The sequence below is a fragment of the Argiope bruennichi genome, chromosome 11 (genome assembly GCF_947563725.1).
Source record: "Argiope bruennichi chromosome 11, qqArgBrue1.1, whole genome shotgun sequence".
Taxonomy (NCBI): domain Eukaryota; kingdom Metazoa; phylum Arthropoda; class Arachnida; order Araneae; family Araneidae; genus Argiope; species Argiope bruennichi.
This window is the reverse complement of record NC_079161.1, coordinates 91,598,102-91,738,443: the sequence shown is the minus strand read 5'-3', so window position 1 is coordinate 91,738,443 and position 140,342 is coordinate 91,598,102. Positions and strand designations below refer to the sequence as shown.

General features: G+C 30.4%; 2 protein-coding genes across 4 annotated transcripts; one reads left to right on the top strand and one right to left on the bottom strand.

Annotated features, from left to right (window-relative positions):
- Positions 1-79,513: 79,513 nt before the first annotated feature.
- LOC129957550 (uncharacterized) lies at positions 79,514-125,929 on the bottom strand. Of its 3 annotated transcripts, none has more exons than XM_056069908.1 (2): positions 125,592-125,929; positions 79,514-82,269 (listed from the first exon to the last, which is right to left on the bottom strand). In XM_056069908.1, the coding sequence occupies exon 2, from the start codon at positions 82,055-82,057 to the stop codon at positions 80,573-80,575; it is 1,485 nt and encodes a 494-aa protein (XP_055925883.1). In that variant the 5' UTR covers positions 82,058-82,269; positions 125,592-125,929; the 3' UTR covers positions 79,514-80,572. The 3 variants fall into 3 exon arrangements, with proteins under 3 accessions (XP_055925883.1, XP_055925881.1, XP_055925880.1); XM_056069906.1 differs by lacking the exon at positions 125,592-125,929 and adding an exon at positions 91,192-91,328; XM_056069905.1 differs by lacking the exon at positions 79,514-82,269 and adding an exon at positions 103,859-106,098 and having other exon boundaries at positions 125,592-125,921.
- A 4,639-nt stretch (positions 125,930-130,568) lies between these two features.
- On the top strand, positions 130,569-131,963 carry LOC129956762 (uncharacterized). The gene has a single exon (XM_056068702.1). The coding sequence runs from the start codon at positions 130,569-130,571 to the stop codon at positions 131,961-131,963; it is 1,395 nt and encodes a 464-aa protein (XP_055924677.1).
- The last annotated feature ends 8,379 nt before the right edge of the window (positions 131,964-140,342 follow it).

Below are 140,342 nucleotides of genomic sequence, written 5' to 3'. Positions count from 1 at the left end.
CTCAGTATTGTATCCCATGGTAGATAATTTAATTTATCCTGTTTTCCCGAGAATTTCCTTAAAGCCTGGAATAGGAACAAAGTTTCTGGTTCGCCAACCGAAGCACAAGGGAGTTTAAGCAATTTGATGATCTTCCTTAAAACTGAAGTTGAAGGAGAGAAACGAATATCTTTGCCAATGAAAGGTTTTGATTTGAGAATAGATGAAGATTAGAGTGAAGAAACGGAACTTAGAAATTTCCAAGACCAGAGCACCTACTGCAGCTGGGTTACTAACTACAGAAACACAAGAAATAAAGAAGTTTATGTATTCTGTGGAGGCAAGCAACATTTAAGTAAGTTTTTCAGCACAGAGAAAAAATATTTTGAAGGGTAAAATGGTGTTGTTTCTTATGCCTCCATTCTGGACATCGAGTCCGATTTTGTCATGTGTTTTTGAAATGCGTTATTTGTGGGGAAAGCATGTGCCTTTGATGTGGAAAGTGCTTCACTCCAGAAATAAAGATACGCAGAAAAAAGATGTGGTAAAAATGCCAGAAAATGAAGTTACTTTAGCTGATATCAATAGAAACCCTAAACTATTTCTTTAAACTTTGGAAGTAAAATTAACTTTCGAAAATAGAATGGTTGAAGCAAGAGAAATTCTAAATTATGAATCACAAAAATCTTATATTTTATAAGAACTTTCAACAGAAATGGATTACATATCAATACGAGAAGAGACTGTGAACCATTTGTTGTTTGGTGGTGTTATATCGGAGAAGTACAAGCATCGGTTCAATAGGGCAAGGTTGGCCGATCTTAGTGAAAGATTCAGGTGTAATTTTGAATACTTGGATCAAACAGTGATATCCAGTTAGCATAGGATCATGGTTAGAAGACTTCCATAAAATGAAAATGAATTTGACTGATATGGGAGAAAACCCTGAGCCAATTTATATACTCATACAGCCTGATGTCTTAGGTCGATTTAGGACTGGACATCGGAAAGTGTTATCTTCAAGAAAAGTAGTTATAGAGACGTATCTAGGCTGGACTTTATTTGATAAAGTATCGCAAGAAATAAATGAATCTAGTTCAATCATGCTTGTTACCTCAATTTTTGTGAGAGAAGCTAATATACCTGATCTATGGGAATCAGTCCTGATCGGGATCAAGGATCCATTTGCAAAAATATCCAAAGAAGAGCAGGAACACTCTATCAAAAAATGTTTTCGAAACTTTGAGTACACAAATGAAGGTCTTGTGAGGTTCATCTCTCTTGGCGGAATGATTAAATGCCTTTACCAAATAATTTCGAGTCAGCTAAGAGAAGATTGAACTCGGCCACTGCAAAGCTACTTTGTATAAATTTGTATGAGAGCTATGAGAAGATCTTGATAAACTTGCTCGACGAAGGTATTATTGAAGAAGTTCCAACAAATGAAATAAAGGCGTTTGGAAATTGCCTGTCTCATAAAGCAGTTATAAAAATAAGCAGTAGCACAACACTTATTCGTCCAGTTTTCGATGAATGAACTAGAATAAAAGGACATCCGTCCTTGAATCAATGCTTACATAATGGTCAAAAATTCATGAACTGATCGCAGATATTTTTCTACGATTTAGAAGGAAAAGAATTGGAGTCACTGCAGATATAAAAAAGACAATTCTACGAAAAAGTATCTTTAAAAAAGGCAAGGATTTTTTACGCTTCCTTTGGTGGAAAACAAAAGATTGTTATGAGTTAACAGTGTTTATTAGTACTAGGTTTTTTGTTTTGGTGAGACAAGCAATCCCTTTTTGTTGGAATCTGTTCTGAACTATCATATTAAAAATATGCTGATCTCGAACCTTTCGTATTTTTAGGCATTCAAAGAGTTTCTATGTGGATAATCTAAGCACAGGTGTTGACAATGAGAGACAACTGAAGGAATTCATATAGAAGCGAATGACGCATTGACTAAGGGAGGTTTTGAACTGTGAGATTGGACATTTACTTCGTCTGAAATGAACAATTCGTAGTCTGCGGATTTATTAGAACTTCAGTGGGACACACTTTTGGATGTTATTACATTTATACTTGACTGATTAAAAGATATAAAATTAGAAGAGATCACCAAAAGAATAATGTTGTCAATAGCTCAAAGATTAATCGAACCTTTTGGTGTTGCTTATCCTGTTATGCTGTGTCCTAAGCTAATACTGCAAAAAACATAGAAAATGTCTTTAGATGTAGATTAAAGAAAGCTTCCGAAAAGAGTTTTTATAGTGGTTTAACGATCTTAAAGCATTAAAACAAGTTTATGTTCCCAGATGGATCCAGGTGAGGCCTGAAGCACTTGATAATTGTTATCTTCATGTATTCTTCGATGCTAGAAAAGGAACATACGCAGCTGTTGCATACTCAGTGCTTCTCATGAATGCAATGATGTGTTCCTATTATTTTCTAGGTCCCGAATAACACTTTTGAAAAGAGCTACAGTATCAAGATTAGAAATTTTATCAGCTGTGATGGGCTTCAAACTAGATAACTCGATAACAAATGCATTTGAATGCCGATCAATTAAACGCAATTTTTGGATTGACTCTACAACCGTCCTTACGTGGATTACCAAAGATGATAATTTGTCAGTTTTTGTGAACGATGGAGTAAATGAGATACGAAAATCCAGTCTTCCGTTGTGTTAATGATATATTGTTGGAGAGGAGATTCCATCTGACGTACCTAGTAGAGGTTAAAAATCAACCCGTCTAGTGAAGACTAGATGGTGGAAGGGTCGACATGGATGAAGAATTGTACAGATGAGTGGCCTTGCACAACTAAATACAATATAGACGACGAATAAATTAATCAGGAACGGAGAAAAATTATTTATTTATTGAACATTGCCACTGAATACTCAGAAAACAAATATTACTACAAGCCGCAGTTTAGCCAAGGTGGGCTCTTGGGCCACTAAAACTCACTCTCGCTACTACAAGTATTTCTCGCGATATGAGAAAACTGTTTTCCCGAGATAGGAGAAAATTGTGAGACTTGTTGGATGTTCCTACGATTTAAAAATCACTGTCTGATGCCTAAAGAAATTCATAAAGAAGAATTGACTGCTAAAGAAAATCAAGAAGCAGAAAATCGAACTATAAATATGGTCTAAAACATCTTTCTTCTGAAGAAAAAATACCATGTTGAAAACTATCGAAACGGTTAGGGAAGAAACAGGAATAATACGACTGAAAACAAAAATTATAAATAGAAAAGATTATGAAGACTTCCCCTACGCTGTAGTTCCACCTGCGAGCAAGAGGCTGTTAAACGTCCAATAATGAATGTCCATACTAAGAATTATCATGCTGGATTTCAAATACTCGTGAATGTAATTCGAGAAAGATTTTGGATTTTGAACAGTAGGAAAACCGTTAGAAGTGCTTTGTGAAGATATCAAATGGGTTTTTGTTGAAGATGTAACTTAAGAAACCAAGAAGCAGTGCTGGCACTACTTCCAGAAGACAAATTACGTGATACGGCTGCGTTTCAGATTGCAGGTGTGGATATGGTAGGTCCTCTTTTTCTCAAAAGCAATTAAAAAAACAATTGGATCTTGTTATTTATTTGTGCCACATATCTGGCAGTACACTTTAAACTCGCTAATCATTTAATCTGTTTCTATTGATGCATTTTTGATGGCGTTATGTAGATTTATAGCGCATAGAGGTAGACCAATGACCATCTATAGCGACAATGGCACAAATTTACTGGTGCAGCCAATTGTCTGAATTGGAACCTCATACAAAACTATCGCGCTTCTTCAAACTGGCTCGTGATGGGGCGGATGGTGGGAGAAGCTTCTTAGAATTCTGAAAGATCTCTTGAGGAGAGTACTCGGAAAAGCTTGCGTTTCTCATGAAGAGTTGGCGACCGTGTTGGCGGACTGTGAGAGAGTTGCGAATTCACGGCCATTAACATACATTTTAGTACAGGATTCCCTTAGACCCATCTCTCCATCGATGTTCTCGAAGACGTTCATGATGGTAGTGCTCCAGATATTGAAAATATAAAGCAAACAGATTTAAATAGAAGATTTAGGTACAGAAAATGCTTCATGAAAATTTACGATATAGATTCAGACCGGAATATTTTGGAATTCTCTTTCAAACACCTAAAAGGAGAATATCTGATGCGATTAAGATAGGTCAGGTAATTTTAATTGGAAGTGATAATGGCAAGAGAATTGAATGGCCTCTTGGAGTAATAACTGGGTTTATACCTGGAAAAGATAAACATGTACGATTGATAAAAGTGAAGACGTCACACTTTACTTTATTATGCACGATTCTAAGGATTTATCCTCTTGAAGTGGATTCGAGTAAAGATATCAATAATCCCGGTAAAGATCTAGAGGAGCAACCATGCGCATAAAGGCTGAAAACTGCTGTTCGGTTGATGGCAAGTATTTGTCCCGATGGGACAACTGCAAGCCGCTGTATTGTATTTTTAATTACTGCGCATGTGTTTGTAGAATTAGGCGGGTTTTTTGTTTGTTTTTTTGGTGAGAAGAAATTAATCACTTATCATAGATTATTTCTCTTTGTTCTGTCTGATGCTAGGTTATGTGCTTGTTTTAATTTTATTTGCCATTTCTTTTCTATAGTTTTACAAATTTAAGTATGTTGAGCTTTTTATTTTTATTTTACCAGGTTTCTTTGAGTAAACATCTATCATTTTAATACGATACGCAGTGAAAAAAGAACCATTCAGGAATGAAAAAACGGCAATTTATGGCCAAGCATGGAATGCTTGTATCTATCTTATGAAGTTGCGGAAAACATAAATCAGTCTCTTTCTACGCATGCGCTGCCTACTTGCCGTCTTATAACTGGCCAAGTGTAAACCCGGCATTATTTCAAGTGAAGGATACCAGAGTATCTAACATTACTCGATCTGGTCGATTTGTAAAAATTCCTGAAAGACTCAAGTGGTGAAAATTCTTTCACAAATTCGAAATTTCAGAAAATATATTTAGCTATTATATATGTGTTTCTGAATTGTTTGAAATTTAGGGTGGGAGAATGTTATATTTTGCATTTACTTTTTTAAAAAAGTTATATGTATAAATTATATTTAATTTATATAAATATATGTAATAATTAAATTATATGTAATTATATATAAAAATTATAAAAAATTAATAAAATTTTTTATTTATGGATAAAAATTATATTTTATATTTATTCCATTTGCAATTATATTTGACTTATCTTTTAATCGAAGCTTTTGTTAATATGATGGCAACTCGTTGATAAGAGTTAGTTTTTTCCCATGCATGGATGACGTTCTCGTGAAGATTAAATTTTATTTTTATTTCGTGCGAGAAAAATTACTGATATGGTTGAAATTATTTTTTAAAAAATCATTTAAAATTAGAAATTTAATTTATTATTATTTAAAATGTTAAGTGAATGGCAACGTTACAACATTTTTTTTTAGTTTAATGAAAGTAGTCAAGCTGTTGTAATATTCCACAAAAAAAAAGATGTCGATTTAAAAAAGGGTTATTAGCTTCTCACTTTTGTTAAGAATATCAACTTTATTGCGTAGAATCTGGAATTCAAATAAAGTGAATGACATTAGCATAATACAAAACATAAACTTTATTTTAAGATAGGTACCTTACGAGTTTTGTGCAACTGTTTAGTAAACGACGTTTTCGATAGCGCGTTAAAAACCGTATTATTCCTATTCAGATTTTCCAAAATTTTTGTAGGTATATCTTTAAATTAAAAGTTAATGATTTTTGCGTCATTTATGCAAGAAATTCTAATTATGGGAAAACTTAATAAAATTGTTAATATTATATATAGATAAACAAGAAAAATTTTCAAAATTCTTCAGTTTAAAAGGAAAAAGGCAGAAAAGTCTTCAGCTATCCCAGAATTCCTCAATGCTTCTAAAGCTGACATTCAAGCGGTTTAACATTATTCAATATTTATTCTCTCTTGTGCTTGCGATTCGTTCTTAAACCGAATTATCTAAAGAAAAAAAAACAATTAATAAGCAATCCATCATCCTGTCTACTTCTATGCGGTAACTATAAATAAATTATTACTATTAGTATTATAAAGAAAAAATTAATCATATCTTTTTTATATGATAATATTGAATTTTTTAATTATTAATCACAGGAATTAATATTACATATTTTGTTATAATTATAATCACATTACAATTACTATTATAACCACATTATAATTATAATTATATTATAATCACATTTTTTGCTATTATCATTATAATCACAGTTTTTTGGCAACCATACTGGTATTTTTCAATCGATCTGCCTGCGGATCTTTTTGGCTTAGCATCCATTCTGCAAATTATACTTTCATTAGCTTTTTGAATAATTTTTCTTCTTTTTTCCAAGAAAATGACATTCAGCCTAATGCTTTTCCAAGAAAATATTAGAAAAGCATACGAAAAATATTTATATATATATATGCTCCTGGTTTTGCTCAAATTTCCACAGAACAACTTCTAATTCTAAAAATATATAAGCAGAAAGAGAATAATAGGATATAAATAACCGATTAAAGAAAATAATTACAATGGAATAAATAATATAATAATAATAAATAATTATAAATGTTATATATAAACATCTGTTGTTGTTTGTTCGTATATTTTATGCGCTGACATACCGTTTATCCGATTGCAGTAACTTTGAATACTTACTACTTTGAACATCAGTAAGTATGATCTAATGGCCCGTTGGATTTTGGACGCTCGTGAGACGCCAGCCAAGAATTTCATTTGTTTTTACTGAAGACGGGAAAATATATTTGAATAATAATGTCAAAAAATAGAATAAATATTATTTAGATTGTCCTTCATGTATCATCCAAATTCAATCAATGTCGACAAGAAAATAATTGTCATTTTTTTATTATTCCTAATGAAACAAGATGGCTATTTCAAATTTCAAACCATATTTCCAAAATTATTTCTTCTTTATTATTATTTCTACAACGACGTGCCGAGTACCAGCTAGTAATAGAATTAAAAAAAAGTTTATAAATAATATTCCAGCATAATTATTCCTTGAGCTTGCATTAGGGCAATATAAAAACAAGCGCGCTAAGAAAATGATTGTTCGTAAAAAATTCACTAATGCACCACAGGTACAGTGGAATTGGATGTTAAAGGATATGGGTGGCAAAGTTTTCATGAAAATGTGATGTCATGTGATTTTGATTTGTCGGGAAACTCCATGAATAGAATAGCTTCAAGACTTCTAAAATGTCATAGTGTTGTATATTTATTATAATTATGATATTTTAATATACTTTGTTGATAACGTCAGAAATATCAGATTATGCTTAAGAAATTCAATTGAAATTGAACAAATACAGAACTACGAAAAATGATTAGTGCACTTTAAATGCGTTTTAAATTGCTTTTACTGTTTATGTTAGTTCCTTCACCCAATGGGTTTGACGAATAATTTAAACTGTTGATAGCAGAGAAGTCAAATAGTTCATTGCTATTCACAGAATTAAATTAAAACAGTAAGCAGCATCTTAAAAAATTTTTTAATCACACACTAAATTTCTCTGACCGTTTTAACATCAACAACTTCGAAATAATCCATATAAAGATTAGTAAACATCTATACACGAACATGCACCAAACATCAAATGTGTAGACACACATTTTATAATTATTTTATAATTTTATATTTATTACTTGGAAAGAACAAATAAAATGTGAAAAGAACTTGATTCCTCCAGACATAATCAAATTAAATTTATGGTGAAATTTAAATATTTTTACAATAAAATTTTAGGTTTCGTATGTAAACAGTTTTAAAAATCGCCGCATTAAAATGTAAAGAATTTGCGTTGCCATGTCACACAACAATGATACAATTTATAATTTACAAAATAGGCATGAATGGAACTTATTGAAAAAGAAAATTAATAAAATTATCGTACACTGCTTTTAAAGGCATTAAAAGCTTTCTTACAGCCATCGGTTCATTTATTTCTTTTTCTTGAATCTCAAGATCAGAGTTATTCTTGACATCTATGAGACGCTGGTTTTCTTTCTTCTCCGGATGTAATCTCCGACTTTCACTCAATAATTTCGCATTTCTCCGTCTCTCTGATTCATAGAGTTTGACCTCTTCGATGAAAAATTTCATCAAATCCCATTCACACGGTTTGCATAGTTCGTAGTGAGTGAAACTGCTTGTGGAATCCAAAATAGGATCAATTATTCCCTGAGCTTCCAGATGTTTCAAAATAAATTTGACAGTTTCCATGTCGTAACTTTGAAAAAAATCTAGCAAAATATATTTGTAGTATGTCATCTCCAAATTGAAATCAAAGGGACCGAGCATAAAAAATTCTTGAAATAATTTCGAATAATTATATCCCGAGGAATTGTTTTGGGACAGATTGAAAAGCACCCGGATGTAAGCGTCTAATGAAAGGAAAGGATATGCGGATTTTGCAAGTTCGATAAAGGCATCTTGCCTGGGCCAATCCAGCACGCACTTCAAGGTCTCACAAGGGTAGTACCAAAGCAAGATCTTCTGCTCATACGGCTGCATCACGGACATCAAATAGAACAAAACGTCACCTAATTGTTGGCGTTCCTCCATGTAAAAGTAATAATCATTTGAACGTAGGCTTGCTACAGACATGGCGGTTTTCATCAATACTTTTTCTCTTTCTTCGAACGTTAACTTTTCATAAAAGTACTGAGCAGCCGTTCTGTAACCGCCGGTTGCAGCACTTTCGAACCCAAAGTGATTAATGGAGGGGTGGGAATTTCCTTTTTCTTCAAGGTATCTAAGAAAGTTATCTATTTTTCCTTTTAAGATAAAAGTCCAAATAATAACTAAATCTGGTTGCTTGATATTCGCAGGGTTGGCATCATAATAGGAGTTTTTGCTTTTTTCCGGCATCTTTCGCCAAAGCTCTCTGATGTCCTCTTCCAAGCAGTACAGACAAGCCAGCTTGTAACGTTGTGTCACGTCCAGCTTTTCTTGGCGAATGAGTGCTGCGACTGTTTCCCGATAATCCACATTCCCCAAGCTAGTCCAGCACAGTTGTACCAAATTCTCCATTTCGTTTAGGTTGCACGGACCTAAATAATTTTCATGGAGGTCCAACCATTTTATAATTTCTCTGGAAACAGATTTCATTAAACTGAATAACTCGTGTTTCATGGATGGTGGAAGCGGAACTTCAGGTAGAAGATTTTTTAACAAACCGTACATCCTTATTTCGTGTTCCTTTTGACGTCGCGTCTCTGAATCTTTTTTCACAGTATACGCAAGCATTTTGCGGTGACAGCACAACTGTACAGCCAATCTTCTCATAGCAAGATCTTGAAGCGACATCAAGTGCAGGCTGTTAAGATCAAACCCCATCGCTATTTCTGGCAGATCAGGAAATCGTATAATTTCTATACAGTTATCTCCCACGTCAATAACCTTAGTTTTAATATTATGTTTTTCTTGATTCATCAGATCTTCCAACTTTTGGGGAGGCTTCATATAGTCCTCGTTTTCGTAATAAAATTCCTCAAAATCTTCTATCTCTTCCATCTGTTCGCTGCAATGTCTCTCTACCTGTAAAGAAAGAATATGCACGATTATTGGTATTTTTGTAAAGAAATTAATTAATGAAAAAAACTTCTGCAATAGCAACAATCAACATTAATTTAATTTAGTTGCATTAATATCCCTTTTGAAACCAAGTCTGTTTTTTTTTAGTCTGTTTGGAGGCCTCCGACAATTTAAGATTTTACACTGAGCCCTACAGGAATCAACATTAAAAATTCAACTAGGAAAAAAACTGTTGTTTAAAATATAGCAAAAGTTATTTGCAACTATCCTCATAAGATTAAAACGAAATTTTAACTTACAATCGTTTCTCTAACAATGTTTCCTCACAGATTAGACAGCTGTTGGGAATTGAAATGAATTGAATCCCAACGTTGCCTAGTAACTGTTTCCATGTACATATGTTTTGTTGTTTTTAAATAGCGCCGTTATCTAGCAACTCTTTCTATGTACATATGTTTTGTTGTCTTTAAATAGCGCCGTTACCTAGCAACTGTTTCTATGTACATATGTTTTGTCGTCATTAAATATCGCCGTTATCTAGCAAATGTTTCTATGTACGTATGTTTTGTTGATTTTAAATATCGCCGTTACATAGCAACTGTTTCTATGTACATATGTTTTGTTGTCTTTAAATAGCGCCGTTGCCTAGCAATTGTTTCCATGTATATGCTTTGTTGTTTTTAAAATAAAGTTATTCTGGTCTGTTTTTTAGCAAGCGTTGCGTCTTTATATTGAATCGACTGCTGTAAAGGCATCGGGTAGATGCAAGAGCCCCATTAAAGATGAGAAGATTTATTTAGATAATAATTATTTGCTTTAAAGAAATATTTTCATTTAAAAGCATCATTACATCGTCTATGAAAGCCATGACAGGTGTAATTTGTAAGATGCATCTGAGACACAGTTCTGAGCACTGAGTACACATTATAAAAATTCATGTACACAATATAGATAGTTGGATAGGTAATTAAAATAAAAGGTTTTAATGTCAAACATTTTGACGGATTTACGGAAATAAAATTATATCTAAACGAATAATCTGAAAACGAATATAAATAATATTTCTGGTAAACAAATTGGCGACGAAATCCAAATATAAGCGGATATGTGTATAATTTATGAATACGTTTTTCTCCTTCAAAAATTTATTCAAAATTCAGAATCCATCAAAACCCATTAAAAGGCCAAAAGAAGAAAAAAAAATCATTAGGCGTATAAATATGTCGCCAAAAGGAGAAATTATCCCCTAACAAGGAAAATAGAAGGAATATTTTCGAGTCAAGTCGCTGTAAAGTGAAACGTCAGACGTCAAAAAAAGATCATTTAACTCTTGTAATCTTTTCTGCAGCGAGCAAAATTTTCCCAATCATTTGTTACCTTGTGTACTATCTCTTGCAATTATGCTAGCTCTATTTCTTGTGCCATTTTATTTATTTTTTATATTTTTGAAAATCGAGCTGGCGCAAAAATTTATATAAAGCTAATTTCAAACTATCGATGATAGTTTGTTATTTTCTTATTTTGGCACATTTAAATTAAAAGAATGATTCATTTTATTTCAAACTTATTTTTTTTTTAAATTAAAGTAGATGACTACATTAAACGTTTTGCAAAATTGTAATTTTTTATTAAAATTTGAATTTTTTGCTAATTAATTTATTTGTATATTTATTTTTTATTAAAATATATTTTTGATGAAATTAATGTGGTTTTTTTTTACTGTTTAATATTTAACAGTGATATTTATTATAACATTTGGATTTTATTTCCAAGTTTATTTTTTGGGAGATAGAGGTGTTTTTTTCCATATACATATTTTTTAATATTTCACATTTTTAAATGCTTTTTCTCAAATTCTAATCATTGTCAGAATTTTTATAAGATAAAACTCATAAATTAAAATCTAATACATAATTTTTTGATTAAAAATTAATAGAATAATTTCTCAATATATTCTGTAGTTCCAGAGTTCTGGAATAAATAATCTATTCATTTAAAAGAATTCTATATTTATTTTAATGCTTCATAATTCGAAAGAGAGAGAGAAAAAAAAGAAAATTTTACTTTAACTACCGTTCGAAATTACTTTCTGCAAAATTTTCAGTAAATAATTTTGATAAACCAATAAATTACAAGATTTTTGTTTTTATAAAGAAATGCATTAAAAAGAAAAATTTGTTTTTATAAAGAAAACTTTTTTTTAAAAAATCCAAATCTTAAAACATCTTTTTCATTTAATTGATTTATTTCGGTTCAACCAATGTTTTTTATAAACTTTTTTATGAATAAATTCAGAAATATAACTATTTTATAAATTGTGTTGAAAAGTATCTGCATCGACGTAAACACATACTTTAATGTAAATATAAGCTAAATAAATAAATACTATATTTGGAGATATTTAGCAAATTTTTGTTTGTGGCAGGATAGCTTTTCGTTAGATTGGACCGTCAATATATAAACAAATCACCATAATTTAGCTTTAGAAAAAAATTGCAAAAATCTCGGCTAATATGCAAAAATATGCATTAAATACATATTAAGAGCAAGAGCTGAATTGAGGCTAGTTATCAGCAAATGCAACCAGTAAAAATAAATCAGGAAATACTGTTAAGGAAGATAATTTCATTCTATTTTGTTCTGAATTTCTGTGAGAGCAAAATAAAAAAAAAATCTAGAAGTTCACAGTATGTAGGCTGAAGTTTTCATATCTTAAAAAATCTCCAGATTTTGCCCGAATCTCCAAATTATACACCACTTCAAGGCCGAAAAATGAAAAAAAAAAAAAATGAAAAAAAAAAAAAATAAACAAATAAAGCATTAAATTTATCTGTTTGTCTGACTGTCTATCGACGCGTGATGAAGATAACTCAATTAATACACTGCTTAAAAGGGATAAAATTTCGTGTACGATCTTTTTACTAATTGTTAGGATTTCTTTGAAATTTAGAGCGATATCGAATCAGACAAAATCTGTCTGCCCAGCTTTCCGAATGTAAGTTAACTACAACGCAAAGAAGTCCGGAGTAGCTTGTCTATGTAGGGCGTTGGATTTGCATCCCTGAGGTTCGAACACCACCAGCCGAAAATTCTCCGTTTCTGGCTGGTGTACATGCAAATCTTGGTAGTCGCAAAGACCTCCATGTTGAAGAAGAAGAAAACCACAGGGGGGATTGGGTGCGAAGGGATTGCTCTTTCTTATGCATGTCTAAATTACGTTCTGTGGATGAGTGAATGAAATGCATGAATGGAGTCCACCACGTCACAAGGGCGGTAACGCATGGGTAGCGAAAACGCATTGTTGGTTCTAGATGGCGCTGTGAAACAAGAGATGCTAAAACTCCGGTTAGAATTGCTGACCTCGTCGGCGGGTTTGTCTATGTCAAGTGCCATAAGCATCAACGAAAACAAAACAAAGAGAGTTAGGTGAATCGATTTAATAAATACACATTAGAAACCAATCACAGTTAGAATCAAATCCGTCAAGAGATTAACTGTCTATCTGTACTTTCTGAAGTAAACTTATTTAAATATATATGCTATTTTGTAACTACAATCGTAATTCAATGTCAGATTTATGTCCAAATACGTGTAAACACCGAATCTCTAAAATACAAATTGGATTTTTGGGTACCTATTACTAAATGTCAGGGATTAATCTCGAAGAATTTCTCCAAATGTTCATTTTAAGATTTAGCAAAAATGCTTAATTCAAGCGAAAGATCAAATTGGTGTCATTAATGTTACCAAATACCATACCACGTATTTGTGCCCTTTCCAAAGGTCCACAGTTTTAAGAAAAGTAATCGGAATAACACCTTCATTAGAGAGTATGCGAGAAGGTTTTGGAGTAGACCTCCTTTGGTTTAAAACTTTGTGATATTGTTATGGTTTCGGGATTCTTTAGTGTTGTTATTCGTTGAAGAAACAGTCCTTTAAAAGTCTAACAACAGAATAACAGAATAAAACAGAATAAACAACAGAATAAAAGTCTTAACTAATAACAGAATAACAGACTTCAAAAAGGAGAAAATTTGCTCTCAGTCAACTCGTCTCTACCCACTTACCCTATCACACGTCCTATTTATACCCAGCCTTCGCGAGATATGACGTAAGCATTATTCCATTGATTTCCAGAAAACTCACCTAACTACTGAAATATTAATGATAGATCTTCATCGCTCGAACTTCCAAAATCTGATGGAAGGTCACCAATATCGCCAAACATTTCGCCTAATTGGTGGCAAATCGCCAACTTGGTCGCCAAGAGGCAACCCTGCAAACTGAGAAACCGATCCTTCGCTTGCGGGCACTAACGCATAAAGTCTGATTTGTCTGAAACATTTCCACAGAAATAGAATAAAAATACAAAATATTTACAAATTTGTAACAGAATAATATATTTCAGCAGACAAAATTGAATAAGAGATTATATGGCTCATCAATTTGATAAGACTTGTACTTTCTACAATCTGTATCTGTTATAATTTATGAAGACACTCAGTTATGTTTAAGGCCGTTAAAAATCTGACAGTGTTCCTTCAAGAAAAAAAGCACATAGATGAAAATTTCACAACCGAAGACATCTTCAGAGGAATTGATAAAATTCGGTCAGAATATTGTGAAATGAGGAATATTTACTTTAATTTTTAAGTAAAGGCTTCCTCAAAACCAGCAGCCATAGTCTTTTCGAGACCTTCTCGCATACTCTGTAAAAACTACTCTCCACTATACCCGACAAAAAAATTGTGAATGCTGGCTATGCTGGAAAATTGTGAATGCTGGAAAGCTCATCATGTTTTTACGCAATGAATTCTTTGCATGTTTTAAAAGTATCACAATATCCAAAAATCGTCTTTGTATTTTACGCATGGTTTACTCAACCGATTAATTCAAAAGTTTGTAGCAAAACTGCAATAATATTCAAAAAATCGAATACATAATTTGATATATTTAACCAAATTAGAAATAAATATTAAGTTTAATGCAAAAAGAACCAAAAAGAACGATAAGATAAATTTGGCCTGAAGACTTTCTCAAGGGTCATACTCAGTCAGAGATTCAAACCAGGGATTTTTTTCCGTGTCTTATGGTCTCTTTGTTGCTTGGTTTAGAGCAATTTTGCTGTTATCTTATTTAGATTTAAAAATTTGGAAATAATTTTTTTTTCGTTCCAATAAATATTTTGATCATAATATATATTTTCTTTAAAAAATTACTTTTCTGTAATATATTAAGTTCTAGTTCCCTTTGAAGACTAGCTAGTCCATCAGGCGCAATATTCATTAAAATTTTGAATGAAACATTTAAAGTATCCTAATTTCTCAGTAGCTTCTGTAGCAAAATATTTTAAGCTTCAAATTTTGGTAGTCATAGAACTAATACTGTTATAGAAGCCTTACGATATCCAGTGCATTGTACTGTATAACTCTTTAATTTTCTGTTAACTCCTTTAATATGTAAATTTCAATTTTAAATTAAGGCAATAAAACTTCAATAAATAAGACAACTTTCCTGCTGAAACCAAAAAATTATATATGACTTCAGAAAGTCGTATAATTTAGCACTGTATTCTTATAAACAGGCAGAATTATTTTTTATATTTAATTTATGCCGTATTTAAAACTTTCAATCAATATAAATTTCTCTGATTTCTCATAAAAGTCAGTTTTTCTTTAATCCCATTGAAGCCCTAAGTAGCGCGCGCTACTTAGGGCTTCAATGGTACACACATGTTTATTATTATAAGGCTACACACATATTTATTATTATTTATCACTTAATTAATTAAAATCTAATCGAAATTTTGCAGTTTCTTTGCGATAACTTCCCAAAATATTACAGCAAAAAGTTGATTTTTACATCATATTGAATTTTAAAAAATATCTATTCAATGATACTAATGTTTTAACCAAGAAGTTAAATTTCCTTTTTAGTGAAGTTCTAAAAAAATGCTTTCATCATATTTTTCAACAATTTATTTTGCACAAAATAAAAATGAAAGATAAATTGCCCGAGCACATTACGCGCCGATGGTGAAATTTATAAATAACAAAAGCTCAAATTAAAAAATAAGTTAAATACTGCTGCAAATTAAACATATTAAATATATAAAAGTGTAATATTTAGCACGTGTCTGTATGAAATGAAATAAATATAAAATATGATATTTTCTAAAGAGTAAATGCAAGGAAAAGTTTGCTATGATATTTTATAATACCTATATTACTAATTCAATAAAACAGTTTTTTTTTTAAGGCGAATACAATTTAATAAGTATACAAGATATCTACTCTAATCAGGGCCCAACAGCTAATTTGTAAACCTTTTGTTATAGACAAACATCTGTTAACAAAATGGTCTATATAAATAATTATATTTTATATAATTTGTGTCAATAAATGCTCTTATAAATTAAGGTGTACGTACACACTTGAAACTTCGAAAATAGTTCAAAATATCGAATATTTTTTTTATTGCTTCAAAATGTTCTCTGATTCTTCAGATTTCAAACAATACCAAGATGTTGTCAATATTCTGACTATTTCTCGAGTTATAATTGTTTTTCTTGATGTGCTTTCATTAAAAACTCTAGTTTCGGGGAGTTTTTTAAACTCATTTTATGAAGAACGATATTTTTCCCTTATGTTGCTTCATTTAAACAATCATAATTCAACAAGAAGTTAACCAAATACAATTATTTAAATATCAAAATAATCTGTATGAAACAGTGGATGTTTTGAGCCTCAATCAAAATTATATTTTAGAAATAAATTTTTAATAGCTATTTAAAAGTTAAAATGACAGAAAAAATAACGCTTTATGTATTCATCATTGATGAAAAAATTGTTTCAAAAATTAAATATTTTTATAAATTGATTGATTCAGACAACATGAATACTAATATTAGGCATAATTACCCACTATAATTGTGTGTCTGTACAAATTAGAATTTAAGATATCATGTTTCAAAAAATATGCTGATTAGCTCATTAAATATTATTTAATTAATTAATAATAAGTGTAATATGGTTTTTTCTCACTGAAATGAGTTTAAACATATATTACTGACCAACTGTGAAAAAATATATTCTGGATTATTAAAGTTAAAATTAAAAAAAAAAAAATCTAGTGTGTACGTACACCTTAAGAATTTTAAATTTTTACATATATCCTCTGCCCCGTGAATCATATTTAATAAAATAATCTTTAGGCGCTAATTTTTAAATACACAAAAATTGCACTCCAATCAACAAAATGAGTCACTAAAGCTGTCCAATTTCTAAAAATTTGAATATCATTATTCTTTAAAAAGGCGCGATGGGAGATGATTGGCACGAAAGAAGCTACTCATCTTCCTTCCTTTTTATACCTTTTTATAAAAGAACAAATTGCATTTTCTTAATATCAAATTTCAACAAAAAAAAATTCTGAAAAGCATAACCTGGCTGAAAGCCTGAAAATAGCTTGAAACAAAGAAAAAATATTTTTAATATTTTCTGAAAATCATCACAAGTAAGATCGAATTGAGCCTTATAAGGGACTTTAGGCGATACACGTGCCAGACTCTTTTCTCAAAATCAAATATATTTTATTCTTTTTAATATGTAAACTGAAATTGACAAACTAATATTGAAAAATATTACATTTTAAGACAGTAGATTTCAGCATACAACGTATTAAAAAAAGAAAATTATAATTGAAAAGCAATTTCTGGAGGCAAATTAAAAAATGACATTTCACAGAATTTAAATACTATTTAATTATACGATCGAATATTTTTTTAGATTGTAAAGCTATAAGTACATATATATTTAAAATTATAAATCAATGCAATATAAAATTAACAAAAAGTAATTAATTAGAAAAATTTAAAATAGTATTCCAAAATTTGAACGATAGTTAATTGCATTTTGAAATAAATTTTATTATATTGTCTTTGTACATTCAGTGAAAGTACAAAATATTTGAAAAAATTTCGAGATTTAATTGGCCCCAAAGCCTCGGTAAAATAGGAAAACATGCCATGTTTCTATAAAAGTGAAAAATGTGGCGCTGTTTTTTCTGCTAATCTCGACGAAACAAATGAAAGCTCACTAATTGTTTACTAAAGAATACAGTTGGATTATCATTGCTAAAAAGAAATATAAAAATAAAAATTTCGAAAAAAATTATGAAATGCTCATTATTCGCTTTCTGTCAACAGTTCACTGACTGAACGACGTAAACAACTTACCTGTACAGTATTATGGAGATTCTATTTCACTTTCAAGGTCGGATCTTTGTAGATTCGAAATAGAAGCCACGGTTTTTTCACTCTAGCCAGAAATCAAATGGTATTGTGAAGCTCTTTAACAATTATCGATAAAGATTAAACCGTTTATAAATTGTAAATATCGAATATGACAGCAGACGCACTTCTTTCACATCTGAACCGATGGATGAAACGCTCCCGTTTGATGCTATTTGAAGACGATCGATCTTGTTTTGCTCTGGCGCTGATGATGTTGGAAGAAATGTGACCCATTGCGCAGCTTTTGGTTTTTTTTTTTTTTTTCCACCCATTAATAATTTGAATTGAATGAATATAAAAATATGTGTTTCAACCTTTTTTTTCCAAATAAAAGAATTAAAAACAAATTTTAAAAAATATCTAAGAGAAAATATCATCAAACCAGTAATGTACAAGCCACATTTTTTTTATACTCATTTACACAAGCCTCATCATATCCCTGTGAAAATACAGATTAACAGAACGTCAATTCCCTCACGTATTTGATTCCAAATTTGACAAGTATCTACACTTTGCATGGAATTTTATCCATTTAGTTTTCCTTGTTTTGTAGTTATACTTTACATATTTGGTGTGAATACCATATGCCGAATTTCATGTGTCTGGTTCAAATCCTTTTTAAGTTACCTTTGTCACAGAGAGGCGGATCGACAAATAGACATAATGCCAAAATGGGTTTTTCGAAGGCAGAGAAGTTTAAAACTTAGAGATGCGCAAATATTTAGAATTCAAATTTTTTAAAGATTACAATACTTTTTTCCTATACTTTGTGTGCATTAAATAAATGAATAAAAATGTATATAACTTTTTTATTTAAAAAATGCCTGATCTTATTTTTAAATAATAATTAGACTGAGTGAAAAAAATTTCATTCCTTTTTATTTTGCTTGAAGTTTTTTTCAGATTTTTTTGTGGAATTAATTTGTTGTTAAGTAACTTACCAGTTCTTCAAAAAGTAGCAATAAATGAAATGTTATGCTATTTCTCTTAGTATTTAAAACTGCTTACAAAGAAATTAATGTTATATTCAATTAATGAAAGGTGATTGTTCTTTGATGCAGGTCTAAATTACCATCTGTGGAAGAGTGAATGAAATGCATGAATGGAGTCCACCCCGTCACAAGGGTGGTGACGCATGAGTAGGCAAGACGCGCTGTTGACTCTAGATGGCGCTGTGAAACAGGAGATGCTAAAACTCGGCTTAGAATCGCTGACTTCGTTGGCGGGTTTCACTACTTGAAATGCCATAAGCACCAACGACCACAAAACAAAGAAAGTTAGATGCATATAATTTGGTGAATCGATTTATAAATAAACATTAGAAACCAATCACAGTTAGAATCAAATCCGTCAAGGGATTAACTGTCTGTCTGTACTTTCAGAAATAAACTTATTTAAAAATATCTATGCTATTTTGTAACTACACTCGTAATGCAATGTCAAATTTAGGTCCAAATGGGTGTAAACACCGAATCTCTAAAATACAAATTGGATTTTTGGGTACCTATTACTAAATGTGAGGGATTAATCTGCAACAAAGTCTCCAAATGTTCATTTTAAGCTTTAGCAAAAACTCTTAATTCAAGCCAAAGATCAAATTGGTGTCATTAATGTTACCAAATACCATGCCACTTATTTGTGCCCTTTCCAAAGGTCCACAGTTTTAAGAAAAGCAATAGGAATAACACCTTCATTAGAGAGTATGCGAGAAGGTATTGGAGTAGAATGCCTTTGGTTTAAAACTTTGTGATATTAATATGGTTTCGAGATTCTTTCGATTTGTTTGTCGTTGAAGAAACAGTCCTTTAAAAGTCTAAAATATTTATTTCAAAAAAATTTTATGAAATTCAGGACATTACACGGATGAAATATTACAATTACCCACTTCAGAACAGCTTAATTCAGTGACAACTAATAACAGAATAACAGACTTCAAAAAGGAGCAAATTTGTTCTCAGTCAACTCGTCTCTACCCACTTATCCTATCACACGTCCTATTTATACCCAGCCTTCGCGAGATATGACGTAAGCATTATTCCACTGATTTCCAGATAACTCACCTGAATACCGAAATATTATTGATATATCTTCAATGCTTGAACGAAATCTGATGGAATGTCAGCAATATCGAAATCAATTTCACCTAATTGGTGGCAAGTCGCCAACTTAATCGCCAAGAGGCAACCCTGCAAACTGAGAAACCGATCCTTCATTTGAGGGCACTAACGCATAAAGTCTGATTCGTCTGAAACATTTCCACAGCAATAGAATAAAAATACAAAATATTTACAAATTTGTAACAGAATAATATATTTCAGCAGACAAAATTGAATAAGAGATTAAATGGCTCATCAATTTGATAAGACTTGTACTTTCTACAATCTGTATCTGTTATAATTTATGAAGACACTCAGTAATGTTTAAGGCCGTTAAAAATCTGACAGTGTTCCTTCAAGAAAAAAAGCACATAGATGAAAATTTCACAACCGAAGACATCTTCAGAGCAATTGATACAATTCGGTCAGAATATTGTGAAATGAGGAATATGACCATAGATATCCTGTAAAAATACTATTATCATATCCTGAATTTTAAAAAACCATTGCTGTAATTTTTCAGTAAAGGCTTCCTTAAAACTAGTAGCCATGGTCTTTTCGAGACCTTCTCGCATACTCTGTAAAAGGTACTCTCCTCTATCCCCGGCAAAAAAAAAATGTGAATGCAGGCTTGGAAATGGACGCCTTGCATGGAATTTGAGTACAATAGTTAGAAAATATTAAACTTTAGCATAAGATCAACTTTTTAAATCAGTCTAGCGTGTGAAGCTCATCGTGTTTTCGTACAATTAATCCCTAGCAATGTTTTAAATGTATCACAGTATCCAAAAATCGTTTTTGTATTTTACGCATGGTTTTCTCAGCCGATTAATACAAAAGTTTGTAGCAAAACTGCAATGATAGTAAAAAAAATCGCATACATAATTTGATATATTTAACAAAATTAGAAATAAATCTAAAGTTTAATGTAAAAAGAACCAAAAAGAAAGATAAGATAAATCCGGCCTGAAGACTTTCTCAAGGGTCACACTCACGCAGGGATTCAAACCAGGGATTTTTTTCTGTGTCTTATGGTCTTTTAGTTGCTTGGTTTAGAGCAATTTTGCTGTTATCTTCTTTAGATTTAAAAATTTGGAAACAATTCTGCTTATTATTGTGTAATGTATTCTCTTTCATTTTGTGATAATTATTTTATCTCAAAAACCTCAACTTTCTGGGATTTTCGAGTGACGAAGGTTCAATTTTTGTGGACGAATGTCAGACTCCTCACAGAAAAAACCTGAGGATGACACTTTAGAAAGGCTTCCGTCCGGATTCATCATATCTTTCTATTTGTGTTTTTTTTTTTTTTTTTTTTTTGCATTACATTTAATATTTATTTCTCATTTGGTTAAGTTCATTTGTGTTTTAGTTGTAGCAGCAATAGTGCTCCCTAAATACAATGTATCATTTTTCTCTTTTTTTTTAGTTCAGGAAATATATTTTTTAAATGAATTTCATAATGATTGCTTTAGGAATGATTGTTTCTTGATATATTTAAGATACTGCGTTTCCGAGTTATCGCGTTTACATGCTTCTGAAAATAGAAAGCGACAGACGGTCAATCACTTATTGGATTTGGATCCAAATTTGAAAAGTGTTCAGACTTATAGATGCTAATTCTGTGTATTGAATTTTATCTTAGCTCTCTTCTTTTTGTAGTTTTTTGTGTTAATTACTATTTGGAAAGGAAAGACAGACTGACTTGTACTGGATTTGGCACAAAATTTGATAGAAATCTATAAATGTGATGTAAAAACCTTACACATGCTAATGCTGTATATTGAATTTTATCTACATAGCTCTCTTCTTTTTCGTTAATTATTATTCGAACGGGCAGACAGACGGACTTTTACTGTAACTTGAACATATAAATCCATACATTTGATACACAAACCATATACCAAATTTCATTTGTCTTTCGCAAAGTGTTTTCTGCTTATCTTTGTCACAGACATAATGCCAAAAACTTGTTTTTCGAACTGAGGGAAGTTTAAAACGTAGAAAAAGTCAAAATCTTGCGTTCGAATTTTTTTGATAATTACAATATTTTTTCTATACTTCATATAAGAGAAAAAAGAAACAAGCAAGAAAGCTCAATATGCATGTGTTTTTAGAAATAAAGAAGCAAATTTTTTATCATACGATACAAATACTATTCTCTTATGCCAAAATTTAACTCTAATTTAGTTCACTTTTTATTCGTTCCATTTCATCCAATAAATATTTTTGAATAAATATTTCCAATCATCCAAAGTTGTTTTTTTTTCGTTGCAAGAAATATTTTAATCATAATATTTATTTTCTTTAAAAAATTACTTTTCTGTAATATATTAAGTACTAGCCCCCATTGACGACTAACTGGTCCATCAGGAGCAATATTCACTAAGATTTTTAATGAACATCCTAATTTCTCAGTAGCTTCTGTAGCAAAATATTTTAAGCTTCAAATTTTGGTAGTCATAGAACTAATTCTATTATAGAAGCCTTACGACATCCATCGCATTGTACTGTATAACTCTTTAATTTTCTGTTAACTCCTTTAATATATAAATTTGTATTTTAAATGGATGCAATAAAACTTCAACAAATAAGACAACTTTCCTGCTGAAACCAAAAAATTATATATCACTTCAGAATGTCGTATAATTTAGCACTGTATTCTTATGTTCAGGCAGAATTATTTTTATATATAATTTATGCCGTATTTAAAAGATTTATTCAATATAAATTTCTCTGATTTCTCATAAAATTCAGTTTTTTTTTTTTTTTTTTTTTTTTAAATATTCAAGCCCTAAGTAGAATGCTCGCGCGCGCACACACACACACACACACACACACACACACACACACACACACATATATATTCATTATTATTTATCTTTTTTTAATTAAAATCTAAGCGAAATTTCGGGGTTTCTTTGCGATAACAAAAAATTCATTTTTACATCATATTGAAGTACAAAAAAATCCGTTCAATGATGCTAATGTTTTAACCAAGAAGTTAAATTTCCTTTTTAATGAAGTTCTAAAAAAATGTTTTAATCATATTTTCCAACAATTTATTTTGCACAAAATAGAAATGAAATGCAAACGCGTTGCCATCACATTAAAAAAAGTTCAAATTAAAAAATAAGTTAAATACTGCTGGAAATTAAACATATTAAATATTTAAAAGTGTAATTTTCAGCACGTGCATGGATGAAATGAAATAAATATGAAATATGATATTTTCTAAAGAGTAAATGCAAGAAAACGATTGCTATGATACTTTATAATACCTATATTACCAATAGGGTCAATTCATGTGACGTAAAAGTCACAGGTCATGAGCTATCCGCGCATGGCATTTAAGTTTCATCCGCACCGCTTTCATCGATTAGTCTGCCATTAACGTTCTCCGCCGAGTAGGAAGCGGATTTTTTTGTTTACATTTGGAGTTATAATTTTTGAATCATTTTCTTTCCTCTTATTATGTGTTAAAAGAGGAAATACTGGTGTGCTGATGGATGCATGCTTTAATGCGAAACACAAGAGTGACTGTCATGATAAAATGTTTTCTTATCTTCCTTTCAACAATCCTGCCTAGTGTTGTACCTTTGGTATAGATTTTTTCAAGCCTTCAAAGTCGGTGATATACTTCGATCATTTTGAAGAATTCATTCAGTGTGTATTCATTTATTAAATCGTAAATGGAATTCCAGTAATCGCACATGTTTCAGTAATTTTTTAGAAAAATTCTTCGAAAAAAAGAATTTTGTAAGCGATTTACCTACAAAAACAATCAAATAAAATCGTGAGAGCATTTCTAATTCACTTTATTCACATTTGATGAAATTTCTGATAATTTTGAATATGCTTAGAAGGTTTTAAAATGTTTACATGAATATTACATTGTATTTTCTGAAAAATCTTATCTAAATTTAATTAATGTAAGTAAACAAACTCCTGCTGCAAAAATAACAATTGCTATAATGCTAAACTTAGGTGGAAGTGAATAAATTTCTTAAAGATTTATTTAATAAGTGAAATCTTTACTAACTGCTGAAAATTGAATTTTCTTATTGACTGTTATAATATATATATAATTGATGTATTTTATTAAACGTGCTCTTAATTTGATAAATTGAATGCTATATATAAGAAATATTATATATATATTTAAGTTTTGAAAACACATGTCATTTAATTAAGTATATAAATTAGTTAAGTATAAAAACCATTAATTAAATGTCAAATAATTTTTGCATTTGATTCTTAGTTTTTGGCATTATAATAAAAAGCATTATGAGGTTTCACTTTTTTATTATGAACCTTAAAGTTTTCTTCATCTTTTAGTAATTCAGTTATTGCTGGGTAATCATGTCTAATAACAAAAGAGCAAAATGGATGGCTCCAGAAAGCATTATTACTAGTTTTCTAATTACATTTGCAGATTTGTGATGGATTCACAGTGAATTTATACCAAACAACTTTTCTATTGTTAAAAATGAAATGTCAATAGTTTATTGTATTTAAACTGAAATTGACTGTTATCATAATATCATGTTATAACACTGTGCACTTCAGTGATTTCTATTTTAATAAATACAGGTCTTTTCATTGAAAATCAATTTCCATATAAGCACTTATTATATAATTTTTATTCCCAACTTCATTGCTACATGCATGTCTCACTTTTTTTTCTATTTTTTTTAACATATCAATTTTGAATTATAAAATTCTGTAAAAGCATAAAAGTGTTTCTTCTAACTCATCTTTATATCCTATTTAACTTCTCTCTCTCTCTCTCTCTCTCTATATATATATATATATATATATATATATATTAAATTTACTGTATTGTATGTTTTATTTTATGATATTCATTCAATGTAATTTTTATCAATGTAACTTTAACATTTAAAAAAAATTTCATAAATGTTCTGCTCTAAAAGTATATTGTTCAACATAATGTTTTTATTCGTGATAAAAAAAACTGTTGTTTAGTATTTAGAATGTTTCTGTTGAATAAAATTGATTTCATCGTTTACATTGACATTCTTGTCATACTGTGTTTATATTTTTTCTAAGTGTCTAGAAAAATAAATGTTGATAAATAGTTTTTTGAATTAGTGATTACATTGAAACATCCATTTGATCACATTTTTTCAAATAATTATCATATATATCTTATCTATATATATATATATATATATATATATATATATATATATATATATTGTAATGTGTAAATAAAAAATATAAAACTGTAATTTTGTTTGTTTCCATTTAATGATCTCTAAAAATTAAAATTAAATAACTGATTCTCATAAGTTGCATAGATTTAAAAAAAGGTATCTATACCTTTTATATTTCATAATTTGAAATTGTAAACATAATTTATTCAATATATACTAATTTGAATTTCATGTTCTTTCCTCTGAGAAAATGAAAACATCAATGTCTCAATATTAATAAAAATCATTACATAAGAAATAAATAATAATTTTATTAGTAAGCTTTAAAATATTAACTTATCTAAGAGTAATAATTTATTTTTAAAAAGTACTATATTTATAAGATTCAACATTCAATAATATTTAAATAATATGTAAAAAAAAAAAAAAAGAATATATGTAATTTTTCAAAAACACTGCCATAGTCATTTGTCAAAATGTATCTTTTGGATAAAATGGGGGGGGAGGATATGGGAAAGGAAAGAATAAAGCAGCACCAAACGAATTAAAAAGCGACGTTAATTAATTATGCAAAAACAATAATTCCGTTGAAAATATTACTTAAAATTTTAATATAAGAAATAAAATTATATAACTACGAAAATTTGGAGAAAATAATTCAAAATAATATCTTTAAAAAAAACCAGAAGTTTTTAATAATTGATCGGTTAGCGTAACATATACTAAACAATGGTTTCATCAACGTTATCGGCAGACATCCCGACATGCGCAGAACGGTTGAAAATTGAACTGAAACGGTTTGTTTGGTACCTGACACGTGACCGTGAATTGACTCCATTCAATAAAACATTTTTATTTAAGGCAAATACGACTTAATAAATATAAAAGATATCTACTCTAATCAGAGCCCAACAGTTAATTTGTAAACATTTGTAGCAGACAAACATCTGTTAACAAAATTGTCTAAATGAAATAAATAATTATTTTTTATGTAATTTGTGTCAATAAATGCTCTGATAAATTAAGAATTTTAAATTTTTACATATATCCTCTGCCCTGTTAATCATATTTAATAAAATATTCTTTAGGCGAAAATATTTAAATACACAAAAATTGCTCTCCAATCAAAGAAATCAATCACTAAAGCTGTCCGATTTATGGAAATTTGAATGTCATTATTCTTTAAAAAGGCACGATGGGACATGATTGGCACGAAAGAATCTACTCATCTTCCTTCCTTTTTATACCTTTTTTTTATAAAAGAACAAATTGCATTTTCTTAATATAAAATTTCAGCAACAAAAAAAAATCTGAAAAGCTTTACCTGCCTGAAACCCTCTAAATAGTTTGAAACAGAGAAAAAATATTTTATAATATTTTCTGGAAATCGTCAAAAGCAAGATCGAATTGAGCCTTGTAAAGGACTTTAGGCGGTACAAGTCTCAAACTCTTTTCTCAAAAAAAAAAAAAAAATATATATATTATTCTTTTTAATATGTAAACTGAAACTGACAAACTGAAATCGAAAAATATTAAATTTTAAGGCAGTAGATTTCAACATACAATGTAATAAAAGAAAAATTATAATTGAAAAGCAATTTTTTATAAGCAACAAAAAAAATGACATATCACAGAATTTAAATACTATTTCATTATACAATTGGATATTTTTTAGATTGTAAAGCAATGCGTGCATGTATATATAAAATTATAAATAAATGAAATATAAAATTAACAAAATATAATTAATTAGAAAAATTTAAAATAGTATTCCAAAATTTGAACGATAGTTAATTGCATTTTGAATAAATTTTATTACATTGTCTTTGTATATTCAGTAAAAGTACAAAATACTTGAAAAATATTTCGAGATCTAATTGACCCCAAAGCCTCGGTAAAATAGGAAAACATGCCATGTTTCTATAAAACTAAAAACTGTGGCGCAGTTATTTCTGCTAATCTCGACGGAACAATTGAAAACTCACTAATTGTTTACTAAAGAATACAGCTGGATTATCATTGCTAAAAATAAATATAAAAACAAAAATTTCGAAAAAAATCATTTAATCGCTCATTATTCGCTTTCTGTCAACATTTCACTGACTGAACGACGTAAACCACTTACCTCTCTAGCAGTATGGAGATTCTATTTCATTTTCAAGGTCGGATCTTTGTAGATTCGAAATACAAGCCACTGTTTTTTCACTCTAGCCAGAAATCATTTGGTATTGTGAAACTATTGAATAATTATCGATAAAAATTAAACCGTTTATAAATTGTAAAAATCGAATATGACAGCAGACGCACTTCTTTCATATCTGAACCGATGGATGAAACGCTTCCGTTTGATGCTATTTGAAGACGATCGATCTGTTTCGCTGTGGCGCTGATGATGTTGGAAGAAATGTGACCCATTGCGCAGCTTTTAATTTTTGTTGCACCCAATAATAATTTGAACTGAATGAATACAAAAATATGTGTTTCAACCCTTTTTTCCAAATAAAAGAATTAAAAACAAATTTTAAAAAATATCTTAGAGAAAATTTCCTCAAGCCAGAAATGTACAAGCCTCATTTTTTTATACTCATTTATACAAGCCTCATCATAATCTTGTGAAAATACAGACTAACAGAAAGTCAATTCCCTCACGGATTTGATTCCAGATTTGATAAGTATCTACATTTTGCATGTTAAATCTTTGTATGGCATTGAATCCATCTAGTTTCCCTTGTGTTTTGTAGTTATAATTTACATATTTGGTGTGAATGCCATATGCCGAATTTCATGTGTCTGGTTCAAATCCTCTTTCAGTGACCTTTGTCACAGAGAGACGGATCGACAAACAGACATAATGCCAAAATGGGTTTTTCGACGGCAGAGAAGTTTAAAACTTAGATTAAAAAGTTTTTAAGATTAAAAAGTATTGTAATCTTAAAAAAATTTGAACGCTAAAATTTAGAGTTCAATTTTTTTTAAGATTACAATACTTTTTTTCTATACTTTCTGTGTATTAAATAAATAAATAAAATTGTATATAGCTTTTTTATTACAAAAATGCCCGATCTTATTTTTAAATAATAATTAGACTGAGTTCAAAAAAATATCATTCCTTTTTATTTTGCTTGAAGTTTTTTTTTTCAGATTTTTTTTTTGAATTTATTTGTTGTTAAGATAGTTACTAACTCTTCAGAAAATAGCAAAAAATTAAAATGTTATGTTATTTCTCTTATTATTAAAAACTGCTTACAAAGAAATTAATGTTATATTCAATTAAAAAGAATATCTGTATATGAAAATTGAAAAGTATTCTGTAAGGGTCCCTAAAGATCCACTGACAATACCAGCCTGGTTAATGCGGCCCAGGTTAATTCGGGGAGAAGGTATTAATCAAAAAAAAAAAATAGGCAAACACAATATATATTTCTATATAATGTAGAAAATTACTGTATCGAATGAAGATCGTTCGATTGTAAATCTCTTGCGAATGAAAGAGAAGAACTGTGCATGTGTAATAATTAGTTAAAATTTGTAAAGATGCAGATAAGACATTTTGAAAATGTCCAAAACACAGAGCTTGAGAAATGTTATTATTATTATTTTACTTTCCCGTATGCGAAGTATCGTAATCGTCAAATAAATTCTAATTCGAAATTGTGACATGAAGTCTAACATGTTGAAATTGGATCTCCACATGTTCGAACTCTCTGAGTTCGAAAAACACATAATCGATTGAGATAAACGTGTCTAAATCACAAACTCCATTTACGGATGCTATTCTCCGCATACTAGGGATTAATCATCAAAAAACTCGCCACGGATGACCCAATAGATTGAGTAAAAATGCTCACTTCACCACAAAAGTTAATATTTCGTAACCATTGTACGCCAATGGCAATAAATGCGAAAGCATGGCAAAAGCGTGACAAGCGCATGCCTTTACCGTGCTTTCATCTGCATAAAATGTTTACTAGAGAGTATGCGAGAAAGTTATTGGGGAAATAAATCCAGCCGTTTTAACATAATAATGTTTACAGGATGTGTTTTTTTTTAATTGCATGCTGCATTGTGTTTAGAATGCAACTTGCAATCAATATTACGGGCAAATAATCTGTAAAATCAGATGCCTTTCTTGTAGCAAAATATTTGTTTTGAATGTTTTTATGCAAGCTGTAGCCACACGTGCCATGTGTGCTACAAAACCGATCGATAATTTGAGGGGACGCTTCTCTATTAATACACAGTGAGAGAGCTGGATCTTCGCGGGGCATTGTGGGAAAATCGCCCACCTGTTTGAAAAGGGTAGGAATTGCATCGATCCGCTGAAGAAGGAAGATGGGCAACTTTTTGATTTATTTCCGAAATTTTAGACATCCGTAACTGGTGGTGACCTGCAATAATTAAAGATGGCGTTATGTATTGATTTCGGAACGGATAATATAAATAATTTTTTTTTTTTTGCTTTTTAAAAGAAATATTTAAAAAAAAATTTAAAGAAAAATTTTAATGTTTTTATCAAGAACGATTTTTATTGTAAGATTTATTGAAACAATGTTTATCTATTACTGTTTCGTTTTGGTTTCAAAATATTTATAAATCTGTATTGCTTTGATTTTTCAATGCTAAAATTAAACTTCTTTGTATTCAAAACTAAATTTTCATTGTATAATCATGGTTAGTCAATATTTTATGCATAGGTAATCTGCCTTTTTTAAAATGAAAACGAAAGAAAAGCCAGACAACATCTAGATTCATTCCGTCCTGAGCTGGCGCCGATGCTTTAAAAAAAATTTTTTTCAGTGATGAAAAGCTCAATATATTTTTTTCTCTCAATCGTTTTCTTGATATATTATTGCAAGTGCAGGTGTTATCAAAGTGTAATTTTGAATGCATCAGGGAAGTTCTATCTCATTTCCGGTGTTATGTTTAAAGGTTAAATTCTTGTTTTGTTCTTTATGAGTTTAAGAATGCGATATTTTACTTTTGGAAGCATCAAATGTTGTGGTTAGATGTAATAAATCTTTTTCATTAGGTATAATATACTTATACTGGTATAAAAATAAAGTGTATGATTCAAACGTTTTTATATTGTTAAAGGTTTAAAAAAAACCTGGTTATACACAATTTAGAATGGTTTTTTTTTTTTTTACCTTTTGAACTTTGATATAAAAAATTAAGTATATTGTTATTTCTTTTACAAAAATAATATTACTTTCAAGTATTATATCTAATTTCAATTTCAATTATTGTAAGGAAATTTGACTTTAGGTTTAGCTTGGAAAATGTCTCATTAATCAGCGAAATGCTGAATGCAGCTATGAAAACGTTCGTAATGATTTCTTAACCTTTGACCATTTTCATTCAATAGTATGCAATAGAAGTGATTTTCTTGTTGCGTTCTCTAGCGTTTATTCCATGCCGATACCATCTGCTGTTATTTAACGTACGGTGGAATTATTTATTATATTTTTATAGTAGAATAAAATTAGATAATAGTAATAGTTATCATACTGGAAAAAAATATACTTAGTATTTATGAAAATTTTAATTTTCAATAAAAAAATATTTATTTCTGATAACTTATAATCAGCAAAATAATAAATTAATACATTCATATAAATAAAACCGAGTGCTTAGTTCATATGACTATGTTTAAATCGTCAGTTTTATAATATGTAAGTATTTGAATTTCTTTATTGATTTATGCAGATTATACTAACAATTTATCCAGTTTAGTCATAAACATTGCATTATTGATTTTAAGGTAAGTGACAACGTTAAAAGGCCAATTTTGTTTGTGAAAAAAAAAGGATATTGTTATTTAATATTTGAAGCATTTTCTTCAGAAAACCGTTGATACTTTTTGGGAAGTTACATTGACTTTTGTATTAGCGATTGCATGAATTGAAAGGCTATTTTACATCTTTAAATGCTATTTCTCAAATTCCAATTTTTGGCAGAATTTTCTTATGAAGACGTTCATAAATTAAAATCTAATGTCTATTTCTTTTTTGTTCAGGTTTGATATAATAATTTTTTAATATGTTCTGCAGTTGCTGCACTACAAAATAAGTAATCTATTCATCTAGAAATATTTTATATGCTTCACAATGTGACAAAACTTTCATGTTATTTACATATCGAACCCCAATATTTAAAGAAGAGTGAGTAGAATTACAGCTTATTTTTAATCAATCAACTGGGTAATATATTTCTTCAACGGCAAATTAAAAAAAAATCATTTGATATACCTCTAAATTCCAATAATTTTTGTCTTAATACATCTTTCTATTGATCCAATCAAGACTTTTTTTCCAATTTTCAAAATCGTTTGGCATTTGACTAGTATATCTGATTTCGTACATGTTTTTGAGTCTTTTTTATGTAAAAAATCAAAAATATAATTACTTTCAAACGATTTCAAAAATAATCATGCGAAATTTAGTCATACATCTTAAATTCTAAGTATTAATTAATTCTGTTAACTTTTAAACAGCTGTCAAAAAACATTTTGACATGCATCAGAATTCTAATAAACAGTATTATAAATTCAGTAAATTGAATGTTAATATATTTACTTGATTGATTTAATGTACATTGTTATCAAACTATTTTGCTCAGGAATTAAAAAAAAGATCTTTTTAATAGTTTCATATTTTGGATTCAACAAATATCATATTGAAATCCAACAATATGGTATATGTACTTGAATTGAATTATTCAAACAGAAATAGACTTCATATAATCTAAATTACATTGAATAGCGATGAAAAAAAATGAATTTTCATTTTTATTCTTTTTAATCAGAATCAGAGACAGTTGACACTTTGAACGTGAGAACTGGAATCACAATTTTCAAATTGTGTTATGTTAGAAATATGTTTTGAAACTAAATATAAAATTTAAGAATAAAAGATAACATTTCAGAATTAAACACAGTATGTGCGTATTACTCAGTTCAGTTTTATTTCAGTTCATTTTAAAAGTAATAAAATTCAGAAAAGTTCAGCTGTAGCGTTATGAATACATAGATAATAACATTGCGAATAAAATTTAAGAAAATGTTATTTAACAAAATAATTTTGTTTATTTTTTAAACTAAGAGGAAAAATATTATTAAAAGAAACAAGGGAATGTCGCTTTAAAAATCAAGATAAAATACAAAAATTTAAAAAAAAAAATTACGGATGTTACTGTTTCTTTATTTTTACTCATTCTAAATTCTTTTCAGCTTCCCGTTATTAAACTTTAGAACACTAATTGTAATGACTCGAGTGTTTTTTTAAAGAAATAAAACGCAATAAATCACAAATAAAACGCAGCACTCGGACCTTTCTTAAAATTATCTATTCATATTTAAATCAAAAGCACAACCATCGTTCTCCTTCCGCCACACAAGCTCCTCTAAACATAACATATCAAAAAAACAATAACCCTCAACAGCGGCGGCGAACCGCGCCAATTGTTTCCGGAGACGTCGCCAATGGTGGCCAAACATCACACTAATGTTTAATCATTTCTGAAATAAGAATTTATATTATTTATTTTGTAGAATAAGTTATATAAATTCTTATAATATAGATTTCATAACTAATTTTTTTCAGTGTGGTAATATTATTCACCAGCAGATGTATATCACAGCTTTTTTATGAAAGCTTTCTTTTTTACATGAAGAAAATTTCACAAATAAATTCTTCAATTGTGGTATCCGATCTTTTAAAAATAAAAATTTTCGAAACAAAGAAAATGATCTAGGTTAACTAAGAGGTAAAAATACTTGGAATAATTTTAAATTAGCTATATAACTTCTTGTGAAATCAGAATAAATTAGTAACATAAAAGTTATTCAAGTTTTTTTACAATTATTTCATAATAAGCCATTCCCCCCTTCTATTTTAAATACAAATTGTTACTTTCTTGCTTGTTAGAATGCTCAAACAAACAACGATAAATACCAAGTAAAAAAAAATTAAATATTCTAACAAATTTGTCGACTATCGTTGTTTCTATTCTAACAAGATTGGGGATTTATGTTATAATGATGAATTTATCATGATGAATTCATAAAGTAATAAATTGTGAGGAAATCTTGACTATGAACAAATACAAATACTACTGTTTGAGTATTCTATGAAATAGCAAATATTCTTCAGGTGTCTGTGTAATCTTAATGGTACCATAACAAAAATAAATATCTTATTTATTTTTGAAATTTTAAAAATTATACAAAGAAATCTTCGCTTCCTTATTGTAATTGAACTCATTAAAGAAGGTGCAATATATCTAATTTAATAGGAAATTACAAATGCTGTAAATATAATTAAAGAAAAGAAATATATTTCATTTTGATGTACTTTAAGTGTTCAAATTTGTTTAATTTAGTCCTATTTTACAAAATTGGTTTGTTAGTCCTATTTTACAAAGTTGATATATATTAGTTTAATATTACACTAATATATATATGTATGGGAAAAGTTTTTTAGTAATTGAAATAAAATCAATTTTTAAAAATTATGTTGTCGAATTGTAGATCAAATACTGTTTGTTCGTACAATTTTTTTATGATTAATATTTATGAATAAAGTATTTATTTCATGCAAAGACATTATAAATTTTAAAATATGCATAAGTAACCCATTAGTAAACCGTGTTATATAAATATATATATATATTTTACTTTTTAGAAAACATTACATTTACTTTTAATTTTTAGAAAAAAAAATGATATTTTGTATTTATTCAATTTACAATAATATTTAATTTATTTTTTTTTAATTTGAGATTTTGTCAATGCGATGGCGACTTGTTGATAGGAGCTATTTTTTTTTTTTTTTTCATGCAAGCGAAATGCTCTAGTGCAGATGAAATTTTATTTTTATTTCGAGCGAGCTAAATTTCTGAAAAATATGGTTAAATTATTTTTTTTAAAAAATTATTAAGTATCAAAATTTAATTTTTTGGTTAAAATATAAGTACCATTAAAACGATAATTTTTTTTTTTGATCTTCAATATTGTTATATTTACTTTTGTGAATCAAAATTTCAAGTTAATGGCAGCGTTTTTACAATATTTTTTGTTGTTGCTTTTTTTAGCGAAAGTGGCAACACTGTTGTAATATTCCATAAATAAAAAAGATTTCGATTTAAAAAAAATTATTGTTGGCTTCTTGATTTTACTAAAAATATCTACTTTATTGCGTAGATTTTTGATTCAAATAAAGTGAGGGGCATTACTAATCAGATAACAGAAAACACAAACTTAATTTTGAGATAGATAACGGACGAGTTTTTTTGTGACTGTTTAGTAAAACGATGTTTCCGATTTTACGTTATATAAAATAGTGGCGTCTGCGACAGGACAAGATAAGTGTCACGAATATATTTCCTGTTGTGTAAGGAATTAATAACGAAGATTTAAAAACTGTAGCAGAAGCGCTTGGAACATTTATACCAGCAATTAGCACGAATCGGAATTAAAAGATTCATTTATAAATGTTACAGAGTATAAGGATGATGCTGAGTTTATAAAAGAAATATTGCGACAACCGATGAAGAAAGAAAACAAAGAGATGAATTTGAAAGAGAAGAGAGAAGACGAAAAGATGAAAGAGAAGAAACAGAGAAAGAAAGACTGTACCAATTGGTAAAGTAGAGACTTGATAACGAGCTAGAGTTGGCGAGAATTAGACAAAAATTAATTTCCTCTGATGTAACGAAAGCTAGCAACTCTTGAAGAAAGTACACCTTACCAAAATTACAATTTAGACAGTTAGGAGATGATTTGAAAGACTGGTTATCTTTTCGGAGTCAGTTCCAACATATTGATAAGGATGAAGATATAACAGCTGAGGAAAAATTCCAGGATTTAATGCAAGTGAAAATTGCCGGTTCGAGAGCCAGAGAAGTAGTAGAGAGTTTCTTCCAACCAGAGCTAATTATAATAAGGCAGTGGAGAGTTTAAAATCACGTTTTGGGAAGGAAGATCTTTTGGTTGAGGTGTATGTTAGGTAATAAATTAAATTAATTATTTTATTAAAAAAAAGAAACTTTTCATTTACATCAATATATGACAAGTTTGTATCGAAAATGCGCTCTCTCGAAATTTTGGAAGTTTCTCCGGATAAATGCAGCTCAGTATTGTATCCCATGGTAGATAATTTAATTTATCCTGTTTTCCCGAGAATTTCCTTAAAGCCTGGAATAGGAACAAAGTTTCTGGTTCGCCAACCGAAGCACAAGGGAGTTTAAGCAATTTGATGATCTTCCTTAAAACTGAAGTTGAAGGAGAGAAACGAATATCTTTGCCAATGAAAGGTTTTGATTTGAGAATAGATGAAGATTAGAGTGAAGAAACGGAACTTAGAAATTTCCAAGACCAGAGCACCTACTGCAGCTGGGTTACTAACTACAGAAACACAAGAAATAAAGAAGTTTATGTATTCTGTGGAGGCAAGCAACATTTAAGTAAGTTTTTCAGCACAGAGAAAAAATATTTTGAAGGGTAAAATGGTGTTGTTTCTTATGCCTCCATTCTGGACATCGAGTCCGATTTTGTCATGTGTTTTTGAAATGCGTTATTTGTGGGGAAAGCATGTGCCTTTGATGTGGAAAGTGCTTCACTCCAGAAATAAAGATACGCAGAAAAAAGATGTGGTAAAAATGCCAGAAAATGAAGTTACTTTAGCTGATATCAATAGAAACCCTAAACTATTTCTTTAAACTTTGGAAGTAAAATTAACTTTCGAAAATAGAATGGTTGAAGCAAGAGAAATTCTAAATTATGAATCACAAAAATCTTATATTTTATAAGAACTTTCAACAGAAATGGATTACATATCAATACGAGAAGAGACTGTGAACCATTTGTTGTTTGGTGGTGTTATATCGGAGAAGTACAAGCATCGGTTCAATAGGGCAAGGTTGGCCGATCTTAGTGAAAGATTCAGGTGTAATTTTGAATACTTGGATCAAACAGTGATATCCAGTTAGCATAGGATCATGGTTAGAAGACTTCCATAAAATGAAAATGAATTTGACTGATATGGGAGAAAACCCTGAGCCAATTTATATACTCATACAGCCTGATGTCTTAGGTCGATTTAGGACTGGACATCGGAAAGTGTTATCTTCAAGAAAAGTAGTTATAGAGACGTATCTAGGCTGGACTTTATTTGATAAAGTATCGCAAGAAATAAATGAATCTAGTTCAATCATGCTTGTTACCTCAATTTTTGTGAGAGAAGCTAATATACCTGATCTATGGGAATCAGTCCTGATCGGGATCAAGGATCCATTTGCAAAAATATCCAAAGAAGAGCAGGAACACTCTATCAAAAAATGTTTTCGAAACTTTGAGTACACAAATGAAGGTCTTGTGAGGTTCATCTCTCTTGGCGGAATGATTAAATGCCTTTACCAAATAATTTCGAGTCAGCTAAGAGAAGATTGAACTCGGCCACTGCAAAGCTACTTTGTATAAATTTGTATGAGAGCTATGAGAAGATCTTGATAAACTTGCTCGACGAAGGTATTATTGAAGAAGTTCCAACAAATGAAATAAAGGCGTTTGGAAATTGCCTGTCTCATAAAGCAGTTATAAAAATAAGCAGTAGCACAACACTTATTCGTCCAGTTTTCGATGAATGAACTAGAATAAAAGGACATCCGTCCTTGAATCAATGCTTACATAATGGTCAAAAATTCATGAACTGATCGCAGATATTTTTCTACGATTTAGAAGGAAAAGAATTGGAGTCACTGCAGATATAAAAAAGACAATTCTACGAAAAAGTATCTTTAAAAAAGGCAAGGATTTTTTACGCTTCCTTTGGTGGAAAACAAAAGATTGTTATGAGTTAACAGTGTTTATTAGTACTAGGTTTTTTGTTTTGGTGAGACAAGCAATCCCTTTTTGTTGGAATCTGTTCTGAACTATCATATTAAAAATATGCTGATCTCGAACCTTTCGTATTTTTAGGCATTCAAAGAGTTTCTATGTGGATAATCTAAGCACAGGTGTTGACAATGAGAGACAACTGAAGGAATTCATATAGAAGCGAATGACGCATTGACTAAGGGAGGTTTTGAACTGTGAGATTGGACATTTACTTCGTCTGAAATGAACAATTCGTAGTCTGCGGATTTATTAGAACTTCAGTGGGACACACTTTTGGATGTTATTACATTTATACTTGACTGATTAAAAGATATAAAATTAGAAGAGATCACCAAAAGAATAATGTTGTCAATAGCTCAAAGATTAATCGAACCTTTTGGTGTTGCTTATCCTGTTATGCTGTGTCCTAAGCTAATACTGCAAAAAACATAGAAAATGTCTTTAGATGTAGATTAAAGAAAGCTTCCGAAAAGAGTTTTTATAGTGGTTTAACGATCTTAAAGCATTAAAACAAGTTTATGTTCCCAGATGGATCCAGGTGAGGCCTGAAGCACTTGATAATTGTTATCTTCATGTATTCTTCGATGCTAGAAAAGGAACATACGCAGCTGTTGCATACTCAGTGCTTCTCATGAATGCAATGATGTGTTCCTATTATTTTCTAGGTCCCGAATAACACTTTTGAAAAGAGCTACAGTATCAAGATTAGAAATTTTATCAGCTGTGATGGGCTTCAAACTAGATAACTCGATAACAAATGCATTTGAATGCCGATCAATTAAACGCAATTTTTGGATTGACTCTACAACCGTCCTTACGTGGATTACCAAAGATGATAATTTGTCAGTTTTTGTGAACGATGGAGTAAATGAGATACGAAAATCCAGTCTTCCGTTGTGTTAATGATATATTGTTGGAGAGGAGATTCCATCTGACGTACCTAGTAGAGGTTAAAAATCAACCCGTCTAGTGAAGACTAGATGGTGGAAGGGTCGACATGGATGAAGAATTGTACAGATGAGTGGCCTTGCACAACTAAATACAATATAGACGACGAATAAATTAATCAGGAACGGAGAAAAATTATTTATTTATTGAACATTGCCACTGAATACTCAGAAAACAAATATTACTACAAGCCGCAGTTTAGCCAAGGTGGGCTCTTGGGCCACTAAAACTCACTCTCGCTACTACAAGTATTTCTCGCGATATGAGAAAACTGTTTTCCCGAGATAGGAGAAAATTGTGAGACTTGTTGGATGTTCCTACGATTTAAAAATCACTGTCTGATGCCTAAAGAAATTCATAAAGAAGAATTGACTGCTAAAGAAAATCAAGAAGCAGAAAATCGAACTATAAATATGGTCTAAAACATCTTTCTTCTGAAGAAAAAATACCATGTTGAAAACTATCGAAACGGTTAGGGAAGAAACAGGAATAATACGACTGAAAACAAAAATTATAAATAGAAAAGATTATGAAGACTTCCCCTACGCTGTAGTTCCACCTGCGAGCAAGAGGCTGTTAAACGTCCAATAATGAATGTCCATACTAAGAATTATCATGCTGGATTTCAAATACTCGTGAATGTAATTCGAGAAAGATTTTGGATTTTGAACAGTAGGAAAACCGTTAGAAGTGCTTTGTGAAGATATCAAATGGGTTTTTGTTGAAGATGTAACTTAAGAAACCAAGAAGCAGTGCTGGCACTACTTCCAGAAGACAAATTACGTGATACGGCTGCGTTTCAGATTGCAGATGTGGATATGGTAGGTCCTCTTTTTCTCAAAAGCAATTAAAAAAACAATTGGATCTTGTTATTTATTTGTGCCACATATCTGGCAGTACACTTTAAACTCGCTAATCATTTAATCTGTTTCTATTGATGCATTTTTGATGGCGTTATGTAGATTTATAGCGCATAGAGGTAGACCAATGACCATCTATAGCGACAATGGCACAAATTTACTGGTGCAGCCAATTGTCTGAATTGGAACCTCATACAAAACTATCGCGCTTCTGCAAACTGGCTCGTGATGGGGCGGATGGTGGGAGAAGCTTCTTAGAATTCTGAAAGATCTCTTGAGGAGAGTACTCGGAAAAGCTTGCGTTTCTCATGAAGAGTTGGCGACCGTGTTGGCGGACTGTGAGAGAGTTGCGAATTCACGGCCATTAACATACATTTTAGTACAGGATTCCCTTAGACCCATCTCTCCATCGATGTTCTCGAAGACGTTCATGATGGTAGTGCTCCAGATATTGAAAATATAAAGCAAACAGATTTAAATAGAAGATTTAGGTACAGAAAATGCTTCATGAAAATTTACGATATAGATTCAGACCGGAATATTTTGGAATTCTCTTTCAAACACCTAAAAGGAGAATATCTGATGCGATTAAGATAGGTCAGGTAATTTTAATTGGAAGTGATAATGGCAAGAGAATTGAATGGCCTCTTGGAGTAATAACTGGGTTTATACCTGGAAAAGATAAACATGTACGATTGATAAAAGTGAAGACGTCACACTTTACTTTATTATGCACGATTCTAAGGATTTATCCTCTTGAAGTGGATTCGAGTAAAGATATCAATAATCCCGGTAAAGATCTAGAGGAGCAACCATGCGCATAAAGGCTGAAAACTGCTGTTCGGTTGATGGCAAGTATTTGTCCCGATGGGACAACTGCAAGCCGCTGTATTGTATTTTTAATTACTGCGCATGTGTTTGTAGAATTAGGCGGGTTTTTTGTTTGTTTTTTTGGTGAGAAGAAATTAATCACTTATCATAGATTATTTCTCTTTGTTCTGTCTGATGCTAGGTTATGTGCTTGTTTTAATTTTATTTGCCATTTCTTTTCTATAGTTTTACAAATTTAAGTATGTTGAGCTTTTTATTTTTATTTTACCAGGTTTCTTTGAGTAAACATCTATCATTTTAATACGATACGCAGTGAAAAAAGAACCATTCAGGAATGAAAAAACGGCAATTTATGGCCAAGCATGGAATGCTTGTATCTATCTTATGAAGTTGCGGAAAACATAAATCAGTCTCTTTCTACGCATGCGCTGCCTACTTGCCGTCTTATAACTGGCCAAGTGTAAACCCGGCATTATTTCAAGTGAAGGATACCAGAGTATCTAACATTACTCGATCTGGTCGATTTGTAAAAATTCCTGAAAGACTCAAGTGGTGAAAATTCTTTCACAAATTCGAAATTTCAGAAAATATATTTAGCTATTATATATGTGTTTCTGAATTGTTTGAAATTTAGGGTGGGAGAATGTTATATTTTGCATTTACTTTTTTAAAAAAGTTATATGTATAAATTATATTTAATTTATATAAATATATGTAATAATTAAATTATATGTAATTATATATAAAAATTATAAAAAATTAATAAAATTTTTTATTTATGGATAAAAATTATATTTTATATTTATTCCATTTGCAATTATATTTGACTTATCTTTTAATCGAAGCTTTTGTTAATATGATGGCAACTCGTTGATAAGAGTTAGTTTTTTCCCATGCATGGATGACGTTCTCGTGAAGATTAAATTTTATTTTTATTTCGTGCGAGAAAAATTACTGATATGGTTGAAATTATTTTTTAAAAAATCATTTAAAATTAGAAATTTAATTTATTATTATTTAAAATGTTAAGTGAATGGCAACGTTACAACATTTTTTTTTAGTTTAATGAAAGTAGTCAAGCTGTTGTAATATTCCACAAAAAAAAAGATGTCGATTTAAAAAAGGGTTATTAGCTTCTCACTTTTGTTAAGAATATCAACTTTATTGCGTAGAATCTGGAATTCAAATAAAGTGAATGACATTAGCATAATACAAAACATAAACTTTATTTTAAGATAGGTACCTTACGAGTTTTGTGCAACTGTTTAGTAAACGACGTTTTCGATAGCGCGTTAAAAACCGTATTATTCCTATTCAGATTTTCCAAAATTTTTGTAGGTATATCTTTAAATTAAAAGTTAATGATTTTTGCGTCATTTATGCAAGAAATTCTAATTATGGGAAAACTTAATAAAATTGTTAATATTATATATAGATAAACAAGAAAAATTTTCAAAATTCTTCAGTTTAAAAGGAAAAAGGCAGAAAAGTCTTCAGCTATCCCAGAATTCCTCAATGCTTCTAAAGCTGACATTCAAGCGGTTTAACATTATTCAATATTTATTCTCTCTTGTGCTTGCGATTCGTTCTTAAACCGAATTATCTAAAGAAAAAAAAACAATTAATAAGCAATCCATCATCCTGTCTACTTCTATGCGGTAACTATAAATAAATTATTACTATTAGTATTATAAAGAAAAAATTAATCATATCTTTTTTATATGATAATATTGAATTTTTTAATTATTAATCACAGGAATTAATATTACATATTTTGTTATAATTATAATCACATTACAATTACTATTATAACCACATTATAATTATAATTATATTATAATCACATTTTTTGCTATTATCATTATAATCACAGTTTTTTGGCAACCATACTGGTATTTTTCAATCGATCTGCCTGCGGATCTTTTTGGCTTAGCATCCATTCTGCAAATTATACTTTCATTAGCTTTTTGAATAATTTTTCTTCTTTTTTCCAAGAAAATGACATTCAGCCTAATGCTTTTCCAAGAAAATATTAGAAAAGCATACGAAAAATATTTATATATATATATGCTCCTGGTTTTGCTCAAATTTCCACAGAACAACTTCTAATTCTAAAAATATATAAGCAGAAAGAGAATAATAGGATATAAATAACCGATTAAAGAAAATAATTACAATGGAATAAATAATATAATAATAATAAATAATTATAAATGTTATATATAAACATCTGTTGTTGTTTGTTCGTATATTTTATGCGCTGACATACCGTTTATCCGATTGCAGTAACTTTGAATACTTACTACTTTGAACATCAGTAAGTATGATCTAATGGCCCGTTGGATTTTGGACGCTCGTGAGACGCCAGCCAAGAATTTCATCTGTTTTTACTGAAGACGGGAAAATATATTTGAATAATAATGTCAAAAAATAGAATAAATATTATTTAGATTGTCCTTCATGTATCATCCAAATTCAATCAATGTCGACAAGAAAATAATTGTCATTTTTTTATTATTCCTAATGAAACAAGATGGCTATTTCAAATTTCAAACCATATTTCCAAAATTATTTCTTCTTTATTATTATTTCTACAACGACGTGCCGAGTACCAGCTAGTAATAGAATTAAAAAAAAGTTTATAAATAATATTCCAGCATAATTATTCCTTGAGCTTGCATTAGGGCAATATAAAAACAAGCGCGCTAAGAAAATGATTGTTCGTAAAAAATTCACTAATGCACCACAGGTACAGTGGAATTGGATGTTAAAGGATATGGGTGGCAAAGTTTTCATGAAAATGTGATGTCATGTGATTTTGATTTGTCGGGAAACTCCATGAATAGAATAGCTTCAAGACTTCTAAAATGTCATAGTGTTGTATATTTATTATAATTATGTTATTTTAATATACTTTGTTGATAACGTCAGAAATATCAGATTATGCTTAAGAAATTCAATTGAAATTGAACAAATACAGAACTACGAAAAATGATTAGTGCACTTTAAATGCGTTTTAAATTGCTTTTACTGTTTATGTTAGTTCCTTCACCCAATGGGTTTGACGAATAATTTAAACTGTTGATAGCAGAGAAGTCAAATAGTTCATTGCTATTCACAGAATTAAATTAAAACAGTAAGCAGCATCTTAAAAAATTTTTTAATCACACACTAAATTTCTCTGACCGTTTTAACATCAACAACTTCGAAATAATCCATATAAAGATTAGTAAACATCTATACACGAACATGCACCAAACATCAAATGTGTAGACACACATTTTATAATTATTTTATAATTTTATATTTATTACTTGGAAAGAACAAATAAAATGTGAAAAGAACTTGATTCCTCCAGACATAATCAAATTAAATTTATGGTGAAATTTAAATATTTTTACAATAAAATTTTAGGTTTCGTATGTAAACAGTTTTAAAAATCGCCGCATTAAAATATAAAGAATTTGCGTTGCCATGTCACACAACAATGATACAATTTATAATTTACAAAATAGGCATGAATGGAACTTATTAAAAAAGAAAATTAATAAAATTATCGTACACTGCTTTTAAAGGCATTAAAAGCTTTCTTACAGCCATCGGTTCATTTATTTCTTTTTCTTGAATCTCAAGATCAGAGTTATTCTTGACATCTATGAGACGCTGGTTTTCTTTCTTCTCCGGATGTAATCTCCGACTTTCACTCAATAATTTCGCATTTCTCCGTCTCTCTGATTCATAGAGTTTGACCTCTTCGATGAAAAATTTCATCAAATCCCATTCACACGGTTTGCATAGTTCGTAGTGAGTGAAACTGCTTGTGGAATCCAAAATAGGATCAATTATTCCCTGAGCTTCCAGATGTTTCAAAATAAATTTGACAGTTTCCATGTCGTAACTTTGAAAAAAATCTAGCAAAATATATTTGTAGTATGTCATCTCCAAATTGAAATCAAAGGGACCGAGCATAAAAAATTCTTGAAATAATTTCGAATAATTATATCCCGAGGAATTGTTTTGGGACAGATTGAAAAGCACCCGGATGTAAGCGTCTAATGAAAGGAAAGGATATGCGGATTTTGCAAGTTCGATAAAGGCATCTTGCCTGGGCCAATCCAGCACGCACTTCAAGGTCTCACAAGGGTAGTACCAAAGCAAGATCTTCTGCTCATACGGCTGCATCACGGACATCAAATAGAACAAAACGTCACCTAATTGTTGGCGTTCCTCCATGTAAAAGTAATAATCATTTGAACGTAGGCTTGCTACAGACATGGCGGTTTTCATCAATACTTTTTCTCTTTCTTCGAACGTTAACTTTTCATAAAAGTACTGAGCAGCCGTTCTGTAACCGCCGGTTGCAGCACTTTCGAACCCAAAGTGATTAATGGAGGGGTGGGAATTTCCTTTTTCTTCAAGGTATCTAAGAAAGTTATCTATTTTTCCTTTTAAGATAAAAGTCCAAATAATAACTAAATCTGGTTGCTTGATATTCGCAGGGTTGGCATCATAATAGGAGTTTTTGCTTTTTTCCGGCATCTTTCGCCAAAGCTCTCTGATGTCCTCTTCCAAGCAGTACAGACAAGCCAGCTTGTAACGTTGTGTCACGTCCAGCTTTTCTTGGCGAATGAGTGCTGCGACTGTTTCCCGATAATCCACATTCCCCAAGCTAGTCCAGCACAGTTGTACCAAATTCTCCATTTCGTTTAGGTTGCACGGACCTAAATAATTTTCATGGAGGTCCAACCATTTTATAATTTCTCTGGAAACAGATTTCATTAAACTGAATAACTCGTGTTTCATGGATGGTGGAAGCGGAACTTCAGGTAGAAGATTTTTTAACAAACCGTACATCCTTATTTCGTGTTCCTTTTGACGTCGCGTCTCTGAATCTTTTTTCACAGTATACGCAAGCATTTTGCGGTGACAGCACAACTGTACAGCCAATCTTCTCATAGCAAGATCTTGAAGCGACATCAAGTGCAGGCTGTTAAGATCAAACCCCATCGCTATTTCTGGCAGATCAGGAAATCGTATAATTTCTATACAGTTATCTCCCACGTCAATAACCTTAGTTTTAATATTATGTTTTTCTTGATTCATCAGATCTTCCAACTTTTGGGGAGGCTTCATATAGTCCTCGTTTTCGTAATAAAATTCCTCAAAATCTTCTATCTCTTCCATCTGTTCGCTGCAATGTCTCTCTACCTGTAAAGAAAGAATATGCACGATTATTGGTATTTTTGTAAAGAAATTAATTAATGAAAAAAACTTCTGCAATAGCAACAATCAACATTAATTTAATTTAGTTGCATTAATATCCCTTTTGAAACCAAGTCTGTTTTTTTTTAGTCTGTTTGTAGGCCTCCAACAATTTAAGATTTTACACTGAGCCCTACAGGAATCAACATTAAAAATTCAACTAGGAAAAAAACTGTTGTTTAAAATATAGCAAAAGTTATTTGCAACTATCCTCATAAGATTAAAACGAAATTTTAACTTACAATCGTTTCTCTAACAATGTTTCCTCACAGATTAGACAGCTGTTGGGAATTGAAATGAATTGAATCCCAACGTTGCCTAGTAACTGTTTCCATGTACATATGTTTTGTTGTTTTTAAATAGCGCCGTTATCTAGCAACTCTTTCTATGTACATATGTTTTGTTGTCGTTAAATAGCGCCGTTACCTAGCAACTGTTTCTATGTACATATGTTTTGTCGTCATTAAATATCGCCGTTATCTAGCAAATGTTTCTATGTACGTATGTTTTGTTGATTTTAAATATCGCCGTTACATAGCAACTGTTTCTATGTACATATGTTTTGTTGTCTTTAAATAGCGCCGTTGCCTAGCAATTGTTTCCATGTATATGCTTTGTTGTTTTTAAAATAAAGTTATTCTGGTCTGTTTTTTAGCAAGCGTTGCGTCTTTATATTGAATCGACGACTGCTGTAAAGGCATCGGGTAGATGCAAGAGCCCCATTAAAGATGAAAAGATTTATTTAGATAATAATTATTTGCTTTAAAGAAATATTTTCATTTAAAAGCATCATTACATCGTCTATGAAAGCCATGACAGGTGTAATTTGTAAGATGCATCTGAGACACAGTTCTGAGCACTGAGTACACATTATAAAAATTCATGTACACAATATAGATAGTTGGATAGGTAATTAAAATAAAAGGTTTTAATGTCAAACATTTTGACGGATTTACGGAAATAAAATTATATCTAAACGAATAATCTGAAAACGAATATAAATAATATTTCTGGTAAACAAATTGGCGACGAAATCCAAATATAAGCGGATATGTGTATAATTTATGAATACGTTTTTCTCCTTCAAAAATTTATTCAAAATTCAGAATCCATCAAAACCCATTAAAAGGCCAAAAGAAGAAAAAAAAATCATTAGGCGTATAAATATGTCGCCAAAAGGAGAAATTATCCCCTAACAAGGAAAATAGAAGGAATATTTTCGAGTCAAGTCGCTGTAAAGTGAAACGTCAGACGTCAAAAAAAGATCATTTAACTCTTGTAATCTTTTCTGCAGCGAGCAAAATTTTCCCAATCATTTGTTACCTTGTGTACTATCTCTTGCAATTATGCTAGCTCTATTTCTTGTGCCATTTTATTTATTTTTTATATTTTTGAAAATCGAGCTGGCGCAAAAATTTATATAAAGCTAATTTCAAACTATCGATGATAGTTTGTTATTTTCTTATTTTGGCACATTTAAATTAAAAGAATGATTCATTTTATTTCAAACTTATTTTTTTTTAAAATTAAAGTAGATGACTACATTAAACGTTTTGCAAAATTGTAATTTTTTATTAAAATTTGAATTTTTTGCTAATTAATTTATTTGTATATTTATTTTTTATTAAAATATATTTTTGATGAAATTAATGTGGTTTTTTTACTGTTTAATATTTAACAGTGATCTTTATTATAACATTTGGATTTTATTTCCAAGTTTATTTTTTGGGAGATAGAGGTGTTTTTTTCCATATACATATTTTTTAATATTTCACATTTTTAAATGCTTTTTCTCAAATTCTAATCATTGTCAGAATTTTTATAAGATAAAACTCATAAATTAAAATCTAATACATAATTTTTTGATTAAAAATTAATAGAATAATTTCTCAATATATTCTGTAGTTCCAGAGTTCTGGAATAAATAATCTATTCATTTAAAAGAATTCTATATTTATTTTAATGCTTCATAATTCGAAAGAGAGAGAGAAAAAAAAGAAAATTTTACTTTAACTACCGTTCGAAATTACTTTCTGCAAAATTTTCAGTAAATAATTTTGATAAACCAATAAATTACAAGATTTTTGTTTTTATAAAGAAATGCATTAAAAAGAAAAATTTGTTTTTATAAAGAAAACTTTTTTTTAAAAAATCCAAATCTTAAAACATCTTTTTCATTTAATTGATTTATTTCGGTTCAACCAATGTTTTTTATAAACTTTTTTATGAATAAATTCAGAAATATAACTATTTTATAAATTGTGTTGAAAAGTATCTGCATCGACGTAAACACATACTTTAATGTAAATATAAGCTAAATAAATAAATACTATATTTGGAGATATTTAGCAAATTTTTGTTTGTGGCAGGATAGTTTTTCGTTAGATTGGACCGTCAATATATAAACAAATCACCATAATTTAGCTTTAGAAAAAAATTGCAAAAATCTCGGCTAATATGCAAAAATATGCATTAAATACATATTAAGAGCAAGAGCTGAATTGAGGCTAGTTATCAGCAAATGCAACCAGTAAAAATAAATCAGGAAATACTGTTAAGGAAGATAATTTCATTCTATTTTGTTCTGAATTTCTGTGAGAGCAAAATAAAAAAAAAATCTAGAAGTTCACAGTATGTAGGCTGAAGTTTTCATATCTTAAAAAATCTCCAGATTTTGCCCGAATCTCCAAATTATACACCACTTCAAGGCCGAAAAATGAAAAAAAAAAAAAAATGAAAAAAAAAAAAATAAACAAATAAAGCATTAAATTTATCTGTTTGTCTGACTGTCTATCGACGCGTGATGAAGATAACTCAATTAATACACTGCTTAAAAGGGATAAAATTTCGTGTACGATCTTTTTACTAATTGTTAGGATTTCTTTGAAATTTAGAGCGATATCGAATCAGACAAAATCTGTCTGCCCAGCTTTCCGAATGTAAGTTAACTACAACGCAAAGAAGTCCGGAGTAGCTTGTCTATGTAGGGCGTTGGATTTGCATCCCTGAGGTTCGAACACCACCAGCCGAAAATTCTCCGTTTCTGGCTGGTGTACATGCAAATCTTGGTAGTCGCAAAGACCTCCATGTTGAAGAAGAAGAAAACCACAGGGGGGATTGGGTGCGAAGGGATTGCTCTTTCTTATGCATGTCTAAATTACGTTCTGTGGATGAGTGAATGAAATGCATGAATGGAGTCCACCACGTCACAAGGGCGGTAACGCATGGGTAGCGAAAACGCATTGTTGGTTCTAGATGGCGCTGTGAAACAAGAGATGCTAAAACTCCGGTTAGAATTGCTGACCTCGTCGGCGGGTTTGTCTATGTCAAGTGCCATAAGCATCAACGAAAACAAAACAAAGAGAGTTAGGTGAATCGATTTAATAAATACACATTAGAAACCAATCACAGTTAGAATCAAATCCGTCAAGAGATTAACTGTCTATCTGTACTTTCTGAAGTAAACTTATTTAAATATATATGCTATTTTGTAACTACAATCGTAATTCAATGTCAGATTTATGTCCAAATACGTGTAAACACCGAATCTCTAAAATACAAATTGGATTTTTGGGTACCTATTACTAAATGTCAGGGATTAATCTCGAAGAATTTCTCCAAATGTTCATTTTAAGATTTAGCAAAAATGCTTAATTCAAGCGAAAGATCAAATTGGTGTCATTAATGTTACCAAATACCATACCACGTATTTGTGCCCTTTCCAAAGGTCCACAGTTTTAAGAAAAGTAATCGGAATAACACCTTCATTAGAGAGTATGCGAGAAGGTTTTGGAGTAGACCTCCTTTGGTTTAAAACTTTGTGATATTGTTATGGTTTCGGGATTCTTTAGTGTTGTTATTCGTTGAAGAAACAGTCCTTTAAAAGTCTAACAACAGAATAACAGAATAAAACAGAATAAACAACAGAATAAAAGTCTTAACTAATAACAGAATAACAGACTTCAAAAAGGAGAAAATTTGCTCTCAGTCAACTCGTCTCTACCCACTTACCCTATCACACGTCCTATTTATACCCAGCCTTCGCGAGATATGACGTAAGCATTATTCCATTGATTTCCAGAAAACTCACCTAACTACTGAAATATTAATGATAGATCTTCATCGCTCGAACTTCCAAAATCTGATGGAAGGTCACCAATATCGCCAAACATTTCGCCTAATTGGTGGCAAATCGCCAACTTGGTCGCCAAGAGGCAACCCTGCAAACTGAGAAACCGATCCTTCGCTTGCGGGCACTAACGCATAAAGTCTGATTTGTCTGAAACATTTCCACAGAAATAGAATAAAAATACAAAATATTTACAAATTTGTAACAGAATAATATATTTCAGCAGACAAAATTGAATAAGAGATTATATGGCTCATCAATTTGATAAGACTTGTACTTTCTACAATCTGTATCTGTTATAATTTATGAAGACACTCAGTTATGTTTAAGGCCGTTAAAAATCTGACAGTGTTCCTTCAAGAAAAAAAGCACATAGATGAAAATTTCACAACCGAAGACATCTTCAGAGGAATTGATAAAATTCGGTCAGAATATTGTGAAATGAGGAATATTTACTTTAATTTTTAAGTAAAGGCTTCCTCAAAACCAGCAGCCATAGTCTTTTCGAGACCTTCTCGCATACTCTGTAAAAACTACTCTCCACTATACCCGACAAAAAAATTGTGAATGCTGGCTATGCTGGAAAATTGTGAATGCTGGAAAGCTCATCATGTTTTTACGCAATGAATTCTTTGCATGTTTTAAAAGTATCACAATATCCAAAAATCGTCTTTGTATTTTACGCATGGTTTACTCAACCGATTAATTCAAAAGTTTGTAGCAAAACTGCAATAATATTCAAAAAATCGAATACATAATTTGATATATTTAACCAAATTAGAAATAAATATTAAGTTTAATGCAAAAAGAACCAAAAAGAACGATAAGATAAATTTGGCCTGAAGACTTTCTCAAGGGTCATACTCAGTCAGAGATTCAAACCAGGGATTTTTTTCCGTGTCTTATGGTCTCTTTGTTGCTTGGTTTAGAGCAATTTTGCTGTTATCTTATTTAGATTTAAAAATTTGGAAATAATTTTTTTTTCGTTCCAATAAATATTTTGATCATAATATATATTTTCTTTAAAAAATTACTTTTCTGTAATATATTAAGTTCTAGTTCCCTTTGAAGACTAGCTAGTCCATCAGGCGCAATATTCATTAAAATTTTGAATGAAACATTTAAAGTATCCTAATTTCTCAGTAGCTTCTGTAGCAAAATATTTTAAGCTTCAAATTTTGGTAGTCATAGAACTAATACTGTTATAGAAGCCTTACGATATCCAGTGCATTGTACTGTATAACTCTTTAATTTTCTGTTAACTCCTTTAATATGTAAATTTCAATTTTAAATTAAGGCAATAAAACTTCAATAAATAAGACAACTTTCCTGCTGAAACCAAAAAATTATATATGACTTCAGAAAGTCGTATAATTTAGCACTGTATTCTTATAAACAGGCAGAATTATTTTTTATATTTAATTTATGCCGTATTTAAAACTTTCAATCAATATAAATTTCTCTGATTTCTCATAAAAGTCAGTTTTTCTTTAATCCCATTGAAGCCCTAAGTAGCGCGCGCTACTTAGGGCTTCAATGGTACACACATGTTTATTATTATAAGGCTACACACATATTTATTATTATTTATCACTTAATTAATTAAAATCTAATCGAAATTTTGCAGTTTCTTTGCGATAACTTCCCAAAATATTACAGCAAAAAGTTGATTTTTACATCATATTGAATTTTAAAAAATATCTATTCAATGATACTAATGTTTTAACCAAGAAGTTAAATTTCCTTTTTAGTGAAGTTCTAAAAAAATGCTTTCATCATATTTTTCAACAATTTATTTTGCACAAAATAAAAATGAAAGATAAATTGCCCGAGCACATTACGCGCCGATGGTGAAATTTATAAATAACAAAAGCTCAAATTAAAAAATAAGTTAAATACTGCTGCAAATTAAACATATTAAATATATAAAAGTGTAATATTTAGCACGTGTCTGTATGAAATGAAATAAATATAAAATATGATATTTTCTAAAGAGTAAATGCAAGGAAAAGTTTGCTATGATATTTTATAATACCTATATTACTAATTCAATAAAACAGTTTTTTTTTTAAGGCGAATACAATTTAATAAGTATACAAGATATCTACTCTAATCAGGGCCCAACAGCTAATTTGTAAACCTTTTGTTATAGACAAACATCTGTTAACAAAATGGTCTATATAAATAATTATATTTTATATAATTTGTGTCAATAAATGCTCTTATAAATTAAGGTGTACGTACACACTTGAAACTTCGAAAATAGTTCAAAATATCGAATATTTTTTTTATTGCTTCAAAATGTTCTCTGATTCTTCAGATTTCAAACAATACCAAGATGTTGTCAATATTCTGACTATTTCTCGAGTTATAATTGTTTTTCTTGATGTGCTTTCATTAAAAACTCTAGTTTCGGGGAGTTTTTTAAACTCATTTTATGAAGAACGATATTTTTCCCTTATGTTGCTTCATTTAAACAATCATAATTCAACAAGAAGTTAACCAAATACAATTATTTAAATATCAAAATAATCTGTATGAAACAGTGGATGTTTTGAGCCTCAATCAAAATTATATTTTAGAAATAAATTTTTAATAGCTATTTAAAAGTTAAAATGACAGAAAAAATAACGCTTTATGTATTCATCATTGATGAAAAAATTGTTTCAAAAATTAAATATTTTTATAAATTGATTGATTCAGACAACATGAATACTAATATTAGGCATAATTACCCACTATAATTGTGTGTCTGTACAAATTAGAATTTAAGATATCATGTTTCAAAAAATATGCTGATTAGCTCATTAAATATTATTTAATTAATTAATAATAAGTGTAATATGGTTTTTTCTCACTGAAATGAGTTTAAACATATATTACTGACCAACTGTGAAAAAATATATTCTGGATTATTAAAGTTAAAATTAAAAAAAAAAAAATCTAGTGTGTACGTACACCTTAAGAATTTTAAATTTTTACATATATCCTCTGCCCCGTGAATCATATTTAATAAAATAATCTTTAGGCGCTAATTTTTAAATACACAAAAATTGCACTCCAATCAACAAAATGAGTCACTAAAGCTGTCCAATTTCTAAAAATTTGAATATCATTATTCTTTAAAAAGGCGCGATGGGAGATGATTGGCACGAAAGAAGCTACTCATCTTCCTTCCTTTTTATACCTTTTTATAAAAGAACAAATTGCATTTTCTTAATATCAAATTTCAACAAAAAAAAATTCTGAAAAGCATAACCTGGCTGAAAGCCTGAAAATAGCTTGAAACAAAGAAAAAATATTTTTAATATTTTCTGAAAATCATCACAAGTAAGATCGAATTGAGCCTTATAAGGGACTTTAGGCGATACACGTGCCAGACTCTTTTCTCAAAATCAAATATATTTTATTCTTTTTAATATGTAAACTGAAATTGACAAACTAATATTGAAAAATATTACATTTTAAGACAGTAGATTTCAGCATACAACGTATTAAAAAAAGAAAATTATAATTGAAAAGCAATTTCTGGAGGCAAATTAAAAAATGACATTTCACAGAATTTAAATACTATTTAATTATACGATCGAATATTTTTTTAGATTGTAAAGCTATAAGTACATATATATTTAAAATTATAAATCAATGCAATATAAAATTAACAAAAAGTAATTAATTAGAAAAATTTAAAATAGTATTCCAAAATTTGAACGATAGTTAATTGCATTTTGAAATAAATTTTATTATATTGTCTTTGTACATTCAGTGAAAGTACAAAATATTTGAAAAAATTTCGAGATTTAATTGGCCCCAAAGCCTCGGTAAAATAGGAAAACATGCCATGTTTCTATAAAAGTGAAAAATGTGGCGCAGTTTTTTCTGCTAATCTCGACGAAACAAATGAAAGCTCACTAATTGTTTACTAAAGAATACAGTTGGATTATCATTGCTAAAAAGAAATATAAAAATAAAAATTTCGAAAAAAATTATGAAATGCTCATTATTCGCTTTCTGTCAACAGTTCACTGACTGAACGACGTAAACAACTTACCTGTACAGTATTATGGAGATTCTATTTCACTTTCAAGGTCGGATCTTTGTAGATTCGAAATAGAAGCCACGGTTTTTTCACTCTAGCCAGAAATCAAATGGTATTGTGAAGCTCTTTAACAATTATCGATAAAGATTAAACCGTTTATAAATTGTAAATATCGAATATGACAGCAGACGCACTTCTTTCACATCTGAACCGATGGATGAAACGCTCCCGTTTGATGCTATTTGAAGACGATCGATCTTGTTTTGCTCTGGCGCTGATGATGTTGGAAGAAATGTGACCCATTGCGCAGCTTTTGGTTTTTTTTTTTTTTCCACCCATTAATAATTTGAATTGAATGAATATAAAAATATGTGTTTCAACCTTTTTTTTCCAAATAAAAGAATTAAAAACAAATTTTAAAAAATATCTAAGAGAAAATATCATCAAACCAGTAATGTACAAGCCACATTTTTTTATACTCATTTACACAAGCCTCATCATATCCCTGTGAAAATACAGATTAACAGAACGTCAATTCCCTCACGTATTTGATTCCAAATTTGACAAGTATCTACACTTTGCATGGAATTTTATCCATTTAGTTTTCCTTGTTTTGTAGTTATACTTTACATATTTGGTGTGAATACCATATGCCGAATTTCATGTGTCTGGTTCAAATCCTTTTTAAGTTACCTTTGTCACAGAGAGGCGGATCGACAAATAGACATAATGCCAAAATGGGTTTTTCGAAGGCAGAGAAGTTTAAAACTTAGAGATGCGCAAATATTTAGAATTCAAATTTTTTAAAGATTACAATACTTTTTTCCTATACTTTGTGTGCATTAAATAAATGAATAAAAATGTATATAACTTTTTTATTTAAAAAATGCCTGATCTTATTTTTAAATAATAATTAGACTGAGTGAAAAAAATTTCATTCCTTTTTATTTTGCTTGAAGTTTTTTTCAGATTTTTTTGTGGAATTAATTTGTTGTTAAGTAACTTACCAGTTCTTCAAAAAGTAGCAATAAATGAAATGTTATGCTATTTCTCTTAGTATTTAAAACTGCTTACAAAGAAATTAATGTTATATTCAATTAATGAAAGGTGATTGTTCTTTGATGCAGGTCTAAATTACCATCTGTGGAAGAGTGAATGAAATGCATGAATGGAGTCCACCCCGTCACAAGGGTGGTGACGCATGAGTAGGCAAGACGCGCTGTTGACTCTAGATGGCGCTGTGAAACAGGAGATGCTAAAACTCGGCTTAGAATCGCTGACTTCGTTGGCGGGTTTCACTACTTGAAATGCCATAAGCACCAACGACCACAAAACAAAGAAAGTTAGATGCATATAATTTGGTGAATCGATTTATAAATAAACATTAGAAACCAATCACAGTTAGAATCAAATCCGTCAAGGGATTAACTGTCTGTCTGTACTTTCAGAAATAAACTTATTTAAAAATATCTATGCTATTTTGTAACTACACTCGTAATGCAATGTCAAATTTAGGTCCAAATGGGTGTAAACACCGAATCTCTAAAATACAAATTGGATTTTTGGGTACCTATTACTAAATGTGAGGGATTAATCTGCAACAAAGTCTCCAAATGTTCATTTTAAGCTTTAGCAAAAACTCTTAATTCAAGCCAAAGATCAAATTGGTGTCATTAATGTTACCAAATACCATGCCACTTATTTGTGCCCTTTCCAAAGGTCCACAGTTTTAAGAAAAGCAATAGGAATAACACCTTCATTAGAGAGTATGCGAGAAGGTATTGGAGTAGAATGCCTTTGGTTTAAAACTTTGTGATATTAATATGGTTTCGAGATTCTTTCGATTTGTTTGTCGTTGAAGAAACAGTCCTTTAAAAGTCTAAAATATTTATTTCAAAAAAATTTTAGGAAATTCAGGACATTACACGGATGAAATATTACAATTACCCACTTCAGAACAGCTTAATTCAGTGGCAACTAATAACAGAATAACAGACTTCAAAAAGGAGCAAATTTGTTCTCAGTCAACTCGTCTCTACCCACTTATCCTATCACACGTCCTATTTATACCCAGCCTTCGCGAGATATGACGTAAGCATTATTCCACTGATTTCCAGATAACTCACCTGAATACCGAAATATTATTGATATATCTTCAATGCTTGAACGAAATCTGATGGAATGTCAGCAATATCGAAATCAATTTCACCTAATTGGTGGCAAGTCGCCAACTTAATCGCCAAGAGGCAACCCTGCAAACTGAGAAACCGATCCTTCATTTGAGGGCACTAACGCATAAAGTCTGATTCGTCTGAAACATTTCCACAGCAATAGAATAAAAATACAAAATATTTACAAATTTGTAACAGAATAATATATTTCAGCAGACAAAATTGAATAAGAGATTAAATGGCTCATCAATTTGATAAGACTTGTACTTTCTACAATCTGTATCTGTTATAATTTATGAAGACACTCAGTAATGTTTAAGGCCGTTAAAAATCTGACAGTGTTCCTTCAAGAAAAAAAGCACATAGATGAAAATTTCACAACCGAAGACATCTTCAGAGCAATTGATACAATTCGGTCAGAATATTGTGAAATGAGGAATATGACCATAGATATCCTGTAAAAATACTATTATCATATCCTGAATTTTAAAAAACCATTGCTGTAATTTTTCAGTAAAGGCTTCCTTAAAACTAGTAGCCATGGTCTTTTCGAGACCTTCTCGCATACTCTGTAAAAGGTACTCTCCTCTATCCCCGGCAAAAAAAAAATGTGAATGCAGGCTTGGAAATGGACGCCTTGCATGGAATTTGAGTACAATAGTTAGAAAATATTAAACTTTAGCATAAGATCAACTTTTTAAATCAGTCTAGCGTGTGAAGCTCATCGTGTTTTCGTACAATTAATCCCTAGCATGTTTTAAATGTATCACAGTATCCAAAAATCGTTTTTGTATTTTACGCATGGTTTTCTCAGCCGATTAATACAAAAGTTTGTAGCAAAACTGCAATGATAGTAAAAAAAATCGCATACATAATTTGATATATTTAACAAAATTAGAAATAAATCTAAAGTTTAATGTAAAAAGAACCAAAAAGAAAGATAAGATAAATCCGGCCTGAAGACTTTCTCAAGGGTCACACTCACGCAGGGATTCAAACCAGGGATTTTTTTCTGTGTCTTATGGTCTTTTAGTTGCTTGGTTTAGAGCAATTTTGCTGTTATCTTCTTTAGATTTAAAAATTTGGAAACAATTCTGCTTATTATTGTGTAATGTATTCTCTTTCATTTTGTGATAATTATTTTATCTCAAAAACCTCAACTTTCTGGGATTTTCGAGTGACGAAGGTTCAATTTTTGTGGACGAATGTCAGACTCCTCACAGAAAAAACCTGAGGATGACACTTTAGAAAGGCTTCCGTCCGGATTCATCATATCTTTCTATTTGTGTTTTTTTTTTTTTTGCATTACATTTAATATTTATTTCTCATTTGGTTAAGTTCATTTGTGTTTTAGTTGTAGCAGCAATAGTGCTCCCTAAATACAATGTATCATTTTTCTCTTTTTTTTTAGTTCAGGAAATATATTTTTTAAATGAATTTCATAATGATTGCTTTAGGAATGATTGTTTCTTGATATATTTAAGATACTGCGTTTCCGAGTTATCGCGTTTACATGCTTCTGAAAATAGAAAGCGACAGACGGTCAATCACTTATTGGATTTGGATCCAAATTTGAAAAGTGTTCAGACTTATAGATGCTAATTCTGTGTATTGAATTTTATCTTAGCTCTCTTCTTTTTGTAGTTTTTTGTGTTAATTACTATTTGGAAAGGAAAGACAGACTGACTTGTACTGGATTTGGCACAAAATTTGATAGAAATCTATAAATGTGATGTAAAAACCTTACACATGCTAATGCTGTATATTGAATTTTATCTACATAGCTCTCTTCTTTTTCGTTAATTATTATTCGAACGGGCAGACAGACGGACTTTTACTGTAACTTGAACATATAAATCCATACATTTGATACACAAACCATATACCAAATTTCATTTGTCTTTCGCAAAGTGTTTTCTGCTTATCTTTGTCACAGACATAATGCCAAAAACTTGTTTTTCGAACTGAGGGAAGTTTAAAACGTAGAAAAAGTCAAAATCTTGCGTTCGAATTTTTTTGATAATTACAATATTTTTTCTATACTTCATATAAGAGAAAAAAGAAACAAGCAAGAAAGCTCAATATGCATGTGTTTTTAGAAATAAAGAAGCAAATTTTTTATCATACGATACAAATACTATTCTCTTATGCCAAAATTTAACTCTAATTTAGTTCACTTTTTATTCGTTCCATTTCATCCAATAAATATTTTTGAATAAATATTTCCAATCATCCAAAAGTGTTTTTTTTTTCGTTGCAAGAAATATTTTAATCATAATATTTATTTTCTTTAAAAAATTACTTTTCTGTAATATATTAAGTACTAGCCCCCATTGACGACTAACTGGTCCATCAGGAGCAATATTCACTAAGATTTTTAATGAACATCCTAATTTCTCAGTAGCTTCTGTAGCAAAATATTTTAAGCTTCAAATTTTGGTAGTCATAGAACTAATTCTATTATAGAAGCCTTACGACATCCATCGCATTGTACTGTATAACTCTTTAATTTTCTGTTAACTCCTTTAATATATAAATTTGTATTTTAAATGGATGCAATAAAACTTCAACAAATAAGACAACTTTCCTGCTGAAACCAAAAAATTATATATCACTTCAGAATGTCGTATAATTTAGCACTGTATTCTTATGTTCAGGCAGAATTATTTTTATATATAATTTATGCCGTATTTAAAAGATTTATTCAATATAAATTTCTCTGATTTCTCATAAAATTCAGTTTTTTTTTTTTTTTTTTTTTTTTTTTTTAAATATTCAAGCCCTAAGTAGAATGCTCGCGCGCGCACACACACACACACACACACACACACACACACACACATATATATTCATTATTATTTATCTTTTTTTAATTAAAATCTAAGCGAAATTTCGGGGTTTCTTTGCGATAACAAAAAATTCATTTTTACATCATATTGAAGTACAAAAAAATCCGTTCAATGATGCTAATGTTTTAACCAAGAAGTTAAATTTCCTTTTTAATGAAGTTCTAAAAAAATGTTTTAATCATATTTTCCAACAATTTATTTTGCACAAAATAGAAATGAAATGCAAACGCGTTGCCATCACATTAAAAAAAGTTCAAATTAAAAAATAAGTTAAATACTGCTGGAAATTAAACATATTAAATATTTAAAAGTGTAATTTTCAGCACGTGCATGGATGAAATGAAATAAATATGAAATATGATATTTTCTAAAGAGTAAATGCAAGAAAACGATTGCTATGATACTTTATAATACCTATATTACCAATAGGGTCAATTCATGTGACGTAAAAGTCACAGGTCATGAGCTATCCGCGCATGGCATTTAAGTTTCATCCGCACCGCTTTCATCGATTAGTCTGCCATTAACGTTCTCCGCCGAGTAGGAAGCGGATTTTTTTGTTTACATTTGGAGTTATAATTTTTGAATCATTTTCTTTCCTCTTATTATGTGTTAAAAGAGGAAATACTGGTGTGCTGATGGATGCATGCTTTAATGCGAAACACAAGAGTGACTGTCATGATAAAATGTTTTCTTATCTTCCTTTCAACAATCCTGCCTAGTGTTGTACCTTTGGTATAGATTTTTTCAAGCCTTCAAAGTCGGTGATATACTTCGATCATTTTGAAGAATTCATTCAGTGTGTATTCATTTATTAAATCGTAAATGGAATTCCAGTAATCGCACATGTTTCAGTAATTTTTTAGAAAAATTCTTCGAAAAAAAGAATTTTGTAAGCGATTTACCTACAAAAACAATCAAATAAAATCGTGAGAGCATTTCTAATTCACTTTATTCACATTTGATGAAATTTCTGATAATTTTGAATATGCTTAGAAGGTTTTAAAATGTTTACATGAATATTACATTGTATTTTCTGAAAAATCTTATCTAAATTTAATTAATGTAAGTAAACAAACTCCTGCTGCAAAAATAACAATTGCTATAATGCTAAACTTAGGTGGAAGTGAATAAATTTCTTAAAGATTTATTTAATAAGTGAAATCTTTACTAACTGCTGAAAATTGAATTTTCTTATTGACTGTTATAATATATATATAATTGATGTATTTTATTAAACGTGCTCTTAATTTGATAAATTGAATGCTATATATAAGAAATATTATATATATATTTAAGTTTTGAAAACACATGTCATTTAATTAAGTATATAAATTAGTTAAGTATAAAAACCATTAATTAAATGTCAAATAATTTTTGCATTTGATTCTTAGTTTTTGGCATTATAATAAAAAGCATTATGAGGTTTCACTTTTTTATTATGAACCTTAAAGTTTTCTTCATCTTTTAGTAATTCAGTTATTGCTGGGTAATCATGTCTAATAACAAAAGAGCAAAATGGATGGCTCCAGAAAGCATTATTACTAGTTTTCTAATTACATTTGCAGATTTGTGATGGATTCACAGTGAATTTATACCAAACAACTTTTCTATTGTTAAAAATGAAATGTCAATAGTTTATTGTATTTAAACTGAAATTGACTGTTATCATAATATCATGTTATAACACTGTGCACTTCAGTGATTTCTATTTTAATAAATACAGGTCTTTTCATTGAAAATCAATTTCCATATAAGCACTTATTATATAATTTTTATTCCCAACTTCATTGCTACATGCATGTCTCACTTTTTTTTCTATTTTTTTTAACATATCAATTTTGAATTATAAAATTCTGTAAAAGCATAAAAGTGTTTCTTCTAACTCATCTTTATATCCTATTTAACTTCTCTCTCTCTCTCTCTCTCTCTCTATATATATATATATATATATATATATATATATATATATATATTAAATTTACTGTATTGTATGTTTTATTTTATGATATTCATTCAATGTAATTTTTATCAATGTAACTTTAACATTTAAAAAAAATTTCATAAATGTTCTGCTCTAAAAGTATATTGTTCAACATAATGTTTTTATTCGTGATAAAAAAAACTGTTGTTTAGTATTTAGAATGTTTCTGTTGAATAAAATTGATTTCATCGTTTACATTGACATTCTTGTCATACTGTGTTTATATTTTTTCTAAGTGTCTAGAAAAATAAATGTTGATAAATAGTTTTTTGAATTAGTGATTACATTGAAACATCCATTTGATCACATTTTTTCAAATAATTATCATATATATATATATATATATATATATATATATATATATATATATATATATATATTGTAATGTGTAAATAAAAAATATAAAACTGTAATTTTGTTTGTTTCCATTTAATGATCTCTAAAAATTAAAATTAAATAACTGATTCTCATAAGTTGCATAGATTTAAAAAAAGGTATCTATACCTTTTATATTTCATAATTTGAAATTGTAAACATAATTTATTCAATATATACTAATTTGAATTTCATGTTCTTTCCTCTGAGAAAATGAAAACATCAATGTCTCAATATTAATAAAAATCATTACATAAGAAATAAATAATAATTTTATTAGTAAGCTTTAAAATATTAACTTATCTAAGAGTAATAATTTATTTTTAAAAAGTACTATATTTATAAGATTCAACATTCAATAATATTTAAATAATATGTAAAAAAAAAAAAAAAGAATATATGTAATTTTTCAAAAACACTGCCATAGTCATTTGTCAAAATGTATCTTTTGGATAAAATGGGGGGGGGAGGATATGGGAAAGGAAAGAATAAAGCAGCACCAAACGAATTAAAAAGCGACGTTAATTAATTATGCAAAAACAATAATTCCGTTGAAAATATTACTTAAAATTTTAATATAAGAAATAAAATTATATAACTACGAAAATTTGGAGAAAATAATTCAAAATAATATCTTTAAAAAAAACCAGAAGTTTTTAATAATTGATCGGTTAGCGTAACATATACTAAACAATGGTTTCATCAACGTTATCGGCAGACATCCCGACATGCGCAGAACGGTTGAAAATTGAACTGAAACGGTTTGTTTGGTACCTGACACGTGACCGTGAATTGACTCCATTCAATAAAACATTTTTATTTAAGGCAAATACGACTTAATAAATATAAAAGATATCTACTCTAATCAGAGCCCAACAGTTAATTTGTAAACATTTGTAGCAGACAAACATCTGTTAACAAAATTGTCTAAATGAAATAAATAATTATTTTTTATGTAATTTGTGTCAATAAATGCTCTGATAAATTAAGAATTTTAAATTTTTACATATATTCTCTGCCCTGTTAATCATATTTAATAAAATATTCTTTAGGCGAAAATATTTAAATACACAAAAATTGCTCTCCAATCAAAGAAATCAATCACTAAAGCTGTCCGATTTATGGAAATTTGAATGTCATTATTCTTTAAAAAGGCACGATGGGACATGATTGGCACGAAAGAATCTACTCATCTTCCTTCCTTTTTATACCTTTTTTTTATAAAAGAACAAATTGCATTTTCTTAATATAAAATTTCAGCAACAAAAAAAAATCTGAAAAGCTTTACCTGCCTGAAACCCTCTAAATAGTTTGAAACAGAGAAAAAATATTTTATAATATTTTCTGGAAATCGTCAAAAGCAAGATCGAATTGAGCCTTGTAAAGGACTTTAGGCGGTACAAGTCTCAAACTCTTTTCTCAAAAAAAAAAAAAAAAATATATATTATTCTTTTTAATATGTAAACTGAAACTGACAAACTGAAATCGAAAAATATTAAATTTTAAGGCAGTAGATTTCAACATACAATGTAATAAAAGAAAAATTATAATTGAAAAGCAATTTTTTATAAGCAACAAAAAAAATGACATATCACAGAATTTAAATACTATTTCATTATACAATTGGATATTTTTTAGATTGTAAAGCAATGCGTGCATGTATATATAAAATTATAAATAAATGAAATATAAAATTAACAAAATATAATTAATTAGAAAAATTTAAAATAGTATTCCAAAATTTGAACGATAGTTAATTGCATTTTGAATAAATTTTATTACATTGTCTTTGTATATTCAGTAAAAGTACAAAATACTTGAAAAATATTTCGAGATCTAATTGACCCCAAAGCCTCGGTAAAATAGGAAAACATGCCATGTTTCTATAAAACTAAAAACTGTGGCGCAGTTATTTCTGCTAATCTCGACGGAACAATTGAAAACTCACTAATTGTTTACTAAAGAATACAGCTGGATTATCATTGCTAAAAATAAATATAAAAACAAAAATTTCGAAAAAAATCATTTAATCGCTCATTATTCGCTTTCTGTCAACATTTCACTGACTGAACGACGTAAACCACTTACCTCTCTAGCAGTATGGAGATTCTATTTCATTTTCAAGGTCGGATCTTTGTAGATTCGAAATACAAGCCACTGTTTTTTCACTCTAGCCAGAAATCATTTGGTATTGTGAAACTATTGAATAATTATCGATAAAAATTAAACCGTTTATAAATTGTAAAAATCGAATATGACAGCAGACGCACTTCTTTCACATCTGAACCGATGGATGAAACGCTTCCGTTTGATGCTATTTGAAGACGATCGATCTGTTTCGCTGTGGCGCTGATGATGTTGGAAGAAATGTGACCCATTGCGCAGCTTTTAATTTTTGTTGCACCCAATAATAATTTGAACTGAATGAATACAAAAATATGTGTTTCAACCCTTTTTTCCAAATAAAAGAATTAAAAACAAATTTTAAAAAATATCTTAGAGAAAATTTCCTCAAGCCAGAAATGTACAAGCCTCATTTTTTTATACTCATTTATACAAGCCTCATCATAATCTTGTGAAAATACAGACTAACAGAAAGTCAATTCCCTCACGGATTTGATTCCAGATTTGATAAGTATCTACATTTTGCATGTTAAATCTTTGTATGGCATTGAATCCATCTAGTTTCCCTTGTGTTTTGTAGTTATAATTTACATATTTGGTGTGAATGCCATATGCCGAATTTCATGTGTCTGGTTCAAATCCTCTTTCAGTGACCTTTGTCACAGAGAGACGGATCGACAAACAGACATAATGCCAAAATGGGTTTTTCGACGGCAGAGAAGTTTAAAACTTAGATTAAAAAGTTTTTAAGATTAAAAAGTATTGTAATCTTAAAAAAATTTGAACGCTAAAATTTAGAGTTCAATTTTTTTTAAGATTACAATACTTTTTTTCTATACTTTCTGTGTATTAAATAAATAAATAAAATTGTATATAGCTTTTTTATTACAAAAATGCCCGATCTTATTTTTAAATAATAATTAGACTGAGTTCAAAAAAATATCATTCCTTTTTATTTTGCTTGAAGTTTTTTTTTTTCAGATTTTTTTTTTTGAATTTATTTGTTGTTAAGATAGTTACTAACTCTTCAGAAAATAGCAAAAAATTAAAATGTTATGTTATTTCTCTTATTATTAAAAACTGCTTACAAAGAAATTAATGTTATATTCAATTAAAAAGAATATCTGTATATGAAAATTGAAAAGTATTCTGTAAGGGTCCCTAAAGATCCACTGACAATACCAGCCTGGTTAATGCGGCCCAGGTTAATTCGGGGAGAAGGTATTAATCAAAAAAAAAAAAATAGGCAAACACAATATATATTTCTATATAATGTAGAAAATTACTGTATCGAATGAAGATCGTTCGATTGTAAATCTCTTGCGAATGAAAGAGAAGAACTGTGCATGTGTAATAATTAGTTAAAATTTGTAAAGATGCAGATAAGACATTTTGAAAATGTCCAAAACACAGAGCTTGAGAAATGTTATTATTATTATTTTACTTTCCCGTATGCGAAGTATCGTAATCGTCAAATAAATTCTAATTCGAAATTGTGACATGAAGTCTAACATGTTGAAATTGGATCTCCACATGTTCGAACTCTCTGAGTTCGAAAAACACATAATCGATTGAGATAAACGTGTCTAAATCACAAACTCCATTTACGGATGCTATTCTCCGCATACTAGGGATTAATCATCAAAAAACTCGTCACGGATGACCCAATAGATTGAGTAAAAATGCTCACTTCCCCACAAAAGTTAATATTTCGTAACCATTGTACGCCAATGGCAATAAATGCGAAAGCATGGCAAAAGCTTGACAAGCGCATGCCTTTACCGTGCTTTCATCTGCATAACAAGTTTACTATAGAGTATGCGAGAAAGTTATTGGGGAAATAACTCCAGCCGTTTTAACATAATAATGTTTACAGGATGTTTGTTTTTTTTAATTGCATGCTGCATTGTGCTTAGAATGCAACTTGCAATCAATATTACGGGCAAATAATCTGTAAAATCAGATGCCTTTCTTGTAGCAAAATATTTGTTTTGAATGTTTTTATGCAAGCTGTAGCCACACGTGCCATGTGTGCTACAAAAAAGATCGATAATTTGAGGGGACGCTTCTCTATTAATACACAGTGAGAGAGCTGGATCTTCGCGGGGCATTGTGGGAAAATCGCCCACCTGTTTGAAAAGGGTAGGAATTGCATCGATCCGCTGAAGAAGGAAGATGGACAACTTTTTGATTTATTTCCGAAATTTTAGACATCCGTAACTGGTGGTGACCTGCAATAATTAAAGATGGCGTTATGTATTGATTTCGGAACGGATAATATAAATAAAAATTTTTTTGCTTTTTAAAAGAAATATTTAAAAAAAATTTTAAAGAAAAATTTTAATGTTTTTATCAAGAACGATTTTTATTGTAAGATTTATTGAAACAATGTTTATCTATTACTGTTTCGTTTTGGTTTCAAAATATTTATAAATCTGTATTGCTTTGATTTTTCAATGCTAAAATTAAACTTCTTTGTATTCAAAACTAAATTTTCATTGCATAATCATGGTTAGTCAATATTTTATGCATAGATAATCTGCCTTTTTTAAAATGAAAACGAAAGAAAAGCCAGACAACATCTAGATTTATTCCGTTCTGAGCTGGCGCCGATGCTTTAAAAAAAATTTTTTTCGGTGATGAAAAGCTCCATATATTTTTTTCTCTCAATCGTTTTCTTGATATATTATTGCAAGTGCAGGTGTTATCAAAGTGTAATTTTGAATGCATCAGGGAAGTTCTATCTCATTTCCGGTGTTATGTTTAAAGGTTAAGTTCTTGTTTTGTTCTTTATGAGTTTAAGAATGCGATATTTTACTTTTGGAAGCCTCAAATGTTGTGGTTAGATGTAATAAATCTTTTTCATTAGGTATAATATACTTATACTGATATAAAAATAAAGTGCATGATTCAAACGTTTTTATATTGTTAAAGGTTTAAAAAAAACCTGGTTATACACAATTTAGAATGTTTTTTTTTTACCTTTTGAACTTTGATATAAAAAATTAAGTATATTGTTATTTCTTTTACAAAAATAATATTACTTTCAAGTATTATATCTAATTTCAATTTCAATTAGTGTAAGGAAATTTGGTTTTTAGGTTTAGCTTGGAAAATTTCTCATTAATCAGCGAAATGCTGAATGCAGCTATGAAAACATTCGTAATGATTTCTTAACCTTTGACTATTTTCATTCAATAGTATGCAATAGAAGTGATTTTCTTGTTGCGTTCGCTAGCGTTTATTCCATGCCGATACCATCTGCTGTTATTGAACGTACGGTGGAATTATTTATTATATTTTTTATAGTAGAATAAAATTAGATAATAGTAATAGTTATCATACTGGAAAAAAATATACTTAGTATTTATGAAAATTTTAATTTTCAATAAAAAAATATTTATTTCTGATAACTTATAATAAGCAAAATAATAAATTAATACATTCATATAAATAAAAACGAGTGCTTAGTTCATATGACTATATTTAAATCGTCAGTTTTATAATATGTAAGTATTTGAATTTCTTTATTGATTTATGCAGATTATACTACCAATTTATCCAGTTTAGTCATAAACATTGCATTATTGATTTTAAGGTAAGTGACAACGTTAAAAGGCCAATTTTGTTTGTGAAAAAAAAAGGATATTTTTATTTAATATTTGAAGCATTTTCTTCAGAAAACCGTTGATACTTTTTGGGAAGTTACATTGACTTTTGTATTAGCGATTGCATGAATTGAAAGGCTATTTTACATCTTTAAATGCTATTTCTCAAATTCCAATTTTTGGCAGAATTTTCTTATGAAGACGTTCATAAATTAAAATCTAATGTCTATTTCTTTTTTGTTCAGGTTTGATATAATAATTTTTTAATATGTTCTGCAGTTGCTGCACTATAGAATAAGTAATCTATTCATCTAGAAATATTTTATATGCTTCACAATGTGACAAAACTTTCATGTTATTTACATATCGAACCCCAATATTTAAAGAAGAGTGAGTAGAATTACAGCTTATTTTTAATCAATCAACTGGGTAATATATTTCTTCAACGGCAAATTTAAAAAAAAATCATTTTAAATACCTCTAAATTCCAATAATTTTTGTCTTAATACATCTTTCTATTGATCCAATCAAGACTTTTTTTCCAATTTTTAAAATCGTTTGGCATTTAACTAGTATATCTGATTTCGTACATGTTTTTGAGTCTTTTTTATGTAAAAAATCAAAAATATAATTACTTTCAAACGATTTCAAAAATAATCATGCCAAATTTAGTCATATATCTTAAATTCTAAGTATTAATTAATTCTGTTAACTTTTAAACAGCTGTCAAAAAACATTTTGACATGCATCAGAATTCTAATAAACAGTATTATAAATTCAGTAAATTGAATGTTAATATATTTACTTGATTGATTTAATGTACGTTGTTATCAAACTATTTTGCTCAGGAATTAAAAAAAAAGTTCTTTTTAATAGTTTCATATTTTGGATTCAACAAATATCATATTGAAATCCAACAATATGGTATGTGTACTTGAATTGAATTATTCAAACAGAAATAGATTTCATATAATCTAAATTACATTGAATAGCGATGGAAAAAAAATGAATTTTCATTTTTATTCTTTTTAATCAGAATCAGAGACAGTTGACACTTTGAACGTGAGAACTGGAATCACAATTTTCAAATTGTGTTATGTTAGAAATATATTTTGAAACTAAATATAAAATTTAAGAATAAAAGATAACATTTCAGAATTAAACACAGTATGTGCGTATTACTCAGTTCAGTTTTATTTCAGTTCATTTTAAAAGTAATAAAATTCAGAAAAGTTCAGCTGTAGCGTTATGAATACATCGATAATAACATTGCGAATAAAATTTAAGAAAATGTTATTTAACAAAATAATTTTGTTTATTTTTTAAACTAAGTGGAAAAATATTATTAAAAGAAACGAGGAAATGTCACTTTACAGAACAAGATAAAATACAAAAAAAAAAAAAAAAAAAAAAAAAAAAAAGGAATTACGGATGTTACTGTTTCTTTATTTTTACTCATTCTAAATTCTTTTCAGCTTCCCGTTATTAAACTTCAGAACACTAATTGTAATGACTCGAGCGTTTTTTTAAAGAAATAAAACGCAATAAATCACAAATAAAACGCAGCACTCAGACCTTTCTTAAAATTATCTATTCATATTCAAATCAAAAGCACAACCATCATTCTCCTTCCGCCACACAAGCTCCTCTAAACATAACATATAAAAAAAACAATAACCCTCAACAGCGGCGGCGAACCTCGCCAATTGTTTCCGGACACGTCGCCAATGGCGGCCAAACATTACTCTAATGTTTAATCATTTCTGAATTAAGAATTTATATTATTTATTTTGTAGAATAAGTTATATAAATTCTTATAATATAGATTTCATAACTAATTTTTTTCAGTGTGGTAATATTATTCACCAGCAGATTTATATCACAGCTTTTTTATGAAAGCTTTTTTTTTTTACATGAAGAAAATTTCACAAAGAAATTCTTCAATTGTGGTATCCGCTCTTTTAAAAATAAAAATTTTCGATACAAAGAAAATGATCTAGGTAAACTAAGAGGTAAAAATACTTGGAATAATTTTAAATTAGCTATATAACTTCTCGTGAAATCAGAATAAATTAGTAACATAAAAGTTATTCAAGTTTTTTTACAATTATTTCATAATAAGCCATTCCCCCCTTCTATTTTAAATACAAATTTTTACTTTCTTGCTTGTTAGAATGCTCAAACAAACAACGATAAATACCAAGTAAAAAAAAATTAAATATTCTAACAAATTTGTCGACTATCGTTGTTTCTATTCTAACAAGATTGGGGATTTATGTTATAATGATGAATTTATCATGATGAATTCATAAAGTAATAAATTGTGAGGAAATCTTGACTATGAACAAATACAAATACTATTGTTTGAGTATTCTATGAAATAGCAAATATTCTTCAGGTGTCTGTGTAATATTAATGGTACCATAACAAAAATAAATATCTTATTTATTTTTGAAATTTTAAAAATTATACAAAGAAATCTTCGCTTCCTTATTGTAATTGAACTCATTAAAGAAGGTGCAATATATCTAATTTAATAGGAAATTACAAATGCTGTAAATATAATTAAAGAAAAGAAATATATTTCATTTTGATGTACTTTAAGTGTTCAAATTTGTTTAATTTAGTCCTATTTTACAAAATTGGTTTGTTAGTCCTATTTTACAACGTTGATATATATTAGTTTAATATTACAATAATATATAGGTATGGGAAAAGTTTTTTAGTAATTGAAATAAAATCAATTTTTAAAAATTATGTTGTCGAATTGTAGATCAAATACTGTTTGTTCGTACAATTTTTTTATGATTAATATTTATGAATAAAGTATTTATTTCATGCAAAGACATTATAAATTTTAAAATATGCATAAGTAACCCATTAGTAAACCGTGTTATATAAATATATATATATATTTTACTTTTTAGGAAACATTACATTTACTTTTAATTTTTAGAAAAAAAAAATGAGATTTTATATTTATTCAATTTGCAATAATATTTAATTTTTTTTTTTTAATTTGAGATTTTGTCAATGCGATGGCGACTTGTTGATAGGAGCTATTTTTTTTCATGCAAGCGAAATGCTCTAGTGCAGATGAAATTTTATTTTTATTTCGAGCGAGCTAAATTTCTGAAAAATATGGTTAAATTATTTTTTTAAAAAAAATTATTAAGTATCAAAATTTAATTTTTTGGTTAAAATATAAGTACCATTAAAACGATAATTTTTTTTTATCTTCAATATTGTTATATTTACTTTTGTGAATCAAAATTTCAAGTTAATGGCAGCGTTTTTACAATATTTTTTTTTGTTGTTTTTTTTAGCGAAAGTGGCAACACTGTTGTAATATTCCATAAATAAAAAAGATTTCGATTTAAAAAAAATTATTGTTAGCTTCTTGATTTTACTAAAAATATCTACTTTATTGCGTAGATTTTGGATTCAAATAAAGTGAGGGGCATTACTAATCAGATAACAGAAAACACAAACTTAATTTTGAGATAGATAACGGACGAGTTTTTTTGTGACTGTTTAGTAAAACGATGTTTCCGATTTTACGTTATATAAAATAGTGGCGTCTGCGACAGGACAAGATAAGTGTCATGAATATATTTCCTGTTGTGTAAGGAATTAATAACGAAGATTTAAAAACTGTAGCAGAAGCGCTTGGAACATTTATACCAGCAATTAGCACGAATCGGAATTAAAAGATTCATTTATAAATGTTACAGAGTATAAGGATGATGCTGAGTTTATAAAAGAAATGTTGCGACAACCGATGAAGAAAGAAAACAAAGAGATGAATTTGAAAGAGAAGAGAGAAGACGAAAAGATGAAAGAGAAGAAACAGACAAAAAAAGACTGTACCAATTGGTAAAGTAGAGGCTTGATAACGAGCTAGAGTTGGCGAGAATTAGACAAAAATTAATTTCCTCTGATGTAACGAAAGCTAGCAACTCTTGAAGAAAGTACACCTTACCAAAATTACAATTTAGACAGTTAGGAGATGATTTGAAAGACTGGTTATCTTTTCGGAGTCAGTTCCAACATATTGATAAGGATGAAGATATAACAGCTGAGGAAAAATTCCAGGATTTAATGCAAGTGAAAATTGCCGGTTCGAGAGCCAGAGAAGTAGTAGAGAGTTTCCGCCAACCAGAGCTAATTATAATAAGGCAGTGGAGAGTTTGAAATCACGTTTTGGGAAGGAAGATCTTTTGGTTGAGGTGTATGTTAGGTAATAAATTAAATTAATTATTTTATTAAAAAAAAGAAACTTTTCATTTACATCAATATATGACAAGTTTGTATCGAAAATGCGCTCTCTCGAAATTTTGGAAGTTTCTCCGGATAAATGCAGCTCAGTATTGTATCCCATGGTAGATAATTTAATTTATCCTGTTTTCCCGAGAATTTCCTTAAAGCCTGGAATAGGAACAAAGTTTCTGGTTCGCCAACCGAAGCACAAGGGAGTTTAAGCAATTTGATGATCTTCCTTAAAACTGAAGTTGAAGGAGAGAAACGAATATCTTTGCCAATGAAAGGTTTTGATTTGAGAATAGATGAAGATTAGAGTGAAGAAACGGAACTTAGAAATTTCCAAGACCAGAGCACCTACTGCAGCTGGGTTACTAACTACAGAAACACAAGAAATAAAGAAGTTTATGTATTCTGTGGAGGCAAGCAACATTTAAGTAAGTTTTTCAGCACAGAGAAAAAATATTTTGAAGGGTAAAATGGTGTTGTTTCTTATGCCTCCATTCTGGACATCGAGTCCGATTTTGTCATGTGTTTTTGAAATGCGTTATTTGTGGGGAAAGCAATTGCTTTTCATGTGGAAAGTGCTTCACTCCAGAAATAAAGATACGCAGAAAAAAGATGTGGTAAAAATGCCAGAAAATGAAGTTACTTTAGCTGATATCAATAGAAACCCTAAACTATTTCTTTAAACTTGGGAAGTAAAATTAATTTTGGAAAATAGAATGGTTGAAGCAAGAGAAATTCTAAATTATGAATCACAAAAATCTTATATTTTATAAGAACTTTCAACAGAAATGGATTACATATCAATACGAGAAGAGACTGTGAACCATTTGTTTTTTGGTGGTGTTATATCGGAGAAGTACAAGCATCGGTTCAATAGGGCAAGGTTGGCCGATCTTAGTGAAAGATTCAGGTGTAATTTTGAATACTTGGATCAAACAGTGATATCCAGTTAGCATAGGATCATGGTTAGAAGACCTCCATAAAATGAAAATGAATTTGACTGATATGGGAGAAAACCCTGAGCCAATTTATATACTCATACAGCCTGATGTCTTAGGTCGATTTAGGACTGGACATCGGAAAGTGTTATCTTCAAGAAAAGTAGTTATAGAGACGTATCTAGGCTGGACTTTATTTGATAAAGTATCGCAAGAAATAAATGAATCTAGTTCAATCATGCTTGTTACCTCACTTTTTGTGAGAGAAGCTAATATACCTGATCTATGGGAATCAGACCTGATCGGGATCAAGGATTTGCAAAAATATCCAAAGAAGAGCAGGAACACTCTATCAAAAAATGTTTTCGAAACTTTGAGTACACAAATGAAGGTCTTTCTGAGATTCATGTCTCTTGGCGGAATGATTGAATGCCTTTACCAAATAATTTCGAGTCAGCTAAGAGAAGATTGAACTCGGCCACTGCAAGACTACTTTGTATAAATTTGTATGAGAGCTATGAGAAGATCTTGATAAACTTGCTCGACGAAGGTATTATTGAAGAAGTTCCAACAAATGAAATAAAGGCGTTTGGAAATTGCCTGTCTCATAAAGCAGCTATAAAAATAAGCAGTAGCACAACATCTATTCGTCCAGTTTTCGATGCATGAACTAGAATAAAAGGACATCCGTCATTGAATCAATGCTTACATAATGGTCAAAAATTCATGAACTGATCGCAGATATTTTTCTACGATTTAGAAGGAAAAGAATTGGAGTCACTGCAGATATAAAAAAGACAATTCTACGAATAAGTATCTTTAAAAAAGGCAAGGATTTTTTACGCTTCCATTGGTGGAAAACAAAAGATTGTTATGAGGTAACAGTGTTTATTAGTACTAGGTTTTTTGTTTTGGTGAGACAAGCAATCCCTTTTTGTTGGAATCTGTTCTGAACTATCATATTAAAAATATGCTGATCTCGAACCTTTCGTATTTTTAGGCATTCAAAGAGTTTCTATGAGGATAATCTAAGCACAGGTGGTGACAATGAGAGACAACTGAAGGAATTCATGTAGAAGCGAATGACGCATTGACTAAGGGAGGTTTTGAACTGCGAGATTGGACATTTACTTCGTCTGAAATGAACAATTCGTAGTCTGCGGATTTATTAGAACTTCAGTGGGACACACTTTTAGATGTTATTACATTTATACTTGACTGATTAAAAGATATAAGATTAGAAGCCATCACCAAAAGAATAATGTTGTCAATAGCTCAAAGATTAATCGATCCTTTTGGTGTTGCTTATCCTGTTATGCTGTCTCCTAAGCTAATACTGCAAAAAACATGGAAAATGTCTTTAGATGTAGATTAAAGAAAGCTTCCGAAAAGAGTTTTTATAGTGGTTTAACGATCTTAAAGCATTAAAACAAGTTTATGTTCCCAGATGGATCCAGGTGAGGCCTGAAGCACTTGATAATTGTTATCTTCATGTATTCTTCGATGCTAGAAAAGGAACATACGCAGCTGTTGCATACCCAGTGCTTCTCATGAATGCAATGATGAGTTCCTATTATTTTCTAGGTCCCGAATAACACTTTTAAAAAGAGCTACAGTATCAAGATTAGAAATTTTATCAGCTGTGATGGGCTTCAATCTAGATAACTCGATAACAAATGCATTTGAATGCCGATCAATTAAACGCAATTTTTGGATTGACTCTACAACCGTCCTTACGTGGATTACCAAAGATGATAATTTGTCAGTTTTTGTGAACGATGGAGTAAATGAGATACGAAAATCCAGTCTTCCGTTGTGTTAATGATATATTGTTGGAGAGGAGATTCCATCTGACGTACCTAGTAGAGGTTAAAAATCAACCCGTCTAGTGAAGACTAGATGGTGGAAGGGTCGACATGGATGAAGAATTGTACAGATGAGTGGCCTTGCACAACTAAATACAATATAGACGACGAATAAATTAATCAGGAACGGAGAAAAATTATTTATTTATTGAACATTGCCACTGAATACTCAGAAAACAAATATTACTACAAGCCGCAGTTTAGCCAAGGTGGGCTCTTGGGCCACTAAAACTCACTCTCGCTACTACAAGTATTTCTCGCGATATGAGAAAACTGTTTTCCCGAGATAGGAGAAAATTGTGAGACTTGTTGGATGTTCCTACGATTTAAAAATCACTGTCTGATGCCTAAAGAAATTCATAAAGAAGAATTGACTGCTAAAGAAAATCAAGAAGCAGAAAATCGAACTATAAATATGGTCTAAAACATCTTTCTTCTGAAGAAAAAATACCATGTTGAAAACTATCGAAACGGTTAGGGAAGAAACAGGAATAATACGACTGAAAACAAAAATTATAAATAGAAAAGATTATGAAGACTTCCCCTACGCTGTAGTTCCACCTGCGAGCAAGAGGCTGTTAAACGTCAAATAATGAATGTCCATACTAAGAATTATCATGCTGGATTTCAAATACTCGTGAATGTAATTCGAGAAAGATTTTGGATTTTGAACAGTAGGAAAACCATTAGAAGTGCTTTGTGAAGATATCAAATGGGTTTTTGTTGAAGATGTAACTTAAGAAACCAAGAAGCAGTGCTGGCACTACTTCCAGAAGACAAATTACGTGATACGGCTGCGTTTCAGATTGCAGGTGTGGATATGGTAGGTCCTCTTTTTCTCAAAAGCAATTAAAAAAACAATTGGATCTTGTTATTTATTTGTGCCACATATCTGGCAGTACACTTTAAACTCGCTAATCATTTAATCTGTTTCTATTGATGCATTTTTGATGGCGTTATGTAGATTTATAGCGCATAGAGGTAGACCAATGACCATCTATAGCGACAATGGCACAAATTTACTGGTGCAGCCAATTGTCTGAATTGGAACCTCATACAAAACTATCGCGCTTCTGCAAACTGGCTCGTGATGGGGCGGATGGTGGGAGAAGCTTCTTAGAATTCTGAAAGAACTTTTGAGGAGAGTACTCGGAAAAGGTTGCGCTTCTCATGAAGAGTTGGCGACCGTGTTGGCGGACTGTGAGAGAGTTGCGAATTCACGGATATTAACATACATTTTAGTACAGGATTCCCTTAGACCCATCTCTCCATCGATGTTCTCGAAGACAAGTCATGATGGTAGTGCTCCAGATATTGAAAATATAAAGCAAACAGATTTAAATGGAAGACTTATGTACAGAAAAAGCTACATGAAAATTTACGATATAGATTCAGACCGGAATATTTTGGAATTCTCTTTCAAACATCTAAAAGGAGAATATCTGATGCGATTAAGATAGGTCAGGTAGCTTTAATTGGAAGTGATAATGGCAAGAGAATTGACTGGCCTCTTGGAGAAATAACTGGGTTTATACCTGGATAAGATAAAAAGGGGCGATTGGTAAAAGTGAAGATGTCTCACTCTACTTTATTATGCACTATTCTAAGGATTTATCCTCTTGAAGTCGATTCGAATAAAAATATCAAAAATCCCGGTAAAGATCTAGAGGAGCAACCACGAGAAGATGATGTCTCCAGTCAAAAGGCGGTCAGAAATATACCAGAAAAAAACTATCTTTTTGCCGGGTTTACACTCGGACAGTTATAAGCCGGCAAGTAAGCAGTGCATGCGCATAAAAGGTGAAAAATGCTGTTCGGTCGATGGCAAGTATTTGTTCCGATGGGACAACTGCAAGCCGCTGTATTGAATTTTTTCTTACTACGCATGTCTTTATAGAATTAGGCAGGGTTTTTTTGGCGAGAAGAAATTGATCACTAATCATAGATTATTTCTCTTTGTTCTGTCTAATGCTAAGTTATGTGCTTATTTTAATTTTATTTCCCATTTCTTTTCTATAATTTTACAAATTTAAGTAAGTTGAGCTTTTTTCTTTCGATTTTACCAGGTTTTTTTGTGTAAAGATCTATCATTTTAATACGATACGCAGTGAAAAAAGAACAATTCAGGAATGCCAAAACAGCAACTTATGACCAAGCATGGAATGCTTGAATCTATGGAAAAACATAAATCAGTCTCTTTCTACGCATGCGCTGCCTACTTGTCGTCTTATAACTGGCCAAGTGTAAACCCGGCATTATTTCAAGTGAAGGATACCAGAGTATCTAACATTACTCGATCTGGTCGATTTGTAAAAATTCCTGAAAGACTCAAGTGGTGAAAATTCTTTCACAAATTCGAAATTTCAGAAAATATATTTAGCTATTATATATGTGTTTCTGAATTGTTTGAAATTCAGGGTGGGAGAATGTTATATTTTGCATTTACTTTTTTTAAAAAAATTATATGTATAAATTATATTTAATTTATATAAATATATGTAATAATTAAATTATATGTAATTATATATAAAAATAATAAAAAATTAATAAAATTTTATATTTATATAAAAAAATGATATTTTACATTTTTTCCATTTGCAATAATATTTGACTTATCTTTTAATTGAAGCTTTTGTTAATGTGATGGCAACTCGTTGATAAGAGTTAATTTTTTTCCATGCATGGATGACTTTCTCGTGAAGATAAAATTTTATTTTTATTTCGTGCGAGAAAAATTACTGATAAATATGGTTGAAATTATTTTTTTAAAAATCATTTAAAATTAGAAATTTTATTTATTATTATTTAAAATATTAAGTGAATAACAAAATTACGACATTTTTCTTTTTTTAGTTTAATGAAAGTAGGCATGCTGTTGTAATATTCCATAAAAAAAAATATGTCTATTTAAAAAAGGTTTGTTAGCTTTTTGCTTTTGTTAAGAATATCTACTTTATTGCGTAGAATCTGGGTTTCAAATAAAAAGAGTGACATTAGCGTAATATAAAACATAAACTTTATTTTAAGATGGATACCGTACGAGTTTTCTGTAACTCTTTAGTAAACAACGTTTTCGATAATGCGTTAAAAACAGTATTATTCTTATTCAGATTTATCAAAATTTTTGTAGGTATTTTTTAAATTAATAATTAATGATTTTCACGTCATTTTTGCAAGAAATTCTAATTATGGGATAACTTAATAAAATTGTTAATATTATATATAGATAAAGAGGAAAACATTTTCAAAATTCTTCAGTTTAAAAGGAACAAGGCAGAAAAGTCTTCAGCTATCCCAGAATTCCTCAATGCTTCTAAAGCTGACATTCAAGCGGTTTAACATTATTCAATATTTATTCTCTTGTGCTTGCTATTCGTTCTTAAACCGAATTATCTAAAGAAAAAAAAACAATTAATAAGCAATCCATCATCCGGTCTACTTCTATGTGGTTATTATAAAGTTATTATAAATAAATCATTACTATTACTATTATAAAGAAATAATTATCATATCTTTTTTACATTATAATATTGAATTTTTTAATTATTAATCATAGAAAGTAATATTACATTTTTTGTTATAATTATAATCACATTATAATTATTATTATAATCACATTTTTTGTTATAATCATTATAATCACATTTTTTTTTTTTTTTTTTGGTAACTGTATTGATATTTTTCAATCGATCTGCCTGCGGATCTTTTTGGCATCAAATCTGCAAATTATACTTTCAGTAGCTTATATATATATATGCTCCTGGCTTTGCTAAAATCTCCTCAGAGCAATCTCTAATTCTAAAAATGTATGAGCAGGAAGAGAATAATAGGATATAAATAATAGAATAAAGAAAACAATAATAATGGAATAAATAATATAATAACAATAAATAATTACAAATGTAATATATAAACATTAATTTTTGTTTGCTCGTAATTTTTACGCGCTGACGAACCGTTTATCCGATTGCAGTAACACTTTATCATTAAAAAAATAGAAAATCATTAAAAAAAATAGAAAGAAATTAATTTGTTCGTTAAAATATTAATATCATTAAAAAGATAATTTTTGGTTTTCAATATTGTTATATTTATGTTTGTAATTCTAAATTTTAAGCCAATTGCAACGTTGTTACAATTTTTTTTTAGTTTCCAGAAAGTGGCAACGCTGTCCATTAATTCCATAAATAAAAAATATGTCTATTTAAAAAAGGGTTGTTAGCTTCTTGCTTTTATTAAGAATATCTACTTTATTGCGCAGAATCTGGGATTCAAGTAAAGTGAGTGACATTAGTAATAAGATAATAGAAAACACAAACTTGATTTTGAGATATATATCGTACGAATTTTTTTGTGGCTGTGTAGTAAACGACGTTTTTGATAGTGCGTAAAAAATCGTATTCTTCTTATTTAGATTTACCAAAATTTTTGTATGTATATCTTTAAACTAATAGTTAAGGATTTTTACGTCATTTATGCAAGAAATTCTAATTACGGGATAACTTAATAAAATTGTTAATATTATATATAGATAAAGAAGAAAAAATTTTCAAAATTCTTCAGTTTAAAAGGAAAAAGGCAGAAAAGTCTTCAGCTATCCCAGAATACCTCAATGCTTCTAAAGCTGATATTCAAGCGGTTTAACATTATTCAATATTTATTCTCTCTTGTGCTTGCGATTCGTTCTTAAACCGAATTATCTAAAGAAAAAACAAAAAACAAAAAAAGCAATATTTAATCAATCCATCATCTCGCTTACTTCTATGTGGTTATCATTATAAATAAATTATTACTATTACTATTATAAATAAAAAAATTAATTATATATTGTTATGCCATAATATTGAATTTTTTAAATATTAATCACAGGAATTTTATTACTTTACACATTTATTTTGCAATTAACTGACAGTTTTCAATCGATCTGCTTGCGGATCCCTTTGGCTTAGTTGGAAATCTGCAAATGATACTTTCATTAAGTTTTGAAATATTTTTTTTTTCTTTTTTCCAAGAAAATGGCATACGGCATAATGTTATTCGAAAAAAACATTAGAAAAGCTTACAAAAAATTTATATATATGCTCCTGGCTTTGCTAAAATCTCCTCAGGGCAATTTCTAATTCTAAAAATGTATCAGCAGAAAGAGAATAATAAGATATAAGTAATAGAATAAAGAAAATAATAATAATGGAATAAATAATATAATAATAATAAATAATTATCAATCGAATACATAAACATGAATTTTTGTTTACTTGTAATTTTTGCGCTGCATTAAGTTCATCCGATTGCAGTAACACTTTATCAATTTAACTACTTTGAACCTAGAAAATCCATGTTTTTTCCATGGCCAGTTGGATGTTGGATGCTCATGAGTTGGACAACCAAGAATATTATTTGTTTTTGTTGAAGTCGGGAAAAGAAAAAAAATGTTGTCTACTCTAAAGTATACTTGAAAAATAAAGTAAAAAAATAGAATAAATATTATTTAGATTGTCCTTTATGTATCGTTCAATTTCAATGAATGTCGACAAGTAAAAAATGTCATTCTTTCTATCATTCCTAATGAAACAAGATAGCTATTTCAAATTTCAAACATATTTCTTCTGTGACAGCGACGTGCCGGGTACCAGCTAGTAATAGAATAAAAAAAAAATAAAAGAATATAAATAATAGTTGTCACAGCATCATTGTAGCATGAGCTTACATTAGGGCCATATAAGGACAAGTTCTAAGAGAGTGATTGTTCATAAAAATTGCCCTAATACATCACATACAGTAGAATCAAGATGCTAAAGGAAACGATTAGCTAAGTTTTCAAGAAATTTTAAATCATTTGATTTCGATTTGTCGGGAAAATTTCATGAACAAAATAGCTATAAGACATTTAAAATGTTAAAATGTTGGCTTTGATGTTTATTATAATTATGATATTTTAATATACTTTGTTGATAATATCAGAAATATCAGATTATGCTTAAGAAATTCAATTGAAATTGAACAAATACAGAACTACGAAAGATGACTAGTGCACTTTAAATACACACTAAAAAAATTGCTTTTACTGTTTGTGTTAGTTTCGTCACCCAATGGGTTTGACGAATAATTTAAACTGCTGATATCAGAGAAGTCGAATGGTTTATTGCTAATCACAGAATTAAATTAAAACAGCAAGCAGCATCATAACAAAATTTTAATTACACATAAAATTTCTCTGACAGTTTTAATATCAACAATTTCAAAATAATCCATATCAAGATTAGTACACGTCGATACACTAATATGCACCAAACATCAAATGTGTAGACATACATTTTGTAATGCTTTATGCACAAACTTTTGGAAAGAACAAACAAAATGTTAAAAGAACTTGATTCTTCGAAATCAATTCAAATTAAATTTTCTGGCAAAATAAAATATTTTTAGAATAAAATTTTAGTTTTCGCACAAAAACTGTTTTAAAATTCGCCGCATTAAAAAGAAATGCATTTGCTTTCAGATGTGACACAACAATGATAGAATTTTCATGTTACAAAATGTTATCACACATAAAATTTTTCTGAAAATTTTAACATCAACAATTTCAGAATAATTCATACTAAGATTATTACACGTCTATACATGAATATACAACAACCATCAAATGTGTAGACATATATTTTATAATGCATTATATACTAACACTTGGAAAGAATAAATAAAAAGTTAACAGAGATTGATTCTTCGATATAAATTCAGATTAAATATTCAGGTAAAACTGAAATATTTTTACAATAAAATTTTAGTTTCTACACGAAAACGGTTTTAAAAAATCGCCGCATTACAAAGTAATGTAGTTGCTTTGCGATGTCACACAACAACGATATAATTTGCATTTACAAAATTTTGCTACATATAAATTTTTTTCTGAAAATTTTAACATCAACAATTTTAAAATAATTCGTAAAAAGATTTGAACACATCTATACACTAATATGCACCAAACATCAAATGTGTACATACATATTTTGTAATGCTTTATGCACGAACACATGGAAAGGACAAATAAAAAGTTTCACATTACTTCATTCGTCGAGGTAAATACAAATCGGATTTTCTGGTAAAATTTAAATATTTTTACAATAACGTTTTTGTTTTCACGCAAAAACAGTTTTAAAAGTCTCCCCCATTAAAGAGGAAAGTATATGGGTTGCGATGTGACACAACAATGTTACCATTTGCATTTTACAATACTTGCATGCGTGAAATTTATCGAAAAAGGAAATACTTACACTTATCGTATACTGATTTTAAAGGCATTAAACATTTTCTTACGGTCTCCAGGCCTCTACTTTCTTCTTCTTGAATGTCGAAATCAGTGTTATTCATGAAATCTTTGAAACGCTGGAATTCCTCCTTCTCCAGACGCAACGCACGACTTCTACTGAAATATTTGACAATCCTCCGCCTGTCTCCTCTGGACATTTGGACCTCTTCGAGGTAAAGTTTCATCAAATCCCACTTACCCTCCTTGACTAGTTCGTAGTAAATGCTCCTCCCAGCAGATCCCAAAACATGAGCATCTTTTTCCTGATCGTCCATACGTCTGAAAAGAAATTTGACAGTTTCTATGTCGTCACTTCGAAAAAAATCTTGCAACATGTCGTTGTAGATTTGCAGCGCATAACTGAGATCACTGGGGCTAAGCATGAAAAATTCCTGAAATATCTTCGAATGATTATAACCCCAAGAACTGTTTCGGGAGAGATATGAAAGCACCCGGATGTAAGTGGGTTTTGAAAGCCCAGGAAATACGGATTTTGCAAGCTCGATAAATGCATCTTGCCTAGGCCAATCCAACACGCACTTCAAGGTCTCACAAGGGTGGCGACTAATTAAGGTTCGAAGCTGTTCCGGCTGCATCACGGACATCAAATAGCACAAAACGTCGCCAAATTGTTGGCGTTCATCCATGTAAAAGTAATAATCGTTTGAACGTCGTCCTGCTACAGAAATGGCGGTGTTTAGCAATAAATCTTCTCTTTCATCGAACGTTAACTTTTCATAAAAGTATTGAGCAGCCGTTCTGTAACCGCGGGTTGCAGCACATTCGAACGCAAGGTGATTCATGGAGGGGCGGAAAATACCTCTTTCTGCAAGGTATCTAAGAAAGTTGTCTACTTCCCCTTCTAGGATGAATGTCCAAATAATAACTAAATCTGGCTGCTTGAGATTCGCAGGGTCGGCATCATAATAGGACTTTCTGCTTTTTTCGGGCATCTTTCGCCAAAGCTCTATGATGTCCTCTTCTAAGCAGTACAGACAAGCCAGCTTGTAACGTTGTGTCATGCCCAGCTTTTTGTGGCGAATGAGTGCGACGGCTGTTTCTCGATAATCAACACTCCCCAAGCTAGTCCAGCACAGGTGTTCCAAATTCTCCATTTCACACACGTTTAGGTTATACGGATCCAAATAACATTCATGGAGTTCCAACCACTTTATTATTTCTCTGGAAACAGATTTCATTAAACTGAATAACTCGTGTTTCATCGATGGTGGAAGCGGAACTTCAGTCAAAAGATCTTTTAACAAATCGTACATTGTTGTTTCGTGTTCCTTTTCATATCGTGCATCTGGATCTATTTTCACAGCATACGCAAGCATCTGGGGTTGATTGCACAACTGTACAGCTAATCTCCTTATAGCAAGCTCTTGAAGCGACATCAAGTGCAGGCTGTTGAGATCAAACTCCATTGCTATTTCACTTTTTCGCAGATCATTACCGGACTTGCAAACAATATTTTATGTTACCATTCATGAAATGTTTCCTATTTTTATTGTGTTTTTTAAGATTAATTCCATATTTCATCTTTTTGGGACAATGCAAGTATTATGGAACATGCTGACGTTCAGGAGGGGCCTTAAAAAGTTCCATCTCTTTCATCCCTTTGCTGTGGTGCCTCTACCTGAAAAGAAAGAACATGCAAGATTATCGGTGTTTTCCCAAATAAATTTTGAAGAAACTCCTTCAATAGCAACAGTCAACATTAATTCAATTTAGTTACATTAATATCCCTTTGAAAGCAAAATTGTTATTTTTAGACAGATCTTGTAATTTTAAGCCCAGGTCAGACGACGGTGATCTAAAAACTTACGTACCACATGAGATGGAGGACGTTTGGCCCACGACATCAAATTTAGACCGTCATACACGACGAATCTTTAGTGGAATCAGGTTTCGAACTTGGAGACCTCCGACCTTTGAGATTTTACTCTGAGCCCTCTAGCAATCAACATTAATAATTCATCGAAAAAAATTGTAAAAAATATAGCAAAAGTTATTAATAATTATCCTTAAGAGATAAAAAAAACTGTAACACAAGGGGATCTCTAACTACGTTTCTTCATAGGTTATGTGTCATTACATCGACTATGAGGGCCATGACACGTGTATCAATTTCTGAAATGACTTGGAATTATTTAACTTCCTCGTTATGTCAACAAATCGATAATAAATTCAAAATCCCGTTCTATCGAAGTTTTGTTGAACATTTTGTATGGTGCATCCCTTGTAAATCTGATCCAGCATATCTATAATTATATAAAGCTCAATGTGTGTGTGTGTGTTTGTTTGTTTGTTTGTGTGTGTGTGTGTTGGCGCTCTACAGGTCAGGCCATATGACCTACAGCTACCAAATATGGTAAATGTATACCTTGGAGGTCGGGAATGTGCACCTGAGGTTCCTTTTTTTGAATTTTTAATTAGAATTTTAATTATTAATTAAAAACTAACTTTCCCGCCAAAAAAAATCTTCCATTTTTCCCACCGCCAAATGAGTAAGGCTTCAGGTTTTTCCCCCCACTCTAATGAGGCTAGGATTACCATTTTTCGGCCGATTATTTCAAACGATTCTCTTTATTTTCTTAATGTTTGATGCATTTAAAATTAAACATTGTTAATGAATCGATCTTTCAGATTCATTCTGAAATACTTTTGAATTAAAATAAAACAGGATAAAGGAAATTAAAAATTTCTAATCCGCATAGCATTACCCCAACTGGCGTAGAAACGTTCACGCATTTGCGTTATCGTAACTGGCGTTGAAAATTCAGGCATGCGCATTGTGTTTTGATTGTTGACAATATTATCAACGGATGATTCTTCGTTTAATTTTTTTTAGGTGAGTTGCATGCTCTTGTAATTAAATTGTATTTATGTTAGTTATATATATTTTTTGTATATGCTTATAGTTTTAAGTACATCGTTTTTTAAGTAGTTTTTTTAAACCTGTTTTCGACCGATTATTTTAAACGATTCGTTTTATTTTCTTAGTATTTGATGCATTTAAAATGAAACATTGTTAATGAATCGATCTGTTCATGATGAATCTGAGAAAATTTTGTTGAGAAATTCTTGAGATATTACATAAATTAAGAAAGATATTCTTTAGTGCCCATAAAGTTTAAACGCTCAGTGACTCTGTTATCAGTAATCATATTATGAAAAAATATTGTTTTGAAAAGCTTTGTTCAGTGAAAAAAATATTATTATATTAATTGCAGATTAATTCTTTCCACTTTAAAGCATAAATTCTACGACAGCTAACAGAAAATTAGAAAGATACATATTACGTTATGACTGAAGGCCTTTATAATGTTATGAGTAAATTATATGACTATCAAAATTTGTTTATCAAAGTTTTAAAATATTTTGATGAAGAATCTATTAAAGTAGGAATTGCGTAAAATATTTAATCATTAAAATTTAAACGAACATTAAGATTGGCGAACCGACTGGTCGCCAAAGGCAACTAGTATACAAAAAAGCAGATGTCATGTCCTATACATATTATTTAAAATTTTCAAATTAATCTAATTTCGATTTTTTTTTTTTTTTATAACCAAATCACAACATTGCCTTTAAACCGACATTTATTTATACTTACAATAAAGATGAGCGTGTATGTATTGGCGCTCTACAGGCCAGACCATTTGAGCTACAGCTACCAAATTTAGAATATGCATGCCTTGGAGGTCTGAAATGTGCACCTCGGAGCGATCATTTTAAATTTTTAATTGAAAACTTTAATTAATTAAAAATTAAACTAAATTTAGGTGCTTTCTTCCGAAAATGTTATCGCCCAAACAAGAATATTATTTCAAGTTAAAGTTCAAAAAATTATCTTTTGAATGATACCAATTTTTAATTTATAAATTAAGTTTCTATTTTCAATGATTTTTTAAAAATATATATAAACAATACTTTTCTACTTTTAATTTCTTACAAAATAAAATTTAACTTGCACGAGAACGTTTCGCGTGCGTAGAGAAAAAAAAATTTTAAGTTTCATCAACGTGTTGCCATCGGATTGATAAAATCTCAAATTGCCATTACATTGATAAGACTCCTTCATTTTATTTTACTCTGAATTTCAGTGAGAATAAAATAAAATGAATTCCAGAAGTTCAGAGTATGTGGGCAGAAGCTTTCATATCTGAAAAAGTGGTTGTTTTCATTTTTATTTCTCATATACGACATATAAAGGAAGTAGTTTAATCGTCAAAAAAATCGATCTCGATATTATGACGTATCTCCACATTATAGACTACTTCAAAATCAAAAAAGGAAAAAAAAATGGATTAAGTCTATCTGTTTCCCTGCCTACCTGTGTTAAAGATAACTCAATAAACGTTTTGAGTAAAATGGATAAAATTTGGTGCATGATCTTTACATTTAGATTTCTATGAAATTTTCAGCAAAATCGGCTCCAAACTCTTCTGTCAATTTTCAACATTTTGGTTATTTTTATCATTTTTTTCAAAATTAATACCCAATTATTCAGCACTCTACGACTTCATTAAAATAATATTTGGCATTTTCTGTCACAATTCAAAATTATATGTCAATATAAAAAAGAAAATGCTTAGATAAAATGATAATACACTTAATATTATATCGACTGTGTATTATTAATAATAATAATGAAAGAAAAGAAGAACAAAACACTCATCTTTCACCTCAATTCAATTTAAAATACAGTTCTAATTGCATTTTTACTAGAAAGCAACTCGATGGAAGATTTATTCAGCGCAAAATTATATTTTAATCATACTAATCGATTTAACACTCCCCAACAATGAATTCTATACAAAATAATAATAATGTTAACAAATAAACAAACATTACATTTACAAATATTACAACCTCAATAATGTTATAAACAAACATTGCATAATTGCATACACTTAAATCAATTAAAGTTATGCAATGTGCAGTTGCAATGCAACAGAACCTAGACAGTAAAAAATTAAATAATATTCTTCACAGATCACAATTATATAAAATTAAATCAGATTTTCCACAGATCAGTACCAGCAAAAATTAAATCAGATTTTTCAGTCAAAATAAAAAAAATTAAAACAGATTTTTTCAGAGATCAGAATTATAAAAAATTAAGTCATATTTTTCGGAGATCAGAATCATATAAAATAAAATCAGATTTTTCACAGATCGGTATTAGAAAAAATTAAATCATATTTCTCAAAAATCAGAATTAAAAAAAATTTAAACAGATTTTTTCAGAGATAAGAATTATAAAAAATTAAATCATATTTTTCAAAGATCAGTATTATAAAAAATTAAATCATATTTTTCAGAGATCAGAATAAAAAAAAAAATTAAAACAGATCTTTTCAGAGATCCGAATGCAAAAAAAAAAAAAAATTAAATAATATTTTTCACAGATTAGTTTTAGAAAAAATTAAATTATGTTTTTCAGAGATCAGAATCAAAAAATAATAATAATAATAATAAATAATTAAAATAAAACAGATTTTTTTCAGAGACAAGAATTATAAAAAATTAAATCATATTTTTCAGAGATCAGAATCAGAAAAAATTAAAACAGATCAGTAAAAAATTAAATCAGACTTTTTTTGAAATTATCATGAAATAAAGCCACCATTCATCATTTGGCTGTAATTGACTGATTAATGAACCGCTGAGCTGACACATTTGTTTAAACTAGAGAAACAAGACTTGACTAGTTGAAACATATTTATGTCTGTTCAAAAGACAAAACAGCACCCATGTCTTACTACAGCCTAAATGCTTATAACTTCGTTTTCTTGAAATAATTGTAAAAATAATAATTTTCTTGAACTAATAAATTGATTAAAACTTAAAACTAATTTTAAATTAAATGAAATTTTAATTTTCCAATAATTAAACTTAATTGAGAAAACAAGTAAATCGTTGCCTTATTTCTAAATCTGAATTTAAATATAATCTTGGATAACTCGATTTATGGTATTTATATATTTTTCCTTTACAGATCTTATCATTTATAATCATAATTAATTTCTATTATTGTAATCATATACTAAACAGTTCTATCTAATTCCTTTCTTGTTCTATTTTTAAAAAGTTTTTATTTGTGAAAGTGATTCAAAGTGATTCATAATTTTAAAGTAAGTAAAAATAATGAACAAGAAACCAAGAAAAGATATGTATATCGTTTTCGTTTTTCATGATAGTCCATTTAGCATGAAACTCTACAATTTATTATCAAAATAACTAAATAAATACTTTCAAGTTTAACTTTTTTTTCTGGATTCCTTTTATATTATTCACAAAAAAAAAAAAAATCACTAAAAAAATAAAGACAAATAAAGAAGATGATATCTTTTATTATAAAAAGAACAAATTGCATTTCCTTGATGTAAAATTTCTTCAATAAAAAATTATCTAAACAATTTCAAACAGAGCAAAAATATTCTTAACGTTTTCTTAAAACCGTAAAAGGCTAGGTCTGATTGACCCCTATAAGGGTCTTTAGGCAGTACAAGTTTCGGCTTCCTTTCCCAAATCAAATATTTTTATATCTTTTTAATATATGAACGGCTCCACCTAAACAGCTTTAAGAACCAAATTTTGTCAAACTGAAATCGTAGAATATTAAATTTCAAGAAAGCAGATTTCAGCAAACAATGCATTAAAAAATACAGATTTACAATTTAAGAGCAATTTATAAAAAAAAAAAAAAATTTAAACAATGACAGCAATATTCAACAAACTTTAAATTTTATTTAATTATAGAATCGAACTTTTTCTATATTGTAAAACAATATGCGCACAGACATTTAAAATTATAAAGCAACGAAATATAAAACTAACAAAAGTTAATTAATTAGAAATATTTAGTATAGTAATCCAAAATCTGGAAGATACTTAATCGTACTTTGAATAAGTTTTAATGACATATCTTTATATATTCAATGAAAGTATAAAATACTTGAAAAAAATTTCGAGACCTAGTTGTCCTTTAGGTCCCAATAAAAAGGGCAACTTTGCCAAGTTTCTGTAAAACTAAAAAAAATGTCGTACAATGTTCTTGCGATTCACAACCAAACAGTACAAAATTCACCAATTATCTACTGAAGAATGCAATTAAATTATCATTGGTAAAATAAGCATAAAAATAAAAAGTTTCCAAATAAATAAAAAAACGATAAAAGTAATTGTTATCGTATACACTAATTTGCTTTATAATTGAATCGATAGAATTGATATTTTTTGTTCACTACATACTTTTTGCTAGTATTCAAGAGTTAAAAGAAAATTACTCATGATTTAATAAAATAGATACTAAATTTAATTGGAATAAATTTTAATATATAGCCCTTGTAAATTCAATGAAAATACAAAACACTTGAAAAAATTTCAGGGTCACGGTGTCTCCTATGCCACGGTAAAATTGGCAGTAAATTCCTAGATGGGCCCACCTCTTGGCGACTTATTTGAAATCTCGCCAAGTTGACTACTAATTGAATATTTGTTATTATTATTTATCAATTAAAAAACGATACTTGAAGGCCAGAAATAATCTATACTTATAATAAAGCTCAATGTGTGTGTGTGTGTGTGTGTGTGTGTGTGTGTGTGTGTGTGTGTGTGTGTGTGTGTGTGTGTTGGCGCTCTACAGGCCAGACCGTTTGACATACAGCTACCAAATTTGGTACATGTATACCTTGGAGGTTGGGAATGTGCACCTGGGGTTTCTTTTTTCGAATTTTTAATTAGAATTTTAATTATTAGTTAAAAACTAACTTTCCCGCCAATAAAATCTTTCATTTTCCCCACCGCCAACTTTTCCGCCAAAAAAATCATCCATTTTCCCCAGCGCCAAACGAGAAAGGATTCAGTTTTTTTTTCTCCCAACAGTAATGAGGCTAGGGTTAAAAATTTTCGGCGGATTATTTCAATCGGTTCTGTTTATTTTCTTAATGTTTGATGCATTTAAAATTAAACATTGTTAATGAATCAATCTTTCAAATTCATTCTGAAGTACTTTTGAATTAAAATAAAACAGAATAAAGGAAATTAAAAATTTCTAATCCGCATAGCGTTACCCCAACTGGCGTAGAAAAAAATCACGTATTTGCGTTACGTAACCGGCGAAGAAAATTCACGCATGCGCATTCTGTTCTGATTGTTGCCATGACAACGTTATCAATGGATGATTTAAATTATTTTTGGGTTAGTTGCATGCTTTTGTAAGTAAATTGTATTTATATTAGTTATATATTTTTTGTATATGCTTATAGTTTTAAGTACATCGTTTTTTAAGTAGTTTTTTTAAAACCTGTTTTCGACCGATTATTTTAAACGATTCATTTTATTTTCTTAGTGTTTGATGCATTTAAATTTAAACATTGTTAATTAATCGATCTGCTCATAATGAATCTAAGAAAATTTTGTTGACCAACTCTTGAGATATTACATAAATTTAAAAAGATATTCTTTAGTGCCCATAAAGTTTAAACGCTGAGTGACTCTATTTTCAGTAATCAGATTATAAAAAAATGCTTTGTTTCAGTAAAAAATATTATTATATTAATTGAAGATAAATTCTTTCCACTTTAATTTAAAGCATAAATTCTACGGGTGCTAACAGAAAATGAGAGAGATACATATTACGTTATGACTGAAGGCCTTTATAATATTATGAATGAATTATATGATAATCAAAATTTGAAGTTTTAAAATATTTTGATGAAGAAGCTATTAAAGTAGAAATTGCATAAAATATTTAATTATTAAAATTTTAAAGAACATTAAGATTGGCGAACCGGCTGGTCGCCAAAGGCGGCTAGTAATAAATAAAATAAAATAAATATAATAAAAAATAAACATAATAAATAAATAATTATAAAATAAAATGAAATAAATATAATAAAAAATAAAAATAAATAAAAAAAATCCGTCTAGGTTGCCACATTGGCAACGTTATTGTCCCTCGTTTGGCGAGAATTCAAAAAGACTCCAACAGGTGAGCTGTGCTAGGATCCACCCAAAGAGGCAAACATCCCAAGTTTCTGTAAAACTAAAGAATGTAACACAATTTTTTTGCGAATCTCACACAAATAGTAGAAAATTGACCAATTATCTACTGGAGAATACAGTTAGATTATTATTAGTAAAAATAAATATAAAAAAAGATTGAAAATAAAAAAGACAAAAATAATTGTTCTTTTATAGATTTATTTCTTTTATAATTGAATCTATAATTGACATAATTTATAATTTTTGTTCATTATACACTTTTTACTAGTTTTCCTGAGTTTAATAAAAAATATTCACGACTTCAGTTATCCGGCTAGGTTAGGATACGATTTTTCAAATAATAATAATAATGTTTACATGATGTTTTTATATTAATATGGTAAAATCCTAGATGGGCCCACCTCTTGGCAACTTATTTGAAATCTCGCCAAGTTGACTACTAATTGAATATTTGTTATTATTATTATTTTTCAATTAAAAAACGACACTTGAAGGCCAGAAATAATAATAAATATAATAAATAATTAAAATAAATAAATAATAATAAAATAAAATAATAAATAATAATAAAATAAAATAATAAATAATAATAAAATAAAATAATAAATAAATAATAATAATAATAATATAAATAAAAATAAGAATAAAAAAATAAATATAATATAAAATAAATAAATTTTAAAAAATCCGTCTAGGTTGCCACATTGGTGACGTTATCGTCACTCATTTGGCAAGAATCAAAAAGACGCCAAGAGGTGGACTGTGCTAGGATCCACCCATTAATATAAAGATAAAATAATGAATACAAGTGCAATTATTTTAATATATACGTAGCTTGTGAAGTAAAAGCATATTTTTATGTAAATTTTATCATTTATTTACAAAAATTAGAATTGTTCTAGATAATTTTTTTTACAGTTTTTCACTTTTTCTTTGTAACATTACATGCGTAACATATCTTAGAATGTAACTAACTATTATCTAACTATTGTCTTACTAAAATTTTTGTATGTAAAATATGAAATTTGTTTTAACACTATTTACATTAAACAATCATAAATCCACTTCTAGAGCATTCAACATCAAATCCGCAATTCATCACATTCTGTATAACATAACGAACCGTAATTATAAATCTCACTAAGATATTTTGATTATTTTTTGAGATATGACGATACTCATATAGTAGAATTATGAAAAAAAAACACATCGTTTCTCTCTTTAAGTTTTTAAATATTTATAAATAAGCAGCTTATAAATAAATTAAATGCTTATAAATAAGATATCATTGGAAAACAGAAACGTACCTATTTTTTAAAACAGCAAAAAAAAAAAAAAAAAAAAAAAATGCGACTTTTCATCGAAATTCATGTTTCTAACCTAGTCGGATACCTTAATAAAATAAGAATTCTTCATTTCTGTAATATTCTTCATTCTGTTCTGGTAATTTAAAATTAATTACAGTCAACAGTTAGCAATTTCGAATCGCTCATTATTCGCTTTCTGTCAACAGTTCACTGACTGAACGAAGTAAACAACTTACCTCTCCAGCATTATGGAGAATCTATTTCATCTCAAGGGCAGCTCTTTGTAGATTCGGAATTCAAGTCACTGTTTTTTTCACTCTAGCCAGAAATCAATTGGTATTGTGAAACTATTCAACAATTGCCAGCAAAAATTAAACCGTTATAAGTTGAAAAAATCGAATATGACAGCAGATGCACTTCTAGAACATCTGAACCGACGGATGAAACGAATCCGAATGGCGCTATTTGAAGACGATCGATCTTTTTGCTCTGGCGTTGATGATGATGATTAAAATTTGACCAATTGCGCAACTTTTAGTTATTTGATGTACCCATTAATAATTCAATGAATATAAAACAATGTGTTTAAATCATATTTTTTGAATAAAAGAATCAAAGGTTTTCTTTAAGTTTTTTTATAGAAAATTTCCACTGTCAGTTAGTTACACGAGCCTCATTTTTCTCTATAAAACAAATATCTTTGTGATTTTTTTCTTATCTGTTCTAAACAGTTGTTATCTCAAATCACATATTTAATTTTTTAAAAATATTATTAAGAGCTCACGGAATAGATTGAAAGAAAAATTTTAATAAGAAATTTTTATTTCATTTCATTATATTTTCATCAAAGCTTCCTTTTTAGTTCTACACACCGCCAAAAGATGGCCCCAGCAGCAGAATCTGCTGCCGGATAATTCTAGAATTAGAACCGCAAATATAAATATGTAGCAACCAATTTTGATACTTAATCTCAGTTTCGATCTTCTTTCAAAAAATAATACCATTTAAGTAATACGTAACTTCGAATAATTAAAGTGATTTTGTAATTTGAAGATGAATTATCATTTCCTTTACTTTTCAACTTCCTCGCAATTTTTTTTTTCTTTCATTTTGTGAAAACTTTGCATGTAGATATAGGTCAGTGTTGGCACGTGCAGTGGAAGAGGGGGAAGGGGGCGTTGTTTATATTAATTTTATGATTACGCTTAATTTATAACGGTTTTAATTTGAATAATCCAGATTAAAATCAAGTAACGTTTAAATGTCAGAGCATTATTTTGATTTTTTTTATTCTTTATCTTTCAGTAGTTTTATATAAAGTTATTCAAAATATTTTTTTTTAAAAAAAATATGTTCACTTTATCATTTCGAAAGTGTGCTATTCTATAATTAAATAATATTTAGATTGAATTCATTTTTTTATCTTTTACTATTTCTTTTAAAACTGATTTCAAATTTGAATCTAGAATTTTTCTGATATCAAAACAGATATATAAAGGGACTTGTAATTAAATGTCTTGCCAATTTATAACAAATTACATATATGGAGAATATATGTTTTCCCTCTGCTTCAACATAATAATATTTACAGGAGGGCATTCGTTTTCTAAATTGCATACTGCATCAATGCTACAGGCAATATGTCTGTGAAAATCGATGCTTTTCTTACAGTAAAGTGTTTCGAATGTGACCGGAAGCTGCAGTGACACGTGCCATCGGTGCTACAAAACCGATCGATAATTTGAGGGGTCGCTTCTGTTTTTGAAATCTATTAATAAACAGTGAAGGGGGATGGAGCTCCGCGGTGCATTGTGGGAGAATCGTCCATCTGTTTAAAGATGGAGGGAACTGTATTGATCCACTGAATGAGGAAGATGGACAACTTGTTGATTTATTTCCGCCATTTTAATCATCCGCAACTGGTGGTGATTCGCAAAAATTCAAGTTAGCGTTATGTATTGATTTCGGAGCAGATAATATAAAGAAAGATTTAAATTTTTTTTTAAGGAAAGATTTTTAATTTCCTTTTTTTTTAAAGAAAGAATTAATTTTTTTAGAGATGTTTAAATTTTTTTAAAGAAAGATTTTTATTTTATTTTTGTGGAAAGATTTAAATTTTTTTTAAAGAAAGATTTTTAATTTTTTTACAGAAAGATTTAAATTTTTTTTAAAGAAAGATTTTTAATTTTTTTACAGAAAGATTTAAACTTTTTTTTTCCAAGAATGATTTAAATTTTTTTTAAGAAAGATTTTTTTTTCAGCAAGATATTTAATTTTTTTCAGAGAAATTTAATTTTTTAAAGAAAGATTTTTAATTTTTTATAGAAAATTTTTTAACTTTTTAATGAAAGAATTAATTTTTTTTTGTTTGTTTGTTTGTTTGAACACATTATGTAAAGTTTTTCTCCCTTTAATAATCATTTCGATCATTTTTGCCAATTCAAATAAAACTCTCATTGGAAAAAACAAAAAAAAGAACGTTAAAATAAGAGCTACCGCATTTGATATACCTTGGAAGGAAAAAAATGTGCACCTTAAGATATGCAAATATGATTTATTTTTCAGATTTTATTAAATTTTAATTAAAATTATTAATTACATATGTTGTGAAATTTTGAAATTTTTCGTCATAGCTTTCGAAACTGATATCGCTCCAAAATGGTATTTACATCATCTGATAATTCAAAGGATCGTCATTAAAATTATCAAATGAATTTGTGACTCAAATTTAGATCTGAATCTAATTAATTAAAAAATTAAGTTTATTTAACAAAAAATTTCACTTTTTAAAAGAAACAGATCTCTTTAATTGCTACTATAAATATCTCATCGTGGATTTTTCTTCTATGGTTGAAGGTGAAGGTATGACGGCTTATTTTTCATAATGAGCTAATTTCTGTTTAAAGTGTGCTTTTAATATATTTTCTGAAATTTTGTCGCACTTGCATCTAAAGTTAATCTTTACAACTAAGCAAAGAAGAAAAATTTTTCTATTTTGTGCTTAGTTGAAAAAAAAGAAATCCTCCAAAAATTGTGGTTTCATAGGATTTTTTGTAACTATTGTTCGTCAATGGTATTCGGTTTATAATCCAAAAGTATGTTTTTTACAAATTATGAGAGAAAGTTTATTGGAGACCATTACCGTTAGTTTGTGTTCTTTACTATATAATTTAATTTTGAGCATTCATTTAATTAATAAAAGAAGTGCACTCAGAAAACTCGTTCAAATAAAATTAAATGTCGCTTAAATTTTGTATCATTATTTTACTAATGCTCCAAATCATTTACCTTTTGCACATTTTACTTTTATTTTGATTTTAATTCTAATATATATATATATAGCCTCCATTAAATAGTAATTAGATTACGCTTAAAAGTTGTTTGTCATTCTTTTTTTTTATTATTATTTTGTTTAAAATTACTTTAAAATTTTGAATTTTTTATGGAGGGAATACTTAAACCAACTCTCCTGAAGGTAACTCTCCGGAAAGAACACTACTAACTATTGTTTATATGGAAAATAAAATTATAATAAATTTTTAAAAAAGCATCTAATTTTGGATGTTGAAAAGAGGAAAAGAGGAGCAGTCTAAGAGGATTAATTGTTTCAGCACCCCTAGAAGGTGTAATCCGGCCCTAATTACTTCGGAGAGAAGGTATTTACAGAAAAACATGCAAACTCAGAATAAATTCACATTAAATGCCCACCTGTTTAATAAATTCTCTGTAGAGAAATTTATTAATAATCACTTAACAAAACTATGGCATCGAGTAAAGCATCGTTCGATTGCAAATCGCTTGCAATCAACGAGAAGAATTATATTGATATAATAATTAATTAAAAGTTGCTAATAAGGATTAAATTGGCTATTGAAAAATGTCCAAACATACAGAGTTTGAAGAGTTCTTTTAATAAAATATTTACTTTTTTTTTTTTTTTTTTTTTTTTTTAATTCGATGGAATTGACAGGCTCGTATTCTTTTTCTACATTCTTTGCTGCGTTGTGTTCAGAATACAATTTGCAATCAATCTTATAGCAATTAGTTTGCAAAAACAATTTCTTTTCTTGCAGCAATGTGTTTCGAATGTTTTTATGCAAGCTGCAGTCACACGTGCCGTCTTTGGAACAAACCGATCGATATTTAAGGGGTCGCTTCTATTTTGAACTCTATTTTTAAAAAAAGTGAGGAGGCGGGAGCTCCCCGGAGGATTCTGGGAAAAACCGCCCACCTGTTTGAAGAGGGAAGGAGTTGTATCGATCTGCTGAAGGAATAAGACGAAAAACTTGTTGATTTATTTCCGCCATTTTAGATGCACGCAACTGGCGGTGACTCGCAAAAATTAGATGGCGTTATATACTGAATTTCGGAACAGATAATATAAATAGAGATTTTTGTTTGTTTGAAAACAAATCCTGTAGAATGTTTCTCCCTTTAATAAACATACTGAACATTTCGATAATTTTTGCAAATGCAAACGAAGAGCTCATGGAAAAATAAATAAATAAAAAAAAAAAATAAAGAAAGCAAGAAGCAAAGAAAACTAGATAGTGTGTGAGTTGGTACATAGTGGAGACCATTACAATTAGAGCCACCACATTTGATTCAGTTATATCTTGGAAGAAAAAGAAGAAAAAAACCTTGCTCCTGAAAATATTCAAAAATGACTTCTTTTTCAAATTTTGTTAAATTTTAATTAAAAAGTTAGTCAAAATTTAAAGTTTTTCACCATAACTTTCGAAATTGATATCGTTCCAAACTGATATCATTTTTGACATTTTACATCATTTTAATATTCAAACGATTATTTTTTTACAATAATCCAATGAAATTGTAACTCAAATTTATATCTAATTTTAATTAACTTTTAAAAAATTAAGTTTATCCATTAAAAAAATTGAAATAATTTTGATTGTTACGGTAAATATCACATCTTGGATTTTTCTTATATTGTTGAAGGCGAAAGTATAACGGCTTACTTTTCCATAATGAGCTGATTTCTGTTTAAAGTGTGCTTTTAATGTATATTTTAAAGTTTTGTCGCACTTACATCTGAGGCTGAACTTCACAAGCAAAGAAGAAAAACTTTTATATTGCACTTAAAAAAAAAATCGGCTAGTCTAATCTTTCGTAATTATTGTTCGTCACTGCCATTCGGTTAACAATCCAAAAAGTACGTTTATTTAGATTATGAGAGAATGTTTATTGGAGACCATTGCTGTTAGTTTGTGGTATTTTCAATGTAATGTATTTTTGAGTTTTCATTTAATTAGTAAGAAAGGTGCACTCGTGACTGGTTCAAATGAAATCAAATATTGCTTGCATTAACATTATTATAACAATATTTCTAATTTATTGCTTTTTGAAAAAAAAAATTTTTATTTTTTTTTTATAATTCTAAAAAAGATATATAACTTCATTTAAAAAAATTTTTGATCTTATGAATAATAATTAAATTATATTGAAAATTGTTTTGCACCCTTTTCTTTAATTTTGTTTAAAATTACTAAAAAAAAAAAATTATGGTGATTTTTTTATGAAGGAGATACTTAAACCAACTCTCCTGAAAGTTTCTGATTGATTGCCTTTTGCACATTTTGTTTTTATATTGTATTATAATTCTAAAAGAGATATACAGCCTCACCGGTTAAAAAATTACCTGACCTTATCAATAGTAATTAGATTGTATTTAAAAAACTTTTGGCCATTTTTTTTTATTTTGCTTAAAATTATTCAAAAATTTTAATGATTATATATATATATATATATATATATATATATATATATATATATATATATATATATATATATATATATATATATATATATTGTGGAAGAGATATTTTAAACCAACTTTTCTGAAAATAACCCGAAATTAAATGTTACATTATTATTTCGATTCAGTACTAAAAATCTGTTTATATGGAAATTAAAATTATAATAAATAAAAAAAAAACCATCTTATTTCAAATGTTGAAAAGGGGGAAAGCGGAGTAGTTCCAAAACTTCCATGTCTAAGCACACCAAGAAGATTAATGCGGCTCTGGAGATACCTCGAAGAGAAGGTATCTACAAATAACCTGCAAACACAAAATAAATTCGTATTAAATGCAGTAAATTCTCTGCAGAGAAACTTATTAACAATCACTTAACAAAACTATGGCATCGAGAGAAGCATCACTCGATTGGCAATCAACGCGAAGAATTGTATTGATGTAATGATTAGTTAAAAATTGTTAATAAGATATTAAATTGGCTATTGAAAAATTTCCAAAACATACGCAGTTACAGAAATTCCTTTATTAAAATATTTACCATTGTTTTTTAATGCAATGGAATTTCAAGGCTTGTATTCTTTTTTCTAAATTACTTGCTACGTTTTGTTCAGAATACAACTTGCAATCAAACTTATGGCAATTAGTCTGTAAAAACAATTTCTTTTCTTGCAGCAATGTGTTTCGAATGTTTTTATGCACGCTGCAGTCTCACGTGCCGTCTTTGCGACAAACCGATCGATAATTTGAGGGGGACACTTTTCAATTCTTTTAATAAACAGCGGGGCCTGGAGGTTCGCGGGGCATTATGGGAGAATCGCCCACCTGTTTTCAAGGACGCAGGAGACACATCGATCGATCGATATTATGCTCGATCGATCGATGGCTGAGCGGAGGAGGACGGCTAACCTGATCCCGTATTACTGGAATTTTAGGCATATGCAAATCGGTGCAGATTCACAAAAATGCAGCATGGCGCTATATAGATAATAATGTTTTTGTTTGTTTGTTTAAACAGATCTTATAAAAAAATGTTCTCTTTAATAAACATCAAGCATATTCGATAAATTTTGCAAGCGATTATGGAAAAAAAATTAATAAATAATAAAAATAAAAAAATAACAGAAAGTTGTGTTTGTGCTAAAAAAATGTGCACCAAGACTTTCTTTTCGAAATTTTATTAAAATTATTCATTAAAAATTAAGCAAAATTTTGCAATTTTTTTAATAACTTCCTAATTTATTATCACGCACACATTTTTTTTTTTTTTTTTTTTTGTATATATAATCTTAACTTTCAAAACATTGCCTTTTCAAAATTTCATTAAGACTGTAGTTCAATTTTTTTTTATCTAACTTTAGTTAATTAAAAATATTTTAATTTTATTTAACAATAAATTCCACTCTTGTAAAGAAACTCGGACCGTTTTCAGTCTTGTTATAAAAATCCGATTCTAATTTTTTTTTTTTTTCCCATTGTTGAAGATGAAGGAATCGCAGTTTATTTTTTCTATAATAAACTAAACTCAATGGCACAACAGCCCTATATGGGCCAAGGCCTACAGTGCCCACATCTGCTTACTTGACCGAGGACCCTTGGGGTGCGAGACATATGTCCCGGTTTTGTGGTCAGCCTAAGGCCCCATTCCAACAACCCGTGATTCTTCAGCGGTAAACTGGACAAACATCAAATCACCCCAGAAAACCGCAAGAGAGGGTCAAGGGGCAAAGCGAGCCCCGTCTGAAGAATCACGGGTCGTTGGAACGAGGCAAAAAGCGGAACCCTCAGTGTTTAGTTCGCAAGCATGCTTGGTCCTCAGTTTATTGTCCCACTGAGATGATGAAAGGCAGAGTCGACCTTGCCCAGCCACAGGATCGAACCTCTGCATTGGCAGCGCGTACCACTAGGCCACCGGGTTTCTCTTTCTGTAATAAGTAGATTTCTATTTCAAGTGTATACTTTTTGAAATTTTATTGCTCTTATGTCTAAGGCTCTTCTTCACAATTAAGCAATGAAAAAACTTGTTAAAATGCATACGTTTTGAAATATTTCTCCATCTTCCTGTAATGTTAGCATAATGAATAAAAAGACGTAATACTTATAAAATAGTACGAGTCAAAAGATTTCATTTTTGAAGAATGCTGCTCTGTCGTATAATATAATGAAATATGTAAAAATATATTATCATTTTTTTTATGATGTGAAAATTGCTTTCTTAATGTGGTAAACTGAATATTATATTGAATCAAAAAAATCAAGATAAAATCAAAAAATTTATATTATATTGTACAGAAATTATTATATTGAATCAGAGAAATCAAAGAAAATCACAAAAAACAGGAAATTTGTATTATATTGGACAGATACTGCTATATTGAATTAAAGAAATAATTTAAAAAAAATCAGAGAAAACAGAAAACTTGTATTATATTGAAATGCACTTATTATATTGAATCAGAGAAGGCAGAATTTAAAAAAAAAATCAGAAAATTTATATTATTTTGTACAGGAATTATTATAATGAAACGGAGAAATCAATAAAAATCAGAGAAAACAGAAAAAAAATCAGAAAATTTGAACAAAATCAGTGAATTAGAGTAAAAGAATCAGAGAATTTTTCTGAGAAAAAGCAGTCCTCTGAGATATTGCATAAATTATGAAAAAATATTCTATAGTAGAAATAAGATGTCAGGGCTGGGATTATTCTATTTCTGTATTCGCATTTTTTAAATAACATGTTTGATTTCAACAGAAAAGTTTTTGTCTGATTAAATTTTAATTAGTTTAATCGCTTCTAATCCAAATTAAAGATTTAATTTATTAATTTGAAAGTTTTAGCCTCATCGTCATTAATTTCGTTGAATCAACTGATCTCTGGTAAAAAAGGTAGAGGTGCGCATGTGCTTGTGATCGAAAGGCCAAATCATTTGATATAGAGCTTTCGAATATAGCACATAAATAATTTTAGAGAACGGAAATGTGCATTTTGGAGCGATGTTTTTCTGAAATTTGAATTAGAATTTAAATTTATTAATTATTAAGAAAATTTTAATGTCCTTTTCGTAATAATTTAAGAAAATTTTACAATACAAAAAAGAGATTTTTATCTATTCTACAATTATAAATGTGAAAGTTTGGATGGATGGATGTTTGTTAGTCAATCACGTCAGAACGGAATTGAATGAAATTTAGCACAGAGGTAGATAATAGTATGGAATACAACATAGGCTACTATTTATTCCGGTTAATTTTTTATTAATTAAAAACTAACTTTCCTGCCAAAAAATCTGAGGCAAAATCCCGCCAAAAATGAATAAGGCTTGTTTTTTTTTCCCCCACTCTAATCAGGTTAGGCTTAAAGTGTTTTTAACCCAATATTTCAAACGATTCTATTTATTTTCTTAGTGTTTGATGCATTTAAAATTAAACATTGTTAATGAATCGATCTTTCGGATTCATTTTGAAGTACTTTTAAATTAAAATAAAAAATGAATTAAGGAAATTGAAAATTTCTTATTTGTATTGCGTTATCCCAACTGGCGTAGAAAATTCACGCATGTGCGTTACGCCAACTGACGTTGAAAATTCACGCATGCGCAGTAGGTTCTGATTGTTGACAAATGTGTTTTCATTTTAATTGAAAGTTTAAAAATTATGTGTATTATATTGTTGTAGCTATCTCAATCTCGATCGATAAATAAAATAGACTTGACTTGATTTTAAAGAAACATGGACTTGATTTGCTGATTTGTTTTATTTCAGGTATACTATGTAAATAAATTGTTTTTAGGTTAGTTGAATGCTTTTGTAATTAAATTGTATTTGTATCTATATTATTATTATAAATGTGAAAGTTTGGATGGATGTTTGTTAGTCAATCACGCCAGAACAGAATTGGGTGAAATTTAGCTGAGAGATAGGTTATAGTCTGGAATAGGACACAGGCTACTATTTATTCAGTTTAATTGAGTGGTTAGTTGTTTATTAATTAAAAACTAACTTTCCCGCCAAATGAGTAAAGCTTTAGGGTTTTTTTCCCCCCACGTCAATGAGATTAAGCTTAACATGATTTTGACTATTATTTCAAACGATTCTGTTTGTTTTCTTAGTGTTCAATACATTTAAAACTAAACATTGTTAATGAATCGATCTTTCGGATTCATTCTGAAGTACTTTTGAATTAAAATAAAACAGAATAAAGGAAATTAAAAATCTATAATCTTTATTGCGTTATACCAACTGGCGTAGAAAATTCATACATTTGGGTTGCCCCAATTGGCGTTGAAAATTCACGCATGCGCAGGAGAAACAAAAGATAAAGCCATTGATGCTATAAATTCCAACCAATTTCCCCGCGTACAAAGTCGCGGGTAAAAGCTAGTATTATTATAAAATCCGAAATGATACCAATTTTTTTGCCTTTAAATAATTTTTTATTCGAAATCATTTTTTTAAAAATATTTAAAAAATATCTTCTACCAAAGTATCTCATACCTTATTACAATAAAGATGCATGTGTGTGCTTGTATTGTCATTCTACAGGCTAACTCGTTTTACTTGGTGCTACCAAACTTGGAATCGATATAATTTGCAGGGTGAAAATGTGCGACAAGAAAAGAAATTTAATTAATTAAAAATTAAGCAAAATTTTGAATTTCTTGTGAGGAAGATCGTTCGCTCCTTTACCCAAGACCAGTCTCGCTGATTTTTTCTCCTTTAGTGTGATGGCAATAAGGCAATATTTCTGTTGCAATTCTAAAAAATAATAATTACATTTCACAGTTACAATATAACTGCATTCCCCAAAGTCATTTTTTATAATTACATAACATATTTATTGTTATCCAATATTTAATTGTTAATAATCACCAGATTAAGCAATATCGTAATATAATCCTTTTAATAAAATGCACTTAACAAAATGAAGCGAAAATTTACGCATTCAAGAATGCTTAAGTAATTTGTTGACTTCTATATCTCAAACATTAATGCAAATGAAGGGCAGGACGGTTTTAAAATCTTATTGATTGAGTGTCAGTTTTCAGTACGAAAATTTAGTTGGGAATATCGGTGGAAAGATCACCATTCCAAATTTCAAACTATTTCAGAGTCACAACTTTTGAATCAAAATAAAAATTGATCAAATATAAAACTCTCCAAACAAATTATAAATCAATTTTAGTATGCCTAGCTCTTCGTGTCATTGAATTACAGCATTTCCAGGACCTCTAAATGACAAATGTAGATTGATTTAAATAAAATGTTGATAAATTTTGTGTAATAATTATTGAAATTTATCCATCTATAGCCTTTAATTGCCATGTTCGCAGAGAGACTTAAGACAATCAGCTATTTATTTCGATTAATAAAGTTTGCGAATTTATATCAACGATAAATAAAATAAACCGAGAGTCTCAAACATTTCAGAAATCTTGTAGCTTAAACGGGTTGAAAAACGAAGTTAAAAAGATTTGCTATCAGGTAGTTGGTTTATTGCCAGACAATAAAAAAACAAGAAGCGATACGATAGGCATTTTATTTAAATCTCACAGCAACTTTAACATCAATTCAAAAATTACACCAAGAATTGTAAAACTCTTCAAACATCGAAAACAAATAACACAGAGACACATTTATGAAATTATTCCATTGATCTTAAGCACTTAAAGAATGCATGGAAAAAACAAGGATATAGGATTTAATATTTTTACTTTTAGATTTCTCAACTATAAAATTTAAAAAATCATTCCTTTAAAGAGCAAAGCATAGTAAAAAAAGCTATCAAAACACATCGCCAGGTTTTGTTCTGCAATATAAAAAAACAAAGACATAATTTACAGCATATAAATAACCTATACCTATATTTTATTGAATTAAAAAATAAATAAGCCAATTGCTTTTATAGAATCTTATAATAACTTTATAAAAAAATGAAATTTGTAAATGAAGTGATTCTCAAAATTTTAATAACGTGTATAAAAAAATTTAATGATTTTTTTTTAAATTCATTTAATTAATGAATGACTCTTTTTTTAAACATTTAAGAAGGTGTTACGTTCAATACTAATTTTTTTAAAAAACTACGCTGTTCTTGTTTTACAACATTATCTAACAAAGTTACAATTCAAAATATATAGAATATACATTCACGCATCTTGCTGAACAAAGAAAATTAAAGGAACCACTCCTAAATTAAATTTCAAAATTATCTTAGAGAAAATTGGAATTCTAATTCCAACTAATTCGAAATTAAATCACTGGCAAATTTTGTTTTGCCATATAATATGACAAGGACCAAATCAATGAATAAATATGATATGCACAGCATAATAATTCACATCATGTACATTTCAGATGATGCAAATTATTTATTTACATATCTTAGTGAACAAAGAAAATTAAAGGAATCATTTCTGAATCGAATTTTCAAATTATCTTTAAAAAAATTCGAATTCTTATTCACAAAAAAAAAAAAAAACTAATTCACAAATTGCATATAATATACACATTATAGTAATTTACATTATATACAATTCATAATACGCAAAATATTCTGAATCCACAATATGTAAATTATCAAAATATATTTAGAAAATTGCATTCTGCAATTTCGTTTTGCACAATATGGATACAAAAGCATTTATCCAACAAGGATGCAACTCAATGCATGACCTATTTATATTTAACTGGGATTAAAATTAATGAGCAGCAATTTAAAATAATCAATTTAAAAGAAAACACAAAGTTTTCCGTTTTAATAAATTACAAGACAAAAGGGCGACACGCTTCGCCCATGTTTTTTTCCGTTTAAAATAATTGGGAATATCATAGAGCTGGAGAAACTGTACGGATTTTGTCAATTTCTATTTCATGTGAAAGTTAGTTACCCCTTCATATGCCGTCGATGGCGTCCATTTCTCGACCACCGTCCATTCTCGAGTAAAACTGCAGAATCTCTACTTCACTGTACATTCTGTGTAGTTAAAAACCTTAAAAATATTCGTAGTCAACAAATGCTAATAAAATATGTAAAATATCAATTTCGCCGATTTTTATTTCACACGAAAACAAATGTCTTCTACGTCGATCACCAGCTGCTGTTTGCCTCCTTTTGCTCCATTTTTGTGAGATATTGCAAAATGAAATTTATATAGTAATGTCATCCCTCAAAAAAGGAGCCAAATTTCGCCATCCTGGAAGCATGGCTAACCAATCAGAATTCTTGATCATCATTTTGCAATCGTAATTTAAAACTGCGGCTTTTTCTGTTTTGATGCAATTTATATCTTCAAAATTGGTTCGAGATGTGTAAATAAAAAGCATCAAAACAGTCATCGAACGGCGAATAGTATTGAAAAGATTAATTTGGTTGTGTCAATCAACATAATGTGCTGTATCTTCTCACAACAAATATATAGTAAAAGTATAGTTATAATAATGTAAGTAAAAGTAAACAAAACATTATTTCAAATGACACTTGCAGAATAAAGATACAGCACGCAGGGTGGTTGGCCATGTTCCGAAGTAAAGAAATTGTCATGTTGCAACAAAAGTAGATCCAGCTGCTAAATAAGAAAGCTTTGCCTAAATTATATGCTACAATATCGCTGGAAAAATAAAAGTACATGCTTACAAAACAAAGTACAAGCTTTCCTTTCGGCAGAGCATGTACTTCGTTCTCGAACTTAATTTGCTCTAAATAATTTCTTAGGCTGTTCGGCATGATCTTCATTGCGGCGTTTCCTCACTACACGTCGAAATATTCTTTTGCAATCTAAGGCCCATCGATCGTACTTTGCTCCACTTTGATCTGCACGGATTTCACGCACAAACTTTCGGAACCACTCGCTTCTCCGGTCCTCAGGAAACCGCAATCGAAAATATGCCACGAGATTCTGTTTGCTTTCATTGGCTAACTGGGATTCACGGATAAAGAGTCTTAGGAAATCCCACTTGCCTGCAGTTACTAGAGCAGGTATAAAGTTACGCCCCATACTTTGGTTGACCAAAAGTTTCACTTTCTCTTTCACATTCAAATGCCTGAAAATAAATTTCACGGTCACAACATCGTTGATCCTTATGAATTCCCGCAAGAAATGCGAGTAATGAGTCAACGTATAATTTTTATATTTCTTCGGACTCATGCGAAAAAATATCCGGAACAATCTCGGATAGTTGAATCCTGAAGAACTGTTATGGGCCAGAATGAAAAGCACCCGGCTGTATTCTTCTTTTGTGAGAAGACGGAATCGCAATACATAATATGCGTGTCTCAAGAATTCAGATTGCGAGGGCCAATCCAGAAGACTCTTAAGGGTCTGAACCGGCGCACTACGAAAGAAATCTCGATGTTGATGTTCTTGCATACGGCTCATCAAAAAGCGCAAAACGTCGCTATATTTTTGGTACTCGTGCAAATAGGAACAATGATCAAAAGAACGCAATTGCGCTACACCCCTAGCTACTCTCGTTATTCCGTCTAATCTGTGTAAGGCGAATAGCGTTCTATAAAAATACTGAGTTGCTGCTCCATACCCTTGGAGTGCAACATATTCAAAGATATTTTCAATGATGGAAGGTATATCTCTTTGCCCTTCTGGGAGAAATAATCCCACCTGATATCCTTGGTGTCTTAATAAACAAGTAAAAAAAACAACTATTCTAGGCTGTGCAATCTGCAAAGGATCATCCCTAAAAAAAACTTCTTTGTACGAATAGGGTAATTCTTTCCAAAGTTCCTTTATATCTTGACAGAAACAATAGAGGCAAGCTAGTTTGTAGCACTGCTCGGCGCTTAACTTTCTGCTGCGGATCAGTATTTCGGCCGTTTTCTCGTAGTCCACAGTCCCGTAGCGTGTCCAACGTATAAGCTCTAGATTCTCTAGTCTAGACAAAACTCCATCATATTGCTCTAAAAAATTTTCATGAAACTTCACCCATTTTATTATTTCCCTACAAACAGCTTTGATTGCTCCAAGTAAATCCTGCTCCAGCATTAGAGGCAACGAAATATTAGCTACAATATTTCTCGACATTTTATCTATTTCAGGCTCAAATTCTTCTTTCGTCGAGTCTTTCATTCTTGCAGCAAACATATACATGTTAGGGCAACTACACAGAATAACTGCCGTCCTTTTGAGAGCAAGATCCTCTAATGTCTTCGAGTACAAGTATCGGTCCATTGTCATCGATTGAAAAACTTTCTTTTCACTTTCCAATAGATGGTTCTTTAAAATCGCATACACAATATCTTATGTTCTCCTATGTTTATAATTTTCCTTACAGATAACGCGCCTACTACATGCTTGATGTTCAAGGGCATTTGAAAACAGGTCCATCCGTTGTACCTATCTGCCACAATACCACTACCTGAAACGAAAGAAAAAAACGGATGATAAACGGATTTCGCAATAAAATTTAATATTTAAAAATTTCGTTCAAAACCAACAATCAACGTGAAAATACAACAGAAGTTACTTATAACTACAGTGATGGCCAAAATTGTGGACACTTTTGTAATTCGTTATGTTTTCCAACTTTGTATGCTTATAGAAAATGTTACATTTCACAAAATGCAAACCCTTACATATCATTTTAAAGAGAATTTAATGCTGATTTCAATATAAAAGCAAAATTCAAATATTTTCAATACAAAAAAAATTATTATTACTTTAATCTGAATAACAAACGCAGTGATGAAGTGGATTGTAAATTCTAACTTTCTTGACCAATCACTATTTTTATTCTGGGAACCAATAAAATGTTAATAACTGCCGGAAGAAGATGACATCATGTTTGAAGTTGGAACAGGTCATTATTGTGCTTTTTTCTATAGAAAGAAGACTGTTTTTTATGTAATGAAATCACAAGTACGAAATTTTGCTAAGCTTTTTAATATTTAGTAGGAACTATTGTAAATATTTCTAATATTTGTCATGAAGCAATGCCATCAAATAAAAAAAATAGATTGGACACTTAGAAATAGGACTAAGATTATTGTGTTACATGAATGTTTTCTTTCCAGTGCTGAAATTGCAAAACAGGTGGGTGGTTCAGTAACTACATATGGCGCCCGAAAGTTTTGTTTACGGTACCAGGAGACAAATTCAATAAAAAACAAAGTAGGAAATGGCTGATAAAGGTACACCACATCTGTTCATGACAGAAAAATAAAAAGACTATGTCTCCATGATCGAAGAATATCATCAGCGGCCACCAGAAGCGAATTGAATGATGCTGCTATTTATGTCAATTCAAGAACAATCAGGGGAAGATTATTAGATGTTAGACTAAGAGAGATAATGCAACGAAAAAAAATTACAGCAGTGTATAAAAAGATTACAGTGGGCAAAAGAACACATTAATTGGCCAGATGATCAATGGTTACAAGTTATAAGGAGTGATGAAACAAAGATATTGTTATTTGGTAGCGATGGCGAAAATAGGTAAGACATAGAATAGGCAAAGAGCTACATCCTGACTGCATTCAGGCAACTACGAAGAACTCCGTTTGTGGAATGATTTGGTCATGCATGTCAGCAGACGGTATTGATCTCTTTCATGTTATCGATGGGAGATTAAATGCAAGAAAATACACTGACACTATTCTAGAGCCAAAACTTACACCTTCTATCAGTGATCTCTTTCCCAACCATGCATCATTTATTTTGCAGCAGGATTCAGCTCCTTTACCATACAGCAAAAATATCGAAAGTCTGATTTAGTACAAAGAGCATTGAATTGTTATCATGGCCAGAAAACAGTCCTAAAACTCAAAATTATTGAGAACTTTTGGGACCGTTTGAAAACTCTTATATATATGAAACGTTCATCAAAAAAAAAAAGAAAAGAAAAGAAAAAAAAAAGGATTAATTGAGTCTATAATTGTTTCCTGGCCTCCTATAATAACTGAGGAAGAGCTTAAAACTGTCGTCAACTCAATGAAACATCAGTGTGAAGCTTTATTAAAAAATAAAAGCTACCTTCCTAAGCACTGATAACTCAGTGCAGTCATCAGCATCTAATATATCCTTTAATCCGATAATTATTGCCTTTCAACTTTTTTTGCGTTGCAAATATTTGAATTTTGCGTTTGGTATTGAAATCAACATTAAATTCCCTTTAAAATGATATGTAAGTGTTTCCATTTTACGAAACGTTACATTTTCTATAAGCATATAAAGTTAGAAAACATTAATATTTTCGAAAGTGTCCACAATTTTGGCCACCACTGTATGTTTAAGGGCCCAAAACAAAACCGGAACTTACAAAAGGTGTCTATATTGCTTCATAGACTCGGTGCAATTTTCATCACCTGTGATTGCCATAATAAGAATTTCAATAAGTGAGATTTGTGAACGGAGTTTGGCAGATAGTTTAAAGAGAATTTGGGAAATTAAGGCTCGTTTATATGCAAGTCGCATATGAATGATTGGAACACATCCCCCCCCCCTTCATCTAAGCAATTCTGTAAACAGATGCATCAGGATTTCCAAATATATATTAATGATGAATAATTAACTTTTGTTGCCTCAAAAGCTTTTTTTTTTTTTTTTGTATTATCTGTACGCTACATCTTTACCAGAAGCTTGTAACAAGTGAGGGCTGCGACATGCCCCTCCCCAACCTTCCTCTACGCAATTCTGTAAACAGATGCATCAAGATTTCCAAATTTGTTACAGTTGAATAATTATTCATAATTGGAAAAAAATTGCTTATTATCCTTGAAACACCTCGAAATATTGTCATTTTTAAGCGAATTCTTCTGCCAACCGTAAGTTCGCGCCTACAGCTTCCGATGTGAATCCGGTTTTAAAGCGGGCTACTGGTTTAACGATGTATAGACTTTTTGCTGCGTTTTCGGTCTTGAAATCAAAAGCTATTAACCTCCGAAAAAGAGTTATTGCAGGATAGGTAATTGCGTTACATGGGCTATTAATGGATAGAAAATTGTGTTACAAGTATATTTATTTAACAGATATTTGAATGTAACATAAAAATAATTCTTTCTCATTATTTATCAAATGTATTGGGTTTAATTATGTGAAAAAATAATAATTAGGACAAGTAAATTTTAACGTTGCAGTAAATTACAAAATGGAATTTATTGCAATGAAAAGCCATTTCGTATACTGAGGCATCAAGATTTGGGGCAGTTTGTCAGAGATACAATTTTTTGATTTTTGCTTTATTTTTATGGAATTTCATCGGAGACTTATTTTTTTTAACGCTTCCTTTTCAATAATACTCAGTTTTAACTTTCACGCACATGAAGTATAATAGGAGTATTGGAGTCGCCGAAAAATTTGAATTCGAAATTTTGACGAAACTTCACGTTATAAATCTCAAGGAATTCGAAAAACACACGTTTAGAAAATGTCCGCCTGTTATAACGATAACACAAAAAGGCTTTGAGCCAGATGGATTAAATTTAGTATATGGTTTTATATCATATTTTAAGATTTCTATCAAATTACGGGCAAAATCAGTTGAGAGGAAGTATGTCTGTCTGACTGTTGAAATATGAGGTTTCATGGTAAACATAAAACGAAGACAGCCAGATAGATAAAATTCGGTATATAGATTTAACATGTCTATTCAAGACACCCATCTAAATTTTAGAGAAATCTATCAAGTGGTTAAACGTCTGTACTTTCAGGAGCATATAAACGCATTAACTCAAAAAACACAAAAACACACTTAAATACTTGGGGTGTGGTATTCATTTTGTGACTGCAGTTTTAACTCTTTGTCAAATTTTGGAAAAAATGCTTCTGAAACATAAATTTATTTTTATTAGAGAGTAAGCTAGAAAGTTTTGGTAGGAACACACACGCTGGTATGAAGACAAATCCTGATGGGAGCGGTCAACTGAAATGAATTGGAGGACTTTTTAAATATGTGGATTTCGGGCAAGTCAAGGCGTAATACTGATACGGCGTGCAGCTTTATTTGGAGAGCTATCAGTTATTTGCCTTACGTCTTCGCTGTAGTGGTCCAGATGGAGGATACATAGTTGATAACAAATTGAAGCCCAATTTTGTAGACAAGTATATTTTTAACCTTGGGATTTTTGACTCAACATTGCTAACGAGATAAAATTTTTAATGACAACTTTCGAGTTTCTTTTGATTTTGATTTTTAGAACATATTATAAAAACAGGAAACTGATTATTTTTTTTAATCAAAAGTGACTGTAACTTGTTAATAATCTGCAACATCCTGAATATTAACTCATGTACAATTTCACAAATATAAAAAAGTTACAAAAGAAAAATGCCATCTGCAGAGAGAATCGATGAACACCTGGCAAGAAATTCACAGGCAAGCTTGCAAAACTGTCCGCTGCAACTCGCCGCGAGGCCGACCAAGTATCCGATATCTTATAGAAATCGGAAATGATTTATATTTTCAAAATGAATTAATTTTTGAAATCAGAGTGTGTGTGCGCCAGCAAACAATCTGAATCGACAATGCCGAGAACATCGTTTTTATTTCTGTGATATTTAACTGCTGACGTGTGGTCATCGCTGGCCATTCGATTTCGATATATCATTGAATGCATCAGAGAACCATCGAGTCGCAGCAAGTTTTAATGCCCATGAAAGTTCAGCTTTAAAAGATAATTTTTAAGCAAAAAAGTCCGAAATCGGCTTAATTTCAGACATCCAAATCGACGTTTTCAGACTTGACGTGTCGTTTTCTCCAGTATTCCTTTTAAGTATAGAGTACAACATCAACGATTACTTTTATTGAATTGGCGCGAAATTTTCTGTTTTCCCCTTTTGGCATGACAAATATGTGCCTGATTTACCATATTACTTCGGCATACTAGCTTAAAAATCTACCAGTGCGCAGCAAACGGATTTTGTGGAATTTTTCTAACCCATACAGCAAAGTCAGGATTCATATTTTTATCTGTACAATCTGTATTAAATAGGAATTTTGAGTTGCGCATTGTTTAAAAAATTCACTTTTTTAATTTGAATAAGCTAACACAATTTCTCAAATAATAAATAAACCATTAAACTCACGTGTGAGGGACTAAATTCCAATAGGATGCTTCCGCAGATTGAATTTGCTATTTGAGACAAAGAAACTTATTCTATTTTCTGAACCAATTATAGCAGTTTTGCACAACCTCTTTAGCTGGAACTAGGAATCTCATGAAAAAAGAAAACTATCGTTGACATCAAAAGCAAACTGATCTATACATAAAAAAAGAGGGGAAAGCAGAAATCTGGCGAGTTTTCGCAATTACACAGTTGTTTCATTTTTGGAACTGTGGATACGATTTTTTATTCTTGCAATGTTTACAAATCGGAATTTTTGAAATAAAAAAAAGGGGGGAAAGGGGGGATTTAGAAAGTATAAATTCCCCGTATTTTCCTGATATTAATGGAAATTTTCAAATTTCCTTGTTATTTCAATGATTTTCGAATTCTCTGTATTTCCCCGCTGTTGTGGCAACCCACTCGATTTTCTAAGAATTCTCTGCATGAAAACACTACTATTGGAAACCCTAAGTCATAGCTTACACAGGCAATGAAAATCGGTGCGAAAATGTAACCAGATTCCTCTTGTTGTTTGAAGAATCATCAAAATAAATGCAATTTACAAATACTCCGCAATTTAACAAGCATATTAGGATACAATGTTTGAAAATAACCACACTCTGGCCAGATCGGAAATCACAGATCCGGCACTCCATTACATAACAGTAAAACTCTTTTCTTTGCATTAAAACTACATGAAAAGAGGAAATACTGCAGAATTGTGACAATGCTCTCCTCTCCAAAGACTCATTATCCATAGCTATGATTTATAGTTCTGTATTAATTAATAGACTGTAATTTCTTTTCGATCGGCGTTAGACGACTCTGAATTCAGCAGACAACATCACTAAGTTCTTGACGACAGAATAGGGGTCTTCCTTATTAGGTTGCAATTTCGGTCTCAACTCCCCTCCGTGTCTTCGAGTAACAAAACATTCAGATTTGACACTCCCCTTAAAATGACGATCTGTTACTCTGGCATCATAACACATTTTCATTCGTTCGGCAGTCAGATTAATTCTCCCGCTGTTTACGTGTGTACGCTTTACAAAAGTGTCACTCAACTCATCATATATACATTCTTTAGGGGAAGGCTTTTCATTCGATCCTCCAAAGTGGCCGCAACGTTGACCAAAAGGCATTTCAGGTGCGCTCTGTCTAATCACTTCATTGGACGCTCTTCGATAGTCCAGGAAAAAGGTGAAAAGTGTGCATCTCAATCAATCTGACTTCTTTAAAAGAAATAATGAAAGATGGTATGGATCTTTCGATCATGACATTGCTTCAAGATGCAATGTTGTCGCTCCATCGTTCAAAATTCCTAAAAAATTGAAGCACTCAGAAAAAGGCGAGAAATTCAAATGTGTGTCTCGATCTGAATGTAAATTTATAGGCAAGCTGTAACGCAAATTTTTTTTTCCAAGGAATTCCTCAGCTGCAGTCGAAGCTTCCTGATCGGGAATAGGAATGGTTCTGGCCACTTGGCAAAAATAATCCATCCATTCAAGGAATGAATTGATGTCACTGATCGCAAGATAAATTCTCTAAAAATATAAATTCTCATCAAAGGTTAATATTAGATAACAACAGCTAAAATCATGTGTACTTGTTTAATATATTAACGTGTTTAAGCCAATGTCCCTAACATTCTGTATGGTAAATATTTTTTATAATAGGGTGTCCTAAAAGTTTCCTTGTCATTCGCATTATGAATGGCCTTATACGGCTCTGCTTGTGCAAACATGCAGACATCTATTAGCCGTCTATGTCATCGATTTCAGACGTCCCAGAACTCTTAAACTGTCGCAAAGCCCTTTGGTGGGATTAGAAAGGTGTAATTTTCTTCTAGCTCCTACCTGAAGGTGAAACAATAAATTCTACGAAATACTGTCATCAACTGGATCAATTGAAAGCTGCTGTAGCAAAATAGAAAGGAAGAAATTAATGAACCGACGAGGCCTGGTTTTACCTCATGACAACGCGAGACCACATATTGTATTAGCCTTAAGAGAAAAGCTTTTACAGTTTGATTGGGATGTTTTACCGCATTGCATGCTTTCCAGACCTCGCTCCATTTGATTATTACTTCTTTCTGTCCTTAAAAAATTCTCTCTGTGATAAGCGCTTTAAATCTATCGGCGAAATAAAAGCGCATCTCGAGGATTATTTCTTATCCAAAACGCAACAATTTTGGGAAGAAGGCATAATGAGGCTTCCTGAGAGATGGAAGAAGATAATAGAGCATGTTACGTAAGCATGTTGCCCCGCCTCTCACTTGTAACGCCCTTAATGTAGCATCATCGATGTAGCAACAACAACGAAAGGCAAGGCTCAAAGGAACTCCCAAAAGTGGGGAAACAATAAATTTTTTAGAATTCTAAAAAGGTCCGTCATCATTGTTGAACTTCTCCATTCTGGTCCTAGCGACCCAGAAACGGATTAGCGAAAATATGGATAAATATAAAACTCCAAAAGCCAAAGAGTGAAATAGAATCCGTGGAAGAATAAAAGCGAAACTTACAAGTATTAAAAAGTTTGTTGAAAGTAGTTCAACGGTTGAAGAAGAAAATAAATTTATATTCAGCTGTCAACAAAAGCTGGCAAGTGTGGAAGAAATAAAAAATGAATTAGAAATTTTATTCAAGGATTATTTAGAAATCGACGAAGATGAAACGCTAATCAAGAAGTGCGATCAAGAAATGTCGAATATCGAAGAAGAAAGAAACGAAATAGAGGTAAGTTTGAAATGCTTACTTATGCTTATATGTTAAGGAAAATGTAATTCATAATATAAATGATCAAAATTCAAATTTGAAAGTTCATATGAATCATATTGAATTAAAAACGAAACTTCCGGAAATTCCCTTACCGTTATTTTACGGAAAAATGGAAGAATTTAGTAATTTCAAAAATCAATTTATGTGTCTAATAAAGGATAATACCGAATTAACGAATGATCAAAAATTATTTTATTTAAAAGCTGCCCTCCGTGGTGAAGCTAAATTTATAGAAACAAGTGACGATACATTTGAGTCACTGTTTGCTGCTCTCGAAGAACGCTTTGAAAATAAGCGAGCAGTTGTTGATAAACACATTCGAAATATGCAAAAACTAGAAAAATTAAATTTTGAGTCTGCAAAGGGCTTACGAAATATCACAGACACAATAAATAAAAGTCTGAGAGATTTAAAAAGTTTGAATTTAGAATGCAATGACTTAACAAATGCTATATTAGTAAATATAATATTAGAAAGACTTGACAAAGAGAGTAGAAAAGCATATGAAATGTCCATACAATCAAAACATATACCTTCATTGAAGGAGCTCTTGCAATTTTTAGAATCAAGAGCGATGGTACTCGATCAATTAGGGAAATACCCCACAAGTAACAAATTCCACAAGGAATTTCAAGGCGCAATAAATAAGCCGAAAAACTTTCTTCTTCATGCGAATAAACTAAGTAATGTAAAGCCATGTATTTTATGTAAATTTGAACATCCTTTACAAAGATGCTCTGAATTTTTAAAATTGAGTGTTTCTAAACAGGGGTGTTTGTGGGACCCCAAAAAATCCCCTGAAACTTTTACGGACTTACTACCGACATTTTGGAGTTTCGAGAAGGGGGGGGGGAGAAATGAAAAATTACAATTATGAAGTATTGAATGACCTAATTATAAAAGTTCAATGAATTACTTTTTTTGCAAAATTAAGACCTTTGAACCCAGGTCACGTGATCGCACATCTGGTCGAACGAAGTCTCTCCCTTTTTTTTCTGCCGCGCCTACTTGCCGAAAAGAATCCAGAAGAGAATGTCCGAGAACCGGGGGAATGAGTCATAACTCGCAATAAGGAAAGAACAAAAAAGAAGTTTTTTCCCCCTTTTCACGCATTATCACTGCCTTTGAAGAAAGAAAGGAAAAGTTTTCACCACACACACTGACCTTGCGTTTTCTGCTTTCAAAGCAAACAAAATTACCCAGATCAAAATAAATAATTCATTATTATTCCTACTTCCTTTTGAACGACGATCCCCGGAATTTCCGGGTATCGAAGTTCAAAATCCCCGGAATTCCGGGGTTTCCCCGGAGCACAAACACCCCTGTTCTAAAAGAATCGAGCTTTTAGAAAAATATAACATTTGTAAGAACTGTTTGAAATTGCATAAGCCACCCTGCAAATCCACATTCCTCTGCCGAAGCTGTCAAAAATCAGGCCATAATTCTTTGAACCATTTCGATTCTAAACTCTTAAGTACGCCCCTTCCAGGCGGCGAGGAGCAACTTAATGCAAGCAATGAAATATCTGGCACGTCAAGGTCGCCACAAAAACAAACCACTGATGCTGAGTCAGCGCTTACAAGTAACTCAAAACTATCTTCAAACAGATGGCTTGGTCAGAGTTGTAAGAAGAGTTTTGAATGGTGTTATTAAAAGAGATATTAGTCAAATATGTTTACTCCCCAAAAATTAATTGGATTTATATGTGAATATGATTGTAAATAATTATATTTAAGAATTATTTCAGTATTATTTTGTGTAAATTTGTATATAAGAATTATTTCAGTATTTTTTTTATATTTATTCATTTTTTGTAATAATTCTATCGAATTTATAGTGATGTGTGAAATTCATATAGTGTCTGAATATTGAAATTGTGCAATTACAAGGTGGGAGTAGGTTACGTAAGTATGTTGCCCTGCCTCTCACTTGTAACGCCCTCAAGTGGTATATGTAAAAAAACAATCAGTCTTGTGACATCATCGATGTAGCAGCAACGCCGAAAGGCAAAGCTCAAAGGAACTCCCAAAAGCGGAGAAACAATAAAATTTTTAAAATTTTAAAAAGGTCCGTGATTATTGTTGAACCACTACAGAGCAAAAGGGTTTTTATGTAACAAAATATGTAATATCTTGAATCCATTTGTTTGAAATAATAGAATATCAAAGTCGGGTGATATGTTGGTGCACTGATTGAAAACTATTTCTTTTGAAATTAGAGAAGCCACTCAACTCTTTTGGGAGATGTCTTTTTTGTTGCTGTCCGGCAGTTGGTTAAAAGAATTCAATGCAATTAGTTGTTCGATATCGGATGTCTTCACTTCCAAAATATTTAAAAGAATAAATTTATTTACTATAAGGCAACCAGCTCTGGGTGGATCCTAACACAGCCCACCTCTTGGCGTCTTTTTGAATTTTTGCTAAACGAGTGGCGATAACGTCGCCAATGTGGCAACCTAGACGAATTTTTTTTATTTATTTTTATTTTATTCTTTATTATATTTATTTAATTTTATTAATTTTATTTTTTATTATTTTATTTATTATTATTTCTGGTCTTCAAGCATCGTTTTTTAATTGAAAAATAATAATAAATATTTAATTAGTAGTCAACTTGGCGAGATTTCAAATAAATCGCCAAGAGGTGGGCCCATCTAGGATTTTACCCTAGCTTTTTCATTTTGAAAATTAATATTTTTCGATATATAGAATACAGTCCGCTAGTTAATGAAGATCCAACAAATTGAATAATTATTAAATATGCATATTTTACACCTTTTTCAATAAAAGTGGTAAAAAGGGTAGCTGAGGGTAACAATTATAAATAAAATTTTCAGTTTTTACTTAATTAGGCGAAATAAATCAGAATGAGAGGGAATATTTTAATACTAATGGACTAGGGAAAATCTCAAATAACATTAATTCAAAGTTCCACTATTATCATATTCAAAAAAAACATTCAGATATTTTTTTTCTCCATATATTCTAGAACATTTCATAAAAAATGATTTTTTCAACAGTTAATAATTCAATAAATTATCATTTCTTTTACACCAGATTAGTCACTGTAATTTTTAAGATTTTTTAACTAATTTAATAATAAGGAATATTTTTAAGTATATCTTACAACTATATTTTTCATTTTCTTAACAGAATTCAAATAATTTTCATTATTATTTAAAAGAATTTTATCTTTGTTTTTCTTTCTTTGATAATCGCCACGACAGACTGGACATTTTATTTCTAAATTAAAAAGGCTTCTTTCCCTTGTATGAGTCTGATTAAAAAATTTAAATTACATTTTTTTTATTGCATTTTATTTTGGGGCATTTATAGCAAAAGAAACAAAATCAAAATATTAGAAGCCAAAATACCCAAAAGAAATAATTAAAATAAACCCGGAAAATAAACAATCTTTAAAGAATTTAAATATTCATATTTATACAATTACAATATTATAATTTCAAACATCATTTATATAACATTTTGTAACAATTTTGAATTGAAAAATTCCCAGTAGCTGTTTGATTTTGTAATTGGTTAACCGTACAAATAAATTAAAAAATGCTTTTAATTTGGCATCTGCAGTGTGATAAGCTATTTTCCCCACCTACAGAATTTCAGAGACTGCGCCATTTCTTTTCCCACAACATTTAGAAAAAAGGCTTAAAATGTGTTTCATATGTTGTTTGAAAGGAAAATATTTATTTAAAGTGCTTTAAGTATTGAAAACTAAACACTGTTCATTAATGTATCTTTCAGATTTATTCTGATGCATTTCCGAATTAATTTTTTTAACAAAGAATAAAGAAAATTAAACACTTCAAATCGAGTTTTCATGCCCTTATAAAGGTGTGGGAAAATTTATAATTTATTTTCACGCATGCGCAACATATTAATAATGTTCTAATGAAAAAATAAATTTTATGAAGTGTCTCAATGTTCAGTATTAATAGCGATGATTTTGTAGCCGTGCCTTTTTCTGTTAAATTTTTTTTTTTAATCTTGTGAAATATTTATTTTAATCTTAACATTTGCTCTTATTTCACTGATTTGTTTATCGTGGGAGTAATCTAAATGATTTTCAATTTTAATTTTAAAAAAATTCAAAGATTATGTGTATTTGTAAATCTGCACATTCAAAGGTATTGATTCCCAAAAAAGCCACGTATTACACGTACTATTTTATAACCATCCCTGGGCTTTATTTGGTAATTTAGAATTTGGTAATATAGAATTATGTAAGATTGCCAATCTCCATTATACGTACTGCAACCTTAATTTTTATACATAACGAACTTTGGCGATTAAATAATGGGCTGCCAAAATATATAAGTACCAAAGAAACGTTCAACTCGCCTTTAATTTAAAAAATAATTGAAAAATAATTTTAATTGCATTTTTGGTAAGAAATCACCATATGAAAGATTTATTCAATGTTAAATCTATATTAAAACAAAGACACTAAAAGTACTCTGAAAAATATAACCAAACTTCAGCAGATCAAGAAATCTCTATAAACATACATTTTTTCAGGAACCTCGAATTTCCATTAACAATTTAATTTCGGTATATGTAGAGTAATTTCTAAAAATGCAGCAAAAATTTTTATGCATACTTATTGCAGCAAAAAAAAAAAGAAAAAAAAAAACAATGGATTTTTTTTTATATATATTTAAAAGTTAACGACTACTTAAAAATGCCCGAGGGAACACGGATATTTTGAATGATCTGAACGTTGCCAAAGGAAGGTTGTGAATTATGGATAAGTCCTAAGGGCCATCACCAACTACGGTACACCTCTTCCCATAAGAGGCATATTCCTGCCATTCATAGCTGATACTACATCACAATCCAGAAGGGGCAGGAAATAGATTTCCTTCTTAAGGAATATAAATTAAATAAGAAGGAAGAGAGGAACAAATTCTTTTACAAAAAAAAAATTTATACTTTCTGGTGATTCGACTTATTCATTGTTTATTTCCCCTTCACCCACCTGGTTTCAAATTTTCAAATAAATTCAATTAAGTTTTAAAATTTAACTGATAGACAACATATAGATTAATTTATATAGTTTTATAGAGAACAAGGCTCTGAAACAGAAACTTCGAAGACCAAAAGAGAATTTCAACCCAATTAAGGATGAAGAAAGCAAGATGAAAAATTAGTTCAAAAAAGAATATTCCTTGAATTGCTTTTAAACCTTATGAAAAGAATAATCAAACAATTCTAAAGCTCTTTCATTTCTTGGTATTTACATAGTAATAAAAAAAATTAAGCAAAGATTTTGTGGTTAATAGCAACCTAGATTTATACATCCAAGTTGAAAACAATTTCAAAAATATAAAAGGAGTTTTTGAAAACTACAACTTAGTTTAAAAAATAATTCTATAATTTTAGAAGAAAATGAATAATAATGCTGAAAAGGCATGTGAAAGAGTTAGGATAAAATAATTCAGTGCTATTGAATCCTGAGAAACTAGAACATGCTCTCAATTTGCTGCCTGAATCTAAACTTTAAAAATTAGAAATTCATTTATTTTTTTCAATTTGCACTTATGAGACTCATAAAGATTGTTGCGAGCGAGAATGTTATGCAAATTTTAATATTGTTATTTTAAATTCATTTAATAGTAATCGTTATCTTAATAATTGTTCTTGAATTCACATTTTCGTAAAATATGTGAATTTTAAATTGAACTGGATTAATATTTACACTTATGTTTATACAGTTTATATGAAATAATGCTTTTACTCCGAATTCATAAAATGCCAGCTAAAGCTTTATATGCGGAGTTACCTGACATAGGAGTAATGTTGCAAAAAAATAAACTTCTGGGAAAATTGATTACTAAAAAAAGGATAATAAATTGGTTATACAAAAGGAAAAAAAATCATCACTTAATAAACACTGCAATTTGTTTGGGGCAAACTCACTACTAAATTTACAATTACAAAACTCCCTTGAGTAAGTTAATTCGTTTCTCCAAGCTCGGTGACTCTATTTTTTCAATCATGTACCACTAATTTTCTGTTAATCAAATTTTATCTACTTTATTCTAAAGCTCTTTTTTACTTGGGAAAATTTAAATGATTTCCAAATTTAAAGCAAATCAAAATGATGAAGAAATGAAAGAAAAACCAACAATTTTATTTATTCAAGTGGTAACGCATTTCATTTTTTAAAATAAAAATTAAAATAATTTTTAAATTATAATTTTATTTTGGTAATTTTCCTCTTTGCATGAGATTCCATATTTTATATGCTAAAATTTTTCATTAACAATTTTTTCTATAAAAAAAACAACTGCATTTTTCTCATTGTTATTGGCGACCATTCTATGATTGAACTGACATGGAATGACAAAAATGTCGGTGACTTTCAATTAGGCAGCTGTCTAGGTCCTTTAAGTTGAAAGGGGGTCAAAATACACTTGTATTAAAGAATTTTATTTTTCTGGTATCCAATAAATAATTTTGTAAAAAAATTCTATGAATTATAAAACATTAGAATAATATCAATATTTTATTGAATATAATTGTTCAGATTCTTTTAAGTTTCATTATATTATTAAATTATCTATAAGCATAGAAAATCAACCTCACAGTATTAGATATAAACGTGAATGTAGGGCTGTCTGGAGTCAGAACAGATAAATAAAAACAAAGAACTCTTTCTGCTATAATAAAATAAAATAAAAATTAATATAAAGCATTATTCCTAAAATTTCAATTTATTACACAGTCTGAGGTATTCATGGTAATTAATTTCACAATGATAAATAATTGATAAACAAACAAAAAAATTTACAAAACAGAAATTTAAAAAAAAAAATGTAATCTCACAGTTGGTTTCGTTTTATATTCGAGTATTTCCCAAGCAGCAAGAGTAGTGGCCAAACGATTGGACATAATAATAATATATTATTTATTCTAAATAGTGAATAAAAAGGATTATTTATGTTGAAGCCATTCGAACTCGTTGATTACCTGAAACATGGAGTTGCACGTGATATTATTAGCATTAGGTGTAAGCGACCATCACCAGTTGTTTTCTTGTTCGTATTCTTTTCAAGTGATTTTATTTCTTGTTATCTTTTTTTTGTGTGTGTGTTCTTAAATTATTGCAGATATTTTTCCATTTCATTTACAATTCCTTTCCTTTTGTTAACAACAATTTCTAATGAAAATTTTTTTTAAAAAATATTATATTACGTTCTTATGTTTTGCTTTTGCAATAACATTTGTGTTATTATTTTTATTTTCACAAAAGGCTAAAAAAATAAATTAACAGAATATATTTATTGTAAATTTCAAAAAAAAGTCTTTAAAACTTGCAATTATCTAGTTATATTTGAATACTCTTATATGAATAGTTTATAATTATTTCACTTCTCATAACATAAATTTTACACCCATTAGTTAACGTTATTATAATTAACATATTAGTTAACATTATTATAATATTTGCCTACATACTCAATCATCAGATTGAAAATATTAACAAGCTTATGAAGTTCTATAACACCTTTGCTCATTAATTACATACCTCCAACCGTCAACAAATATTTTATATGTACTTTAAAAAGAAGTGAAAGCTCAATCATTATTCTAATTAAGAAATATGTTTTCTAGGTTCATCAAATCTACAAAAAAAAAAGAGTGAACTTGAAGAAAAGTATATGTATAATTCTTTATATGTGTTACCAGCAAAATATGAAATCCAGCATTCTATAGAATGCCCAAGCATTGTATATAATGCCTAAAACAAGCCAGTAATGTATGAAACAATTTGTATTTCATACATTTTCTAAGCATTCTATAGAATGCCAAATGACAACCTGGTGAAGTATGAAACACATCTCTCATTCGATGAAATGAAAATTTTGTGCACCTTTTGTTTCAAAACTGAAAATGCAATTAAAGGTAAAATAAATTTTAAAACTAATCAGTAAATATAAGCAAAAAAAATTTCTCACTTTTTGTTTGGAAACTACTGCACAAGTTCCTATTCCTGACTTCAATAAGGGGCAAAATATTGGACGTTATAATTAATGTGACGGAGTATGGTTTCTACCGACTTGGAACATCAGAAGGAAATTTAAAACAAATATATGTGAGATCCCAATTCACTTTATATCCTAAGAACTTGTTTAGAATTGAAGATATTCGAAATCACGAAATTTCTCTCTGGTCGGTTGCAATTACTCAGAGCAGTGGAAGCAACCAAGGATTTATCAAATGTTATGTATTAAACAAAATGCCAAAATATAAATGTCTTTTCGTGAAAAATGCAGTAAAATTTTAAAATGCCATTCAAGTCTATCACATTACAACAAGTAGGTAAATTTTAATTTCTGATTTTTTTTTATACAAAAACTTATTTGCCTTAATAAGAAAGGCATAAATTTTGTTTTGTACAACTTTTATTTTTCTTTATATAATTTGAATAATTTTTTTTTTAATGGAAACCTCATTATTTTTACAGACTGACAATTCAAGGAATTTTAATTCTATTTAGCTTAGTTAATTTTCCTTTTTGTTTACAATTTTTCTACGAAAGAAGTTTAAAAAAGTATTAAATAGCATTCTTATATTTTGGTATTGCAATAACATTTGTGTAATTATTTTTATTTTCACATGAGGCTAAAGAAAAGTTTAGCAGAATGTATTGATTGTTCAAAAAGAAATTTCTTTGAAACTTCAGATTATGTAGGCACTTTTGAGTACTCTTATATGAATAGTTTCTAATTATTTCACATTTCATAAAACAGTAACATAAATTTTACTCCCATTAGTATGAGTTAATTTTTTTTCTTTATTATCCTAAACATTATTATAAAATTTGCCTACATAGTCTAATATCAGAACAAAAATATTAGGCTTATGAAGTTCTATAAGACTTTTGCTTGTTAATTACTCATCTCCAATTGTCAACAAATGTTTTATTAGTACTTTTAAATGAAGTGAAATTTCAATTATTATTATCAACAAATGTAATCAAAAAGGAAAAGTGAAATGTATAAATAAATGTATAATTCTTTATATGTAGCCGAAGATTCAGTTATACATATATATAGTATTCATATAAATGTGTGTGGATTTTTAGAAATTTCAAACTCTTCAAGTATTACATAGTAAATAAAGTTTAAATATTTTTTTAAAAAATGACTTTGTAACAATATTGTTTATTCTTGTAAGTTATAAGTAATAGTTTCAGGATTTTGCATGGGTGTATAAGTCGTTACAGAAAATTCAGTAAAAAACTTCAAGTAAATTATTATTTTACTTTGTATTTCTAAAATATTATTTAATAAAGGTCTTTGGAAATAAATTGTTTTGCATAGTTGTTTTTCCTTTCTCCTAAAAATAAAGAGGGGGAAATGATAATTAATAAAATATTTGTCTAAAGAAATTTCATATAATTGAAAGTAGCGTTTACATTTTTGGGTATGGAATTTTTGTGAAATATTCAGAGTTAATCATTAATTAAATTTGGTTCTTGTGCTACAAAACCAAACAACTAAATATAGATCAAGAAAATATTAGAAATTTGAAGTAAATTATTAATTTGTGCTTGTAAAATGTTATCTATTGGACGTTAGCTAACACTAACATTTATAATGAAGTTTAAAATTTCCGCATCATGAAGTAACTTTGTAAGTTAATAATAAATAAGATTTCGTATAAGTGAAAGAAGTGTTGCATTTTTGTTTATGGAATTTTTATGAAACATATTTTTCAAATATTCAATCATAGATCAAATTTGCCAAAAATCTAAACCTCACTAAACATAAATTATGAAAATATTAGAAATTTGAAGTAAGTTATTAATTTATGCTTGTAAATTGTTGTTTATTAAATATTAGCTAACACTAACATTTATAATGAGGTATAAAATTAATGCAATATGAAATAACTAAATAAAATTTCATTTCATGGGAAGAAGTGTTGCATGTTTGGGTATGGAATTTTTGTGAAATATTCAGAGTTAGTCATTAATAGAGTTTGGTTCTTGTGCTACAAAACCAAACAACTAAATATAGATCAAGAAAATATTAGAAATTTGAAATAAATTATTAATTTGTGCTTGTAAAATGTTGTATGTTGGACATTAGCTAACACTAACATTTATAATGAGGTATAAAATTTCTACAACTTGAAGTAACTTTGCAAGTTAATAGTAAATATAAAGAATTTTGTAGAATTGAAAGAAGTGTTGCATTTTTGTATATGGAATTTTTGTGAAATATTCAGTGTTCATCAAAGATCAAATTTAGTTCTTGTGCCATAAAACCAAACTAATCATAGATAATAAAAAAATATTACAAATTTGAAGTTAATTATTAATTTCTGCTTATAAAATAATATCTATTGGACATTAAATAACATTAACATTTGTAATGAGGTAAAAAATTTCTTCATGAAGTAATTTTATAAGTTAATAATAAATAGAATCAGTAAAATTGAAAGAAGCATTGCATTTTTGTGCATGGAATTTTTATGAAACATATTTGCGAAATATGTTTCATAGATCAAATTTGGTTATTTTGCTACAAATCTTAACCTCACTAAACATAAATTATGAAAATATTAGAAATTTGAAGTAACTTATTAATTTGTGCTTGTAAAATGTTTTCTATTGAAGAAACATATCATAGGAATTATATAATTTAGTGTTTTACACAATTTTTAACCAATGCATTAACTTTTAGGATGTTAAAATACGTAAAAATAGGAATTTGTGTTTTATTCATTATTCTTTAGAAATTAATTGTTTATTGCTCACATTAAGCAATATAGAAGTGTGTATAGTAAAGAAAATATTTTTTAATAGCTTTCAAAAACAGATTATATATTCAATATATATAATTCATCTACTTTAAAATTTCTAATATCAGTAAAATTATACCGATTAATTATATAATTGAAACTATGATTATGTTAACATTTCTTCTCATGCATTAAACAATGAAAAAAAATAGGAAATATCAATGAAGGAAATAAATCTTATATGTAGATAGATGTGCAGGTGATCAAATTTAAAATTATTTCAGATAATTTTAACATTTGTTTATTCTTTTTAAAGAGCAGTAAAAAAAATGTCATTTAAACATTTTATAGGGTAAGATTGTCGTAAAATATATGCTATAATAATAGTTTAAAAAGTTGGATGAATTGTGAAAAAAATCATGGAAAATGCCATTCTACCAAATCAAGTATTTTATAGAATTTTAAATTTATCAAAATAAGTAACAAACACAATTATTCATAAGTAAAAAAGAAAAGTAAAGTATTCAAAATATTTCGTATTTTCAGTCTTTTGACAAAATTTTGAAAGTACGATAGTTTTAAATATCATGACACTAGTTTCTAGAGTTGAAGAAAATTTAATAATCACTACACTAATATTTCAGTTTGACACCAGCAAGTGTTCAGAAATGAATAGACTAATGATTGGTATTTGGTCGTCCATTGCTAAAATACATGGGAAAATGATTGGTATTGGGTCATCCACTGCAAAAGCAAAAGTACATGGGGAAATGATTGGTATTGGGTCGCCCATTGCTAAAACACATGGGGAAATTATTGGTATTGGGTCATCCATTGCTAAAACACATGTAGAAATTATTGGTATTGGGTCATCCATTGCAAAAGCAAAAGTACATGGAGAAATGATTCGTGTTGGGTCGCCCATTGCTCAAACACAGGGAGAAATTATTGGTATTGTCTCGCCCATTGATAAAACAGGTCGCGAAATGCTTGGTATAACGTCGCCCATGATAATAATAACATGTCGCCAAATGATCGAAAAATTCGTTGAAAACAAGCCGGGGAACATGACCTCGCTCGTTGTGTGGGGCGATGCTTGGCCGACGATCTTTTGCTGCTTGAGTTATTTTTTCTTCATTACGGATAAACAAAAATTACACATAATAAAATAAGAATTATTCAAACTGTCAAAAACGATATGGAAAACCAATATTGATATCTATAAATAGTTCAATAAATAATCTAACGTACATACATACCAAATAACACTCAAACTTTGCTTCGACTTCAAGAAATTTCGATTTTCAAATATTCACCTAAAACGAAATAGTTTTAAGAAACTATAAAAGTTGAATGTCCATATTAACTTCTTCAAAGTTTTCACACGAATTCAAAGCTATTTAACCATTGGGTTAAACGAATATTTAATAACTCTTAACACAGTTGCCAAATCTGTCAGCTCGTTTTGTTTCTGAAAGGCACAAAACCATGAGAGTTGATCGGTTTTTGTTGATGGTGATGATTGTTAAAATTTGGAAAATCGGTATAGATATAAATTGTTAATTCATTCAATAATAATTTGAATTGAATGTTTATAAAAAAGTATTTCGCATATTTTCTTCTGAATACAAGAATTAAAGAAACGATGTTATTGTTTTTTAGTTTCAGAGAAAATATTTATTTACCGCTGATGGATCCGAATTCATTATCGATATAAGAGGAACGCGTTTCATTTCTCTCTGCTCCGTTCGTTGTTGAAAGGGACAGATTGGGGGAAACAGCTCATTCGAAGTACAAATTATACCCTTGTTGCATGACGCTCTCCCTGTATGATTGCTCTGCAGCTAAATGTTTTTGGCAAAAGATGAAGCCAAGAATGTATAATAATTTTTATACCAATGTCGTGAGAGAACATAATTTCTGTAGAATAAAATGTGTCTATGTATATGTAACTTAATATTTTTAATTGTATAGGCTCATAGCATATGTGTCGCGTTGATTCTCTATATCTATTAATATTGTCTATGTTTCAGCTTTTGTTTTGTTCCGAATGGCAACGGTGTTAAAAAAGATATATATGTAGTTTGGAATTCATTAAAAGAGGTTGTGTTTACTTTTGAGAATGGCTTTGAGTTTTATATTTACGCCATAAACAAATGCCCTTTCATCCAAGAAATCGAAAGCAGAGTCTTTAATGAAAGTATCTGAATAAGAATATTATCTGATTCGATGTCAAACCGTGACATCTGGCGTCCGCGACAGGACTCGGTTGCTTTTTAAGAGTAAGTACGAAACATTTCAGCATTTATTTCATTATGGAAACTGTTTTGAAAGATAGGAAGCAACTGAGAAGACTGTTTACTATAGCATGCAATTCCTTTGACAAGGCAGAAAATCAACTGAGTTGTGCCGATAAAATCAATAAATTAAAGCTAATTGAGGAGAAAGCTTTATTAATGATGGCATGTGAAGAAAAATTTAAACAGTTGTTGTATTCCGAGGAGACTTCCGATACTGAAATCGAGGGAGAAGTAGATGAGTCGGAAACTTACATTGATCGCTGGAGATCTTTAAAACAAAAGTTAGAATCATTTGTGATTGAACAGTTATCCTCTAAAAACGAAAGTTTTAATATTGGTACGAATACCTTATTAAATTATCCAAAAATAAAATTACCTACTTTTGACGGTAATGTACGCAATTGGTTATATTTTTGGGGACAGTTTCAAAAAATTGATGAGGACATTAATATCGATTCTCACGATAAATTTTCATATCTATCTCAAGCAATGGAACGAGGTAGTGCTGCCGAAGAATTAATTAAGAGTTTTCCTCCAGGTGGTAATAGCTATGAAAAAGCTTTAAAACAATTAAAATTGCGTTTTGGCAGAGAAGAATTATTAATTCAAGTATATGTTAGAGATTTACTAGCATTAGTTCTTCAAAAACAGAACTGTTCAAAAAATTCATTAAGAAAGTTGTTTGATCAACTCGAGAGTGAACTACGTTCACTTGAACTATTAGGAGTTACTAGGGAGAAATATGCTGCTATGTTATTTCCTCTAGTTGAGTCATCGCTACCCGAAGAAACTTTGATTGCTTGGGAGCGTTATAGATCGGCTCATCGTAGAGTTCGTGAAACGAACACGAATGATTCCGATCAAAATTCAACTAAAATAGAAAAAAGTGATTTAGAATTTATTTTAGACTTTTTACAAGATGAGGTTGAATCAGAAGAACGCATTCTTCTTGCTTCTAGAAGTTTCAACGCTTCTAAACCGAAAGCGGAAGTGAAATATAATAAATTTTCTGGTGATAAAAAAATGAGTGAAAATAAAACTAGGAATGTAAAGTTTTACGAGGCACCTAGTGCAACTGATCTTTTGACTTCGTCGCAAGTGTCAAAACAGTGCATATTTTGTTCTAATGCACACTATTCTGGAGATTGTTTTAAAGTAAGAAAAATGCCCTTGAAGCAAAGAGAGGCAATTGTTCAACAATCTCATAATTGTTTTTTATGCTTAAAAACTGGACATTCTGTCAGAGATTGTGATGTCAGAGCTAGTTGTTTGTGTTGTGGCAAAAAACACCACATTCTTCTGTGTAGAAAAATGAATCCGATATCTGAGTCTAAAGACAAAGAATCGCTTGAAGCTGATAAGAGAACTGATAGTAGTTCTGAAATGGATCAAGCTCTTTTCAACTTGTCTACCAATCCAAACGTAGTCCTGCAGACATTCAAAGTTGTAATTAGAGGCAACGGGAAAAAACGTGCAGCAAGAGCTATTATCGATACTGGTTCACAGCGGTCATATTTACTACGAGCTACAGCTGAAGAAATGAGCTATGAGCCTACCAGCTGTGAATATTTGCAGCACTCCCTATTTGGTGGCAAGCATACTGTGGTATGTAAACATGATGTATATACTTTGTATTTATCGAGTGTACATGAGAATTATAATTGTAATTTTAAAGTTCTTAGTCAACAAATTATTTGTAAAACTGTGCCACCTACTGTGAATGAGTTTTGCGTGAAGGAGTTAGCTGCTTATAATGTAAATATTGTGGATAATTGTGAAGATCCTATTGAAATCCTTATCGGAACTGATGTAGCTGGGAAGCTCATGACAGGAGGTTATCGTGAAATGTCTTGTGGACTCGTAGCGATTGAAACAAAACTTGGGTGGTCTGTAATGGGACGAATAACTGATACTGCGAGAAGTGAATGTTCATCTTTATTAGTTCAGTCCATGTTATCTACAGCAGAGACAATAATAGACTTATGGTCCTTGGATACTCTTGGTATAACTGACCCATCTGTGAAGAAAGGCCAGATCGAGTTACAAGAAGCTGCTCGAATGCATTTTCTAAATACAGTTCATTTGGTAGATGATCGTTTTGAAGTAGATTTGCCTTGGTTGGAAGATCATCCACCACTCCCAGATTATTTTGATTTAGCAAAGGGAAGACTGAACAAGACTGTTAAACGTCTTAAAACCGAGTCTAATTATGAAGCTTATGAGAAAGTTTTTAGGGAATGGCTTGAGGAGGGAGTAATTGAGAAAGTTGCCAAAAATGATCAGGCTTCAGTACATTATCTGCCTCATCGAGCAGTTATCAAGGAGAATAGCACTACAAAAATCCGGCCTGTCTTTGACGCTTCGGCCAAGGCAAAGGAATTTCCTAGTCTTAATGATTGTCTTGAGAAGGGGCCGAATCTAATAGAGCAGATTCCGAGTATTTTAACCCGATTTCGAAAAGAGAAGATCGGTGTTATTGCTGACATCCGAAAAGCCTTTCTACAAATAGGTGTTTCACCCACGGATAGAGATTACTTGAGGTTTTTGTGGATTGGTAATGATGGTCAGCTGAAAGAGTACAGACATTGTCGTGTAGTTTTTGGTGTATCGAGTAGCCCTTTTCTTCTAAATTCTACTATTCAGCTTCATTTACAGACTGTTTTGGAAAAAATAGGAACTGGAGAATCTTCGTATCCAAAAGATGTCATTCAAAAACTTGCGCATAGTTTTTATGTCGACAATTGTGTTAGTTGCGTTAAAAATGAAAAAGAACTACATCGTTTTATTAACGTTTCGACTGAGGTAATGGCCGAGAAAAATTCGAGCTTAGAGGGTGGGAGTTCAGTGATGTCAATGCTGATACTTCTGCCGATACAAATGTGCTCGGCCTGGTATGGAATAAAAAATCTGACACTACGAATTATTACTGCAAGTGTAAAAGAATTATGCTTTGAAAAGGTAACTAAGCGATTAATCTTATCTACAGCTCATAGATTGTTCGATCCTCTTGGTATATGTTGTCCTGTCATCCTAATTCCTAAATTATTGCTTCAAGAAACGTGGAAGCAGAAAATAACATGGGATTAAGAAGTTGATAAAATTACAAAAAATACATTTTTAAAATGGCTAAAAGATATTGATTGTTTAGAGAAAATCCGTTTTCCAAGATATTTTGGTTCAGAGATTGCAAGTGGAAATATTTCAGTACATATTTTCTGTGATGCTAGTAAGCATGCTTATGCTGTCGCTGCTTTTATCCGAATACAGACTTGTGATTCAGTTAAAGTACAACTTATACAAGCCAGGAGTAGAGTTTCACCAACAGGAAAGGAAGGGATTACTATCTCTAGACTTGAGTTACTTGCAGCTACTGTCTCAGCAAGACTTTCAACTTCTATTTTGTCAGATATACAGAGTGAAGAAGTTTACTTCTGGACTGATTCTTCGACTGTCTTGACATGGATTATGAGAGAAGAAGCCTGGAATGTCTTTGTCCAGAATAGAATGAAGGAAATTAGAGCGTTAGCAAATAAAAGTTCTTGGAGACATATCCCTGGTTCCATGAATCCTGCTGATCTCCCGAGTAGAGGTTGTTCAGCTCAAACTTTATTGAAATCTAACTGGTGATTAGGACCAAGTTGGCTTTACTTGCCTAAAGAGGATTGGCCAAAAGGAAATCTAAGCTTAAATGAAAACGAGATTGTTCGGGAAAAGAAAAAGACCATAGTTTCATCTGTGACAAGAAGTTTGATTTCTACAAGTTTTGTTCCTAAGGAAGACTGGTATTACAAATATTTTTCGAAATACCAGAAAATAGTTCATCTAATTGCCTGGATTCTACGGTTTACCTTTAATTGTCGAGCTGAAAAAATTAAGAAAAGACATGGAGACCTTGATTTTGATGAAATTTTTGAAGCCGAGAAATTATTAATCAAAATGGTTCAAGAGGATTGCTTTGTAGACGAGAGAGATAATAAATTAAAAACTTTAGGAGTATTTAAGGATCAGAGTGGAATCCTCAGACTGAAAACGAAACTTACCTTTCGACAGGATTCAGAAGAGTTTAAAACTCCAGCTATTCTTCCGTCCGATCATGAGGTGGTCAAGAGATTAATACGATATTATCACGAGAAAAATGCACATGCTGGTACCCAAATTTTAATAAATATTCTTCGAGAGAGATTTTGGCTTCTTAATGCTCGAAAAACGGTGAGATCTCGGATTAATAAGTGCACCGTATGTAGAAGATTTTCTGCAAAAAGCGTGCAAGTTTGCACAGCAAACCCTCCAAACGACAGACTCCGAGAAGCGGCTGTATTTGAAATTTGTGGCATTGATTTTGCTGGTCCAGTGATCATAAAAGGTAACACCAAATCCTGGATTTGCTTATTCACCTGCGCCGTATACAGGGCAGTGCATCTAGAATTGGTTGAGTCCATGTCTACTGAGAGTTTTTTACTAGCCCTTAGAAGATTTATATCCCGCAGAGGAAGAAGTAAAATAATTGAATGTGACAACGGAACTAACTTTGTAGGAGCTTCAAATGCGCTACGAGATCTAAACTGGAAGCAGATTATTGATGATACATCTATATCACCAATTCAATGGAAGTTTAATCCACCAACTGCCTCATGGTGGGGAGGTTGGTGGGAGAGATTAATAGGTATTCCCAAGAGTTTACTGAGGCGAGTACTAGGAAGAGCTTCTTTAACTTCCGAAGAAATGATCGCCATTCTCTGCGACTGTGAAGCAGTGATCAACTCCCGTCCATTGACCTATGTTACTGAAAATGTTACTTTGATGCCTTTAAGTCCATCTCTATTTCTTCAAGACATTCAAACAAGTGGTGTTCCTGATCTTGATGATATTGGACACAGAAGTCTGAATAAACGAGTCAAATACAGAGAAAACTTACAAAAGGATCTGCGAAAAAGATTTAGATCAGAATATCTAGGAGCACTTATTCAAAAATCGGATAAGACAAGATCAGTGAAAGTGAATATCGGTGATGTTGTATTGATAGGAAGTGACAACACCAAGCGACTGAATTGGCCACTGGGAAAGATAATAGAGATTATTCCAGGTCAAGATGGAGTAACAAGACTTGTGAGACTTAAAACGGCAAATGGAGAATTACTAAGACCAACTCAGAGACTGTATCCACTAGAAGTCTCTAATGATGATCTTATTGTTGAGAACTTTCCAACTAAAAAGTTGGAAACTTGTAAAGAGTCTGGTTCTAACAATGTGTGTGATGTAAGCTTTGAGCCACAGTTTCAAAAAACTAGAGCAGGTCGTACGGTCAAAATACCTAAAAGACTGGACTTGTGAACAATTTTAATTTTGTTAATTTTATATATCTTTCTTGCAACTATGTGTAAGTTAAAGTTTTAATGTAAAATGTTAACTTTTGTGGTAGGATGTCGCGTTGATTCTCTATATCTATTAATATTGTCTATGTTTCAGCTTTTGTTTTGTTCCGAATGGCAACGGTGTTAAAAAAGATATATATGTAGTTTGGAATTCATTAAAAGAGGTTGTGTTTACTTTTGAGAATGGCTTTGAGTTTTATATTTACGCCATAAACAAATGCCCTTTCATCCAAGAAATCGAAAGCAGAGTCTTTAATGAAAGTATCTGAATAAGAATATTATCTGATTCGATGTCAAACCGTGACAATATGCCTGGAAAATATCAGAGCTTCTAATGGCGTTTTCTTTTTATCATTATTAAATAAATGACAATAACTCATAGGATTTTAATCTGCAAACAAAAAATTAATTTCTATTTGATTTATCATTGATTGGTTTTCGAAATGAAACTGTATGTTTGTATTGGATAAGAAATAAAAAGGATATATTTCAAAAAATTTAAATGGAAATTAAAAACACAAATCTCATGTTGATGTAGTTTTATTCTCTTGTAGTATGTTTGTGATTTGGCTTTGTTCGCTGGAGAATATTTAAATTTGTTTTCTTCATTTAAAAACCGTTTTAATATGCATAAATTTTACAAATTCTTTCGTAATGTTTTCATTTTCTTTCATTTAATATGAACTTAAAATTGAATTAGTATTTTACATATTTCAGTAAAATAAATTGAAATGTTTCTCATAGAAATCATTTACGAATTTAGAAAACATTTGTATTTCTAAAAATAATGATAAAATGAAATGAAATTTCACACATTATTAAGCAATAGACCTCAAGTCATGTCACCTTGAAAGCATGGTCTGATTAATCAATGGGTCAATAATAGTTAGTAGCAATTACACAGCGGCAGAAAATTAGTGTTTAACTTGATAATTACTTTTGTAGAAATGCGGTATTGAAATATTATGTTATTAAAGAGTTTTATTAACGATATCGCAGAATGCAAGCTGTATCTGCGAATACTACCGTCGCGCCATCTGTATGAAAACAGTTTTTGTTTAAAACAGTGAATTGAGTGGCGAGCAGCCGGGAAGAGATGTGTGTACCATCGCCTCTCGTCAAATTATTGAGTGTCGATTAAAAGTGTATTACAGTCCGCTAAATGAGAATTTATTTATTGAGTTTAAGTTCTTTTCATGAGCAACGACGACAAATGCAAATGGACAGATAGATTTACTCAGACACAGATGGATTTCAACCATTATTTAACAAATGTCTACAATTTTAATGTAAAGACAATATGCCAAATTTCATTCGTCAAACTCATTACAATTTGAATTATAAATTTTAAGGACAAAGCAACAGGAATTATCTCAAGAAAGATTATTTTAAAATCTCGGATTAAAAGTGACCTAAAACACGATTAACTTGTAGTCATGTAGAGTGTTGTATAAAGCATTTCATCGCTACTAGAAAAATAAACTCTTTATTTCACTAACAACTATCGGAACATCACTGCTTAGCCCACGTATACACAGAACGGGGATTCCCCGGGCGAAGTATTAACATAGATTGTATTAGGGAAAGTAGATAGGTAGCGCTTTAGAATGACATGAATAAAGGATGGCGCTACGATCATTACATGAGTATCCCCTTAGTGAACAAGGAGAACGACAAATGTGATAATACAAGATAATTATGCGCGCATAAAAATAAAACATCACATAATACAATAAGTATAATATAGGATAATGGTTTCAAATGGTAAATAGAAATTGAAGTAAATAGATGCAATAATATATGAAATACATAAAATTATAGTTACAATATATATATATATATATATATACACACGACAATTTATATCTCAGTAATTAATCTCGTTAGAAAATGGACATGACGTCCACTACGAGTGGTAATTGGTTGTTCATTTTTAGAAGAAAGTTCAGCTTGAGTTTATGAATAGATGCAGGTATAGAAGGTAACGAGTCATTAGATCCTGTCAACACATATGCAGGTTTGACACGGTCTATGAAAACTGTGACATTTTTATTATTAATTTTTATTACAAAAGTTTTATCTTTCCTGCTGATTAGAAGGTGTGGACCATTGTAAGGAGGTGAAAGAGGAGGTTTAACACTCCCCACTCTCAAAAATACATGAGAGCAAGTACTTAAGGATGGATGAATATAAATAGGCTTAACCGAGTGTCTAGACGTAGAGATAGGATTTATAGATTGCATTAGTGCTTTGAATTAGTCTTTTGATACATAAGTATCTGTTGGTATTGATAGATCTACTTTTGAGGTTAAAATGTCAGAAGGCAATCTGAGGGTTGTAACAAAGACTAATTCAGCACATGTGGCATTTATGTCTGATTTAATTGCAGATCGAATTCCGAGTAAAACAATGGGAATAGTTTCAGTCCAGTTTGGTTGACAATGGGCTATAATGGAACTCTTAAGATTCCTGTGGAAACGTTCTACAAGTTCATTGGATTGGGGATGGTAGGACGTTGTGCGGATTCGATTTGTACCCAAAATATTATTCAAATGTCTAAATAGATGTGAATCAAAATTTTTACCTTGATCTGTAGTTATAGTTACTGGACAACCGAAACGAGATATCCAATTATGAATTAGGGCTTTACATGTTGTTTCAGAAGTTACATCTGAAGTAGGAATAGCTTCCGGCCATCTGGTAAATCGGTCAACTATTCTCATACAATATTTATAACCATCAGATAGTGGGAGTGGTCCTATGAAATCAATATTTATATGGGCAAATCGAGTATTTGACAAAGCGAAAGTGCCTATAGGAGATTTTGTATGTTTTTGAATTTTAGAACGTTGGCAATTATGACAAGATTGAACAGAATTTTTAATAAATGAATTCATGTTTGGCCAAAAATAACGTTTAGTAATCAGCTTCCTTGTTGTTCGAATGCCAGGATGAGAAAGATTGTGAATGTTTTCAAACACTATTGAAAGAAAAGAATTTGGAATGTACGGACAAGGTGAATTAGTAGATAAGTCACAATACAAGGTTACATTCTCTAAGGGAAAATTTTGCTTTTCTATTTTACAATTTGAAGACTTCAGATATTCTTTAAGTTCAGAATCATTTAACTGTACAAGTGAGATGTCATGAAAATTAAAACTCTTTTTTGAAATTGAATCGATTTCAATGCGAGACAATGCATCTGCAACAATGTTCTCTGTACCCTTGACATAACGAATATCGGTAGAAAATTGAGATACGAAGTCTAAATATCTCAGTTGACGGGGTGAGCATTTATCCGGCTTTTGCTTAAAGGCTTCAGTAAGGCGTCTTTTATCAGTGTAGATTGAAAATTCCCTACCTTCAAGCATGTGTCGAAATTTTTTATGGAAGCATAAATAGCAAGGAGTTCTCTGTCGTATGTTGACCAATTAGTTTGACTTTTAGAAAGTTTCATTCAGAAGAATGCAATGGGTTCCCAAATTCCATTTGAAAGTTGATTTAAAAAGTTTCCAATAGCAAATAAGGATGCATCAGTCCACAGACTTAAAGGAGCTCCAGGAATCGGATGTTTGAGTAGGGTAGCTTCGGCAAGAGCTTTCTTAGCATTAGAAAATGCCTTGTCAGCTTCCTCAGATCATTGCAGAGTAGCTTCAGATTTTTTTCCTGGCCGTGGTGATTTCTTTTTGTTAGTATTTCCTTCAAGAAATTTAATCAAAGGTGATATATGTGAGCTGCTTTGGGAAGAAATCCGCGGTAAAAATTAAAACATACCCAAAAACTCTACGAAGTTGAGTAAGGGTAGTGGGTCGTGGGAATTCTTGAATTGCACTAACTCGATCAGGTATTGGAAAAATACCTTCTTTGGAAACTTTAAATCCTAAAAAATTTAGGGTAGGAACACCAAATGTACACTTAGAAGATTTAATTGTAAGCCCATAATGGTCTAATTTTGAAAAGACAGCTCTGAGATGTTGTCTATGCTCTTCGATTGATTTTGAAGCAATTAATAAATCGTCAATAAAAGCATACACACCATTTAAATCTCTAGTAACTTCATCAATAAATCTCTGAAAGGTACTTGATGCATTGCACAAACCAAATTGCATCCGAGTGCTCTCGAAGAGTCTGAACGGAGTACAAATAGCTGTTTTATGAACATCCTCGGGAGCAATCAGAATTTGATGAAAAGCTTTTACTAAATCAATATGAGAAAAAATCCATGAAGTTCGCTAGTAAAATCCAAAACACTGGGAATCGGATATTTGTCCTTTTTTGGTCTGAGCATTAAGAGCTCTAAAATCACCAACAGGACGCCAATCGTCACTTCCCTTTTTCGGAACTATATGTAGAGGAGAGGCATAATTGCTGTTGGATGGCCGCATATGGCCTAAATCCAACATATGCTGAAATTCCATTTTAGCGATTTTTAAGCGATCGGGTGCTAGCCTACGAGGTTTTGCATAAACAGGAGAACCAAAAGTTTCAATATGATGCATAACAGAATGTTTTACAGTTTGGTTTGCATATGGTGCTTTAACAATATTAGGAAAATAATTCAATAACTTTGAAAAATCCTCATTACAAAATACAGATTTTACAGAATGAACATCAGTATTATTAAGAATAGAATGAGCATTTATATGTGTACACTATCGGGATGCAGGAAGTCGCTCACCGCTCGCTTTCCAGAGATCAAGTGCCGGGTCGAAGGTCGAGTTCTTCCTTCTATCTCCGCTGAAACCGGTTTCTCTTCTTCTCGCCGCGTTGGCATTTTTTCCGCGCTAGTGGCGAGCCGCTACAGAAGCCCCCCACCAGCGACAGCGAGATTTTAGGAGTACCGACGATTGAACCGAACACGTCGTCCGGAGCAAGTGACAGTCTCTGGTCGGGTTAACCCTCTCTGGTATTTCTGCTGATGTACGTTGCTGAGCCGGGAACTTTGACGCAGTATGTCGAGTGCTGTCGCAATCGTGCAAAACATAGGCAGGTTTCACACGGTCGATGTTCACTGTGAGTCTTTTCCCATGTTTGTCAATTTTGAAACTTTTCTCGGTCCTATGGAGAACCCGGAATGGACCCTCATAAGGAGGTTGGAGACTTTTCCTGAGTGCATCCGTCCGGAGGAACACATGCGTGCATGACCCGAGATCCTTGCTTACAAACACTGTCTGCGGACCGTGTAGCTGTGGTTTAGGAGGCAATAGTCGCTGCATTACCTCTCTCTGTTTCCCCACAAAGGTAGATGGATCGGGACTGTCCACTGCTGGGCTTAAAAATTCCCCTGGAAGTCTAATGGGAGCACCATTTAACATCTCTGCAGTTGTCGCTTCCAGATCCTCCTTCCATGTTGCTCTGAATCCCAAGAGGATTGTCGGTAATGCTAAGGACCATTTCACTTTTCCATGTGCCATGATGGCTGCTTTTAGTTGCCGGTGGAATCTTTCGACTTGTCCATTCGCAGCTGGATGGTATGGTGTTGTGCGCTGCCGAGAAGTACCCAGGAACTTGGTTAGGGCTTGAAAGAGTGCAGACTCAAATTGTGTATCTTGGTCCGCTGTTAATCTGAGTGGTGGTCCAAATCTAGCTATCCACCCCGAGTAAAAAGCTGTTGCTATCGTGTGAGCCGATATATCCACCAAAGGGAATGCCTCTGGCCATTTAGAAAAGCGATCGACGCAGGTAAGGGAATATCTAAAGTTTTCAGAAGGGGGAAGTGGTCCCACTATATCAATGTGAACATGCTCAAATCTAGCGCTAGGAGGTACAAAACTACCATGTTTGCTTTTAGTATGTCGTGACACTTTTGCTTGCTGACACTGTAAGCACGTACGAGCCCATAGCTTCACGTCGGCTCTCATGGAAGGCCAAACATATCTTTCGCTGATCATCTTTACCGATGCGCGTATACCTGGATGTGACAGTGTATGTAAATATCTAAAAATCTCACGCCTAAAATTCTCTGGTACGAATGGGCGGATACGACCATGGGACACATCACAAAGCAAGGTTACTGGAGGCTCACCTACAGGCAGAGGTTGCAACACCAATGAAGTTGTGTCTGAAGACAGAATCTCTCGCAACTCGGGATCTGTCTGTTGCTCCTCAGCCATCTTTCGGAAATCAATTGCAGTTGGCATTTCTATTGTAGAGTTGTTTATCCTTGAAAGAGCATCTGCAACCACTCACACACGCTAGCCGTCATCCGCCATAACACTTGGCGCGATAACAACGTTCGTCGCTCGCCATAGTTGGCGCGATAAACTCTACCGACTCACTGGTGGGGGACTATTGTAGTGGTAACATTATAAGCGAGATAACAACTTCCGGAGAAGAGAGTACTCTTTTGTCTAGTGGTTATGTTACTCGGCTATGAACCTGTGGGATGTTTTAGTGGAGAAGGTTGCAAATTGGGATAGTTAAGTTACATCCACACATAAAGAATGAGCGACGACTTTTTTTATATAAAAATAAACATCTTTTAATTTTTAACGCTAACACATCGACAGACAACAGATTTTTTTGAAAGACCGGAAAATGATCTTTTTAATTCGCACAGCTTGCGCGCTTGATCGTAGATAACTGCTTCGTACTTCCGGTGCGCAGTTAGGAAAATAGTTTTTCGAATACAGTCATTTTGATGGAAGCAGGATCGCCACAGTACTCCCCCTCTAGTAGTGCAGCAGGCACTGAAGTTAGAGGTAACGAGTGTTGAAGCGAACTCGTCGGCCAGATCTGGTCACATAAGGTACTGGAGTAGAATTTGTAGGTGACACAGGACTCAATGGAGACAGTTCAGGTACTGGTTTTGGCGAAGTCGGAACTGCAACTGGTGGTGATATTGCTGGTGCAGAGGACTGGTGAGAGTTCTCGAAGAACGCAGGCTTTAAGCGATCAATGTTGATCGTGGACTGTTTGCCGTTCTTTTCAATTGTGAACATTTTATCAGTTCGTTTGAGTACGAGGTATGGTCCATCGTATGGCGCTTGTAAAGGTTTTTTAACAGCATCGTGGCGCACGAACACATGTGAGCAAGTGTCCAGAGCTGGATGAACGAATACTTTCTTGGTGTCATGAGGTGCAGTAGCAACAGGTTTAAGTTGATCCATCAAGATCCGTAAATTTATTAGGAACTCATGAGGCTCAACGTTAATTGAAGGGGATTCAAAAAATTCTGATGGTAGTTTAAGGGTTGAGCCATAAACTAGTTCGGCCGATGTGCACTGTAGATCTTCTTTTAATGCGGTTCGGAGTCCGAGCAAAACCAAAGGAATTGATTCGGTCCATTTCGTAGATGCATGACATCGGAGGCTTTGTTTAAGAGATCGATGGAATCGCTCGACTATTCCATTGCTTTTTGGGTGGTATGGGGTCGTTCGGATCTTTTGGACACCCAAGAGTTTGCTGAGCAAAGAAAACAAGTTGCTTTGGAATTGTCGTCCTTGATCTGTCGTGATTATTGAAGGCAAACCGAAGCGTGAGATCCAATGAGTTATGAATGCACGCGCAACAGTTTCAGCAGAAATATCAGGAATGGGAATTGCCTCAGGCCATCGTGTGAAACGATCTATGCAGGTAAGTAGGTATCCGCAATTGTTTGAAGGTGGAAGAGGTCCTACGAGATCTAGATGAACATGATCGAATCTGGCTGCAGGTAATTGAAAAGATTTAAGAGGACTATTGGTGTGTCTAGCTATTTTAGATTTTTGGCAATCTAGACATGAACGGGTGAAATTTGAAATGTCCTTTTGCATGGACGGCCAAAAGAATCTCTCTGAAATCAAATGTTTAGTGGCACGGATACCTGGGTGGGAAATATTGTGCAAAGATAGAAAAACTTTCTTTCGGAAAATTTCTGGGACGTAAGGTCTAATTTTGTTTTGCTTGACATCACAGTAAAGTTTAGATGAATTGGGGTCGGTTGAGAGAGGTTTTAAACAAAGTGACAGTTCATTCTTTGCCAAAATAGTCTGAAGTTCTTCATCAGATGCTTGTGCTTCCGCCATGGCAGAAAAGTCTATTTTTGGTAACTGTATTTCATTAATACGAGATAAGGTATCAGCTACAACGTTTTTTGAGCCCGATACGTGCCTGATGTCGGTGCTGAATTGTGCAATGAAATCAAGGTATCTTAGTTGTCTTGGAGAAGAAGAGTCAGATTTTTTGGTGAAAGCAAAAGTAAGAGGTCGATGATCTGTAAATATTATGAAATTTTGACCTTCCAACAAGTGTCGAAAATGTTTGATAGTTGCATATATCGCCAAAAGTTCCCTATCATACGTACTGTATTTACGTTCTGAGGGCGTAAGTTTTCGGGAATAAAATGCTAGAGGTTGTT

Excerpts from the sequence above, each read along its gene's own strand:
- LOC129957550 (XM_056069905.1), bottom strand. The coding sequence starts at position 105,917 with ATGACAATGGACCGATACTTGTACTCGAAGACATTAGAGGATCTTGCT.
- LOC129956762 (XM_056068702.1), top strand. The coding sequence starts at position 130,569 with ATGGTTCAAGAGGATTGCTTTGTAGACGAGAGAGATAATAAATTAAAA.